The sequence below is a fragment of the Python bivittatus genome, unplaced genomic scaffold, assembly GCF_059951505.1.
Source record: "Python bivittatus isolate LINGU-HERP-01145 unplaced genomic scaffold, Pbiv_v1 ctg000700_np1212, whole genome shotgun sequence".
In the NCBI taxonomy this organism is placed as follows: domain Eukaryota; kingdom Metazoa; phylum Chordata; class Lepidosauria; order Squamata; family Pythonidae; genus Python; species Python bivittatus.
Genome location: NW_028277098.1, coordinates 2,215,337 through 2,353,949, shown reverse-complemented (window position 1 = coordinate 2,353,949; position 138,613 = coordinate 2,215,337). Strand labels below are relative to the sequence as shown.

At 39.9% G+C, this 138,613-nt stretch overlaps 2 protein-coding genes across 2 annotated transcripts; both read left to right on the top strand.

Annotated features, from left to right (window-relative positions):
- Positions 1 to 6,956: 6,956 nt before the first annotated feature.
- RXRG (retinoid X receptor gamma) lies at positions 6,957 to 50,751 on the top strand. The gene is made up of 10 exons (XM_007439844.3): positions 6,957 to 7,331; positions 21,587 to 21,834; positions 31,951 to 32,095; positions 33,299 to 33,478; positions 34,137 to 34,306; positions 36,517 to 36,646; positions 39,717 to 39,849; positions 41,434 to 41,525; positions 42,279 to 42,384; positions 47,656 to 50,751. The coding sequence occupies exons 1-10, from the start codon at positions 7,283 to 7,285 to the stop codon at positions 47,801 to 47,803; spliced, it is 1,401 nt and encodes a 466-aa protein (XP_007439906.3). The 5' UTR covers positions 6,957 to 7,282; the 3' UTR covers positions 47,804 to 50,751.
- Positions 50,752 to 60,357: 9,606 nt separating this feature from the next.
- LMX1A (LIM homeobox transcription factor 1 alpha) lies at positions 60,358 to 123,095 on the top strand. The gene is made up of 8 exons (XM_088154063.1): positions 60,358 to 60,433; positions 63,206 to 63,392; positions 103,083 to 103,315; positions 113,415 to 113,581; positions 117,396 to 117,473; positions 119,879 to 119,948; positions 121,842 to 122,015; positions 122,935 to 123,095. The coding sequence occupies exons 1-8, from the start codon at positions 60,367 to 60,369 to the stop codon at positions 123,093 to 123,095; spliced, it is 1,137 nt and encodes a 378-aa protein (XP_088010189.1). The 5' UTR covers positions 60,358 to 60,366.
- The last annotated feature ends 15,518 nt before the right edge of the window (positions 123,096 to 138,613 follow it).

The following is a 138,613-nucleotide window of genomic DNA, read 5'->3' as shown; positions in this document are numbered from 1 at the left end:
CATGGTTTGCTGATCTAATCCAGTTATCTGGGTTCATAGAACAGAATAAACCTTAAATTAACCTCACTTGCACAGTTTACACAATACAACACGCTCTGGAGCACAAGCCATCCAACCCCATTCTGCTTAACATGCTGTGCAAATCAGTCTTGATGTTATTCTCCAAATGGCGACTGCAGGCAATGAAAGACAAACCTGGCTATGACCACTGGCCAGAGGAAACAGGTTTCCCAACTCCTTCCTATTCAACAATGCCACAATGAGGGGGATTTTAATCCCCCTTGCCACAATGAGGGGGATTTTAGTCTCTCCTCCTCTACTTTCATCCAAGCAGTAGTATCAGAAATAGAAGTCCAGCTTGAGCCCAACTACAGTATGTAAAAATATGATTCAAAACTCTTTGCTTTCCTGAGAACTTTGCACTGATCTCCCTTCTTAGTCAGTCCCTCTGCTTTTCTTTCCTTACCCTGCTTCAAACTTTGATAGTAAAATCTGGAATGCAGCTGGCCTCTTAGGAATCTGCTTTTTCTTCCTCTTTGTGCTAACTCAGGGTATTAGGGGAGGTGTTTTTATGAAATGTTGCTAATCTGGTTCTCCAAACTATCCCTGAAAAAGACATGTGAGGTCTAGCAGATTCTTCCAACAGCAGAAGTTAAATGGATAATTTAAAATGTGCTTTACATTCTATCTTGCTGACTGGAAGATGTTATGGTGCTGTCTGGACTTCCTCCTTGATTTTGCTTTGCCCAAAGATATCTTGCAGGCCTGCGTTGTGCAATTTCCCATGCCCGCCTGGAGGAGTCTCACCCAGCCCATGACCCCCTCTGAAAACCAAGAAGTAGAGGTCCCTTTTCAGAGATCTCACTGGCTATTTCTCCTCCTCTTTCTCGGGAAAGTTTGCCTCATGCTTTTCCATTACGTGCCTGTTCATGACCTTTCCTCTCTGGCAAGGAAGACTTAGCAAAGCACATAGGCTCTGATTCTTCTGCTCACACAAAAGATGGAATTGTTGGCAGCCCGTGGCACAGAGAGCATCTAATTGACTCAGCTTTCCCTGCCAGGGCTCTGAATGTGTTTTCTGCCTCAGGATATATCTCAGCATTATAGTGGTTCTCTTTTCTCCCCCCCCCCCCTTTCACGCTATTAGGAAAAAAAGTGCATTGTTCAACCAGAGACTGAGACCGAATGAATGCGCGGGCAGCTTCTTGAATAACTCCGATCATATTCGGAACAAATCTCTCTCACACAGTGCTGGAAAGCAAAACACAGAGAAGTCTGAGTGAACACAAAGCATTGAATGGAGAACTTGGATGAAACAGAGAATCCCACAAAACCCATTACCTTTCCTTCTGCTCAATAGCATGAATGTCAAGAAGTTGGAATAGAATGCAACTACAAACAGTGCAAATATTTTTTTGAGGAAAAAAATCAAACTGGGGTGATGGGGAGCAGGGAGTTGGTCCCAAATGATTCCTTGTGTCTTACTTAGTACGTACTTACTTACTTTTTCAACAGCAGCAATTGGGTAGCCTCAGATGGGCGGCATATATAAATCTGAAAAATAAATAAATAAATAAATAATATGGTATTCAAATATTTTTCCATAAATTGATTAAATGAAATAAATAATGTGACCCTGAGGCATTTGAGATACTAGGGGGATTGCCAATGTTATCATTACCTGAGTTAAGTACTGATATTGCCACATCCAAGAAAGATTACAAAAAATACTCACCTACCATTGCCTGCAAACGAGTGAAAAAAATGGGGGCCAGCATTATGGTTTATTATACCTGAAACTCAGGGACGGTGCCCATGTTTTGCATCCAAAATTTCAGAGGATTGGTTTCCAATAACTCCAACTGAAAAAAATCTCAAGCAAAAGCTATGTCAGCTTTTTTACTCTGAGGTTGCTAACATTTCCATTTTGCATATTTCTTACATAAAAGTATGCAGCTGCTCAGGTTGCCTCCTCCTGAGTATTCAGCAGTGAAAGTGGTGAACAGGGAATGTGAACTTCTGTCCAATCTATCACTTGCTGGACTCACACTGTTTGTGCTGAAAGTGCTAACACTGAGGATGACACTATGGAATAACCCTTATGTCTGGCGGATTGTTTCGTGTACATGCTGAGAAGAAGTGAAATCAGAGTGGCATTTCTCAATTTCCATGCAAGAATTGGTTCCTTTTATGTTGTGGATACTTTCAACATGACATTGCCATAGGTGTTAGATTTTTTTAATTGGTGGAGCAGAGAATGAGTGTTAGATTTGTTGAGCAAGTTCTCTGTAGTACAAAACACTGTATTTTTCTTCTCTGAAAGTACTTGCTCCTAACCAAGTTAGTATCATGATGTGGCATCAATATTAGCTAGCTGCCAGCAGAACAGGGCCACTGGACTATTCTGCCTCTTGACTAATTTTGTGGGTGTACACAAAAGGGGGAAATCATAAAGAGAAACATAATTGTGGAAACTGGACATAGTGTAATTCTAACCACAACAAGAAGATTGTAAGAATGGTAAGTTACTATCTATCATTTAATTTGAAGGAAGGAAAGAAAGAGTTGCAATCCTAATTATTAGGACTAATATTAGGACCCATATCTTTATATGATACTAATACGTTAATATAATAATATGACTACTAATATTAGTCCTAATATTATTATGACACATTGTAGAGCTTCAGCAGTGATAGGTAGTGAAAACTTTGCTAACACACATAAACATTGAATATGAAGTGGTACAAAACAATTAAGCTGCTCCTTTTTTACCCAGTTTGTGTTAGAAATACTATCATCTGTGACCGATGATGGTAGCAATTTACAAGGAAAAATAGGCAGCTGTACCTACAATAAAGTACATCTGTTGAAGATTCTTAAGTAGGCTTAAGATGACTCAGTGACGCTGCTCATTAGTGTCTTGTCTCATTAAGGTTTTAGCATTATAATTAAAGATCTCTTGAGGTTTAAATACCCTCTGAATTGGCTTGCTTTCTGGGGACAGATTGCTCTGGAAGTGCATTTTCTCAGGTAGGAAACTTTTAACATCTTCCTAGGATATTATTTTATTTATGTACTGGAGAGTTGTAGCTGGAGAGTTTGGTTCTAAACTAGGAAGAGCAAAATAGGAAGAGCTGTCTTAGTAAGGATATGCTTTAGCAGATGAGTACTTGGGGAGAAGTATATTCTGCATGTGTTCTTAGGATGTCATGGTTTAACATGTCACTCTTGGTAATTGAATTAGTTGCTGGGGTTCCTGTGGTTAATTTCATTAATGTTTTCAGCAGGTACCTCTTTAACACCCCCGTTCTAAGCACATCAAGCAGAAGGAAGAATCAGGCTCCTTTGAAATCAAACTGTGTGAAAACATACATATATAAATCCTAGACTCCATCTACTGCCCCACTTATATTTCGTTTCTGTGCTTTTGCAACAGATAAATTTGGTGGCAGAAACAGGTAGCACATAGGCACTTCCCTTTCAGTTTTGCTCTTTTGTATAATCAAGGACATACCATTTTAATACAGATATTTAATATTTCCTCTTATCAGCAAGTGTCAGCACCTGGCTTAGCTGCTCTGGGTCAGAAGCCACACTGGTTTGGCCTGCTGGGCAATTGAATGGGGGGGGGGGCTATCAGGAAATCTAGGGCCATGGGCTTGACTGGGAAGTCAAAAACATCCTGAAAGGAGTAATGGCAAACCACTTTTTTAGAAAGAGTGCAGAGAAGAACAAGAAGGATGGTAAGGGGCTTGAAAGCGAAATCTTATGAAGAGTGGTTAAATAAACTTGGTATGTTTAGCCTAAAGAAGAGAAGGAAGTGGGAAGACATGATAGCAGTCTTCTAATAACTGATGGGCTGTCACAGGGAAGGGGTGTGGATTTATTCTCCATAGCTCCCAAGGGTAAGACAAGAACCAACAGGTGGAAGCTTAACAGAAAGAGATCCAAATTTGAAATAAGGAGGAATTATTAAGCAATGGAACAATCTGCCTCCTGAAGTCATGGGTGTTCCATCACTGGAGGGTTTCAAGAAAAGATTGGACAGCCATTTGTCTGGGATAGTATGCTAGAATGAGGATTCCTGCCCTGAGCAGAAGATTGGACTAGGAGACCTCCAATGACCCTTTCAATCCGATGATTCTATAATTCTATTATTGTTGCCACAAAAACTGCATGGATGTGTCAGTTGAGTTGAACTCAAGATGAAGGAGCCTTCACTTTTATTACTCCAAACCATATTTACATATTCAATTTTCCTTACTAGGTTTTTCTGTTATAAAAGCAATTTAAAAATAACTTCCTTCGAGCCTACTTAGAAGATACTCACTCCTGACCAGGTCCTCCAATATACCTTTGGTGGTCTGTGGTTCTGTGTTTTTTATTCACGTTTTCTTGTTTAGTTACTAAGAAATAATGGCAGGATGGGGCAGATGTTATTAGTGATGGGAAGAGATAATCCTCAAATACAGTAATAGATTCTGTAGAAGAATGGCTGAGCCCATAAAATGGAAGACTAGAGGTCTCAAATATCCCCTCTCAGAACCCCTCGGGTCTTCATAGCTTGGTATGCCTCCTGATCTGGGTGGCAGCTTGGTAATTCCTGCTGCCATCAGCTATTTTCCAGGGTGTGCCTCACATGTAAGAGAAATAGGGTTCTCATGCCCTGTGCTACCTTCCTGGCAATTAAAAAGTAAGAAAATAAAAACTGGAAATAATTGTTATAGTGCAGTCTCCTGGCTGTGCAGCTTAGAATTGTGTGGCTGGAGGATTCTCCCTTCCTTGGGAGACAATTCAGTCTCATAAGAAATAAACAAAATAGTCCAAATGTTTTTAAGATAAAATATAAAACTCCCTTTTAACTTTGACTATTTCAGGTTTAATATTTAATATTAGCAATGATAAAGCTGTCCAATGAAGGTCAGCAGCTTAAAGGAGAGTTACAAAATAAAATGCAATACTTCAGGGAAATCACAAGATGGTGGTGGTTTGCTACAAATATCTCACTTCCAGACAGAATCTTTCTACAAAAGAGACAGAAGGAGGTTCAAAACATAATTACAAATCCTAAAAAGTTTGTAGAGAAGACAATAGAACTTCTTCAACCTACTTAAGGTTTGTGTCAGGGCTAACCTAAAACCCAATTTTCTGTTTGTACAGACAATTAGACACAATTAGACTTAACTTAGCACCACACAGAAAAAAAAAAAGATAGAATGCACATTCCTTGCTTGACATGGTTACCTGTTTCTTCAAAGGTAATGCTACCTGAAGCATCTGCACCTCTCCTTCACTTCTATGCTTCAGATTTTCTCCAGGATTACCTGTCCCCAACCTGGCCCTTAAGGTCTTCCAAATGTCTTACCTAAACCTAAAAAAATGGATCTTAGGGACTCATATAGAACAATAACATTAATTAACAAAAATGACCACATTTTTGCAAGCGTATTAGCAAACAGGACAGCTAATTTACTTCCCAAATATGTTCATGAAGACCAAACAGGATTTATTAAAGGCAGATTAATGGCGCATCTGATATGGAAAATTCTTAATGCAATCTATTTGACTAATAATCAGAATAAGCAATTATTAATATTATAGTTAAATGCAACAAAGAGATTTGTTGGTCATTTTCATTTTCTACCTCAGAATACATGAATTTTGGAGATCAATTTTCTAGAATAATTCAAAATCTATATCAAAATAGATATAATGGTTAATGGTTGATCGATTGACTGATTATATTCCATCAAGTTGGTGTTGGCTCTTAATGGCTACATAGATAGACCTTCCCCAGAATGATCTGCCCCCAACCTTGCCATTCAGGTTTTTCAGTGGTATACCCATTGCTGCTGGTTCTCATAAAATATACTAGACAACAGGAAAATATCAGTTCATTTCAAAAGTGAGTCCAAAAACCCTGGCCCAAAACAGAAAGCATATATGTAAAAAGTGGTTAACTATTTTCAAAAAGTTATCACAAAAGAACTTGTGCTCTTTTTTGGCAACTGGCATGGCCACAGAGGGGTGGACAGTCCTAGTAAATCTTAGATCCCAGCTACTCAGCTAAAGCAAGCAGGCACCTACATTGGGCAGCAGAAGTATAAGAAGATGATGGAGGTGGATGATCACTTTAATGACAATGGCAAATTCATATTGCATGGGAGAAGGCAATGGTAAACCACTCCTGTGTTTTACCAAGAAAACCACATGAATAGACAAGATAAAATTATTGATCATACAGTGCCAGATGTTAGGCTCCTCAGATTGGATGATACTCAACATGTTCTGCAAGTTCCAGGTTAAGGTAAAGTGGAATAAGAGACCAACCAGTTTTCATGATATGGTTTTGAGCATACACCCACCCTTTTCAAGGAGAACATCAGGAATCACTTTGAAGTCCTGAACTGATTATAATGGCAATAGGTGCACTGTTGGAAGACTTGAAGGGTCAGGTTGGGGACAGATCAACCTGGAGAAGGTCTAGCTGAGTGGTCACTAAGAATCAACACCAACTTGAAGGTACCTAATCGATTAAGAAATTCAACAGGTCTGGCTCCTCAAAGTATGCAGATGCAAATCACAATGGAAAAGGATTCACTTGTTAGTTGCTGTTCGTTCTTGTTAGACAGAGAAGTCCATCTAACAAATGCTGATAATGCCAAAATAAAGTCACAATCTTACATTTAAAAAGCTCCCTATAAGATATTTGATAATATTATCTAATTTGTATCTCACTGAGATCAGCACAGAAACAGCTACATATAACTTTAGCCATATGTCATTATTACTTATTCCACACAGCACTGACCTTTTTAAAAAACGAGGACATTGAATAATGCCCAACCCATTCTTTTTCTCATTGAATTCCCCCAGCTTTTGATTTGTGACCTATACCAGTATTGTGACACGCTGGCTGGTCTTCTCACTGATGAATTCAGTTACCAGGATAGCACAAAGTAAGAATCAAGCTCCATATGAGGGAGATTTTGCCTTTCTTAAGTTTGCTGCAGGCAGAGAGAAGGAGGGAGGGAGGGAGAAGCAGCAGCTCCAACTGTTTCTAACTAGCTAGCCAGTAGCTGCTATTGCTGCCTTGTGGTTAAGCAGGATTTGCTTCCACATAATTTCTTCTCCACTTGAGAGGGCTGCTCTACCCTGGAATTGCTGGCAACCACTGTCTTTGGGTCAGGTTTGATCAGGAGAGGAGAACGTTTTAAGGATTTTTTGAAGCTGGAAGCACTGTTGCTGTTCTAGTGAGGTGATGGATTGAAGATTAAACATGTACGGGAATCATCCACACTTCATGAAGTTTCATACAGACTTTGTGAGTAAGTATTTCATGCACAATTCCAGATTTCAGGTCTTCAACACAAATAGTGAATTAGGAACCTGTGCACAGATGAATGCAAGGTGGGAGAATGGGAACAGGCACTGGATTTATGTTCCTGTTGAGGAAAAGAAAATGAAGTTTCTACACCTACCAAGCTTTCTCATTGGGAAGATGCTCCTTCATTATTATATTACTGGAGATCAGTAGACTTTTAAAAAAAAATTAATGCAAGGCACTGCTTTTAGTTAGTATATTGTGAGTTTATTTTTCAAATTTCAGTTGAATTATGCTTCACCATAATCTTAAAATCTCATAGGAATTCTGTCAATAGTTGTCAGAAATGCATGAATAAAAGTCATTGCTTGCTTTTTTTTTTTACCTCATCCAAACCCTTTTTCTCTAACCCTTGTAAGCCTGTTTGCAGCCTTTATAGAGTCTATAGTCAATCATTGTACTGATAAACTGGTGCCTCATATTGTATAGGATGCACTCTTCTCTATTTCTCTCTCAGACACACATAAACACATATCGGAAGGAAAAGATTTGAGTTATTCATCTGGAAGGGTTTCATTAATTTTTATGGGTGAGTATTCAATCTTGTGAGCTTGAAGTAGGGTAACCCACATAATGGTATAGCTCCTCAGTAAAGTCCCAAGAGTGCAAGCAAAGAAGAGAGTATTATGACTTTGTTTGGCTTAAATTTACCAAGATAGGACAATGGGCTGTATCAGTATGCAACTTGCTTGCCTCAAAAAACAAAGTTCAGCCTAACCATTGCGTTCATATAAGAGCTGGAAATTGACAACACACATGTACTGTTGGACTGAGACATCAAAGATCTGCATTTACAGATCTCTTCCCAACGTTGGATCTAAAATGTTAGCTTAATAATTGAGGGGCTTGGACTGACCTCTCCACTACGTCTTGGTCCCTTCCTCTTTGAAAATGGAAGATGTACTACATGGCATGACAGCGTGCAATTAATAGGGACAACAACAATAAAATGATATTGTCACATCTTGTACTTAATTTTATGAGGATGAAATATAGAGATAGAGAGAGATGTGGCAGTTCTGCATATTTCATAACATCTAACTGAGTCTTAAGTAGCTATCTTGGCTCAGTCTTATCCATCTTCAGACTATAAACCTGAAAAGCTATAAAATGGGAGTGCTAATTACCTATTTCACATGACTATTTTCCACATTAGAAAAGTTACACAAAATTACAGCATTACTATTTTTCAGTAGTGAAGATTGGGAGCTACGTGAGGCAGACAAGGCATAGTTTTTGGAAACAATTGCAGTAAATGCTGTGATGACAGTTTCACCAGATTACCTCTGGAAGAAATTGACTCAGACTGATATGGTGCTAATCACAATAGGTAATCCAGTAAGAGAATGGTGTATTAAAAAAGGATTACTGTTGATAGTTGAACCTAAAAAGCAGAAGCTATCCACCACTTCAGTGCCTTCACCATCAATTCTAAGTTTGGTTGCTTTACCTGTTACAGTTAGTTTGGCCTTTATTTTTAAGCATCATTCTCATTTTTCCATTGTGTTCCTTGACCTAGAGTTTGGAGCTCATTTCCATTTTCAGATATTAGAGTAGCGTCATCAGTATAGTGCAGGTCATTGATACTTCTTCCTCCAATTTTAAAATCATGTCGTCTTCTTCCAATCCAATTTCTCTCAATAAATATTTAGCATGTAGGCTTAATAAACAGGGAGAGATTATACAGCCTTGTATCATTCCTTTGCCAACCTGGAGCTAGTCTGTTTTGCCATGTTCTGTCCATGTTTCCTGACCTGTGTCTAGGTTTCACATAAGGGGAATGAGATGTTATGGGATTCTTATTTTACTATGGACATTCCACAGCTTTACATGATCAAGGACTTTCTGTAATCAGTGAAGCATATATTGATTTATTTGGGGTATGCTTAGTTTTTTTCAGTTATCCAGCTTGCATCAGCATTAATGCCTCTTGTTCCTTGACTTTTTCTAAAACCAACTTGAACATCTGGCATTTTTCTTTCAGTGTAGGGCCTGATATGTGTTAGATAATCCTAAACATTATTTTGCTAGCATGTGAAATTAAAGAAATTGTGCAATAGTTTCCACAGTCTGTTAAGTCTCCTTTCTTTGCTATTGGTATGTAGATTGACATTGTCCAATCTGTTGGCCACTATGTCATTCTCCAGATTTGCTGGCATAGCTTAGTTAGAATCCTTACTGATTCTTCTTCTGATGCTTGTCATATTTCTGCAGATATTCGATCTATTCCTGTAGCTTTCTGACTTTCTGAATATCTGGAGTGCTGATTTAACTTTTAGCACTAGAGGTTTTGTAAGTACTGTAGAGAATATCTTCTAGGGTATCTTGGATGTTAACATCTCCACTGTACAGAATTTCAATATACTTCTTCCATCTTTGTTTCATCCTCCTGAGAATCAGTTACCCTCTGTCCATTGGTGTCTTCTAGCATACCTATTCAAGGTTGGAACCTCCTTCTGAGTTCAGAGATCTTTTGGAAGACTTTCCTTGTTTTTTCATGTCTATTTCCATCTTCAATTTCTTTATAGATGCTGTTGTAGTACTGCTTTTTGTCTCTTCTCTGAAAGTTCCTTCTTTCCTGGTTGGATTTTTTTCCCTTCTTGGCAATTTCCACGATTTGTTCTAACATCCAGTTTATATTTTGCTGTTTCTCTTTTCACATTCATCCTCTACAACTTCTTTAAGTTAATTCCACAGTTCTTCTATCCATGAGGTTCAGGACTTCAAAGTGATTCCTGATGTTCTCCCTGAAAATGATGGATATACGCTCACGATTATATTGTGAAAACTGGTTGGGTTCCTTCTTCCACTTTAGTTTAACTTGGAACTTGTACATGAGCAGCCCCTGGCCATGTCTTTACTGTTATAATTGAGCTCTTCTACTTCCTTGTACCAATAATATACTGTAGTCAATTCGATTTCTGTGTACTCCATCTGGGGATGACATCTATATAGGCATTGTTTTGGTTGTCTGATGACTGTTAATAGCACTGGAGAAATCATTGGATTAGCAGAAATTGATGCCATTCTCCTGCTTCATTACAGTTTCCTAAACCGTACACTACATTTTTATCCTTAATATTTCCAGTTTTTGCATTCTTGTCTCTGACCACAAGCAGAACATCTTGCTTGCATGTTCTGTCAATTTCAAATTGAAATTGGGCCACTACCAAGCCAACAGCATTTGAACGGCATTTGAACACAGATCAAGAAACTAATCTAAGAAAACCTCTCGGACAAGCCCCTCCCTAGTTTACACAAAGATAAAGGGGGGGGGGGAAGCACATTCAAGTTTGCGTGATTCTGTTACCATAGCTGTTACAATTAAAGTAGTTCTGACCTATATGGCATTGGTTTCTTAGTCTAGTTTACCTTCTAGGGCTGACACGAGGTCACTGAAGCTACTGAGCCCTCTCACTGTCTGGTTAGCAATCCCTTAGGGAGTAGTGTGAAGCATATAATCAACATGGAAAGTCAAAAGAACTTAAAATTAGGGCCATACAAATCTTTGATGGACCTTTTTCAATTAATAAGCAATTTGATCAAAGCAGATCTGCAAGGTGGCACCCACTTTTCCTTGCTTTGGTTCCTTAATTTTGGCCACTTTTTTAGCCCTTTGGTGATCTACATCTATGGGTAGCATATGAGCAAAATTCACCTATCTTGGAACAATGGGGTCAGCCAAGGCAAATTATCTTCTTCCTAATACAGTGGAACCTCAGTTCACGAACTTAATTCGTTCCGCGACTCTGGTCGCGACCCGAATTGGTCCCGACTCGAAGCAAATTTTCCCATAAGGTTCAATGTAATTACGGTTAATCTGTTCTGGCGTGGAGGACAGGGAGGCAGCTATTGCTTGGAGGGAGAGTCCCCCTCCCTACGACCACGTGTCAGGGGCGGAAAATGGCCGCGGACCACGTGTCAGGGGCGGAAAATGGCCGCGGACCACGTGTCAGGGGCGGAAAATGGCCGCGGACCACGTGTCAGGGGTGGAAAAATGGCCGCAGACCACGTGTCAGGGGCAGAAAATGGCCACGGACCACGTGTCAGGGGTGGAAAAATGGCCGCGGACCGTGTCACGGGAGGGAAAATGGCCGCGGATCCTGTTCGTGACCCGAGGTGGAGTTCGTGAACCAAAGCAAAATTTTGCGGCTGGAGCTGGTCATCACCCGAAAAGTTCATGAACAGAAGCGTTCGTAACCCGAGGTTCCACTGTACTTCACAAGGCAGTGAAGTGCCAAGGCAGATGGTGCCTGCTTTGCCCAGGCTATTCTAAAAATCCTTCTGAATCTTGACGGGCTGTGGGTCCAATCCACACAACCTTGTGACAGAGCAATGAGGAAAAGAATTACATTTAGCTTTGTGAAATAGCTTTGTTTTGTTTTGTAAAGCTATCATGCCAGCCAGCAGGAACTGAGCTTCCTTTAGTGCTAATGCCAAACTTGAGGGTCTTGTGCAGAAGTGGTTTCTGCAGATCTGGGATAAAGAAAGGAAGGAGAACCTGTATCCCTCCCTGTAACCTCAGTCTACTTCACTTTTGTTTCTCCATGATTAGTACAGAAGCCAGATAAGATGGCAAAATGGGGGCAGAATTAAATATTTAAAGAAATATAATTTTACAAAATTATGTTTTGTATTTACCAAAAATTGTCTTTTCTTTTTTTGACATACTGTATTAAATATTCATGAGGTGAGACTGGAGTAGGTTAGACTTCTGCAATGGAGCTCCATACCATTGAAGTCCACTCAATGGGGCTACTACTACATTTGAAGTCTACCCAGAAACTCTAGTTGGCCCAAAATGCAGCAACCTGATTGTTGATTTGTGCTGGTCACTATCATCATAGTACAGCTATCTTGTGGGTCCTATAACCTTTCAGAGCCCTATTTAGTTTTACAGGTAGTCCTCATTTAGCGACTACCTCATTTAGTGACTATTTGCAGTTACAACAATGATGAAAAAATAACTTTGTGTGATGGAATGTAAGGGTGACCTTGGAAGATGGGGTGGGGGGGAAGAGATGCTGCCTGGGGAAGGATCAGATAAAAGAGAAAGGAGTCTGCAACAGAGCAATGGCCGGAAAAAGAAACTTAGGAAGGACACGCCCTAACTACTCAGGTGGTAAATAGGGAGGGCGGGAGTTTTGTACTTTCAGACTTCCAAGATTCTATTAATGTAGCCTTACAATAAAGTAGAATTAGCTCATCTAGTTGTGTTTCCTGTCTGGTTTATCTGGAAGGACTGACACTTTGTGACCAATCCTTGCATTTACAGCCTTTGCAGGTCTGTAAAGCAGTGGAAAGCTGAAATAAGATCATAAGCACAGTCATGGTTTCACTTAGTGACCGCTTCACTTAACAACTGAGTTGCTGGTCCCAATTGTGGTCACTAAACAAGGACTATCTGTATAAAGCAATCAATCTAACATTTATATAATTTATTGAACTAACCAAACTTAAAATAACTTAAGCCTAGCTCTAACTATAACCCTAAGAAAATAGCTAATCAAATTAAAATAATAACTGCACATTATTTAAATATCTTGGTGCTAAAATCAAAATAGAAATAGACTATTTCTAACCCATTTAACCCTTACTGAGGTTATCAATTCCTCTTGTATTTTATATGCAGCCACACAGAATTTGGTTACATTATATGTAATGTAAGAACCGTTATTCAAAAATAATGAATATAGAACTGGTTTCTCTGGCCCAGTAAATCTGCAAGTAATTGTGCAAGAAGTATCTACAGTATGATATGTACAGTGGATAAGAACATAATTTATACTTGGCTATCACTGCAAGGACAGAAATGATCCATGAAGGGCATGTTCCAAAATTTTCCTTCTAGCATAGCCAAGGGAAGGGCAATGAAACAATCCAGGATGTAGGTCCTTCTGGGTTTGGAACTTCAGAATTTGATACGAAGCAGATACTACCCATTTTTAAAACTTTTGCTAATATCGTAGGAAGATTTGGCACTCTGGTCATGTCAGATTGACATTCTACATTCACTACATGTTATTTTCTGAGAGCTCTAGCCTAGTCATATCCCAGTAAATGTTGTAAAGCAGGCAATGTCAAGAGTGGATTGGCCTTCCCTGAAAACAGTTTGTTCCTCTGCTAAAATATTTTCTTGGTCCCGCCAGTTCTTCCATTTCCAAAATAGCAGTCCGGCATAAAGTTTACTGACTGCGCTAAGTGGACTAATAGGCCTATAATTTGCATGTTGTCCCTTCTTTGCTGTAACAAAGAATTAACCCTCCTTTGCTTTTACTCCATAATACTACAGCCTGGCAATTCCCACAATTTATTCAGCTGTAATAAATGTTCTTAGCCATACAAAATGTTGATTTTGGAATTAGTCTTTAGCCCAGTGTTTCTCAATCTTAGCAACTTTAAGATATGTGGACTTCAACTCCCAGATGCTGGCTGGGGAATCCTGGCAGTTGTAGTCCACATATCTTAAAGTTGCTAAGGTTGAGAAACACTGCTTTAAAGATGCTTGTACTTTTAGTTAAGGCGATGCCAGGAAAACAAAAAAGGTTCCATGTTCAAAATACACTCCCATAGCTATGGTGTGAGATATAGCAGGCTGTGTACTGCAGTGCCAAACTGGGTCAGGGTTCTGCCTGCTTGCTTGATCTGGACCATCATGTCCCGACAAGCTGCCATTCTCCCCAGGCCAGAACCAAGGAAGCATTGCTTCCTCTTGGTCATCTTCATGGAGGAAGAGGAAAAGCCCAAATGGGGTGCTATGATCCCTGAGCCCCAGCAGAAACCACTTTTTGTAGACACCACACTCTGGTAATGGTGGACAGCTGTGAAGCCTCTCTTTTTCCCTATAGAGTTAGACTGAATGGTAAGAAGACATTTGAAATCAGTCCAAGGTTGCTATTTTTGTTTGCTTACAACTGTTCTAATACCTTAGGCCGCAGAAGGTAGGGAAGGTGTCTCGTAATTTTAGAGACTGCGGAATTTGGTGTCTTGAGTCTGTGTGGGTTTAGTACAAATATTGTGTTGTCTACCAGGTGACCTGGGAAACAGAGGCAGATGTAAGGTGAAGAAGTTCTGTGTGGCCGAATATCAGCCTAGATTGGCTGGCTAAGCAGAGCTACTGTATATGAAAAAGCCCCTTTGTGTTCAGAGCCTCAGTGCTCCCCAGTGCATAAAGGTAAGGTCAAATAATCTTAGACTGGTTTCATGACCAGAGAAAGTATATAGATTATGTGCATCTCTCAAGACATTAACAAAAATTATGGGTAGAAATGAGGTCTACTGAATCATGAATTAAATTTGGCTGAAGGGGGATGCTTCTGAAGCAGACCAAATCTACCTTTGAGCCTCCAAATTTCCATAGTGATTTAGAATGTGAAGGAATATAGCAATTCCCTGTCCGCAAACTCTGCCATATTTCCTTCCCAGCTTTCCATGAAGGGAAAATGCCAAGGAAGGGGGGTACAAGAAGAGGATATAATGTTAAGGTCAACAGCTGTAAGTTTTAATGATAGTGAACATCATCATCCAGATTCTCTGAGGAAGAGAAGTGATATATTGCAGAATTGTGTTGATGTTCAGTAGTTTTTTATTAGTTCATTTTCCTAAGGTTATAAATGTTTTTTAAAATTGGTGGAATCTGTGGAATCTGAGAAAATGGAGCATTGGGTGCTTGCTTAGAAAATGCTAGAAGTTCTTTTGCCTCTTGTCAGTGTTTTGTTTCACAGTTCTTTTTTACACTTTTACCCTTTTGGTGATTGAGCAGAGTGCATGTTCTGAATAATGTATCTCTGAATTGTCTTAGAAATTATGTTAGCAAACATGAAGAGCATAATCCTTCCAGGTTGTTCCTCTTAGGAAACAATGTGTATGTCTACTTCAAAGAATAAAAATCACTTTACAATTCCCATAATTTAAAATCTTGGATACAGAATGTTTCCAATGATGTTTACATGAAATCTAACAAAAATGTAACCAAGGAACACCAGCTGGCCATGCCTTCAGTGTTTGCACACCTGTGTCTGTGAGAAGGAGGCCTACATGGGTGCAGGTTTGTGTGTACGTGTGTGTGTGTGTGTTTGTATATGCACGCATACATACAAGTCTCCTTTAGATAATTCTTAGGGTGCTGTTGCTTACATGGAAGAGTCTTCTGCTAAAGTTCAAGCATGGCTGCCAGAAGATGTTGCTGGTAGGGCTCACTCCTTTCTTGCCTATGTAACAGAGGTCTGTTCTATACCTAAAGCATATATGATACAATACGATATGATACGATACAATACTATATACAGTAAAAGCCACATCACATTAGGACAATTAAGAAGTTACTTGGAGGGGAATTTTGCTGGGTTGGTAAGGGACATAGGGTTAATTCACTGCATCTTCATATGCCCTCATTAAATGAAATAGCACACATTTGTTTCACTTAATTTCTCCACAAAGGGCTGCTTAACAGAAAGGTCAGAACTGGCCTCTGCTTCTTTCCTGGGGTATAGATGCAAGTCAAATCAAGCACATTCATCTCTCCTCCTGCCCTGTCCACCTATTTATCTACTGCAGGAATTGTTCCTTTGATCGTGTTTTTCACCTGAGGTAAGAGTCAAATCAGATTTAAAGGGAATATGTATAAGAAAAGGTAAGAAAAGGTCAGCTTGCTAAATCACATTAAAAACGTTTGTCAGTCAGTGGAGTCTGGAGTCTGGGCAAGTTTAATTCTGCATGTGGAACAGAAGAAGAAGTCTTTGTCTGTTTGTCTCTCTTAAGTTCTCCCGTAAGCATGATCAGCCGAAGAAATAACCACAATATCCCCCCTGGGAGCCTTACCAAACTCTGTAGCTTAGTATTATATGGAATGTAAATAGCACGGAAGACTTACATTTTTTTTAAATTAGGTCAGTAAAGAAGGTATATAAACAAACAAACAAGAGACAAAAATAAGGGATAAAAAAAAAGTAAAATACAAATGAATATACAAGAGATGTAAAAATGTCATGGAGGTTACAGTTTTCCAATGTATCATTAGGTAGTTATAAGTAACTGAATACGTTATATTGCATTAAATGACTAAAGATCACTATTAGCTCTAAGTTAAAAATGAATATCAAGAACCATGGTCAACACAGTATAAATCATAAAGTAGAATTGTAAGATATAATACATTTAATTCATATTACTGAGAATCTGTTCTGAATTAGATATCCTGTAAAATTGAAAGATAGCCTTTATACATAGCAAATTTCAAATGTGGTATAAATGTATGAAGTTGTAGTCTAGGAATGATTTACAGTTGAATTCTATGTCAGATTTACTTTTGAGGTATGAAGTTATTCTAGACATCGAAGTATATTCCCACAACTTGGTTAACCATTTTTTCATGGAAGGGAACAAATGACCTTTCCAGTAAAAAGCGTATAATATCCTTGCAGCAGTTAGCATATAACAAAGCTAATTCAGCATATATTGAAAAGATATATGGTTTAGTAATGTTTAATAAGAATATTGAAGGTTGAAATGGGAATTCAACTTTTAAGTTTTGTTTCTTTCTATTATTAAATATTTTCCAGAATTGTTGAGCTTTTGTTGCCAAATATGAAAAAAAAAAAATCTGATCTGCTCGTTACATTTCCAGCAATTTGGAGAGAATGAATTGTCCCTTTTAGTGATCAGGACTGGAATAAAGTACCAGCAATAAAACATCTAGTACCAGTTTTATCTAAGTATAATATCTGGGGTAGATGTAATGTTTTTCTAGCACTGAAATTCCCATTGTTGCATCTCTCATTGCATTCAAATTCTGCATCCATTTAATCATACAATCAGTCAAGTTTCTCAGTATTCCCCTTGCTTCCGCAATTCTTTTACTACTATGCTACTTATTTGAAGTTACTGGAACCAATCAGGTAGACTAGACCATTGTGAAATAAGAGTCTCAATCTTCATCTTATTAATAATTAAATCTTGCATTCTGAACAAATTATTAACTCTCCACTGAGTGATTTTCTTAGTATTTTCCTTTTTGTAAAAGTAAAATTTAATAATGAAGCAAGAGATGAGAAAATTATTATTTTTGTATATTTCTCCTGAACATTCAATACATTACTTATTATTGCATGATCTCTTATAAATTGTTAGTTTTGTTTACATCAACCTAGAGATATTTATGCAGAGTGGAAGTCCTGCCTCTTCCATAGAAGTAGCTGGGCAATAATAAGATATAATCCACTCTGAAATTCATGTTAAGCTATTAATATTATAACACAACATTAAGTTTGGAAAAGACCACCTTGGTCTTTTGAATCTTGTAAAATTTTGATTTTAATCCTTGGTCTTTTATGGGATCATATGTACTTGCTTAGGGGGACGCGGTGGCGCAGTGGCTTAATGACGCTGAAAGTTGCCGGCCAGAAATGGCTGACGCTTCAGCGGTTCGAGTCCAGCCTTCGTGTTAAACAGGGTGAGCTCCTGTTTCCTCCCCAGTTCCTGTCAACCCAACAGGTTGAAAACTCATGTGAGTAGATAAATGGGTACTCTCACTCTGGTGGGAGGAAAAATGCTGGTGGCGCCTTGCAAAAAGGAGTCGGGAGCAGTTGCCGGTAAGCGCGAAACCGCGCGCGCCCGAAAAGGGCGCGAAGCAACGGAAACCCCGGCTCCTGCGCTCGCCAGCTGGGCTCTGCTCTAGGAAGGAGGCCCTGGCAAACCACTTCCGAAAAACAATTGCCTTGAAAACTGCAAGGACTCGTCCAAGCAGTCACTGCAGAGTCAGTAATGACTGAGCGCAGATAAAAAAAAAAAAAAAAAAGTACTTGCTTATGTTAGTCACTTAATGCCTTCTTTTCAATATATATTGAAATAATTTGAGAAAGAAAATTAAGTCTTAGTAAAATGTTCAATTCTTCCCAGCCAAGACAAGTTCAGTTTTTCTCCATCTGCAGATATCTACTGTTATTCTTTTCCAACTCAGTAAATAGTTATTTTAAATATACTAGTATTTTTTGTCAAGCAAATTCCTAATTATTTAACCTTTTTTAAAGTAATGTTAAACCCCTTAATTAGATGCAAGTATTCTTCTTCTTCTTTTGCCAAATTCTATGTCAGCATTTGAGCTTTTTATTTATTAATCCAATAACCTGGCACAAAACCATATTGCTCTATTGTATATGTTCCGTTAACAGTACTCAGGAATCTTCAGGTTGAGTAAATGTGAGTACCACATCGTCATCATATAATTTCAATCCATGTTTTTATGTTGTTAATTTAGCTCCTGGGATTTCACTGAGGTATGATCATTGCCTGTGGTTCTAAGGCCAGTAAAAATAAAGGAGGGGAAAGGGAGCAATCTTGTCTGGTCTTCTTCAGTATAGGACATCGTTATGATAAAGAGCCATTTACGATTGTCTTTGCTTTTTGTTCTTTATAAATAATCTGTACCACGTGAGAAAAGTAGTCCCACAACTCATCTTTGTCAAAACCGCAAGCATAAAAAACCAAGCCACGTTTTTTAAAAAGCCTTTTCTGCATCAAGAAAGATCATAGCCACGTTTTGTTTTGGGTTTTTTGTTTTTGGCTGATGTGGGTCTTCTGGGCTGTTTTTTGTTTTTGTTTTTATTTATGTCGTCAATAATATTCAAAATAATTTATGATGTTTGTCATATATTTGGAACAAGTCCAGCCTGATCAGGTTGTATAATTTTGGTTAAAAGTAATTTATTCTCTTTGTGAGAGTACTATTCCAATTTATTATTGAATTTTTTTTTTTAAAAGTCAGGTGGGCAGGGAGCTTGGCAGGCACCAATGAGAAGCATTTGCAGGTACCCCATCCTAGAATTCACTTTTTTAATGAATCGCCCTGGATGCCTTTTAATTTGGGGACTCAGTTAAAGAGTTTAAACTTTAAAACCACAAAGAGCCTATTTCCAACTAGCTTCTCTCCTCATGATGTCATCTGATGAGGACCAGTTTCACTGAGCAACCCTTTACATATGCAATTTGGCAGCTCATAGTTATGTAAATAACAGCAGTTTAAGCTGACATATCAAAATTAGAGTGACCTGGAAGAAATGGATCCTACACTGCATTCCCAGCAACCCTGTCCTATATATGAAGGAGTTGTTTAGCATGGAGAATCAGCTGCCATTATGGCAAGACATCATTTTGTGAAGATTAATGCTCCCCAGCACACTCTGTAATGGCAGACCTTAGAAACTAGGGGCCAAAGTCATTCTGACTGCTATTGCAGTGCTCTGGATGCATGAACACCCCAGCTGACATGTTCTGTCAGCATTGGACTGGCAAGGTGGAGGTGAAAAGGAAGAGACATTGATATTAATTCATATCTTTCCTGAATTAAAACAAAAATTGCCCTTCCATTGTGAATAATGGTAGGGAAATCACTGAGACCAGCTGTTGGGGGCTGGAAGCCCCTCACATCCTGCCTTACCTCAATCGAGCAACACCTAGTTTGAGACTTTCCAGCAACAGAAAGACAGTCTTGGAGGGTGGCTGGAAGAGAAATCCAGTATTGGATTTTCCCATCTGAAAGGAAAATCTGTGGAGTGTGGGGGGCATAGGTTTGAAACTTAGTCTTTTAATTTAGGGACTTTTTCAGTTGTTCCAGATTTTCTTGGATACACTTTAACTTCTGTTTTTATAATGTAAAACTTGTTTGAGTGTTATAAGAGATTAGCCTTGTTCTCACAATGATCCACTCTTCACAAATGGCTAATTAGGATACAACCATCACAAGAAATTGAATTAAAAAAAAAAAAGGTTTCTGAACAGCAGCCATATTAGTCCTTGAAGCAAAAGTTTTACCAAAAAAAATCAGAAAAGGTTGTTCCAGAAGCTGCTGTGCACTAAAATAACTCTGGAAGAATTCCTATAAAAGCCTGCTCATTCAGGTTAATTCAGAAAGCATGTAACCCATCTTCCCACGTCTTGCCTGTGCTGTTATTTTCTTTAAAGGTGGGATAACTCTTGAGAATTTCACTTGGGAATGAAACGTCTGGTCTGAAAAGCTGAAAAGGAACCAAAACTTCCCTAACAACTGTTTGTATTTTTTTATGGGAGGTGGCAAGAATTTGGAAAATTATTACAGTTTAGATGTGTGTATCTGGCATGTCACAGCCAGGTTTAGATTATGTTTTATAAAGTATTTACTATAGTTGAACAAAACTGAACAGGCTACATGGGATGTGTACAGAGTATGCTAATATATATTTTTGCAAAAAGGAAAGAGATTTTGCTTTGCCATTTTACTACTAAATTCAGATTAATTCAATAAAAGGGTAGGGGAGAGATAAAGTATATGCAGGCTAATCTTTTTTAAGCTTCCCAATTGCTCATAAGTTGGAATGCCCTTAGTATCAAAAGGCTGGGAACAGCAGGATCGGAGATACAGGAATAAGCAACATAGGTGAGGAAAAGTGGAAATAGATGCAATTTTCCCAACTCATTATAGGTCACCACTTGTATGTAATGTATAGAAGTTATGAGCTGGACTTGATAATTGAAAATGGGCCAGACTAATCTAATGAACAATTCATGGTATCATCTTTAATGCTTGAGCAGAATCTTTATTCAGCTGCTTGGACACAACAGTTTTTGAGGAAGGGGCAGAAAACAGCTGTGTAACATTCATCACTTTTAGGTTTTGAGCTATGATGCAGAACAGTACAAAAATATTGGGGTCATGTATCATGCTAAGCCATGATGGTGTCTGCTTTTGGTTTAATGTAATATGTGAACCCAGCACTTGTAGTTTGTAAACATAAATCATAGTTATATATAACTTAGCATTACAGTATGTATGAACCAGCCATTGTGGTTTATTTAATAAACCATGCTTAAAAGTCTAGTGACTTAGCCTAATGTATGAACCCAGACAAAGTAACGACAGTGGCTGCCAATTTTAACAGGAGTGGCTGAAATTGCAGTAAAACTGATGCTCCCTGGTGCAGGATCAGCAGTTGTGCTGCCTGCTATAGGTTTCTTCTTGCTCCTACACTTCTCTGTTTTAATACTAGTGAATAATCAAACATGGTAAAGGTGACAAAAATCTCCAGTGTCCTCTTTTTCCCCAAAGGAAACTAAACCCTGTACTTCTGTTCATGAACTTCTCTCTGCTTAAGAAATGAGAGAGCAAGTGATGTGGAAAAATGCGCTGTTGTCTTCCCTGTGAGTTACCCTCTTTCTTTCTTCTTTCAGATTCCCCAGTTCATACCAGTTCTGTACCTGGAAATCTGTCACCAACTGGGAATTCTATAAACAGTAAATCCAACTATCTGGAAGCACCTCTTGGTGCACTGGGGACTCTGTCCTCCCCCATGAACTCCATAGGGTCTGGCACTACAACGAGCTGTCCACTTAGGGTAATCCCAACTGCGGTTGGGTCACATGTTGTTCCTTTGACTTCACCACCAGACATGAGTTATGCTGTGCATACCAGCCCACAGGTAGGCATGAGCTCTCAACCTTTTTGTTTGGTATAAGAAAATTGGTGTTTTTATTAGTATTTCATACCCTCAGCATAGTTTTAAACCATGTGTGGGGTTCTTTCTATCTATGAGTTCTTTCCTTTTTCTAAATAAAGACTTAGGTGTTCTGTTTCTGTTCCACATGTACACCTGCCTTGCTCTTATATTTCTACAGGTTACATCAATACAACGTTATGCAATTTGGACATAAAGAATAGCAGTGGAAGCTAAAGAGGCTTTACAGTTTTATATTGGACTACAGCTTCTGTTCTCTTTCTCACCCACTCTTTGCCAAAGTTCTTAATTTTTAAGGGAGTTTCTTCCATAGGTGTTGAATGACAAAAAATACTGACCTCAGCAAACTAGGGATAACAGATGCTTTTCGGTATGGGGACCAATGGCTAAGATCACAAGGTGTGTGGCTCCAAATATGCCAAATGGGTCTGCTTCTTGATGTTGACTGGCCGTAGGGGAACAATCTCTAGCTATATCTAAGCTGAATACTCTAATGTTCCCTAGAACTAACTTTGAAAAAAAAAATCAGTAATTGCAGCTGGTTCAGAATATACCAGAGTCTGATCTGATCTGAGGAGTTTGTGACTTCTTTATTGCAACAGCTCATCTCTGAGCTGCTTTCTAAGTGGTTTTATTGGTTGTATTATTTTCTTCTTTGTATGTCTGATATATGAGGAATACATGGTTCTTAATTGTCTTGAGTTTAAGAAAAAACAGATCAGTACACATACATACATTAAAGGAAAGGTTTAAGGGAGGGGAGGTAACCTAGAAGTGTGTAGAAAATAACTTTAAAAAAACCTTAGGGGCAAAGGACACACACTACAAAGTTTAAAAAAAAACATTGATGACACATACACACACTTGATATGGGAGAAAGCAAAGAGGGAGGAGGAGGGGGAGAAAATGCATGTGAAGTTTAACAGGATCCTCTGAGCCTGATCCTCCATCAGAGATCAAGAATATCTTATGTCTCTCTCAGTGTAGCCACTTTCCTTAGCTTCACTTGTCTCTGCTGGGATAGACACCCTTCCCCCAATGCACACGCTACTTGGTTCTGCCTCCAGAGAAAGAATGATTCTGTTTTCCTTACTGACTTCCTGACTTCACGCATCACACTAAAGCCCAACTGGTGACTAAGCCTAGATAGGCTGCATTCACATGTTGCACTGGCCAATAAGTGATGATTACCCAACCACAAATGATTGGGTTCACACAACATGCTAAGCCAAATCCCAAAAGCACTGTGCCTTATTGCAATGTATGAGCACAATCTCTGGGGAAGGAAAGGGGCAGGGGGACAGAGAAACTGAACATTCATTCGTATGTACTGTCACGTTCTAAGATGCTAGTCTTCTTTCTAGCAGCCTTTCTTCTTCCCTCTTTGGGCAAATATCCCTGCATTCCCTTATCCATGGTGGAGATTGTTCCTGACAATGAAGATAACTGAGGTTAAAGCTAACTATTTTGAAGATCTGAAACCTTTATAGAGGTGATATCCAGAATCTATTTGGCTGCCCTGGTGGAACTGTTCCCTAGCCTTTTAGTCTGGCCTACAGGCCTGAGCCTTGACTGACAATACTATTAGGAGAAAGAAATACAATGTTATTGTTGTTGATATTGGCCAGTACAATACATAAATAAATATAACATATTATAAAACACTAGAACCAATGTAAGTAGCATATAACATACTGTATACAGTTACGAAGTTAATCTAGAAATTATAAAAAACAGAGCTAATCTTAAAAAAATTAAGACAGTTGAAATAAACTATGCTACTTAAGAACAGTAAACACATAAATATTTTAGCTATCCATTGTAAAGTTCTTACACGTTTGGATAGCCTCTGAGCAAAATCTCACCACAAGAAAAAATGAATAGCTCTGAGGTTGAGTGTGAACAGAATTAAGTGGTTACTTTTTATTTTCTGGGTAGGCTGTCAAACCTTATTTTTTATAATATCGGTTTTTGGATTCTGAAACTTAAGAAAAACAATATCTTAAAGGTCAGTAATTCTACAAACTCTTACCTGGGAAGAAATCCTATGGCTTCCTTTGATATTTGAGAAATGTTTTCATCAGGAAAGAAACTAGAATAGAGTAAATTTCTTGGGATTCTTTTGAGTTTATGTCTTTTTTTATGTAGAATTCTGCTGCCAGGTGTAGCAGACATTCAACTGGGAGTGTTTTGACTAAAGGATAGTAGAGATGAATGAATCAGTCTGTTTTGGTTCATTGATTTTGTAAAGAAGTCACATTTGGGGTTCAGTTATGTAACATTAAAAATGCAAAAACTCATGTTTTTATTCAACTGTGAAGTATGTGAATTTATCCTCCATCACTGGTCATGGGAGATGGGAGTTGTAAGCCAGCATGGCTGGAGGGACCAGGTAGGAAGCTGCAACAGAGCTAATCCAGCCAATTCCATGTGACTCCCAACTGCCTCTGCCACTGGAGAGCAGACTGTTTCTCTGCTTTAAGTTCCCCTGGCTTTAAAGCCTGAGGTGTTGTCTTTTCTTTCATGGGAACTCATGCAGCAATATCCTAACAGTCACTCTTTGCAGAACAGTTTGGTAGAAGAGCCACACAGTATAGAGCGGAAGCATAGTGGGTCAGATCTCCAACCTTCTGCTGAAAATTGCCTGTCAGTGGTTCTAGGGAATATGTTTGCTAAAGGATGACTGATTTCTGAATGTTTTGCAAAATGAAAAATTGCAGAGGAGAAATGGTAAATAGGAAAAGAGTGGAGCTGCTCTCTTTTGCTGCTTTTTTCCTCAAACTGCCCTCTCCTTGTGTTGTTTTTTAGTGCAAGAAATAACATTCAAGGTTTTATTTTTTAAAATCACTTTTTGCATGTAATAGACACATACCTCAAATATGCAGACAATACCACCCTAATGGCAGAAAGTGAAGAAGAACTAAAGAGCCTCTTGATGAGGGTGAAAGAGGAGAGTGCAAAAGCTGGCTTGAAACTCAACATTAAAAAAACTAAGATCATGGCATCTGGACCCATCAATTCCTGGCAAATAGAAGGGGTAGAAATGGAAGCAGTAACAGACTTCATTTATTTGGGCTCCAAGATCACCGCAGACGGAGACTGCAGCCATGAAATTAAAAGACGCTTGCTCCTTGGGAGGAAAGCTATGGCAAACCTAGATAGCATATTAAAAAGCAGAGACATTGCCTTGCCGACAAAGATCCGCATAATCAAAGCTATGGTTTTTCCAGTAGTAATGTATGGCTGTGAGAGCTGGACCATAAAGAAGGCCGAGCGCCGAAGAATTGATGCCTTTGAACTGTGGTGCTGGAGAAGACTCTTAAGAGTCCCCTGGACTGCTAGCAAATCAAACCAGTCAATCTTAAAGGAAATCAACCCTGACTGCTCATTGGAAGGATTGACAATGAAGCTCAAGCTCAGATACTTTGGTCACCTAATGCGAAGAGAGGACTCTTTGGAAAAGACCCTGATGCTGGGAAAGATTGAAGGCAAAAGGAGAAGAGGACAGCAGAGGATGAGATGGTTAGATAGCATCACTGAAGCAATGAGCATGAAACTGAGCAAACTCAGGGAGGCAGTGAAGGACAGGAAGGCCTGGTGCAATATGGTTCATGGGGTCACGAAGAGTCAGACACGACTGAATGACTGAACAACAGCAGACACATACTTTATCTAGATTAATTTATATACTACCATCTCTGGGTGGTTCATAGTAAAAATACCTTTGTGTGTAACACAGAGTCAGCTAGGATACTGGGCTAAACTTGAATATTCACGCTGTAGATTGAGTACTCCTGAGCTATGGAACATTTTATTTTTGTTTCTGAGCATCCATTGCCCCAAAGTAACCCTTTCCTCTACCCACCAACCCTGAGGAAGAGAACAGTAAAAATTGTAAGTCTGTATATTAAAAAATATTCACCAGTGATGCAAAGCAAATCTTGTAGTCTGTAATCTGAAATTAGTTGCTGGTGGTTCAACCCCAAGCAGAAAATGAATGAGGTTTTTTTTAAAGGGAATGGGAAAAAAAGATAAAAGTACACTATTGTCAGTCAATATAGTTTTGTTTTCTTTCAGTTTCAGAAACCTGATGAATTTAAATGCAGCTTGATAAATGGGACTTACCATGACAGAACTCTTATGACAAAAATCAAGAGCCCTTCCCTGGTGGGATTCTTCTTTCAGCACTGTCATAACTTATTTTTATGTTCTTTTGATAGCATAGCAAGTTTATATTCATTTTTCTCAACACTGTTCTTCCCAGTGCTGGATCACTTGTGTGTGGAAGATCCTCAGTCAAACAAAAAGAACCCCAATTCTGTTTACCAAATTTAGGTCCTCCTAGTTGTCATGAAATGGCTTTCAGAACAGGGCTGTAATGCCAAGCTGTCATGTTGAGTAGTTCAAAGAAGTGTGCTGCATTTGCTTTTCTGCTAATGGGATGAGGCAGCTGGTCCTAAGGGATTAGCAAGCAGCAAGCTAATGGATTTGGGTTCAAGCTGCTGTCCCAAATGTCATACCTCATTGAACTTAACATGCAGGAACCAGACTGCAAAGAATTTTAAGGAAACACCAACACCCTCTACACTAGACGTTGGAAATGATGAGCTGTACCTCCTCCTCTTTCTTTTTCAAAGTATCAAAATGCATCCTAGAATCGGTGCAGGAAAAAGGCAGGAGTCCAGATTCAAGTTAATGGCTACTTAAAATTGCTCTTGGCCTTCCATGTATTGAGGCTGGCCAATTGCACACATTCTCTCTCTCTCTCTCTCTCTCTCTCTCTCTTTCAAAAAGTCTAACAATGATAGTAATCACTCTTCTTTCAGGAAGACTATAAGTTTACAGGCATGTGATTATATTGATCATTTGCAATAACGATTAAAGATGCTTCAATGACTTTCTCCTTGTTGCTACTTAGAGTAGTTCTGTGTCCCATCTGTCAAATATATGTCACCAGTTGCCCTAAGGAAACACATTGCCATAATTTCTACTCCCCCAGCCCTCATAAGCATTTTGGAGACAATAAAACCAACCTTCCCTTTCCTTAGTCCCAAAACATTGAGAACAAAGAGCAAAAAATCACTGCCCTGCTCCATACTACCTTTGGACCTGGAAAAAGAAAATACTACAAAGCCCTTAAGCTAACTTTTCTCTCCAAAGACTCTCTCATGCACCTGAATCCCAAGAGGCAGAGGGGCCAAGAGTTCCTGCAAAGGAGGAAGTGGACCGCCTATATACAGCCCAGCCTTTCAAAGAAAAGCAAGTTTGTTATAATTTCAAATGTAACACAGTTGGGCAGGAAATAAATCAGCTCAGCCAATGTTGTAAGATCATAGAAGTCCAGGGCTGCTTTCCAAGAGACTCCTCATAGGGAGGGGCCCTAATTCAGTTACAAACTTTTTAGAAAACCCAGCTGCCAATCAGGTATAGATTGTATTGAGCTATCTTCTAGAATGGAGGAAAGTAGAGCTCTTCCTCCTAAAGTCACAGCAAGTAGAATCAGACCATTGGCAGCTAGTATTGGCCTCCTCGGTGCCAGAGGAGCCTGAGGGAAGAGATGGAATGCAGGTCCCACTAGTGGTACTGCTCCGCCATCTCCTGGTCTCCACCACTCTTCTGCAATCAGGCAAAATGACTGGAAACCAAGATATCTTTCAGGGCAATATAAAGAACAAATCACTGCTTCCCTATTTCATGCAAGAACCTTAGTACAGTCCTTCCTTCCTTCCTTCCTTCCTTCCTTCCTTCCTTCCTTCCTTCCTTCCTTCCTTCCTTCCTATCTTTTTTAACATTTCTTTTATTAAGATAAAGAAAACATCCCATATAACAATAGAGTAAAACTAAACGCACATAAAAAACTAACACAGAAAATGGAGGGGGACCCCACAGTTTCACCACTGACGACAGGAAAGTGTTTTCTACAAGGTTCAGGGTACAGAACAGGCTGTTGTCACCTGCAGAGGGGAACAGCCTGAGGATTGTGGCTGTTGCTTCCCAACGTCAATTGTCTGAAGCAGTTGCTAGAGATCAGGGAATTCCAATTCTAAGGCATGACTAATTTTGTGTCTTGCAGTGGGATGACTTGTACCAATGAGGATCAAAACTACTTTGGGCTGGGAAGCTGCTGTTAAAACTCCATGTTTTCATTTTTTTTTATTAGATTTTGAGATATCCAGGCTGTAGAAAAGAAGACTAAGGGGTTCAGGTACGCAGGATGGTGCCATAAGGAAAGTGGACAGGAACTATTTTCCATTGCTAAAGAAACTAGGACCAGAACTAATGGTAGAAGTTTCAGCTACCTAAATTTCATTTAAATATAAAGAATTATATATCATTCTTATAATTCTTGTAATTAAATTCAATATAACTATAATTATTATATTTAAAAGAATTATAATTAAATTGTGAGGTAAAATCTGCATACCAGCAAAACAGTCTACCTATGGAAATTGTGTGTTCTCCATCTGTTAAGATTTTTAAGAAGAGGTTGGACAACTCTGGAGGATATTTAACTGGTTTTCCTGAAAACTACAGATGGATTCTTGTTTCCCTTCCCACCCCATAATTCAGTTGTTGCTCCTATTAAGAACTCCATGTGAGAAAAACTATACTTTGACAATGTCAACAGCATACAAAGAGAATCTTTATAAAATGCTCTATAGATGGCATTTTCCCCCTTCAAGATTAGCAAAGATGTTTAAGAATAAATCTACTAAATGTTGGAAGTGTCATCAAGAATTAGGATCCTATTACCATATGTGGTGGGCTTGCCCAGAAGCTAAAAAATATTGGATGAAAATACGTGAATGGCTAGAAAGAATGACACTTCAATACATAGAAATGAAGCCAGAGATATTCCTATTAGGAATGATACCAGAAAATTATAGTAAAGAAGATATATATTTGATTATCCATGTTTTGACTGCAGCTAGAATTGCATTTGCTCAGAAGTGGAAAGGGGAAAAGATACCAAATGATGAAAATATAAGGAAGATATTAGACTGTGCAGAAATGAATAGATTGACACTGGAGATTAGAGATAAGGAAGATACTGAATATTATAAAATATGGCAGGTATTTTATGCCTGGCTAGAGAGTAAATATGAAAAAGAGTAATAGAAAAAGTTAAGGAGTTTAATTAGATAATATGTGATGTTTTACTTTTATTGATGATACATACTTATTTGGATATATTGGTAATATGATAATATGATTATGCATATTTGTATTTGTAACCCGTTTTGACTCGCTGCTCAATGTTTGATAAGATTGTTTTTTAAGAATAAAAAATTTATTAAAAAAAAAAAGAACTCCATGTGGAAAAAACACTGCTACCTGTTATATTTTAGTGTAAAATGTTTCTCTCTTTTATTTCCTCCTTGAACAAGAAGTAGTCTAGTGCTTATTCTTGGTATATATGCCAGATTGCAGGAATGGTTCCTATTTGCCTGGGCTGTCATCCTCACTACAGCTGTTGACTTTTTTATCTCCCACCTTGAAAATATACTAGTTGAAAGTGCCCTGCTAGGGTAAAAAATTAACATGTAATTATTCAGTGCCATTTTATTTGCTTGTTTGTTTATTTATTTATTAAATTTATATGGCGCCCATCCCCACCAGAGGGTGACTCTTTTGTTTCCTTATCCAAACTGGCTGAATATAGTTGCTTCTAGAACCTCATCTAAAGTTATGGTGCCTTGCCCATGAAATCTTTTCTTGAGAAACTTATGTTTAATATTTAGAATTGGCAATCAGTCTGTTCCACCAGTTTCTCCTGTGTTGGTAAATCTGTTCTGTTTATTTCAGCGTTTGTTTGTTTGTTTGTTTGTTTGTTTCAACCTCGGTGCACTCAACTCCAGACTGATTTTGGGTGGCTAAAAAGCAAGTACAAATATAATAAGAGAAATAAAAAATATGATAAGGCAAATCTGGACAACTAACCCCAAAACATATGCAAAATATGACCCACCCATCTAACAAGAGGTTCCATCCATCCTACTCCAAGGTCCGGAAGAACAGCCAGGTCTATAAGACCCTCCAGAATTCCACCAGGGTGGGAGCCATCCAGTTCTTGGGAGGAACCTCATTCCAGAGAGCAGACACTGTGACAGAGAAGGCATGCTTCCTGGTCCCCAAAGATGACACTGTTTATCAAGAGGACCTGGAGCATGCTCACTCTCCCAGCTCTTATTGGCCAGGCAGAAATCACAGGAGAAGAGTGGTCCCTCAGATGACTGAGGCCTCTGCCGTGTAGGACTTTGTAGGTGACAACCAGCCCCTTTAATTGCACCCAGAAGCATACTGGCAGCCTGTGAAGAATGCAAAGCAGGGATGTCACATGGACATGCCTAGGCAGGCCCACCACTGTTCACACCACTATATTCCGGGTGAAGCTTCACCTAAATGTGATTAAATTTTCCTTCCTAAAGCAAGCATTTCTAAAATATGTTTTACCCTGTAATACACGGTTTTAAAACATTCTTTGGTACATTTGTTCATGTTAAAAATCAGAGAAATGGAACTCTGAAAATTAATTACATTCAGACTTGTGCATCATCCTGTCAAGTACAGATCAGGTACATTCACAACAGAATTCACAATAATCAAATTCCACAAACTTGAATAATTCTTCCACAGTTATATTTATTTTTATGACCACCACTTGTTGCTCTAGGCAATGTTAAGCAGACTACAGCAAGAAGTGGACTTTGAAGCTGGATAGAAAGAATATTGACAATATTTCTTCCTTTTGGGAAAATGCAGTATTTAGTAGCATTGTTGCTCTGTTTCGTGCTTCATGACTTCTCAAATGATTAATGGATTAATTAGTGCATGAAGAATATTGCATTAAGATAGTAGAGTATACATATTTTTCCATCTGTATACAGTAATAGGATAAATTCAATCTATCACTCAGTCTTGCATCTGGAACCCAAAATGCAAGCTTCTGAATTTAAAAAGTGGTCTTCAAACTACTTTCCATGGAATGGTAGTTCTTTTGAGATCTATTAAAATTGCACAGTGGAAACAAGATTTCTGGGACAAATATAAACATCCTGGTTTTATCCATGTTTAGGTATCTGGTCTTTAAGAGTATACTAGACAACCCTGTGACCCCTTGGGTCATCTTTTGAGAGAAAGATAGTGCAGTCTGATGTGACCAGAATGAACATTAAATTTTAGGCTGACCATAAGTTTTTTACTCCATTGCTGGATGATCCTGTGATCATATAAGAAGAGTATATATCATAAATATAAAAATAATTGTAGTGGCAAACAAACTTCAATAATGAGTCAATATTTACTTACCTAAACAGATAAACAGAATGACCATGGGTGGGCAAAAAAGCAGTGAGGGCAAGAATGACTTCCGACTTCCTGCCGGCTTCCCCATTGACTTTGCTTGTGGGAAGCTGGCAGGGCGTGTCATAAATCACAATTACATGACCACAGGGACACTGCAATGGCCATAACTTTGCGAATAAAACTGGTGTGAACATCGTGGAAATTTCAATTCCACAGGAGTAATGGGTCCTGGAGTTTTATGCATTCTTTAAGTTAGCAGATTTTAGGTATCTTGATTCAAAAATTGTTGCAATATAATGTACCGTTTAGGCTAACTTGAGGGTACAGATAAACACAATGAGAGCTTTGAGGTATATAGATTGAAGTTTTAGTACTATAAGATATTTTATTAAAAGTTGGCAGAACCAAGCAAAGAAAAGCTGTATTCTACCATCGCATAGAGACATTTAGAGTTTATATGAATTGGCAAATAAAGGACTTCTTTTTCTTTTTTTGCCCTGTCCTGCCCCTCTCATCCCCACACTGCACAAAGTTGTGTTCCTTGAATTGCCAGGTTATAGTAGGTATTTTCTAAGCTTACATTAACAAATATGCTGTGAATGAAGTCTGCTTGATGACAGAACGCATGATGCTCATATGTTCAGCTCCCATATGGAAATGCTAACAGAAGACTCTCCTTTGGAGCTCTGTCCTGAATATTGAATCACAGCTGGAACATCAGTCTGAGGTTGTGTAATCCATTTTACTTTTTTTCCCCACATGCTCACATTTTAGTCCAGTATAATGAACAGCACTGGCAGCTCTGAAGATACCAAGCTTTTGCCAAATTTCCAACGGATGGGAGCAATGAATTATGCATCCCCAAGCCCAGGATCCCTGACCAAGCACGTCTGTGCAATTTGTGGAGACAGATCATCAGGTACCCACAGCTTTTGAAGGTGACTGGCTGGGCAGTATTAAGTATTATGAAATAACATTGCCTTGGAATTCTTCCCTCTGTATAGCACTTTCAGTTGGTCGTGACTGCAGGAAGTATCTCCAATGTTTCTGCCTTCTGAACAAAATAATTCTTAATGTACAGATTTTGAAAACATTGGGCTATTTTTTTTGTCTGAGGCCAAGTTTTCAGCTTTCATGAGCTGTGTGAGAGATGTTAACAGCTCTTGCAAACTGACATTCAGCGCTAAAACATCCATGTCTCACACAATTACACACCCTTCCCTTGTGGATACCAATTAAGACCTATAATTCCTGCAACTACTTTTGCCTACTTGTATCTCTGCTCTCAGTTCTTCATTCCAAGACTAACACCTTGAATTACTGTGAGATTATTACTGTAGCCCTCTGGTAATTTAAATGCAATTGTGCTGTTACAACTTCGTAGAAATACAGAATATGGTAGTTTTTCCCTGTTCTCCTCTTTGCCTACAGGCTAGGAATATGAACAAAACAGGTAATACAGTATTGTTTGCTTTGACCTTAGAACAATCCCAATCAAAATATCGTCAGGTTAGTCAGGTTGGCTATGTCCTATCAGAACAAAACTTTAGGTTACTGGAGTGTTTTGTTCTGACCTCAAAACAACATTCTTGGGGAACATGGATTTCGTTTCAAGCTTTTTTCAGGTCATTTTAAGATAATTTCCTACAATCAGAACATTTTAAACTGTTTGAAATGACCATAGTGTGTTTGTTCTGAAATTGAAATAAAACTCTCAGGACACATGAGTTTTGATCTGTGCCTGAAAACACAAAACAGCAATTTCAAGCTTAAAACATTTTGTACCCTCCTGTTTTATATTGTGTGAATGTAGGCCATATCTTTTTCCATGTAGAAGGGGAAACAGTTTGGGATAGTGATATAGTTTTAATTAGAAAATTGCTTGGGACAAAAGTGTTAAGTGTTCCCTCCTGCTGGTGGATGTTCTGATCACATGTGGGCCTATATCCTAGACAGTTCTGTTAGTCCCCTCAGGCAAAATTGAGTGGTTCTGTATTTAGCCAGTTCAGAAACGAAACAACACCCTGACATTTGGAATGTCCCAATTCAAAACTGCAGAAACATTTAAACTTGCTCCAGTATCCCAATTGGAATGTGCTGATGTGTGTTGCTGTATTGCTAGGGAAGCACTATGGGGTGTACAGTTGTGAAGGCTGCAAAGGCTTCTTTAAGAGGACAGTACGAAAGGACCTTGTCTACACATGCCGAGATAACAAAGACTGTCTGATCGACAAGCGTCAGCGAAACCGTTGCCAGTACTGCCGCTATCAGAAATGCCTAGCAACAGGCATGAAGAGAGAAGGTATGTTACTAAGATATACACATTGATACACATATATGGACATGTATATTAAGATATGCACATACAAACCATCCATAAGTATATCAGCCAGAAGAAACTCTGCTAACACTAGCCAAGGTTCCCCACTGTTTTTGTTCTAAGTCTGGAATGGATGAGTCAATCCTCCTCCATCTGAAAGTCAGTTCACTGCTAGGCAGAAGTGGAGTACACTTGATGGTCTGCCAGTTTGAAGAATATAGGAAATATATTCTGAAGTCCCATCTTAGGCAGTCACCGCAAGTAAAAAGAAACAAGATGAAATTGGTAGATTAAAAACTCTTTCCAAAGCAGGGCATTTGGTATATAGTACAAAGAGATTTACCAAGTGTTAAACTAATGTGACTTCTTTCCCTAAACTGTCACTTCCTCAAGCATTTGTGCATTTTTTTTAAAACTAAAAAGTCATAGCCATTGCTGAGGAAAGTCTTATTAGAATTACTGTCTGAAAATAGAAAAGAATCTAAGGAAGAGGAGAACTCTATTCTGGACTTAGGCACACCACTCATGGTTGGGAGTCAGAGAAAATGTAAGGAAGTCATAGCATAAAGGTAGGATTATATTTCAGGACACAGGGTGGAGGATGACAAAATTCTTGTGGACCTTTTCTTTGTGCACTTAGCGGTTCAAGAAGAGAGGCAGAGAAGCAGAGAGCGGAGTGAAAATGAAGTGGAATCCACAAGCAGCAATGGTGGTAGTCTTGAGGACATGCCTGTGGAAAGGATTTTAGAAGCTGAAATGGCAGTTGAACCTAAAACCGAATCATATGGTGATGTGAGTGCTGAGACCTCGGTAGGTGAGATCCATTTCGGTGCTGTTCCTTAGGCTGCTTATGAGTAGCACTGAATATGCTGAACAACAAACACATGCTTTCATGCATGTTCAGAAAAATGACCTCTTTGGCAAGTGCACTGTATATTTATAATCGAAAATATTTTTTAACAACTGCTAACAATAAAGACCTTGGGTCTTCTCACAACATGCACAAGCAGAAACTTGAAAGTTAGGACAATAGAATCTGTCCATTTTGGTTTCTCTCAATTGCTCTTTGTCTAAGAGAGTACTAATCTGAGGTTGCTTGCTCCTGCCTCTTTTCCCAGGCACACATACATGGAGCATGTGCTCTTTGGATTTCCTCCTGATAGGTTGTAATTAGCTAGGTGCTAAGCTTTTCCTAGTTCTAGAGTGTATTTACTTTAAACACATCTCCTTTCTGCTTAAAAAACCTTGCTTCACTGATCGTTGCTCAGGTTGGATTCCTACTCTCAGGAATGTTCATGTGCAAGTGCTTTCCTTTCAACATCATAAAACCTTAACCTCTGACCCCCCTCACTCAAGCCACAAAGGAGAAGAAAAATACAAGTTCAGCTTAATTCTGATCTTTTAACTGCCAAAGAATTCTGTGACACTTGCACTGAGGACGAGCACAGGCAAAAGGGCAGTAGTTAAATTCATAGAGATGATTGTCCATCCTGCTCAGTGGGAAATTTCCTGGATTGGAACCAAGCTGGCCCAGGTTTGTCTCCTAAGATGGAATGGAAGAAAGATGGCCAAAGTTTCCTGCCTTGGCTGCTGTTCCTACAATGTGCATGCTTGGCAGTTGGACAGTATTTTGGATTCCTAGGAGGGACTTTTTGCTTGATCTGGATTGATTGGACCTGCTCCAGAAATCCTGTACCATGGTTGGCTTTCATGCATTCCTCAGCAGCAGCACTGATCTTAAAAGAAGATGAAAAAATGCAGAAGGTGGGAAGTTTAGAAAATAATGCTCAAAAGGCACCTCTGGCAAGACAAGCTTCCAAAGATCTCTGTGGAATCACCACACACACACACACACACACACACACACACACACACAATTGATTTATAATCTAATACTTCTATCATTAGTACAGAAACCCAGAAAAGCCATTGGCTAAATTCCTGACCAAGCACAATTCTCCCCCATAGTTAAACAGGGGATTCCTAATTGTTTTTTGAAACCTTCTGGACTTAACAGCGAGGGGTGGGTGAATGTAAGTACACTCCAGGTTACTGAGGAATTAAATAGGGCACCAGGTTTGTGTCACAGAAATCAGGTTAATTACCAGATGGCATTAAATAATTACATAACATCCCTTTTCCACCATATAGTGGTCTTAATGGGGTGTTGCAGTCCAGATATCGTAGCCCAAATATAAGACTTTCAGAATTCAGGAAGCAAAATCTGGCACACCCAGACTTGTAGATACAGTAGGAAGTCAGACAGAGTGCAGTAGAGATTCTATTCTATTCTATTCTATTCTATTCTATTCTATTCTATTCTATTCTATTCTATTCTATTCTATTCTATTCTATTCTATTCTATTCTATTCTATTCTATTCTATTTATTTCAATTTTATTTTATTTATTCCATTTTATTCTATTTTCTATTTCATTCTATTTTGGATGTGCCTTATCCAATCCTTAACAGCTATTTTCCCTGAGACTAGTTCTCCATTTTGGATGGACTTCCTGGTACCCCTTTATTTAAAATTGTTCTCTCAATAGTTTTTAGTCTAAGCCATGAGAAACTCATCCATGACTCTCTTTGCTGTTTTGTGCCTTAGTAAATAAAGTACTATTTTAAACATATATTTTTGGTGCCAGTGTGTGTCTTGGAGACTATAATCTGCTAATGTGCTTCAGAAGGCCTAGGCTTCTGTTGATTGGCCACCAGTTAACATGTCATAGTCTGCCCTTTAGTCTTTTCAGTTAAGAGAAAGGCAATTTCATTCTTTTTCCTTGCTCTTCTACCCCTGGATGAGGGGAGGGGAGAAAAAAAGATGGTGGCAGCAAATACCAATTGAAGACAGGAACTGCTCCATCACCCTGGACTGTCCTTGGGTAGACAGGCAAGATAGTGAGAGGAAGACTCTTACAAGGGATTTAGAAGGGGACTATTAGTATCTAAAATTAGGCTTATAAAAAAAAAGCCCAAACAAGGTGCTTTTGATAGCTTATATACTTGTTTCTCCCTTAGACCAATGATCCTGTCACCAATATTTGCCATGCAGCTGATAAACAGCTTTTCACATTGGTCGAATGGGCCAAGAGGATCCCACACTTCTCAGACCTGACACTGGAAGACCAAGTTATCCTCCTCCGAGCAGGTAATTGTTTGTCGATTCCCCTTTGCCATTGCTCTCCTTGAATCAAGGAGGTTCATAATCAGCACAGCAACCAGCAACTGGAGGACTTGCCTGATGCAGCTGTTGCAATTGATGGATTGCCTGCTTGCCCGTTATCTCATCAAAAGAAAATATGCCTTCCTCTAAATTAGAGGGAGCATTTTGCAAGGAATTTTGTCCTCCCAGAAGAGAAAACCTCTTCCCATGTTGGAAATAGTGTGAACAGACAAGGAAGAAATGCTCAGCCCTTCAGAGTTTGGGCAGCTATTCAGCTTCCTCACATTTTCATATAACAGATTCAGTCTGCTGCAGGACCATGTTAAGAAGCCTATTCCATTTGAAGAATTTCCTCCTTCTCCATGGGCGGCTTTCAGCTTCAGAGTTAGTATCTTTCAGCTGGTTGTAAGATCCTCTCATCCCAAATCCCAACGGGATAAGATTTTGAATCTTACTTCATGCTGCATTTCTGAAAAGCCCAAACTTGTGAGGAAAAGGTAGATGGTGGCTTTTGGAACTGTATACCATAAACAACCCTCAGAGCTAAGCAAGACAGAATGGTGGGATTATTGTACCTCAGGGATGGAAGAAGTGCTTCATCCTGACAGCCAAAGGGCAGTAGAGCAGTTGCTATCATGATGGTTATGGGCAATAGTGTGAGCCTCTGATCTAATCCTCTAAGCCAGTGTTTCTCAACCTTGACAACTTTAAGATGGGTTGACTTCAACTCCCAGAATTCCCCAGCCAGTCATGAATTCTGGGAGTTGAAGTTCACCCATCTTAAAGTTGCCAAGGTTGAGAAACACTGCCCTAAACTCTCACTATATATGGACTACTTGAAAAAGCCATATTCAAGTTGCATAACCACATCCGTACTTGGTTGGGTGTAGTTATGCAATCACATGAATACTGTGATATTGTCATGCTGGTTATGTCATCCACGACCAGTAGAATCACACATCAAATAAAACCATTGTCCTTTGTGCATTTCTTTAAAATGAGATTGAAACAGTTACTAAAAGTATAAAAATAAGAACAATTTAATGGTCCATTAAATAAATAAATAAATAAATAAATAAATAAATAAATAAATAAATAGCTTGAAGTTAAACAGTGACTGTGCTGGGGAAAGAATTTAATTCAAACATTTCCTCAACACACACATTTTGGAGATCTTTTTGTCTTTTTTTAGTTTTGGAAAGCAGTAAAACACATTCTTCTCCATTTACATTCTGAAATGGTAAAGCCCAGCAACCGATTCTGAAACTTTTATTGGTACCCCTTCATTCTGCATATATGAAGCACACTGAGGTTTGCTGCATCTTCTTAGATGATAGTTGTTTCTCTCTGGGCTGCCTTCCTAGGGTGTTGGCTATGCCCGGTGGGAATTCAGAGCTCTTGTAATCACCTCCCTCTCCTCCACTTCTTAACCCAGGAGTTGCAGGGACATTAGGAATAGAGAGAACGAGCAAGAGGCTCATCCTTTGTTCCTGTCTTTTTCTGGGCTCTGCTTTCCCCTCACTGGAAGATGTTTGGGGTTCTTCAGTCTGCTTCCCACAGCATAAAATACTTCCTTCTTCATATCCCCGATGTGAGGACAGAAAGCTTAGAGGGGCAGCTTTGCTCTTCCCACGTAGCTTCCTTTGGATTTTAAGCTTCTGACTCTGGGTGCTCTTAAGGGGCTTGGCTCTACTCACACTAGTATACTTTCTAACTATGAAAACGAGTAAGTGAACTAGAGGAGTCTAATTAGAGTTTTATCAACTTTTCTCTTATGTAATATTTTGTCTCCTCTTTTAAAGGAAAGTTTTAAAATTTTGGCCACAGATTTCTCAGCTACATGTACTTCCTATTTTCCTTTCCTTTCCTTTCCTTTCCTTTCCTTTCCTTTCCTTTCCTTTCCTTTCCTTTCCTTTCCTTTCCTTTCCTTTCCTTTCCTTTCCTTTCCTTTCCTTTCCTTTCCTTTCCTTCCCTTCCCTTCCCTTCCCTTCCCTTCCCTTCCCTTCCCTTCCCTTGGTCCCATTTCATTTCAAATGCACAGATACACACTGAGACAATATTTTTTTAAAAAAACTGTACAACTGTAATATGTGTTAATTGTACAGACAGTTTGAAAAAGAAGTGAACTGATTTTAGGCTAAAGGAGAGTTCTGTAGAGTAATAAAGATGGTATAGAAGCTGCCTGTTTGTGATGTTTTATGTTTGCTTTTGATTAATTATAATAAATAATCTTGTGATTATTTTGTAGGGCTTTTTTTACTTGTTTTGTTTTTTGCTGTTTTTATGTTACTCTATTGTTGTGAGCCACTCGGGGTCAGTTGGAGCTAGGTGGCACCTAAATTAAATATTAATTAATTAAATAATTAAATAACCACTATAATGCAGCTGCCTGATTATTAAGAAAGTGGCTAAATAATTTCATATAATATTTGCCCTCATAGTGCTATACTGGTTCCCTGTGGGTTGCTGAGCCCATTTTAAGGCATTGGGACTTTCTTTAAAGTTCTCAATGGCAGAGAGCCAGATACTGAAAAGGTCAGCTCTCCCCTAGGACCATCCAACCTGTGCATTAAGATGAGCTGGGGACGCCCTAGCTGTGGTCCTATCAGTTCATTATGCAGTGATCAGGGATAAGGGCCTTCTCAGTGGCCAAGCTCCAGTCATGGCTCTCTCTCTCCAAGGGTATTTGGCTGGTCCTTGCACATGTTTCTTTCAAAAATCAATTAAAGGCATGGCTACGCACACCAAGTTTTGTGGGATAGCAACTACTTCAGGATCAGACTGTCTTTTGCCTTGTTACTTATTTCAGTTTCTGTTTTCAAAAAGGATTTCCTTTATCTTTGCTGCTTATAAGCAATACTGGGTTACTTATTATTTTGTAAACAATCTGGACTCTCTGGGAGGGAGAATAGTTACGGGAATGAAATGAAATAAAACGTTACATACTCCACTATAGCATAAATTGGTCCAGTCAGGGTAACAGCAAGATCGTCTAAGAGAAAAATTGTTTTAAAGGTTCCAGAAGAAAATGTATCACTCTTATTTCCTCTCTTAGGTTGGAATGAACTGCTGATTGCCTCTTTTTCCCATCGCTCTGTTTCTGTGCAGGACGGTATTCTACTGGCCACCGGCCTACATGTGCACCGGAGCAGCGCACACAGCGCTGGGGTGGGCTCCATTTTTGACAGGCATGTTTTTATTCTTAGTCCCGACATTTGCACTTTTCGAGATGACCTCTGACTGAATTTTGGTAGAATAAGAAAACCTTAAATAGGAATAATGCACTTCTAAAATCTGTAGGAAAGGAAAGGCTGCTTGGATTTGTGCAGGGAGACACCGATGAAACTTCTCTGCTCTAATTTTTCCCCTTCAAAAGCGTTTCTGATTTGCAGAAATAGCCTTGGGACTCACTTACATGCCAATATACAGTATATCATGTTGTTAGTTCCCCAGTTTTGCATATTATTCTGCAGCTTCTTATAGATGGCTGGCCTCTAGCACTAATTGTTGTTTGCTCTTCTACTGTAAGGGACAAAGGAAATAAAAATTGGTTTTTTAAACTGATGTTGACATTTTTGACCGACTATGCATTTTTTTCTTACTATGTCCCAAGTGTATGAGTGGAAATGATCCAGCTGCTGTGAATGGGAAAGAATGAATTTAAATTCTTTCTATTTACTGCCCATCAGCTGTGCCCTTGGGCAAAAGCCCCAGCTTAGGAATCCCAGCTAGATTCTAGTGCCGTGTACTGTTTGCTGGATATTCATATATTTAACAAGACATACGTAAATACAAGTAAACACTATTGGACACTTAATGAAAATATTAGTGGTCACTTTATTAAAACTGATTAACAAAAACATAGGCTGAGATCTTATTTCCTATGCAAGGTAATACTTATATATTGCCAGGTTACAAATAGCTACCAACAAAAGACAAATAGTGCACATTTAGATCACCCCTCCAGTTATGACTAGAGATGTCCAATCCTGACTAAGTCTCAATAGATATTTATAGCCCCAAAGTAGCCAATTCAGAGTACATCCTTCCATTTTCTAAAATGTGTACTGATAAGGGCATATTTGAATTGCATGACCTACTCCTCTATCATTAGGAGACAATTTAAAACAGTAATGGATATGGTTAAGGAAAAGTGATTCCTCTTTCTGATGAATGGAATATGTAGACCTAAAGAAGACATGGGAACATTTCACTTCCCACCTGTGTAACTTAGGTGACTGGTACTACATTGTAAGAAAGAGGAAACATAGATGCACAGGCATATTCTTTTTTCCAGCTATAAATGGAGCCACAAATGAAAAACTGTTATGGAGTGTTAATCTTTTTGATCTGTTTGAGCAACATAGTGGTACAGAGAAGAAATAATTTTTCAAAAGAGTGGGTTTTAGTTGAAGCAGATAATTCTGCTGGTACCTGCCTCCCAAGACATACAAGGGTTTAGTATACCACTGCGTATCTTGAAATCCCACTGTCTGAAAAAGGATAAAAGACCAGAACTGAACATCCATTTCTGTGAAGATTATACTATTCCCCTCTTTAAAAAATTCAGATTTTTTGCAACCTGAAAATAGATGGGAGAACTACAGCAAAAGTACCGTAAGACTCTAATTGATTACAGTGTTGTGTTGATGCTCCATCAAAGCAAAAAACAAAAACCTGGTAATGCCACACTTCTTAGAGTAGAAGCACAAGTAATGCATACTATGTAAGTCGATTCCTTCAATGCCTTTCTCCCTTGTCTCTGTATGCAGGGTTCTTACTGAGCTGGTATCCAAAATGAAAGACATGCAGATGGACAAATCTGAACTGGGGTGTCTGCGAGCCATTGTCCTGTTCAATCCAGGTTAAGTAATGATGCCTGGGGAGGCTTCCATCTTCCTTAGGCATTTCTCATGCCTCTCTGTACACGGCCAGTTTAGCCACTGACTATTATCCTGGATTCTGAGTAGCAGGGAGTATTTTTTTCTGGTGACAGACGGCTTTTCATAGCTGACTTCTCTTTGTCCTATTCTTTCAATTGGCTTTCAATACTTGCCACTATCATGTTGCATTCACTGAGGCAGCAATGATCTACGAGAGGCAGTGGAGGAAGATATGTGTGGAGGATGAGATTCAGAGAAGGAACAGAAATGGTGTGCTACGTGAAGAAGAATAACTGAACAGCAATGGGGGTGGCAGGAGAAAAAGAGTTTAGTGAAAAGGGCTTGGTCTTCACAATATAGAAGGGAAAAATGGGACTCTTGAGGCCATCCGATTGCTTAGTATTGGCCATGTAACTGTTTCCTCAAGTTGTAACAGTAACTATGCCATTGTGTTATGAACAGCTACGTGCCTTCTCATAGACTTCTTAGAGTAGGTAATTAAATTTATTTATAGTTCATAAAACTGTTAGATTGTCCTCAGATAACACATAATTTAAGAATTAGTATGACTGTTTCTGATGATATAACTACTTGTCCTAAATGGTGCAGCACTTTCATTCCTAAGGGTGATTGCAGTTGTTTGGTTCATTGGACGCTGCAGCCTATATTTCGGGGACTGAAATATTTGTCCCTCTTTTTAATTGTTTTTCTCCCCTCTATTGTCACTGCATCAGATGCCAAAGGCCTATCCAGTCCTGCAGAGGTGGAATTGCTACGTGAGAAAGTTTATGCTACCCTGGAGGCATACACAAAACAGAAATATCCTGAGCAACCTGGAAGGTAAATAGAAATTGCGTAGACCGCTTAATGCATAATGATGTTCAGATGTTACAGAATTTCACCAGTCATGGTGCTCTTGTCTCCTTAGCTGGAGCTTATATTGAACATCATGTTGAGCTATCTGGAAGAATTTTGAGTTATAAATGTAATCAATAAATACTTTTTTTTTTTTTCTGTGACTGAGCCTTCAACTCCAAAAGTGCAATATTTGACTTTGTATGCCACTGATATTTTAGGTAGCTTCAGACAACCAAAAGAGAAAAAGAAGGGAGGAGGGAAGACTGAGGGGTAGGTTAGGCTGAAGTAGAATCTGAGCTAAAATTGCCCAACTAGCTTCATGGCTAGCAGAGACTGAAACTCAGTTCTCCTTGATCAAATGTTAGAAGTCATATCAATCGTTTTTAAACATCCTTTTCCAATGCAAAATACATTGTTTCTCCTCCCTAGAATGTAAGTGTCTTAAATACACTGCAGATCTGCATTTTTTTTTTTTGTACATAGGAAAAATAGTTCTGAGACATTATACAGATAGATACATACTGCATTTCATTTGGGTTTCCATTGCTCAAGAAGGAGAATACTGTGAATAAATTAACAAGGTCATCCATAATGATTTTGAAGTTTGCCATGGGAGCCAGAGGCAATCTTTCTCAGAGTGATACAATATCTTTTTCAGCTGGAGTTGGCAACACAAACTTCCCTCCCTATTTACACCCCCCCCCCAAAAGACTTTCTAAGGATATTACAGCGTACTTACCTTAATATAGTTCCATTTTACTCCTCCTTCTGCTCCTCCTGTTCTGATGGGTGGGAGTTTCTAAAGAAGGAGATCCTCAAAGCATAATCTCACAAGATGTTGGTAATCCTACTGTGCAAGATTTGAGCTGACAATGTCAATCTTACAACATTTTGGCTATACCATGAACTAAAAGCACAATCACAGACAATTCCAGAGAGAGAAAAACATGGAAAACAGCAGAAGAAGGCAATGTGATTAGACAAAAATCTTAGTGAAAAACTGAAAATAAAAAAAAGGATATATGGGAGGTGGAAATAGAAACAGGTCACCAAGAAAAAGTACAATTTGATAGCAAGAAATAATGGAGATGGTGCCAAGAAAGCTAAAGCTCAAAATGAGTTGAGTTTGGCAAAAGATGCTAAGAATAACAAAAAGGAATTAAAGGAAAAGATCCAGTACATCAGAATCTGCATTTTAAGGTATTGGAGAAACTTGCTCATATCTTGCTTGACCATTATCCATTACCTTTAAAAACCCTGGCTGATATACTGGATGATTGCAGGAGAACAAATGTTCCCATCTTCAAACAGGGGATGGAAAAAGAGGTTCCCAAAGAACTAAAGATCAGGCAGTTTGACCCCAAAGATTCAAGAGCAGACCAAAAAGCAATACATCTGTAAGTAAAACAATGCAGTGATTACTAGAAGTTGACATGGCTTTGTCAAGAACAAGTCTCACCAGACTAACCTAATCTCATTTTTTAACTTGACAAACCATCAGCAAATACATTCAGTAACCTAGGATGCAATTTAGCTGGCCCTAGAAACCTAAACTCATTCAAGGTCAGTAGATATTTCCTGACTATGCTGCTGCCAAGCTGAGACTCATATCCTGCACTTTTAATCAGCTTTTTGAAATGCCAAGTGAAACACATATCCTCTTCTCCAAGAAGACTAAACCAAACTAGGAGCTGCGTAATTTTACCTTTTCAGTGTTACCTGCTACTTTTTGCTATCTTCGCGGAGTAGCTAGCATACTGCTTCTTTTCTCTTGGTTTCATTTTGAACATATCAAAAGAGCGCTTGAGTTTTTCTTCACACGCTTCATTAACTTTCACTCATTTTGAGCCTGAACTTTCCTGAGACCGTCTCTGCAAATTTGGGCTACCTCCATGCGTGTTGCTTGGTGACCTTTTTCCCCTACCTATATATGTGTCTTTTTAAATCAGATGTTCACCAAATTTTTGGCAGAGACACACTGGCTTTTTTCGGCTGTCTATTGGATTTGAGAGGGATTTTGCTTTTAGCATCTTCATTTTAAGGAACTCTTTGGTCTCTTTTTCTTACTAACCTCTCATGCCACTGAGTCCTATATAAATGGGAAATGATTTAGAGCTGATTTGCATGACCAGGTTGCCCCAGTACAAGTACTGGCCTCTGGGCATTTCCCAAGAACAGGAATGCACAACGTCATCCTCTACCTGCCCCCAGTCCACCAGGAAGGCAATCTCTGCCCACCTTTCTATGCTACACAACAAAAGTATTTTTTCTGACTTGTGCTAGCTCAGGCAGTGCTGACCTGGGCTTCATTTCATTGTCAGCAAACCCTCTCCTCCAGCTGGTTCCTGCAAACTGTGGCAGAAATGCCCGCTCCTTCCAGTCAGTGGTCACTGCCCTTCCATGGCCAGGTTTTTTTAAACTATATACCCTCTCCTTGTTTAGCGACTGTAATCCATTCCTTAAATCATAAGCGACATGGTCACTAACTGAACCACATGATAGAGAGAGAGAGAGAGCGAGCGAGCGAGCGAGCAAAGATTGCTGGTTGCTGCCACCTCATTCAGATAAACTTCTCTTATGCAGCAACGCCAGCATTACTCTCACTCCAGTGAGAGTTGTTGTCAAGGGCAGAAATGTGGGCGTAAGTGCATGCATTGGTCAATTCTTTTAGTACCATTTACTACTGTTTATTAAACTGTTTAACAGTTGCTAAACAAGATAATCACTAAATGAGGAGTGGCTGTACATATAAGTTCACTGATAAAACAGTGAAAGACTGGTCTGGTTTAGTTTAGTTTTTTTTAAGTGAAATTGACAAGAATTCTGTCACTTTTTCCTTCCAGCTTGAGGGATAGGAAAAATGGTAAAACTGGTGTTTTCTGTTTGCTTTTTACCCATCCCACAGTGGTAAAGAATAGGTTGATCCACCAAACCAAGATCTTAATTAATTAGATTTATATTAATTAATTAGATTTATATGCTGCCTTTCAAGGCAGGATGCATAATGCTCCTGCCTCCTTTTTTCCCCTATAACAACAAGTCTATGACTGAGAGAAAATGACTGGCTCAACGACACCCAGACTTCCATGCCTAAGGGAGGACTAACACTCACAGTCTCCTAGTTTCTAATCCAGCAATCCAGACAAAACATCAGGCCATCACTGGGGTCAACGCAGAACAATGGATTGAAATTCAGAAAGGGATTTCTGAAGTCAGCTTCATTTCAACCTGGCAGTGCAGTGCTGCTATGTGGAAAAGCCCTGAGAGATATTTTTAAATAAAATATAAAAATGGGGAAGGGTCTCTATGAAAGGAAGAGTATAAATGTGGCTTGTATTTGGATTAGTACTCAAGTGCCTTTGGCCTTGGAAAGTTATCTAGGAAAGAATACAGTTCTTAGCTTGAAAAAGAATCCCCATTCCTGAGTTGCATGACTTATTCCACAAGCTAACTTTGTAATTCTTATGCTATCCAATTCTGCCATCTGCTGGACAATATTTAGATGCACCAATAGAAGAGAATATTTAAATGTGGTGAAATGAAAAACAAAAGCATTTTCTGAATTATTTTAAAATCTCCTTTGTGTTTCATTTCTTTTTTGAGAAGCAGTGTGTTGTTTGTTTTTCCTGTAAGTAGAATTACTGTAGCTGTAAATGGGACAATATAACCATATAATTTCATGGTTTAAAATGTGTTGTAAACTGTGTTTTCAAGGTTTCCAACATAGAACCAGGGAAAATATTTTAAACAAACCCAGTGGAGTGGTTTACAAATTTATTCAAATCAAGAAAACTTCTACAAAACATCAAAATACTTTTTAGGAAAATCATAGTAAGCAACAAACAAATACGTAGGAGAACCCCCCCCCCCAATAAACTGCATAGTTTAGGGTAGGGCTACCAGATTTTTACAGCTCAATCATTGTCCATGACATGTGGCAGGACCAAACTGAGGGACTCTAACACTCTCCCCTTCCATCTTGCTGGATCAGCAGCTGAGCATTTTTGTTTCTTTTTTTGCCAGAGAACTGTAGGACCATCAGAGTAAGAAAAACCAAGACCTGTTAGTAGCAATGGTGCTCCCAAGGAGATCAAAAGAGCTCCCTCCCACTTCGTCATGTTCTTCTCCCCTTGTATGCACCATCAAGCAGTCAGCTGAAAAATGTATGCTTTTTTTTGCCATAGGACTAGAGGATCATAGGATCATAAAAGTATATAGGCCAATCTCCTGGAAGAATGATAGACCTATGGCTAAAAAAAATCTGTTTGACAAGTCTTCAGTGTGCAAACCAGGTGACTGGATAGGGAGGAGGGAGCGGGGCAGATCCCTGGCTTTGATTGTATCATCATCAGCCTCCTCCCCCACAAGCATCACATAGTTGTATGGCAAGACTTGTGTAGGGAGGAGTGGGGAAATGCTATTTTTTTACTTGGTGAGCTGCCCACAGTGAGTTGAAGTTGGGCAGTGGCAAAACTCAAATAAATAAATAAGATGCCACTTTAACCAGCAGAACAACTAAAGATGATTTTAGGGTTCCTCCACTGTAGGCTGGAGATGTGACAGAGATGAAGTCATGAGGACATCCCTTCAGATGAGACAAGTTGATGCAAAGGTTACATTGCCAACACAGAAAGTCTGACATCCATCCCTTTTAAAACATTCTGATGGATTAGTTTCATTTTTAAATCATAAGAAATATATTTCACAGTTTTTAATATCTGGACCTGTTGATTTTCTGAAATTACATAATTTCAGTTCTTTCTTCCACAGATCAGATATATAGATCATTTCATTTTTTAATACCTTATAAAATTGAATTCTTGGTTTCTATTCAAATGTAGCATCTTTTAAATAAACTAAAATTGCAGGTTCCTCAAAGGCAGCTTTGCCTGATGAAGGTGAGAAGTTACTTCTTTACATATTTTTTTTTCTTTACTATATTCTTACTTTTCTCTTTCTCTTGTTTCCTTTTTTCCTTTCTTTTCTGCACCTTCTACTCTTCCTTTTTATTCTTCTATCTTTTTTAGTTTGTATTAGTTTTTTACTGTTGTAATTATAATATTTGATAAAATTACTATTAAAAAAAGCAATGGCATCCAAAGGACACACAGTTTTAACAATGTCAGATATTTTAATGCTTGCATGCAGACTTCCACTGGCTTGTTCCAAATCCAGTTCAGAAAAGGTGGGTTCTCTTTTACCTTGGTGTTCTCAGCAGCTATTACAGGCTTTCCCTCTCTCTGGGTCTTTCAGGTTTGCTAAACTTCTCCTGAGGCTGCCTGCATTGAGATCTATTGGTCTGAAATGCCTGGAGCACCTCTTCTTCTTCAAGCTGATAGGTGACACTCCTATCGACACCTTTCTCATGGAGATGTTAGAGACGCCTCTGCAGATCACCTGATTAGGACAGGATGCCAACAGGAAAGTACAAATAATACCAGTGAAGAAGTTTTGTTCCTGGCCTGCCTGCTTCCACCCATTCCCACTCCCCTGACTTTCTGCATGGGATGACTTTCAGAAAGGAATAGGGACCCCTATAAATGTTTAGCTTTTAAAAAATGGAATGTTGTACATATGCAAACTTTTAAATGGCAGCTAGAAAGAGCAGGGCATCCTGTAGCTCATCAAAAACAAACTGTGGCACTTGTATAAATGATTGAGTTTAAATTATTTTTTCACTTCCCAAAAGATGAGAAATAAAATAATATATGAGCAATTGGTATGGAAGTCACTGCTGAGGTCCTTCTTACTGGGTATGCTGGACAGTGGAATCAGAGAACTCCTCCCATAACTTGTCGTTCATACTCTCGTATGTTTGAGTTCATATTTTACCCAGAATATATACACATGATAAGAAATGTGCAACAAAATGGATTTTGTTGAAATCAAAATTCCAAGATGGAGCAGGATAGTTTGGAATAGATTTCCATTTACTGAATCTATATGTTCTGAATCTGGGCCTGTTTTATTTTAGGTAGCGATATTACATACATGATGCTAGATTTCCTTTTGTTATTTTGCTGTGACAGTGTTAATAAATAACCTATTCAGCATGTTCCAGGTTCACACTGCAACATAACCTCACATAGAAATGAAATAGATTCCTCAAAGGGGCAATATTTCCACAATTACCTTGTACATATTCCTGCAGCTCCTGCTATATTTTGTTAAACAGTATGTGCAAGGAGGACAATGCCCAAATGTCCAAAATTATAGCAAACCTATCTGGAAGTATAGGGGTTTATTCAGTTCAAATTATCATTACATGGAATAACTCAAATCAGAACAGGAAGGTTGAGGTATTTGGCCTAAGAACAAACTTTGATGGTGTTGCTTCTATTCTCTTGTGCTGTCTGGCAAAAGCATTCTTAACATTTGGTTGAAAGTCTGCCAACCAAATCAGTCTTACATTACTCTTGGGACTTCTGGGGAAGCAATGGTAGACTGAAGACGTGGAGCTGACGGCTGCAGCAGAAAGAGGAGCTGGTGAATGGATCGGCTTCTCGGAACTCCTCTCCAGATTAAGGAGGGGACTAGAATCACCCACAAGTTTGCTCCATACAGAGGCTCCCTGTGAAGAGATTGTGAAATAGCTATCTCTGGAGGGTTTCAGAGCTCGGACTGGGGGGAAAATCATCTTGCCTAAGCCATGGTTCGGCATCTTCACAAGGACACTGGGTTCACCCAGTTCCTCTCTTAATCAACTTAGGAACTCGCTTGTTATTGACTTTTTGGATGTTAAGAACCTTCAGAAGGGCAAGTTTCATTACGCTGGGAAAGTTTCCTTCTATCCTTGATGAAAGAAGTTTCATGTAAGTTTAAGGATTAAAAAGAAAACTTTTGACTTTTGAAAAACAGCAAAAAGGGGACTAGAATGTTGATTTTGGAAAGTTAAGGGGCCAGATAGACTTGAAAGAATATTCCCTGTGGGTTGTTTAAAATTTTATAAAAATAGATATGAAGATTTTGAAATTAACTGTAAGAAATCCTCCCATGGGAAAGTTTTGTTGATTGAAAAATAAACATATATAAGAAGGGACTTTAAAGGTTGACTAGAGGGAACCAGAGAGAACTAAAGATTACAATTAAAGGAGAAGAGACCCGTTAATACAATGGAGCAATACTATTTGACTATAGAAGAAATCAAGGATTTTAGGAACAGTTTACCCAGAAATTACTCTTAAGGTTGCCTGCCACTAAAAAAATGGGATTTAATAGAGGCTACAGAAAAGGAATAGATTTTACTGGACAAAATAGAGACTGAGGCTGATCTGAACATGGATCTGAAAATGGATTTTAAAATGCCAGACTACAAGAATGATATGGAAAAAGATGCCACATTGGATTACAAATGAAACCAGCTTGTCTTAATAATTAAAGGAGACATACGAATCATAAATCAGAAGAGTGACTTGGAAAGCTTATTTATCTTGGATTTACAAAAGAGAAGAAGTTTCTGAGAGGAGACAAAAAGAAAATGATAAGAAATCAACTTGTGGGACATTATTTGAAGGAATTAAAGATCAAGCTTTTTAAAAGTAAATGGAAAAAATATAAAGTGGATTTATTTGACCAGTTAAAATATATATGTTGTGGTTTCTGGTAGTTATTAATGGAACTTTTTTTTTTAACCAGGACTGAATGACGAGGCTTTAAAGATTTGTTTACAGATAACAGATAAGATATGGGGAGAGATTTCTTTTGCTTTATTTTTTAGAAAAATTGATAAGTTGGAGCATAAAATGGATTGATTTGATTAAGGTGAAAATATATATGTTATTATTTCTGATTAGCTCTTAATGGACTTTTGCTGATTAGGACTGAATGACAAGTTTTTACAATTTGTTTATTGAAAATATAGTGGTTTCTGGTAGCTATTAATGGAATTTTTTTTTTTTTAAGCAGGACTAAATGACAAGGCATTAAAGATTTGTTCATAGACAACAGATAAGACATGGGGAGGTATTTCTTTTGCTTTATTTTTCAGAAAAAGTGATAAGTTGGAATACAAAATGGATTTATTTGATTAAGGTGAAAATATATATGCTATTATTTCTGATAGCTCTTAATGAACTTTTGCTGATTAAGACTGATAATTTTTTTCTATTTGTTTATTGATAAGAGATGAGATATGGGAAGAAGAGTTTTTTTTTAAATTGAAATATTAGAGAAGGTGTTAAGTTACTGAAGTTGTTTATACTTGTCTGGAGAGAGGGGGGAGTCATTTCTTTATCTTTTTTTCTTCTCTTTTTTCTTTTTCTCTGTACCCTTTTACTTTTTTTCTTTACTTTATATATCCTTATTAGTTTGTATTACTCTTTTATCTTTGCATTTGTAAATGCTAATAAAAATTATTATAATTCTTACATTACTCCTATAAGACACCAGAGGGCTCCCACATGCAGAAGGATAACAGAAAATAAAGAATTGGGAATATGGGGAGTGGGGTAAGGAAGGAGAAGAGTTAAAATTTAAAAGCTAAAACTGCAAGGTGCTGGTCTCCATAAGAGCCATCAAATGAAGATGGCAAGTACTGGTTGTATGCATGCAGTTACGTTTTATACATTTTGGCCAACAAAAGGCATACACGTTTCTTATATTTCCTTATGTCCAGGTGTAACATTTCTTCTGCATTGTACTATTCCGGTGGGTTTTTTTTTTTTAATAGCTTGTGGAATTGCTTCTTATAGTCCATCCAGTTCAGTCCTTTTCTACTTTTTATTTTTAAAAAGCTGTGGGTGGAAATTATTCCTTATTTGTATGAAGCATGAAACAGCCCAATCAGAAGAGTGACTATAAATCTAAAGTTTATATTATTTTGCACTTGAATTAAACATAGAACTAAGACACATCATACATCTCTGTGATCAAGATACTCTACTCTTCAAGATAAACATAAAACATATAATGCAAATAAATGATTGTATGCAGGAAAATGTCATAATAATAAGCTGATATAAAAATTAACCCTAAATGGCTGAAGTGCTGTATCCCATAATTAGCTTTGGACCATCACCTCAAATCCATACCTTTCAGGAGATTACTCTAGATACGGTAAGACCATATCTCATCCAGCCAAAGCTTTCTTTACATGCACAGAGTGTACCATGCCTATCTTACTGAAAATAAGTAGGAATGCCTAAGTAGCTTAACTTCTGCAGCCCAAAATACTCTTATGCCAATTCCAACTCATATATCCACATATGCAGAAGCATAACCTTGGTGTGACACCACCTTTGTGCTCTCTGAAGATCATAAAACATCTGCATCAGGCCTTCAAAGTTTAATTACCTTCAATTTTTTTGTGAAGCTCAAACTTTTTCATTTTTCCTCTATAAGTACATTAATATCACTCCAAGTTTGATTTAGAATTTCCCAATAAATTTGGGTGTTTTTCCCCCCTGTTATTCATGGGAGATCTTTTGTTCAACCAATCAGTGGAGTATCTGATTTCATCTTTTGCACTGATAATTATACAGTTTTTTTTTTTTAACTTTTCTTAATGATTTGTGGAGTTCCTTCTGGTTTTCAACATATTCATTATTATTTTACTGCATTTACAGAAAGCACTGGACTAGATTTGATTCAGCTCCATGGCATAAATTCATATAGTCTGTTCGTGTAAGACTATTATTTCTGCTGTTCCAAAGTATTTTGGGTGCAAAACCATAGCTATTTGTTTTTCTTTATTTTCTACAAAATTGTCATGCAGTGAAAGCCCAGTCAGTTTTAGGATAGACAAGATGTACGTGTCTTTCTGAACTGTTACAGAAGCCACATCCTTTTTAAAGTTCACATGGCTGCTTGGGAATCTGATTCCAGGCACCTCTGCCTGCTTGGGAATGCAGAAGGTTTGCTTCACTTCTTTCACTTTTTCTGCTGCAGACTAACAAAGCAATGTCTTAGCAGCTCTGGAATTCTCAAAAAGTTCTCAGCAGGAATATCTCCTTCTGGCCTAAAGAATGTTGAGAGAGTGGATAATTTATATCAGAATTTCTTCTCTACATATTTTTTAAAAATAATTTGCCTGAAATGTATCTGAAACTTAATTAAGAGGTGGAGACTGTTCTTTGGGCTATGGATACTGTATATTATATAGTCCCCTAAATATAAAAAAGAGATACAATATTTTGTGTACTATTAAAATTGGTTTCTATTGATGTAACTGCACTCATTAAGTTCTCTGAGAAACATTTAGGAATAGGATGCTCTCTATTTAGAAGAGTTTCTAAAAGTTCAAAACGTTTTGTTAATGGCACCCTGACTACCATTTCCATTCCATTACATAAGTGGGAAGAAATAAACAATTGTTTTAAAAACAGTTGTCTGTGGGTATAGATCAAAGTATACAAATTAACCATAAATAGGAGAGTAATGCAGATAGAATATTTGCACATTGCAACCACAAAGAAAAATAGCAAATTATGTCAAATTATGTTATGTTAAATTAGTTGTTTAACAGATAATATAATAGCCATGGTTAAGAATTACTGTAAGATACATAAGCAAAATATGGTAATATGAATGGAATAATCATAGAAGAAATTGGTGTTCATATCAAGGTTCCTATAGAATTTCTCAATTTGTTGAAGAATATGCATCACTTCCTTATATAAGATTTTATGGACACAAACACACATATATATGAGAGACATATATTTCTGATTTGATGCAAATCTTGGTAGGATCAACAAGCTCTTTAACCTGCGATCAAAGCATAGGGATATGAATGGATTTGATATTAATTGCTTTTGGCCTTAACATTTGCCAATTCTGTAGTTTCTGAAATTTTTGATCAATTCTTATTGAGAAGATTTGCATCAAATCAGAAATCTCTCTATTTCCAGGAACCAGTGTGGCTTTTTTTTTTTTTTTTTTTGCATCTAAATCAAGTCTATCGGTCCAAATTGTAGCTTGAACTTTGTAGAATTTCCCTCAGTGCCACATGCTACATCATAACTGAAGAGGTAGGTCCTTCCACAGGGGTCTGTGTCAAGGAATACTACAGCTGGTAGTATTTATTAAACATTTATGTTTAATATAGCTTTTTTCTCCAATCAGAGAATTGGTGGTTTCCACTTCTAGGTTTCCAATTAGTTCTCATCACATTCCCCTTGTCATCTGTCACCCTTTCACCTAACCATTCAAGAAATATGTCCTAGTGACCTCTTTTGTTCTTCATCTTGTCCTCAACCTATACCTGAGGCAGCTTGAAGATCATCCTTAGCTGTTGTAATGTTAAAGTTGTATTTTCTGCCTTAAACAGGTAACAAGCCATGGCAATTTCACCATGGATACAGCCTGGTACAATAATTAACTGTCCATGTGTTGGTGTTGATATGTTGATAGGTTGTTGTTGGTTGGTAGGATCAGTCCAGCTCTTATTGGAGCACTGTCTTCTGATGCCATTCTTGTTTGGACAGTAGGAAAATCTGGCGCTTTTTCAACCAGCCTCTCACCCAGAATCTACCAAGTCTCCAAGCTGATCTCAAAATTGGATACCTGGTTTTTGAAGAGGCATTGGTCCAACTAATAACTGACTAGCACTAGGAAAGGGGGGGAAAGGCTGCAGCATGACATAAGACAGAATCTTCCACTTCACAACATACGACCCTGCCACCAGTTCAGTGTGTTGCAAAAGAGCACTAAATTAGTCTTCAAAAGGAGCCAGACTAACATCTGACTGGCACTGGGGTGACTTCATGCTGAAGCAGGAGTCTTTCTGCTTCACTGCATAGCCCCCCAGTATCAGTCATCCCCAGACACTTCTCTTTTACGTGCCACCTCTCAAATCTTGATGATAGGTGAAAAGAAAATCCTGCCCCTTCTGAGGTCTCTGATCCTACAGATTAACTGGTCCCTGGGATCAGAAAGGGGGTTGGTAAAGCAGGAAGAAGATGAGGCTTACCAGTGCTGGTGGACCTCCACAGTGAAGCAGGAGCATTGCTATGCAGCCCCCCACCCTGCCCCATATATACCAGGTAACTGGGAGCTGGATTTGTTTTGAATGCACCTGCATAAAATGGGCAAACCCAGAAACAGCTTTTGACAAATGGCCAACTGGTGTATCTTTCTTTCAAAAGTCACTTCCTCTCTGATACCTGCCGCGCTCCTACTTTTCCAAAGTGATTGGAAAATGTTTTCCTGGCAGCTGGTGACTTTCTGATAGGAAAAGGAAAGAATACTAGAGGAATCCACCAATCCCTCTCTTTAACAAGCCTGCCCATGGATACACCATTTTTGGGTATCACTGCAGAGCAGGGATTGGCAGCGGGGGCAGCAGACTTTTATGCCAGTACCGTTTTCTGCCAAAGCGGGTAGCATTCTAACATGGCAATAAGGAAAGACCTTTATGACTCGGTGAGCAAGACGGGGATGTGTACGTGCAAGCAAAGTGACCAGCTCTTTGTATGGGGCTAGTCTTCATGTGAGACTACTTGGGAGGTGGAGGAACGTGGTAGATCAGAACCAGAAGGGGCAGAATCTTCCGCTCCTTCCTGTTTATTTCATTTTATGTCCCATTTTTCCTCTTAAGAAGCTTAAGATGGCAAACATGGGGCAGTCCCCTCTCATTTTTTCCCTACAATAACCCTCTGAGGTAGGGGTGAACCCAAAGTTATTTACTGAGCTCCCTGTTCAAATGGGGACTTGAACCTGTGTTTCCCCAGACCCAGTCTAGCACTCAGATCATTACACCATGGTGACCAACTGCGCTGGGGGAAGACTGCCTACAGGAAGTTGGCTTACAAATTACCCCAACAACTAAAGTTGCCTTCTCCTGCCCTTCATTACTGACAAGATGGCTAGCAGAGGCTCCCTTGGCAAAGGTCCATCTTAGCCCATCTCCTAAACCTGAGCCTCTTGCTGTGCAAAGTAAGTGCCCGTTGAGCTACTGAAGTTGGATCCTTCTCCAAAGTAGTTGCCAGCTCTCTAAGTCTGTAAATCTAAGGAAGGAGCATCATGGGGGAAAGGCCATTTTTTTCCAGCATCACTCTCTCTTACTATGAAAATGACACAGCTTAAGCCAGTGTTGTCCAAACTTGGCCACTTTAAGATGAGTGGACTTCAACTCCTGATGTAAACTGCTCATGCCTTATATCTGGCCAGCCAATTTGATCTTGCAGGGTTGGTGTCAGCCTTTCAAGCAAGAAGCACACCCAGAAGTACTAGCTCTAACTTTCTTGTAAGGTTACGTTAACGGAATCATGCAAGTCTGAAAGTACATCTTTCCCCCTTACAGTCACCTTTACAACCTCCTCACCTCACTGTTACAGTCCAAGAAACTAGGGAGGGACCCTTCTGAGATGTTTGCCATGCCCCCATTCCTTCTGTGGGCTAAGCTGCATCTTATCAGACCATTGTCTAATCTGCGGCTCTTCCTCCTGCCTCCCAAGGTAATTCCCACACACCATTACAGTTGACGTGCTCTGGGTTCCTTCAGTTAAACAGTGTCATCCATCGGGACCCTAGAAGCACACCTTCTCTGTAGCAGTGCCTGCCCTCTGTAATGAGGTTCCTCCCAAGATCTGGACGGCCCCCACTCTGCTGTTGTTTAGAAGAGCCATGGAGACCTGGGTCTTCACCCAGGCCTTTGCGGAGAGAGAGTGAGACCCCTTGCTTTGTTTCCATCTAATCTGTCATTCTTGCTATATTTTAACATTCTTCCTTTTAACTGATTTTATTGTAATTTCCTTGTTTTGATTGTTGTGAGGTGTCCAAAATCCTTAGGAGTCAGGTGGCTTACAGTTTTGATAAATCGATCAATCAATCAATCAATAAATAAATAAAAGCCAGGGATGGGCAAAGATGGCATTTAACACCAGAGCTTGCAGAATGGATAGGAGTCACATATATCTGGCAGTTTGAGCATTTCCCCCCCCTAAAAAGTGTAATATGCCTACTTTAGAGCTTTCACTCCAGTTTTCATGAGTTTCCCACCCAAAATTGAGGGAAACTGCTGTCGGTTTTCAAAGGAGATGCTGAAGGTTGCAAATAAGGGCCTCAGGGAGATGCCCATGGCCCTGGAGCTGCAGGTTGCCCACCCCAGGCTTAAGCAGACAAATGAATAGTCACACTCTGAAAAGTGCAGGACTGATAGATGCAGAAAACAGCAGCTGTGTCCTCCAGTTCAAATACAATAGACCATGTGTTTCTCCAACTCTGCCACTGCCAGCAGGAACCAATGATATGGACAAGAGGTAAAAGAACACCAGGGTTGGATTTATTGGATTTATGTAATATTGTAATTCCTAAATCCAGGTTAATAAAACACATAATACATAACATGCTAATCCCGAACAAATGGGCTTACCATGTCCATAGATCACATCATCATCACATCATCATTCAAGCAGCCCAGTTTATTTCTGTCTAGTCTATTGTGTTGGGTGAACCCAGCAATAATGAAATTATGTTTTGTTGTTATTTATGTAATATGGAGGGAGCAAATGCAATACAGAGATGCAATTTCTCATATTATTTAGTTTCATCAAAGGCAAAACATATTCTCAGCGCATAACCCTGCAGATTTACTAAAACATAAGTCTTACTTAGTTTAATCCTCACAGGTAACTGAAGCAGTTTTGTGTGCAAAAGAAGAGGAACAAAGTTAGATGAGTTCAAGTTCCATCATCACAGGCTTCGTTCAGGGCTCTCTTTGGCCCCCAGCCCCTAACCAACTCTAAACCAAAGAGAAGTTTTGGGCATCACAGTGGATGACCTGGTGGCAAAGGAGATTACAGGTAGTCCTCATTTAGCAACTGCCTCGAACAGTGACTGTTCACAGTTATGATGGTGATGAAAAAGTAATTTTGTGACCAGTCCTTGCATTTACAACTTTCGCAGATCTGTAAAGCAAAGGAAAGCTGAAGTAAGATTGTAAAATCGTGTTTTATTTAGCAACTGCTTTGCTTAACTGGTCCCGATTGTAGTTACTAAATGAATACTACCTGTACTGCATAATATGCTGTTCAACATACAGTGTTCTAATGCCTATTTTGACCTTAAACAATGGCAGATTATTTTTTCCAGTTCTTGACCCAAGCATTTATTGGACATAAGCCAGCAAAAATTCCCTGGAACTGAAAACACTGCTAACAGTGCCTTAACTTTTAAGTTTATTTCCTAGACTCCATTGCACAGAACATCAGAGAAGTTCTGAATTCTAGTAACTCTTCTTCTCTGCTAAAGGATTTCATTTTCTTTTTCTAATCCACAAGCATCTGCTTAAAATACAGTCAAGTTCAGATTTCTTTTCTCTTTCTCACAAGCAATACTTGCTACTACTACGCTATGAATACAATGAGAATATAATGTTTGTTCCCCAGCCTAGTCCCCTCCAGTGGTTTGTGGTGAATGCTCCCTGAATCCCATTTGATAATATTGGCTAGAGTTTCTGAGAAGTGTAGTTCCCAGGCATCTGCAGAAGACCCGATTAGGAAAGACCCGATTAGGAAAATTAGATCTTTTAAGGCCAATAGTTTTTTTACTGGTACTGGGTGAGACTGAAGCCTGTGCTTCACTCCCCCACTGAAACCACTTAGAAGGGAAAAGGAGCTTCACTATTTAGCAAAAGGAGCAGTGAGGAAAATTCATGAGCACCTGCAGAATTGCAAAAAGGAACTGGATCGTAGTGAACATAACCAAAGGAGATCCCTGGGGTCATAACCAAAGGAGATTTCCAGAGGGTGCTCTCCAGATGTCTCAGACCCGGCTCATCTGGCCAGGCCGAAGCCTGGGAAGCTCCTCCGAGGGTGCAAAGGTCTCCCATTTCCTCCAGTCAAATCACCCTGTGAAGAAGAAGCCCCTCGGGGCACTTGGAGCCATACCTGCCAAGTCTCTTCCACCATCCCTAGAGAAGCAAAGCTTCCAGGCTGCCCTCCCTCCCAAGGGAGCCAGGACGAAAGGGTGTCCTTATTATGCTTGGTGCTCGGCCTTTCCTTTCTGGTGCAACAAGCAAGTGATCTCAAAATGCCCAGCAGAATTGGCGTGGGCGGGGGGGGGGGAGAAAGAGAGCACCCTCCCTGGAGCCGCTGATGGTCAACCACCCGCCTCCAACCTCCTTTTTCAAACTAATTGGTGCCTCAGATGGGACGATGTCCATGACAAAGCGCACCTGCTCAGTCTCAGAGCCAAAACCGCAAAGTGCCGAGGTGAGATTTGGGACAGCGGGCAGGGCAATTTCAGCATCCTGAAATTTTCAGTCCTGAGTTTTCCAACAGAATGCCCCGCCCACTAGGTGCTTCGCAGCCCTCCCCAACCTGGTGCCCTCCAGGATGGCAGGCATTGCGGTCCATGTCCAACTCTGCACCGGTGCAGCTCCAGGCAGATTGTCTCGTGCTCGCGATGGAAAAAGGGAAATAAGGGCATAATGGTTTGATCCCCCTAGTGTGGCGGTCCCTGAAGAAATACTGGCGGGACCAAAGGGGTCAGAATATGCTTGCTTTGCAAACTGCAAAGCGAAGACGGAGTCAAGCGGGCGGTACCGCGGGGCGTAGGCATTGTTCCAGGAGTTCCCTTCGGAAACAATTTTCCTGGGATACTTATGAAAGGGAATCTAGGTTTCATCCTTCGAATTTGGCTGTTCAGTCAGGCCTGGGATACTAATCGTGCCTGTCTTTTGGAGCCCCCGGGCTTTAGCTCAGAGGCGAAGGAGCAGGGGCAGAGCAGGGGCCGAACTTTTCTTAAGTTATTCCGCGCACCGCCGAGGGCTGGATGTGCTTTCGAGACGGGGGGTAGAGATCAATATGGCTCCTCGGTCCTTATTTATTGAATGACATTTTTGAAACCATCGAATAATCACCCCCCTCCCCCCGCGCATGGAATCGTCCTGGCGTCGAGTCAATTTCAGGTTAACTAGGCGGCGGGTCGAAAACCTCTGCCTGAGTCTGGATTTCTTTCGGAAGACCGGCTGGACGAGGAGAGTTTGCCCGCAGAGAAGCGGAGCAAGAAAGAACTGCGCGTTTTCGCCGCGGCCCCGAGATGCCTGCTCCGAAGGGCTCCCAACCTGCCCCAGGCCTGGCTAGCCGGCTGACCCGAGGCAGCAGGTAGCGGGAAGGACAGCGGGGAGTGACCCAAGAGGCGTGAGAGGAAAACCTCCGCCCAAGTACTGTAATCGGAAAAGTCGTAGGAACCGCGAAGATTTAATCCTGAGACCGGGTAGGTCCAGCGGAGCGACGTCATCGCAGTCGCGCTAAATCGCTTTCGACCCCTCTTCTGTAAGGTGGGAGGCTGATCTCGGGGCGCGCCGACCCCCCGACCCGCACCCACCCCCTCCCCTCGGCCGGGGGTCGGCGCTGCTCCTCCCGTTTACCGAGCTTGCGGGCCAAGGGCCATCCCTTCCCGCCCTGACATCTGACTCCGTTTGCTCAGCGCCGCGGAAAAGCTCCCGCTGGCTTCGGCCCTTCTCCAGGGTTACCTGAGCAGCGCAAGCCGCGGGCTGGGGCAGGAATGCCTCTCGCTTGTCCCCGGGGAAGGCACCCCCGCTCCTTCGACGGAGGGACCCGCCCAGCGGCGAGGAAGCACAGCAGAGACGGCCGGAGCCGCTGGCGGCTGGCCCGGTACTAGGCAGGACCAAGGATGGGGCTCTAGCCACCTCCGGGCGAGCTCGCGGGCCTCGCGGTGGGCTTGGGCTAGCAGCCCAGCCTCTCCCGGCGCAAGGCGCGATGCTAAGCCCTTTCTGGGCCGCCGTTCAAGGCAGGGCTTCTTTCGGTCTCTGCGCCGCAGGGCCACTCCCGCTGGCAGGTAAGTGCCGGAGGCTCCAGCCCGGGTGCCTGCGCAAGGCAAGAAGAGCCAGCCCGGGGCTGTCCCTTGGGGTCCAAGCGGGGCCCACTGTGCTGCCGGTGGGGCGGTTTGCGGGGAAGCCGCTTCGGGGATTCTTTGCCTTACAAGCCTGTTCCCTTCTCTGCAAGCGGAATCGGAGCGCTCTTCTCTGCCCTCCCTCCGGCCAGGCTGGACGGCCTGAAAATGGAGGAAACTCTCCAGGACGACCCGGAGCCCCCGCCGCCGGCCTCTTTCTCTGCCCCGCTGCTGGGTAAGTAGTGCTCCACCGCGCGCTGGCCGCCGTTTCTCCGCCTGGCTTTGGGGCGAGTCTCTGAGCCTGGCCGGCCCCGACGGCTGCGGGTCTCCTTCCCCTTTGTAGTGCTTTTGAGGCACCTGAGGGCAGGGCCCTTCTGCCCTACCCAACAGAAAAGCCCCCAGGAGAAGGAGGGAAGGCATGCGAAGTGAGACCGCCACCTCTCCGCATATGCCGCCGGCGGAGGAGCCGACAGCTAGACGAGATCGTGGAACAGAATTGTATTCTGTTTCGTCTCAAAAATCATCCTCCAGAAAAAAACCAAACATCAAAAAAACAAAAACAAAAACCTGAGAGAGAGAGAGAGAGAGAGAGAGAGAGAGAGAGAGAGAGAAATCGGTCTTGCCTGTGAGTGAAACAGGCAGGCAGGTGTTTTCTATAGCAGTTTAAAAAGAAAAGTTCAAGATTTACCTGAGAGTGAAGTCAGACTTTATCTGATTGAATAGCAGTATTTACTCATCCAAACACACAGATAAGAAAATACAGTACAATAATTAGATGTTTAATGTGTGCACGCGTGTGTGTACATACCTACATGTACAGATCGTTCCAATTAATATCGTTAATTAACAATTAGACTAACGCAGGATGTATGGAAGACAATTATAATAGCTTAAATCAAATTGCAGCATTTAAATTAAGCATAAGAGGGGTCAGATTGGACAGATTTTCATCATAATTACTGCAGCTAATAAAAGTCCTGTAAGGCCCCTCTCCAGATTTGTTTCCGTAGCAGGTTCTGAGACAACCTTGAAAGGGATTGCCCAGAGCATTGGTGCCACTGTTTTCTGGTGGATGCGCCTTGGAGGGCTCTTCCAAAGGTGCACACTGGATTCCCTCCTTATAATGAGGACATTTTACAAGGCACAGTAAGAGAAAAAGCAGGTAATGATAACGTGCCTCTCCAGCAAGTTTTTAACATGAATAACAACACATTGTGTTGAACGGGCCCAGATTTTTTTTAAAAAAATTCCTCCTTCCTATTGCTGTAAATTTTGATTTCATTCTTTCATATATTTCATAAAATGTAAAAAATAACGATAGTTCGGGGAAAACGCTTCTAATTGTTAATTTGAAAGCAATCGGTTTTGCGTAAATCAAAATTAACATTTTTGAGCCTTTGAATAGAAAAGCAGGGTATAAATATTTTGAATAAATGTTTCACAGTGGACATAAACGTACTTTACAGAGGAAGATAGATAGAAAATCATTCTTCTTCCGTTTGTGCTTCAAATTGCTACCAACCCTGGCTCTGCCCAATACAGACTCCTGCCTTCTGTCTTCAAGCGCCAGAGGACCTCTTAAACGCCGCCCGGCCCCCCAACAACAGCACCTCTGTCCAGAGCACCTAATCTGTCATCATCTGACTTCCAAATAGTAAAAAACAACCAGAGCGCTCATTTTGTGACACCAACAGGAGAGAAATCGCACCTACGCCAGAGTTTTACAACAGGCCCTTTAATTAAAATAAAAACAGAATCAAAATTTCAGAATTGAAAGGGAAAGAGGAATGGACCCCAATTTCTAGAGGAAATGACGAGCACAGGAGCGGCACTGAAACCAGATCAACATCTTGTGTTATACCAAGAGGAAGGAAAGGCAAGAGTGGCTTGTAAGCCTTGGGGGAACAGTTTCACATTTCATCCCAGAAAGAAACGCTCGGAGGATAAGTTGAAAGTGGGCTCGGTGGGTGGCCACGGTGGAAAGGGAAGGCATCCTTTCCCCAGGGACTCTCTAACTGGAGGCAGGCAAAGGAGACAGACTTCCTAGCAACAATTTCAGATCTAATAGTGGGGTGCCAGGATTTCCGTGCTGTTGCAGAACCTCCGTCCTGGGCTGGCAACTGGCTGAGCTCGGTGAAGTTGCCGCTGATTTCAAACGCCAGCAGTAGGACCTTTGCAGGTTGGCTCTGGTGCAAGTCGTTCAGTGGCACTTCCTACGGAAGATTTTGAACCCCGTCAGGCTTCCGCCCGAGCTGGCACGAGATCCTTGGGGAAGGAATTTCTTGAAGGCGTCGCGGCCGAGGCACGCGAGTTGGGAGTGAAGTCCCAGCCGACAGGGCTGAGGATGGGGCTTTACTTTCCAAGGATTCATTGCTGTGGCAGGGCGGGCATGGAAAGGGCGCTCCTGGGTTATAACGGCATGAATGCCGCCATCGATGCGACGCTTTACAAAGTGGCCGTAATCGAAGAGGGGGAAAGCAGAATCCCTCCTGCGCTCGAGGCCAACCAGAACAGGAGGCGGTAGGGTTCCAAATTCCGGGCGGGGCGGGGCGCGGCGGGAGGGGGGGGGGAGGCCGCAATCCCTCCCCCGCGAAGAATGCCTGGGAAACCTGCAAAAGCCTACTTGCGTTGAGGCGGGCCTATCGCAGCTGCAAGCGGAGGCCACGTTTACTTGTTTCGGGTGCTGATGTTGGTTCCTAGCGTCTTTTTCGGGAAAAGCTGGGAGGAGAGTGAAGGCACGCCTTCCGTTTCTCCCAGGCTGGCCGAATAATTGGGAATAGAACACCCTCGCTAGGTATTTCCCTGACTCCGGTACTCTGCCCTTCAAGAGAACCCAAACGGTATAAACGAATTGGGGACGTGTAGGACAATAGAATGCCCGAGAAACTTGTCAAGAGGGTTAACGTGGGATTTCAGAGGACGTCGAGGTCCGCCGCCATGGAGAGTCTCCGAGCGGCGGGGCGGCGATGGCTGCCGCGAGGGTCACCGTCCTTCTGGGTCGTTGCAGGAAGAGCGGCCAGGCCGCGCTCGGTGTGCGAAGGCTGCCGCGGCATCATCTCGGAGCGGTTCCTGCTGCGCCTGAACGACCGCCTGTGGCACGAGCGGTGCGTGCGCTGCGCCTCCTGCCGGGAGCCCCTGGAGAGCAGTTGCTTCTACCGGGAGCAGAAGCTCTACTGCCGCCTGGACTACGAGAAGTAAGTCCGCCGTCTTCGCGTGGCTCGGTAGGAGCCCAGCGGCCGCGGGGCGATCCCGCCTTTCCTCCTTTCTAAAGCCGAGGAAGGAGCCGAGTGGAGCTTCTCCCCAGCCAAGGCTAGAGCCCCAGAAGATCAAGCGAAGTGCTCCTGGGAGCCTCATGCTGGGCAGTGAGACCAAAGGCTTCCATAGGCCCAGTCGGCCAGTCTCAAGGCAGGCTCGGCACACTTAGGAGCGAGGACTGCGGAGGTGAGGTGAGGATGAATATTGAAGAAAATGGGATTGTCCCTGTTGCAGCCTTCAGAGGCACTCCCATGCAAAAAACAAACATCCCCCTCCTGCCTAAAACCAGAATTCCGGTTCACTCCGGCCACTGCAATGAAATTCCCTACAGCAGTGTTTCTCAACCTTGGTAACTTGAAGATGTGTGGACTTCAACTCCCAGAATTCCCCAGCCAGCCATGCTGGCTGAGGAATTCTGGGAGTTGAAGTCCACACACCTTAAAGTTGTCAAGGTTGAGAAACACTGCCCTACAGGATCTCCAGCAGAATATCAGGTCCCCTTCCATCTCAGCCTTAAGAGGAGAATGCAGCTTCCCACCTTTAAAGCAGGCTCTCTGCTCTTGAAAGGGCTGGGCTGGGCTGACAACAGGGTTTTCAGAAGACAGAGCTTTAACTAACTGTGTTCCTCCTCCAGCCACAAATATACCTTTTCTGAGACTCTAGGGCAAAATAACTTGATCTCTGTGGACAGCAAGGCCTTGTCACTGAAACAGAAGAAGGGTGTAAGCAATTCATATAGAAACCTTGATCAATATGGCACAAATCTGCGTTTATATTAATGCAGATAAGAATTCATACTTCACATGCAGTTGGGTCCTGAGGAAGACACAGTTGGCTACATGTCTTCCTCAGGACCCAACTGCATGTGAAGTATGAATTCTTCACATACTTGGTTACTATGGCTACATAGAAAATAGACATTTGCTTTCACTGAATATTCTACTTACAGTTTTTCATTTCTGTACAAAACAGTTCTGTTAGGTGAAATCAGCCCCTTTGAAGCAGTTTCTTAGATATAGACAAAAGTGAAAATAAAAAGGGAGCAAAAGAGGTAGCCATTAATTTTTTATTCCTCCCTCCTCTGTAAAATCCCACTGAACAAAAGATCTCACTAAAACTGTTTCCCTCAGCCTGGAATTGACTCATCCGCTTCAGAGGTCCATCTAATTCAGTATCCTATTTCCCAGAATAGGCAGCCCATTGCTTGAAAGAAACCCATAAGGGCATTCTCCTCAGTCTCTTCCCTCTGAATTGGGGGGCTTCATTTATTTCACCTTGTTAGTAGCCATTGCTATGCCTATGGACAGGATTTTTTTTTCCCATGGGGTGGGAACTTGCACAGTGGGTGTTATAGTTTTGGCACATAATGTACACTGCAGTAATATACCTATGTGTTGTTCTTTGACTGTGCTTTGCTGCTTAGTATCATTAGAAGAGCCCTGTTGTTTCAGGCCAGTAGTCTAATTAGTCCAGCATTCTGTTCTCATGGTGAACACCAGGTGCCTTGCAGGAAGCCTTCCGGCAAGACATGTGGAACCCAGTAGCCTCCTAAACATAGTCCCCACAAACTGGGTTTGAAAGGTATACTGTCTCTAATGCCAGAAGTAAACAGCTAGCCATTATCCCAGAACCTTTATTAGCAATATCTTCCATTAATTTGTGTCTATTCCTTTTAAGACAATCAAAATGGGTGATCCCAATAGAAGATAATATATGTAGCTCAGGATTGAACTGTGGAGTAATTGGTGCTCTCTGAGCTTGGTTGTTTGCTTGCAGACGTTTCATTAGCTAACTAGGTAACATCACTGATGATATTACCTAGTCGGGCAATGAAACGTCTGCAAGCAAACAACCAAGCTCAGGGAGCACCAAAGACTCCATAAAATGGGTGATCCTTGCCAAATCTGACTCCAGGTTCTAGAGGGTGGTTTTAGCCTTCTTTATCTGTATGCATTAGGGCTTAAAAATGGGTAGAAGATGGGCAATGCATGTAATTCCGCCTGTTATTATTTCTGATTTGCATTTGTTCAGATGAGACATCTGAGGGGAACTATGCTTGTGTTTGCTGGAGTGCAATCTCCATACTCTCTGATAAAGTAAGATTCCAAGCTGCACAGAGAATTGTACTCTGATGAACACAGATTTTTTCAGATCTTCTGTGTGAACACAAGGAGGCTGGAGCCTCCCAATGAAATGCATCAAACTCTATCTAGTTTGAAGTCCTCTGACATTGAGGTGAATCTTTGAGGAATGAGTGAAAGTGAGGCCGGTCTCACTTTCTTCCCTTGATACATAATTTTATAAATCTTTTCTTCTAAGCTAAACCACCTCAAATGTTGTACCCTTTCCTTATAATTGCTCCATTCTAGTTGTTCTTTGCTCTTCATACTCTTTTTCCTGCACTGTAATTCTTGCCATTTAGACCACATATAATGGCAGAAAATCCTAGGAATTTGACAGCACAAATGCAGAACTATGTTTTATTCAAGCTTATTCATACAAGAGGCATCATGACTTATGACAAAACTGTATTTGGGACAAGGGATAAAAAGACAGGATCCACACAACAAAATTTAGTAGAGTAATATATATAAATATAGTAAGACTACTATATGCTGGATATTTTCTGATGTTACAAAATTGAGAACTTCACATCATTTGTCAGAATGATTTCCTTCAACTTGTAAACACTGGCGGAATATGGAAAGTCCTGATGATAAAATGCAGTGAACAATTTCTTTTGTAAATACATTGGAACATTGGATTTAGTTTCTTCTTCTGGATTTTTTTCCTCCTGCAATGATGAAAGCCATTTGTTCTTTTTGTAGGTGGGAGTGACAGCCATCTTCAGATTAGACGAGAGGTTTTGTAATTGATTTTCACAGGGCCTGCTAGTAGAATCCATGGAAGGAGCACCTAATGTAGGGCTGCAAACATTCAAACGAACACTAGAGGGCATGAAAGTGATATGGAAAAACCTAACCTTTGCTGCCCTCTCTTGGTCATCTTGATTTTTTGCAGCCCAGCAACAATTTCAGGCTATTTGGTTTCTATTAATATTCTGTTTGTTTTTATATGGATTTGACATAGTTTTATACAATCTACATGTTTCCATAAATATGAAAGGGGCTACATGTCTTTTGAACTAGGTACTATAAAATTACTGAGATATTTTGATATATTTGCATTTTAAAATAACATTTTACAGCAAAAGATTTAGGGTTTTTTCTTTGTTTTGCTAAAGAGTTCTGTGTAACTGGAAAACTGTTGTGTTATTTCACCAAATGATGTTGGTGAAGACTCATCCTATTACTTGGTTTGTACCTCTTGACCTAAGCTCATTTGCAGTGCCAGATTGCACAGAAACCTTGAGCAGGTGCTAGGAAACATGGAGAGGATTAAAAGTGCAGAGAAAGTTCACTCAGTTGAATGCATCTGTAACAGACAAGCATAATTGTTACCTGGGGACACTCTCTGTGCATTATCTATCCTTCACATTTCATATAGCAGATGCATACATTTGATAACATGGTATTTAAAGAATATATATGGGAAGAAGAAAGTTGGTATGAGTTTTGTGTAGTCAGACAAAATCAGGTAATGAGACTTAATGGCAGAATACTAGATACTAGTATATACTTTTTCAATTTTTTTCTCTGCAAGTTGGTATTCTACCCTGGTTGGAATATAGACGTTCTAGATACACTGTATATATGTATGTATGTATGTATGTATGTATGTATGTATGTATGGGTGTGTGTGTGTGTATGTAATTTTTATTAAGAAAGAAAAGAGAAAAGAGAGAAGGAGTAAAAAAGTGCAAGGAAAAAGAAAAAGAAGAAAGAGAAAAGTAAGAATATAATAGAGAAAATAAATATATAAAAAGTGACTTCCAACCTTCATCAAAACAAGTATAAAAATTTTTAGTAATTCTTCACCCCCTCTAAAGTTACAAACATTTATCTCTTCATTCCATATCCCATCTCTCGTCTGTAAACAAATCCATAAAATATATTTTCAGTTTTGGTGTTAGCAGAAAGTTCATAAAGGGTAGTCCAAAGTAACAACATATCTTATTTTAACCTTGATTAAATAAACCGATTTTATATTCCTTCCTTTTATTTCTAACAGTCTTCAGCTTGTTCAAATATTGTCATAGGATTTGATTTCTCTTCCTTTCTTCTTTGCCCATCACACAGAGTTCTTCAAGGCTTTAACAAGCCTCTTTTGTAAATCAAATAGGAAAAAATTATCCAGGTCACTCTCTTGGTTTGTCATTTGTACTTCCTTTTTAAATTTTAAAACCTCAGCCAGTTTCTTTTGTAGATCCAGTGAAACATTATTTTCTAAATCATTCTCTTGGTCTGTCAGTTGTAAATCCACTTTCGATGCCATCTCTATCTTGTCAGATAAAATTGGTTCTACATCTGACATTTCTTCAATAACATCTTTTAGACATAGTCTATCCATAGAAGCAGACATAATTACTTACATTGTTGATATTGTGGCTACTATTTTCTGATTCCATTCTTCAAAAGTCTCTTTCAGTATTTTTATTGTCATAATGTTTTGCACCATCTTGCAGGCCTGTACAGTATATCTTTCCTCTACCTAAAATCTTTAGTCCCCTCTAGCATCCTGTTTTTGAAATTATGAAATTATTTATCTGTGTTAAATCTTGTAAAATCCAAAACAGGATCTATTTCCCATAAGAACCTGTTTGTACTTTATAAGTAATTCCAAAATCTTATTGTAAAAGTTCCAGTATTCCAATTTTATCTGGACCCTTAGTCCATTTATAACTTTCTAAGATCAAAACCTTATTTAGCTTTTTGCTGTTTATTTCAGATTCTCTAAATTCTTAAGCTTATAATTAAAGATTTCTTTCATTCAGGAGTAAAAGCAGACTCACCTGGCGTTTTCACACTTGTCATTCCGAAGGTCTCCAATAGCTTAGAAGTAGTTAATGAGCAATTTCTGAAAGTGATTAGAAAGTAAGGTTTGCAAACTTACTGTCCTTAAAAGTCTCCACCACTGTTGCAAGCAAGATGGCTAATCCTGTTGTCTCCTGGCACTCAAACCCATGGAAAACTGCTGTCCTGCAGTTTCCTTGCGAGGAGCAGCCATCCAGAGCACACGTGGCTGATCTCCCATCCACGCTTTATCTGGAGAGGTTCCAAGGAACTGGTCTACTCAGTGGTTTCTTGATCTTTGCTGCTTTCACCGAGCCGTCTTCAGTTTGCCGTACCTCCCCCGGAAGCCTGGAATGTAGATGTAATATGCTGTAATCATATTTAGAAAATTAGGTCTCTGCCATGCATTTTTTAGTTATCTTTTACAATTACTAGCTGCATATAAAATGTCATATCTGTGATTATACTACTGTGATTTGGCTAGCCCAAAATATTTCATGCCTGAGATCAAACAAGGGTGCCTTTTCTTCCACTGATTAATTTAGTAGGACACAAACTGTGACCAGGAATATGACTTTGACAGAAATATGCAGGAACCATTACCTCGGCAAAAGGGACTGTAACATTTTTTGTCTTGTTCTTGCTTTTTAAGTCCAGAGCAATGAGGTAACATTCAGAAGTGGTGCAGGCAGACACCTCCCTAATTCACTGGAGTATAAGAAGCAGGGAGGAGGGAGGAGGTACAGCACAATCAGACTTGCAAGATTGTGTTATTATAGCCATTATCAATAAAAGTAGTTTTAGCCTTCCTGTAGAGTTGATTTATTTGTTTGGTCTGTCTAGTGGGGCTGACAAATCCCTACTGAAAGGAGCAAGAGCACTTCCACTCTTATTGTTTTATGTTGAAAATTTTGTAAGTAGGGGCGTTCATAAGTAGAGGTACCACTGTATTTGTCTTTTACAAAAAAAAAAGTAGTTTGGGATCTGAGCTGTCTGTCACTATTCTGCTCTAACTCTTCCAGTTACCAAATACCATTTATGGTGGGGCTGATCATTTTCCATATGACTGATTTCAGCACTGGGAGGGATTATTCATGGCTAATGATTACTGCATTTGTGGAATTTAGCTTTGTTACTATGCAGGGAATAAGCATACCCACCCCATCCATTTAATGTGCTGTTAATTATCAAGTTGTTTATATGATTATATCTCAAGTTAAGCAAGAAGATTTAAAGAAAACATACTTATTTACATAATTCTTTTGTTTCCCTTTTTCTCATATTTTTAATTTTAAGAAATAATCTAATTTCTTACTTAGTTCTATGCTTGCTCTGGCAAAAATGATTCTTCCCAATTCCCCAAAAAGTAGAGCTGGAGGTTTGCTCAGAACAAATGCAGGATTATGCCTGGAAAGTACTTCTAATTTTAGATTTTTTCCCCCCATGTTGCATTAGTTTACCACACATTGTGGCTGCCATCTTCACTTTTTGGACCATAACCTGAGGACACTTCTGGTCAGCAGCATCAGTCCAGGCAGGCATGCTGAAAGTTATTCAGGGGCTGATATTGGAATTGTTGCTGTGTTCCCATCATTGTTATTGTCTGAATAAACTTTCTGGGAGTCCCCGAGCTATGGGGCTCTGGATTTTGAGCTGCACCACTCTGAGAATACAGTACCATTTTAAAAGGGAAAGTTATGGAGCATCCCAGAAGGTCAGAGACGACCCAGGGATGTGTCTCAGTTGTCTGTTCTGCATTATTTTCTTTATTTAAGTATTTGTATATAATTAGTCATTCCAGGCACCTCCAAGCAACGTACAGTATTAAAATACTTTAAAATATAGCAATGCAATGGCGCTGAGTAGTGAAGCAGTTTTATTTAACTGCTTAAATGTTGATTTAATTAATTGACTGAAGCTGATTTTAATTACTGAGGGCAAAGTGTAATCACTGAAAGCCATGCATTAAGAATTTAGCTTTTCACGATTTATTTATTATTTGCTTATTATTTTTTTTCCAGTACAGTGGTACCTCTACTTACGAACTTAATCCGTTCCTTGACTCTGATCGCAAGTCGAGTTGGTAGCAAGTCGAGGTAAATTTTCCCATAAGGTTCAATGTTAATATGGTTAATCCGTTCCGCCCTCCGAATTTGGTCGCACCCTGAAGCAAATTTTCCCATAAGGTTCAATGTAATTACCGTTAATCCGTTCTGGCGTCCGCGGACCACGCGTCGGGTGGCAAAACGCCCACGCGCCGCGCGTCGGGCGGAAAAGTGCCCGCGCACCGCGCGGTGGGGCGGCAAAATGCCCGCGCGCCATGCGTCAGGGGCAGAAAAGCGCCTGCGCGCTGCGCGGCGGGGCGGCAAAACGCCCGTGCGCCACACGTCAGGGGCGGAAAAACGGCCGCGGACCACGTGGCACGGGCGGAAAATGGCTCGTAAGTCAAGGCGAGTTTGTAAGTAGAGGTAAATTTTTGAGGCCAGAGCTGGTCGTATCCCGAAAATTTCGTAAGTAGGGGCGTTCGTAAGTAGAGGTACCACTGTATTTGTCTTTTACAAAAAAAAAAAAAAAAAAGTAGCACCCTAAAAACAAGACAAAACAAAAAGCATTGTTATCACATAAGATTTTATGGATCACATCCACTTTATCAGATATATTAGTATGTATATCCAGTGAAGCAAACATGATATACAAAATTATGTGATTAAGAAAAAGCCACATTGGTGTCTAAGATGCTAAAAGACTTATTTTTTCAAGCTAGTTTAGTATAGTGCCTATAAGAGGAAGTGAAAAGGAATATATAAAGCAAGGTAAGAGTAGAAGCTTTATTTGTTAAATCATAAATTTAGTATTTCAGAAAGGCATCTATGAAGATTTTATATTGTACTCATGTATATGAATATAATTATTAACTGAGTCAGAGCAAGATGATGAATACACTACAAAGTCTTTCTACTTAGTGTTACATCTGGTGTGTGATTGCCCTTTCCTGAAGCCAGAACAGAAAGCTTCATTAATTAAATGTAATTAATTTAAATTTACATTGTCTACAGATGTGAAGTGGGATCAGGATTCTTGTGTGGAAATGATTAGTTTGAGAACTTTTAACAGGGATGGCTGTAATCTGTTCCTTGATAGAAAAAATTAGCCAGCATCTGAAATATAACATTCTTTCTCTGCACTCAGCAGCTGCTAGTTGTTGTTTTTTGTTCAGGTTTTAAAAATGGACATAACTGAGACAAAATTAAAAACATTGTAACACAAACTTCATTGATTACAATTCCAGGGGAAATAACCCCAAAATGTAGAGAGGCATTATCTTTATTAGGTCAACTGAAGTGTTACATTCGTTTCAAGGAAAGATGATTAAAGCCTGAACAGGAAGTGGCTGCTCTTTCTGCCAGGTCTGTACTGGTTCATGTTTTTAGATGGAATCAGAGAGGAAAAGGCTCCGAACATACCAGAGGGTCTTACCAGATCCAAGGGCAGTATCACTAGAGCCATTCCTAAAACAGGCTTGGAATAAGAAAATTATTGTAAGACCTTCCTTTTGGAAAATATAAATGTAGAGATGAGATCCCCATTTTCTCCTTTCTTCAGTTCCAAAACCATAAACATGGGGATATGAAGAAGACAAAGCAGTGTCTCCCTTTCCTTGTATAACTCTTCCCTTGGATATTGCAGCATGAATGTATGCAGAGCTGCTCAATGACTTCTGCTATTATAGCATAAGAACAAAATTAACCCTAAGTTTGTAGCTTGTGTGAATCCACACCACCACTGTTCCAAGTTTTTTTTTTTTTTTTTTACTCTCTCAGCTTCAGTTTCTCAATATGAGGATAGAATAATTAACCTACCTCATGGACTTAGCAGGAATATTGAATTAATTATATCAAGTATCATGGATATGCCACAACAGTGCATCAATGCTAAATATTACACACTCACCCCATTTTACCAGGAGTAGCTCTACTGTATTTCATTTGTCTTGATGAATGTCCAGTCAAGTCATGAGACTTTTATAATATTCTGTTTTTTTATATTCTGTGGAAGACAACATAGTGTTTAACTCTGCATTATATTTACAGAGGAAATTTTTGCAATACCTCCTTGCATTGCATTGCTTGCATTTCGTTCAAAACTGAATTTTGCAATTTTTTGTTTTCTGTTGAACAGATCAACTTGTAACAGGTGGACTGATATTACATCGTATATAATTAGACTTCACTGTTTGAGTAAATGCCACCTATCAGTTCCTACCACCTTTCCCCCACTCCTGCTTATCCCACGTTTCTTCACTTTGTTTGAGGAGTTGAAAAAGTAGGTAGCTATTTTGTTGAAGAAAAAACAGCATTAGTAGACATTTCTCCATATGCTACGTAATCCTCCCCCATGCTCTTCTGAGAGGAATTCGGTGGGGAAGACACCCAGTTGCTACTTGTCCTGAAAGCAATAATTGTACTCTCTCAAGCCTTCTGGGCTCTGTATCGATTCTGCCCAGCTGCTGCCTCTCCTGGTTGACTCTACAGCTCCCCGCCCCCGCTCCCCTGATCATGCAGCTCTTAGGGGGATCTTTCTCTTGTTGACAGCAGAACAAATCCCTTTGAACAGAGACATCTTTCCTCTTCCCACTCTTCTTTCTTGCCTTGACCTCTCCCTCACTGGTGCCATGAATGCCTTTTCCATGTCTCTGTCCCCCTGGCATGGGAGGAGCTCCCCCCAGAGTGTTACATAGGATTCATGGAAGAAGGGAATCCTTTGGATGAAGGAAAGCTGCTTTCTAAAAATAACTAAGCCTCTCCTGAGAGGACTGGTTGTGATTGCCTGATGACAATGCTAGGCAGCATTTTTATTGTAATTTATCTCCCTTGGCTTGACTAATTTTGAAAAAAATACATTGTCATACTTGTGGTGCTTCTTTTATGGTTGAATATTTATAGAATATTCACAGTCATGAGATAAACATGGATTCACTCATTGCACTAAGCCATAATGTGACTACTTTGGTTTTGACTTAGCAGAATAGGTGAATCCAGACATTATGGTTTGTAAGCCGTGGCTTTGGCCTATATGATATGTGAACCCAGCCATTATGGTTCACAAACCAAGATTTATGGCTTGGTGTGAACCACCTCACACCAAACCACTTCTATAAACCATGGCTTAGTAGGATATCTAACCCAACTTACTGTTGGAGCTGGGAGACCTAATTTATTAACTCATTCTCTTTGTAATTTCTAGACATCTTCCCATTTTGTTGTGTTTTGACTGCATTCTTTCATTGATGTATGTGGCATAACTTGAAAAATATAGCCCTTCTTCTAAACTACAATACTGAATATTAGAAGCATCTAAGGTGCTGGGGCTACTGTGGGGCATAGGGCTGAATGGATGCCAGGTAACATTGACCAAGTTCTCATGATGGTGCTATTTTTTAACTTTCTGAAAACTGCATTGATAAAAACAGGAATGATTGATGGTAGGTTTTTTTAAACTAAAGAATTATTTTGTCTCATAGAATTCAGCATATCTTTGAGAGGGAAGCTAACATTGAGCTTCCTTCATTTTTCTTTTACTCTTGCTCATCTTCTTACTCATCTTCTGGCAAATGTGGTTCAATTTAAGCAAGTGTAAAATGATGTTCATAAGGACGAGCCTCCTAATTTCACATGATGAATACTGTAGTTAACCAGGAAAAAAGATTTTGGTTTATAATAGTTAGCTGAGTGAAGATGTCGACTCAGTGTGTGTCAGCTGTGAAAAAGACAAATTCTGTGCTATGGATCATTAGGAAGGGGGTTGAGAATAAAGCTGCCAACACTGTAATCCCCTTACAAAAATCTGTGGTACATCCACATCTGGAGTACCATATACAGTTCTGTTGCTGCATTTGAAATACAGAAGAGGACAACCAAAATTATCAGAGGGCTCGAAGTACCACAAAGGTATGTGGTTTGTCACTTTGGGAGCATGGTAGACTTGATCTGATCCAACTGGGCTATTGTTATAGATTTCTAGCAACTACAGGACGTGCCTTTTCATTTTTGCAGCATGATTAGGATCTCTATGCAGTCCCCTTAACTTTACTAAAGTTTTGCACTTATTTTTGAGTCTAAATAATCATCTCATTGACTCCCTCTTTCAAAACATATTAGTCTGACAGAACTATAATAGCACTGGTAATTTGGAGGAAGAAAGATTTTATAATTCACCTTCTTCACTGAAAGAGATAACTTCCAGGGAAGGGCAAATGAGATTAATGAATTATTTTATATAGCAACATAGACATGCTGCATTGATAAGAAAAACATTAAAGGGTAAAACTACGTAAGATAAGGTCAGGTATGTATCTCTCCTCCCATTCTGTATTTATAATAATTAGAGGCTTATGGGAAAATCTCAACGGATCAGTTTAAAGATTTAATACAGCTTTAAATTTTCATTGGATTGGGTTTATTTCAGACTTGGCCTTGAGAATATTGCATAAACAGAAATATGTAAATAAATAACTAGATATTATTACACATATCCATCTATATATGCATATTATTTGCTGATATGTTGGTAATACTACCTTGATTATAGTTTGCCTTATAAAGAGAGGTGGCCAGAGCAAGTGAGAAGAGAGAAATTACCCCATTTAGGAGGTCTTGAGAGAGCCAGTTTGGTCTAGTGGTTAAGGCACCAGGCTAGAAACCGGGAGACCATGAGTTCTAGTCCCTCCCTAGGCACAAAGCCAGCTGGGTAACCTTGGGACAGAGTCTCTCTCAGCCCTAGGAAGGAGGAGGCGAGAGCAAACCACTTCCTAAATTTTGCCAAGAAAATTGCAGGGACTCAAAAGAATTAAAAAAAAAAAAAGGAGGTCTTCAGGCAATGCAATTTAGTCCAAAGCAGTGTCAGAGCCTTAGTAATAATATTCTCTCCAGCACCTCAAAACTGAAAATAGATGCCCGGGTGTAATATGGTAGCTTATTTCCATTACAAATGGAAGACAGGGGAAACTGTATAGCACAGTGTTGTCCAAACTTGGCCACTTTAAGATGAGTGAACTTCAACTCCCAGAATTCCCCAGCCAGCCGTGCTGACTGGGGAATTCTGGGAGTTGAAATCCACTCATCTTAAAGTGGCCAGGTTTGGACAACACTGGTATAGCATGTGATACAGAAAAGCATGTACAGTGGGACTAGCTATGAGAAGTACCAGTGAATCGAGTTGGAATAGGTGTTGCAGATATAGAAGTTATCTTTGACAGATATTTACTTGACACATTTATTTATTGTTACAGTGGCTGGTGCTGAAATGGCATTATAGCAGAGCCCAAGAAAACCAATCACCTTGTCTGTAATAAATGAGACATTCACAATCAGGCACCACTATTTGGCAATGACTTGGAACAGATGCAGTAGAGGCAGGACAGGGATCAGTAGCAATGGGAACAACAAATTTTATGCCAATATGAGTTTCTGCCTGCTCAAGGATGGGTGAATAGCATTCTAACTCAGTAGTTGGGAAAGTACTTTTAAGGACAGTTCTGCAATTGCAATTTTCTGTAGTCCATTTTAGGGGTTCTTGAAACATAGATCACTTAAGGGAATTCTTTTCCTCTCTCTCTCTTTTTGAGAAGTGATGGCGCTGGCCGCCATCGAGTTCAGTGAATAAAATGTTTCTGAGTCTGTTGACTCTTCCAGTTGATAGAAACAGAGCAAAATTCAGGAGCAGCCCTAGACTCTGAACCAAAGCAGCTGGGAAGATTACCATCACTCCACTGACATCAGGCTTAACATGATCCCCTGGACCATTAAGATTTCTCATCAACATCCCTCTTTTCTGGAATCAGAGCTACCCTGTTTAGCCTCCACTGCTTGTTCACAGCTTTCATATTTGTTGTACTCTGAGATAGCTTCTCGGGGGTGGGGCTTAAAAATGAGAAAGAAAATTGAATGTCATCAGAGTATGATAGACTGAGGCATGCCAATGATCAAATTAAATAAATAAAAGATACTTGATCCTAGAAGCTTCGTTACTAAGCAATGCTTAGAATAACATTAAAGACTTGTAATCTAGCACATGCCAATTCCCAGGATGGGACAAGAAAGCAACATCAATATCCTTCCTGCTGAAAGAATAAAGCCTATCAGAGTACTTGACTAGGCACTCTGACCAGCTGTCCATGTCCTTTTAACAGAATACTTACCGAGTTTCCTTCTTAGTCCCATAACTTGGCTGGAAAGCAAACTGAAATGGAAAATAATATTTCACCCAGAATGTCTGCAGTTGCTTGGCTACCACATGCTCAGTCAGTTCCTCTAATAAAGGAAAGTTGGGATCTTGTTGGATCCTCCTTACAAGAAGCTCACCCTTCTCCTCCCAGAAAAAATAGATCCCCAACTTTTTTTTTTTTAAATGAGAGCCATAGATGTGTCTGGACAAAGCTCAGCCAATTGGCTTAATCAGAAGGGATATGTGGGGTCCTGGCTTCATAACCTGAAGCATGCTGTTTTCATTCTAGTGGGAGATATAACTGATCTGATCCAAGGAATCATAACAAGTAGCTGTTCCTTTAGTTTGGACTTTATTTAATAAAAAATGGAATGAATATGAGTGGGTAGGTTAGCAAAAAATCATGCAAAATTGTATCTATGTGTGTTCAGTGTTCAGTGGTCCTGATTTGCAAGTCTTTCTTTGGTTCCTACTCCTAAATGCATTTAATTTGTGATTAAATGCAGACTCCATGGCTTCAACATCACCCAGTCCTCACCACATCCATCCGCTTTTCTTCATTAGTCTGATGAAATTGTCGAGGATTTGAAAGCCTTCAAACTATTTATGAACTTTTAGTAGGCTTATTAAAGGTATTGCTATTACATGAATTTTGAAACGTATCTTAAGGCGAACATGGCTACTTCTTTTTTTATTTTTATTTAATGCACACTTTAAAAAATAAATCATTAGCAACTGATGCAGCGATAGGAAACTTTTTTCTATTGCTGGAGTCTTGACAAAATTATTTTTCCTAAGCTGGAATTTACATTGGGAAGAAAGGTCCTATTAGAATTGCTGGAGGATGACCAGACTGTCCCTTAGAGGTACAAAGAGATTGCTTAATTTTTCCTATCCATCCCTTTTTTATCTCAACACCATTCTCTTCCGTGCTTCTTTTGCACCCATGGATTACAGCAATTCCATAATATTCAACCAGGATTTTAACCATGGTTTGTTGAACCAAACATAGTGGCTCAATTTGCATATAATTCCAAGCCATAATATCATGGGTGAAAAAGCAGATTGATGCTTTTGAATTGAAAAATAATGAGAAAGAAGAGAGTTAAACAGTGAACTCCTTTCACACTCAGATTTGCAGCCTGTTCTCAATTGCTTTATGTTTTGTTTTGTTTGAACTATCTTGTTAGGGCTGGTTCTGGGATGCAAAACTCTGACCAACCACTAAATGGCAACAAAGAGTTTTCTGGATTTTTGAAGCCCAGAGCTGGTAGTCCTGAATTTCTTCTATCTTGTGGCCCATGCATTGAATTCAGGAGTGTTAGGCAATTGCCTACATTCATGTTCTTCTTTAAAGATTGAGTAAATGTTATATAACCTAACTGAATCTAAAATTGTATGATACTGTATAAGTAGTACATATATAGATGTTTTGGCCTGTGTACGTATGTAGGTGCCTCTAGATTTGGGTCCTTCCCCAATGTGTGGGGCAAAGACACATTGGAGATAAATTTTGAATCAAAGCAGCATTCAACATTTGAAAAGCTATTTTCAATTGTCACCTGCATTTTCTTTTCTTATGAAATACAATTATGTAGTTGATATGATTATTGGCTGTTACTTGCCAGTTGATCTGTTTTATGTGGGCTTCATGTTACTTATTGTTGCTTATTTCTAGGACACTGTATCAGAAGGTCTACATTAAAGTTCTCCAGTAGGCCTCTAGAAAGACTGGTGAAATGACATATCCACAGAGTTTTTATGTATGACATTGGATTATCCCACATTACGTCAAAGGGCTACAATGATTTGTAATGATTAGAGCAATAAAAAAGGTACCTTAAATTGGCCTCAAATTTAAAAATATTTATAAATTTAGATGTCAACTTACTGGGAGTAAATCTAATGAAGCCTACAGTAGTGGGATAAGATTGGTCTCTGAATAATGCTAATTTTTAGATGAAACCATTCCAAACTCTTCTTTTCTTTTGCTGATCTTTTGAAAGGTATATGTTGTCTTTGTGGCAGCTATTAATTGGTTCCTGAATTTAATACACATAAATAAAATAGTTTGTTTGGGAATGAGTAAACCCATAGAGAAGTGCTTAACTGCTATTAATGCATTGTTGACCCTGAACCTAGTGGGTGCAATAGCGCTCTCTCAACAAATTTACCAGAAGCCATTTCAGCAAGAGGTGCTCACTGTAAATCCTTAAGTAATATGATGTATGGAAGTGGATTAGGTAATAGTTTGCAATAAACCTTCTGGGTACAAATCCTTTCTGAGAACCTTTCAACATGCCACTGCAGTACACCAGAGTCTTTTAGATGCTCTTATGCTTCAAATGATTAGATTCGATTAGATAATAGTTATAATTACTTTCAAACAGCACAGCAGTGACTCTGAAGATTCTACTTTCTTCTGAGTGGAATGTTTGAAACAGCAGCTTAGCTCATGCTTTTTCTGGGCTTAGTCCAATTTACTCTAACCTTGCAACGGTAATATTCTTCTCCATTCCACCTTTGGATGTAGAAAAGCACACGAGAGGAATTATGTGCCACAATTATGTGACAAATTGCAGTTTTTATCTCACCAGAGTGAATCCGCCTTACTCTGACAGCTGTTACTACATGGAGTTATATTCTAGAATTTAAATGAATTTAATCTAAAAAATTATTTTCAGACTTCTCTGCAAATACTGTCCCCTCCAATTTGGTTTTTAATGTCAGAAAAACTTCTGCTCTTTGTGTTTTATGAATTGTTTATGATAATATTATTGTAAGCCATTCTCAGGAGTGTATGAAAAGCAGCAGCCTAAATTGGAACCTCTTCTTATTTTAGGGTTGTATTTTGGATGTCTAATACTTTTAGATCCTGTGGTGCTATGTGCCTGGAAAGAACTATTTTTGTTCTACTCACAACTTGTCATTGGTTTGCTAACAGAGTCTGTAGCCAGGCTGAGGGATCCCCTAGCATTTACTACTATTCTGACCCACCACTAGGCTACACTAGGCTATTTCACAAGTGGGTGTGGGTATGAGCTTGCTTCTTAATTCTGATAATCTGTTGCTACCTTTTCTTTTACTTGGACTCTAATAATTTGTTGCTACCTTTTCTCTTGTTTGGTCAGGGAGCTGTTACTCAGGCCCTGTTACTGTCTGCATTATCTTATTGATCCCCCTTTAGATTAGGCCGGTTTTAGGCCTAGGCAAACTAAGCAGTAGTCTAGGGTGCCACGTTTTAGGGGCACCAAAATTGAAAAGACTTCCAAAATACACAATATGGGTATAAAATCTGATAATCTTTCCTCATTGCTTTAAACTTTTACACTTTTCAAAAACACTTACCCACAAAATCGGTCGAGTGGTAGTGAACAGCACACTAATCTACAGCTATGGACCTCAGGAAGCTGATAATGTTACCAAAGCAAAACAAAGTTCTGATAGGAAGGCAAGGAGCAAGTGAGTTACGTGACTGTTGGCTTATCAAAGTTATTCCCGGAAAGTTATAATGGCACATGCTGTGCACCAGCATGCCCACTCAAGGGTTAAATATAATTTCGCAGAATTGTTGCCATATTGCAACAATGGGTGCTGATGTAATTAAAATTATTTACTGTGATTCACTGTAAATAGAGTGAAAACATCCAAGAAAAGAAAAAAAAATTGTCCAGGGCTGAAAATTGTAAGTGTAAAGGTCAAAAACTTGAAGAAAAAAAACAAAACAAAACCAAGAGGGTGCCTTTTTGAGATTCCTAACAAAATCGGAAGAGAAGCCAAACCCTAGGGGCGTCAGAATATGACTTTGCCTAAGGCTACAAATGTCTAAATGGCCCTGGGCACACTCTCTTATATTAAATGCAATTAAAATGTGATGTTGCAGACGTTATTAGGATAAGGAAACTAGAAGATGAAAACACCTAGTAAAATAGAACTATTACTATCCTTCCAGAATAAGAGAGGTACCACAAACACTTGAGAGTGACATGGATTTCCAGGGGCAATTTGTCTCAACGTGTGCACTTTAGGCAGCTGTTGTAAAAACATTTTCTGATTTAACTGAATCAGCCATGTATCTACAGAGTTAGTTTGATGTGACCAGTAGATTAATCAGACCTCATATGTGAGAATAATTTTTAATTGATAGATATTTAATCCCAAACTCTGCAGTTTAAGAATTAAATTACTTATGTGTATGCATTCTAGGACTTCCATATCTGGATTGCAAAAGTCCAGATGACCGCTCACGGCAGACTGCAGTAAACATTTGCAGCTTTCTGTATCATTTTCTTGTCCTCTAGTGGTCATTTGGACTTCTGTGGTCCAGATCTGGTAATCTAACATACTCTTGATACAACATAAATGTCAGCTATAGGCCATGTGTTTTCCTCCCCTCATCCCCCTCCCCCCAAGCAAATAATCTGGATACTGTTTCTCTATAATGTTGTGGTTTAGAATTAGAAAAGAAGTTGACAAATGAAAAATATATTGGATGGTATGAATTATGGATACACTTAACTTACATTTATAGGAAGATTTTGAAATTATTTGTTTTTGCTCTATTAAATAGTACTACATATTGCTTGGGATATATGTAGGTTTCACTGCTGAATGGCAAAAACAGTTTTAGTGAGTGTAGCAACACTCCCCACTGCACTCTGGAAATAGTAAGATCATTTGAATTTCACCTATGGGAGGAGAAGGAAGTTGTAATTGAAACTGAATAGTATGCAAAACAACCCATATGTAGTGATTTATGTGACATATTTGGATCTTGCATCAGTACAAATCGTTTTCCAAGCTTCCACGTGGGCTTGGAAAAAGAAGCTGCTGCTTTAAGGAGTTGAATGCTGTGTCCTTACCTGGAATCAGCTGCAATATTGGGGGGGGGATGTTCTTCAGCAAGTGTTCTGGCTGCATTCCAACATATGATTAAGGCAGGATGATTTAAACCTTGATTTGAACAAGCCATATTTTCCTGGTTCATACATTGCACTAAGCCAAAATTAAACCATATTATGGCTTCATATCCTGTGAAAACTAAGCATTATATCTTTGTTGAAAAATATTTTATTAAATATTTAGAACTGGTCTGCTGTGCAGAAGAGGAAATAGCATATCAAAGAAAGATTAGACTGCTGTTAAGTATCCTATATACTTGGGGTGTTGTTATATAGAAGGGTGTCCCATTTGTGTCTTGAAGTGATTCAGTTCAGACATAGGTTTATCAGGTATAAGATTCAGATCTAGGACTCAAGTATTTGTGTATATAATATATGTGACATGACAGAGAGAAAACTAATTATAGGGCCTTATAGCTGAGTATCTTAGTTCCAGACTAACTGATAGTGAAGGACAATTTCAGCCTACTGTACTAGACTATTTCAGGATATGTGGTAGGACTGGAAAACAGCCTGTCAAATCACAAGTAGCTGGAAATATTTACATAAGGCGTGTAGAATAACAAGATCCTTCAGGTTTGATTTGGGTAAAGTTATTTGGCAGATGCTACTGAGTTCCAAAGCAGAGATTGGCATTCTGTGTTTTCATCTGTTTGTAAGAATCTACAGGTTGAAAAGAAAGAAGGAATTGACATAACTGTGTGTGTGCATGTTCAGTTTGTTCATGAAAGGAATATGAAAATTAGCTCCATTGATACTTTGTACTGTTCCTCTCACATGCACCCACCTTTACCCATACATGAAATTCTGTTCCAAGAAAACATTGAGATATCTGAACAGGCAAAGGAAGACACTGACAATTGGGAAGGAGGACAAATGGGGAGAAAAGAGGACACACTAACTATTTAACTTCCTTGGCAGTGAAAAACTGCAAGAAAAAAAAATGTACTTAGGCCTACATGTATATGAAATTACTTTTTCCAGCATCAGAAAGACTGGTTTTTCAGTCGCAGGTTAGAAGGCAAAAGCTTTTCAGCATATAACTGATTAAGGTCTTATTAATTTCAGGCAGCAGCACAAGTGGGTGGAGGGTACTAATCAACTAATTAAGGTCACAGAGTGGAGCTTGTTAACTTGCAGTTAGCACTTATTAGGGGAGCGCTGTGCCATGGAGAAAGCTGCTCAGGAAGAGATAGCTTGTTAGGTACTCAAAAAGCTGGACAATATTTGATGTTAAGGCTATGCCTGCCAGATGGAAGACAATATGTCTGGTAACCTGATGTCCAGGATATCCAGGAGTATCTCTTAATATTTTTAATATAATAACCATACCTAATAAAGTTACGGATGAAAGTTGAATACTGGTTTTGTTGTTGTTTAGTCGTTAAGTCGTGTCCGACTCTTCGTGACCCCATGAACCATATTGCGCCAGGCCTTCCTGTCCTTCACTGCCTCCCTGAGTTTGCTCAGTTTCATGCTCATTGCTTTAGTAATGCTATCTAACCATCGCATCCTCTGCCGTCCTCTTCTCCTTTTGCCTTCAATCTTTCCCAGCATCAGGGTCTTCTCCAAAGAGATCTCTCTTCGCATTAGGTGACCAAAATATCTGAGCTTGAGCTTCATTATCGATCCTTCCAATGAGCAATCAGGGTTGATTTCCTTTAAGATTGACTGGTTTGACCTCCTAGCAGTCCAGGGGACTCTCAAGAGTCTTCTCCAGCACCACAGTTCAAAGGCATCAATTCTTCGGCGCTCGGCCTTTTTTATGGTCCAGCTCTCACAGCCATACATTACTACTGGAAAAACCATAGCTTTGACTATGCGGATCTTTGTCGGCAAGGTGACGTCTCTGCTTTTTAATATGCTATCTAGGCTTGCCATAGCTTTCCTCCCAAGGAGCAAGCATCTTTTAATTTCATGGCTGCAGTCTCCATCTGCGGTGATCTTGGAGCCCAAATAAATGAAGTCTGTTACTGCTTCCATTTCTACCCCTTCTATTTGCCAGGAATTGATGGGTCCAGATGCCATGATCTTAGTTTTTTTAATGTTGAGTTTCAAGCCAGCTTTTGCACTCTCCTCTTTCACCCTCATCAAGAGGCTCTTTAGTTCTTCTTCACTTTCTGCCATTAGGGTGGTATCGTCCGCATATCTGAGGTTGTTGATGATTCTCCCTGCAATCTTAATTCCGGCTTGTGATTCTTCCAGCCTGGCATTTCTCATGATGTACTCTGCATGTAGGTTAAATAAGCAGGGTGACAGTATACAGCCTTGTCGTACACCTTTCCCTATTTTGAACCAATCGGTTGTTCCATGACCGGTTCTGACTGTTGCTTCTTGGCCCGCATACAGATTTCTCAGGAGACAGGTAAGGTGGTCTGGTACTCCCATCTCTTTAAGAATTTGCCACAGTTTGTTGTGATCCACACAATCAAAGGCTTTTGCATAGTCAATGAAGCAGAAGTAGATATTTTTCTGGAACTCTCGTGCTTTCTCCATGATCCAGCGAATGTTGGCGATTTGATCTCTAGTTCCTCTGCCTCTTCGAAACCCAGCTTGTACATCCGGTAGTTCTCGGTTCATGTATTGCTGAAGCCTAGCTTGTAGGATTTTGAGCATAACCTTGCTAGCATGTGAAATGAGTGCAATTGTGCGATAGTTTGAGCATTCTTTGGCGTTGCCCTTCTTTGGAATTGGAACATAAACTGACCTTTTCCAATCCCGTGGCCACTGTTGCGTTTTCCAAACTTGCTGGCATATTGAGTGCAGCACTTTAACACCATCATCTTTTAGTATTTTAAATAACTCAGCTGGAATACTGTCATCTCCACTAGCTTTGTTGTTAGCAATGCTTCCTAAGGCCCACTTGACTTCACTCTCTAGGATGTCTGGCTCAAGGTCAGTGATCACACCAGCGTGGACATCAGGGACATTAAGATCTTTCTTGTATAGTTCTTCTGTGTATTCTTGCCACCTCTTCTTAATCTCTTCTGCTTCTGTTAGGTCCCTGCCTTTTTTGTCCTTTATCATGCCCATCTTTGCACTAAACATTCCTTTCATATCTCCAATTTTCTTGTAGAGATCTCTAGTCTTCCCCATTCTATTGTTTTCCTCAATTTCTTTGCATTGTTCATTTAAGAAGGCCTTCTTATCTCTCCTTGCTATTCTCTGGAAATCTGCATTCAGTTGCTTATATCTTTCCCCTTCACCCTTGCTTTTCGCATTCCTTCTTTCCACAGCTATTTGTAAAGCCTCATCAGACAGCCATTTTGCTTTCTTGCATTTCTTTTTCTTTGGGATGGTTTTAGTTGCTGCCTCCTGTACAATGTTACTGACCTCCGTCCATAGTTCTTCAGGCACTCTGTCTACCAAATCTAATCCTCTAAATCTATTCATCACCTTCACTGTGTACTCACAAGGAATATGATCTAAGTCATACCTGAGTGGTCTAGTGGTTTTCCCTATATTCTTCAATTTAAGCCTAAATTTTGCAGTAAGAAGCTCATGATCTGAGCCACAGTCAGCTCCTGGTCTTGTTTTTGCTGTCTGTATAGAGCTTCTCCATCTTTGGCTGCAAAGTATATAATCAATCTGGTTTCGGTATTGACCATCTGGTGATGTCCATGTGTAGAGTCATCTCTTGTGTTGTTGGAAAAGAGTGTTTGCTATGACTAGCTTGTTCTCTTGACAGAATTCTATTAGCCTTTGCCCTGCTTCATTTTGTACTCCAAGGCCAAATTTGCCTGTTATTCCGATTACTCCTTGACTTCCTACTTTAGCATTCCAATCCCCTATGATGAAAAGGACATCTTTTTTGGTGCTAGTTCTAGAAGGTGTTGTAGGTCTTCATAGAAGCGGTCAACTTCAGCTTCTTCAGCATCAGTGGTTGGGGCATAGACTTGGATGACTGTGATATTGAATGGTTTGCCTTGGATACGCACTGAGATCATTCTGTCGTTTTTGAGATTGTACCCCATTACTGCCTTTCCCACTCTCTTATTGACTATGAGTGCAACTCCATTTCTTCTAAGGGTTTCTTGCCCACAGTAGTAGATATAATGGTCACCCGAATTAAATTCACCCATTCCCGTCCATTTCAGTTCGCTGATTCCCAAGATGTCAATGTTCAATCTTGTCATCTCATGTTTGACCACATCCAGCTTGCCTTGGTTCATAGATCTTACATTCCAGGTACCTATACAATATTGTTCTTTACAGCATCGGACCTTCTTTTCGCTTCCAGATACATCCACAGCTGAACGTCCTTTCGGCTTTGGCCCAGCCGCTTCACTCTTTCTGGAGCTACTTGGAATTGCCCTCCGCTCTTCCCCAGTAGCATATTGGACACCTTCCGACCTGAGGGGCTCATCTTCCGGCGTCATATCTTTTAGCCTTTTAACATTGTCCATGGGGTTTTCTTGGCAAGGATACTGGAGTGGGTTGCCATTTCCTTCTCCAGTGGACCACATTTTGTCAGAACTCTCTGTCATGACCTGTCCGTCTTGGGTGGCCCTGCATGGTATAGCTCATGGCTTCACTGAGTTACGCAAGCCCCTTCGCCACGACAAGGCAGTGATCCATGAAGGGGTGAATACTGGACTGAGTCACAACTAAGTTGTCAAGAGAGCAGAAAGACAGCTTGCCTGCATGTCAGTGTGTGTCCAGGCTGGTGCGTGTGTGTACGAGTGAGTTTGGGGCCCTCAAGGCCAATATGGTTTCCTGACCCAGTTTAGAATGCTTTTTTATCTCCTGTATTTCTGGAAACTAATTTAGTTATAAGATTTTTTAAAAAATCTTCAAATACAACTTTGAACTGTGCTGTGAATTTTGACACAAGTTATACATATTTAGCAGTGTGTTCTTATACTTGCTTGCTTCTTTTAAATGACGCTGTGGCTTTCACAATGTGCAATCACAAAACTGTTGCCACATTTCTCTCAGTAGATAGAGATAACTTCCAACATGATATTTTATGCTTCTAACAGCATCTATATAATACTAAAACTTTCATGTCTATAACCTTCAATTGGGCAGAACAGTGTGTCATAGGGCAAAACCTTTTGAACCAAGGTACCTCATATGGGCTAACTTACAGAATGAATCCAAATTCCAGGACCCATTACTCCTGTGGGATTGAAATTTGGGGAATTTGTTGCCACTTCATCAGGAAGGAAGGAAGATTTCTGAAGCTTCCTGCCAGCTTCCCACAAGCAAAGTCAATGGGGAAGCTGGCAGCAAGTTGTAAGTTGCTTACACTGCCACTGCTTTTTTTGTTCTTGGTCATTCTGTTGCTCTGTTTAGGTAAGGAAATGTCTCTGAAACAATGACCCAACGGGTCATGGGTTGTCTAGTATTTTATAAGTGTGGAGCAGTATTTCAGTTTATATGCTGTGATGAAACTGCTCTTGCATTTTGCTACAAAGCTGTAGCAGCCCATAGGCCCAATAGATAATTCTGAATGTAATTTTAAAACCCTAAATTAACTGCTCAATGTAATTTGGCTGTTTTCTATATAATCATTTGAAACTACTTATGTACTGAGACAGACCATGGGTTCCATTATACCCAAGCTGATTGCTCTAAATGGCTGTTGCTCTTGTTCTTCAGCTGGGCACTCTGAATGGGTTTGGATCTAACACTTTATATGTGCAAAGGGTATATTCTGTTACCAAGTTATTCTCTCAATAGCTTTAATATTACGTTCTATAGTAACTGCCAGAAGAAATTACAGGTTTGTTAATATATCAAGATTCAGATGTAGCCATATTTTGGTCATTATCCCACATTTTACTAAACTGATGCTTTTTAAAAGTATATCTGCTTGGCTATGGTAAAAGTGGTCAGGACTTATTAACTAAGTTTACCATCATTCCAATCTTCATTTCTATCTCTCATAATCACAATATCTTTTCTTCCAGCATTTTGTAGCAATCTTATGTAAATTAAGAAGTTTTCACTGCAGACTTTCTCCGTAACTCTGTATTTTCTTCTTTCTTTATCAACCTTTTTGCCCAGTGTTTTGAAGCAATTGTCAGCTTACTAAGGATCTGTTTGTTCAGAGTCCACCACCCAGGCAACTTTCAAATGATGTTTTTTTAATGATAAATTGTGCTATTTTATCACAGAACAAATCCACCATTCTGTTTTTCTTGGTTTAATTGTACCTGAAGTACAGAACCACAGAATTTCAACTAAATATACTTCTGTGTAAACATTTTTACAAATTGGGCTGTAAATATAATTGAGTTCCACTGAAAAGGGCCTACCTATCTCAATTCTCATCAGTTCAACTGGATTTACCAGATAATCTAATCTATACAATTTCATAATTTTATCTGGATTTTCATACACTGCCCAGTATTGTGAGATTGGAGTGGTATAAAAATTATGTAATAAATCAATAAACAAATCAATAATTGGTTTGACAATTTATCAGTAAGATTTATACTTTGCCTTGCATATAATAGGCTAAACTCTCCTGCAATATTATTCTCCCCGCAAAAAGGATATTATATGCTCTGTTATAAGTATATAATTTGTTATGCTTAAATTACCATAATAAAACTGATGATGATTACTCTGACTGCCCTAAACTCCTCCAGTGAGTTTCCATGTTTGAGTGTGGAGATGAACTTGGATCTTCTCAGTCCGAGTCATTTTATGAATAGCTTTTGCTTTACACAAGAAGATAATCTTACATAAATAGTAAAGAATGGATTCAGGATATGAGTCGGTTATCTATTTTTCAAAAGTCTTTATATTTTAAAAATGAAAAAAATGAAGTCATATGTTTCCTCATGGGGTACACTTAATGATAAGCTTAAGGATTGAATTCTGTATTGATATTACCTGGATTTTCCCACTTTCTTTAACTGATTTTCTCCCTTCCTTCCTTCCTTCCTTCCTTCCTTCCTTCCTTCCTTCCTTCCTTCCTTCCTTCCTTCCTTCCTTCCTTCCTTTTATGATTAGTTTATTTTAATCACCACCAATATATGTAGATTCTTCTCTCATTGTATAACTATACTGTATGCTTTTCTGTTGGTGTTGCAGTTGTTGTATTCCACTGTAAAAATAATATTTTTTAAAGTCTGTGAAACAGCAGAGTTGCTAATTTAATTTTTCCTGCTTGTCAATTGTTGCTATGTTTCTATTTTAATAGAAAGCTTTTAAAACTCTACTTCCACGGTTAATTAAATTAATTGAAAAGAAACCCTCTACTTCCAGCTCATAGTACAAAAGTTTTTATACTTCCATCCAATGCTTTCTCCAATAAGAAGAAAAATAGCATAATAATTCATTAGGATTGGGACACCCAGTTCAACCACTCATAAAACGTTACATCTATCTCTTCACTGTGCTCTGTTAGCCTTACCAAAAATGACTGCAAGTTTATTCCGGGGTGGGGGTGGGGGGAGAAAACAATTCCAAGCTACAAAAATAAATAAATAAATAAAACAGAGAAATTCCGATGCAATGTGTAACTCTGGGATATTTTTTTAATGTGGTATGTTTTGTGCAGATGTTATTTTTAACATTTTTAAAGGACGTCAACTTCATAATGGAGCCTTGACAAACCATGAAGCAGTGGATTTCTGACTTCCCAAATTTGGGGCCCTGTTGGGAAAATAAAGAGGTTACCATCTGTAGTCTAGATGAATCTTATAAACACTAATAAAGAGGAGTGTAGTAGGTCTCCCCTGCATAATGTTTCCTGGTCCTAGATGAAATAAGTCATTTGCCTTTGTCAAGATAAGTTTCTAGTAGCTTTGGTGTTATCCAGAAAGTGGTTGCTAAGCAACTTCCCAGGGTATCTTTTCCATTCTTCACTTGAACTGAATGACTTTTGGTGACATTGGGTGTGCTTATGAGTCCAGTTTAACTGTGAGGGCATTTATGAAGCTAGTTTTCCATGGCTTTCTCAAAGATTACCTTGCTATTCAGACAGAATAGAAGGTATTAAACACCTTTAAATTGTTTAGCTAGTAGTTAACTGTTCTGATCAGTATTTGCCTTGTTAAGTGCAGTTGGAGGAAAGGCAGCATTAACAGAAGCAGAAATTAAAAAGATCCATTGGTATCTTTGGTATCATGGTAGGTAAAAAAATCAGAAGACAGGCAGCATCTTTTACAACTACAGTAACAACCTTTATTAAAAGGCAAGAGCCGCCCAGAGTCACCCTCTGGGGGAGATGGGTGGCACACAAATTTAATAAATAAATAAATAAATAAACAAACAAACAAACAAGCATACATCAGATGCATAGAGTGGCTTGACTGATATAGGATTTAAATTGGGATGAGGTGGGGAGAAAGGAGGGGAAGATATTTTGGTTATCAGATGCAAGTTAATGTGAGACTGATTACAAGCACCTTATCAATTAACAATTGTAATGTGTTAAAAACCCAATGTGTTTGTTGAAACCTTCTGAGATGTATGTGAGTTTAGCAACCTCATGGCCAGCGGTGGAGTTAAAAGTATCTATGTAGAAAGTAAATAAATCTCTTTTTTTTTATGCAAATATTTTTTTAAAAAGCAGAAGCAATAAAATGAAGAAGTTGTAGAGACAGTCTCTTCTCCCTAACACATTGGTGCCTGAGGAAATAGCCTCAAATTCACATGCAATTATTAGCAAAATCATGATGAAAGTTGTGATGCTATATCTTTCAATTGCTATAAAAAAGGACTGGCAATAGACTGTGTGCACACACAGAATATGTTCACATGATCTGTGCAGTACTCTAAAAGACATGTAGGCTGTCTCTTTTGTTTTCTTTCTCTGCTCTCTCTACCTATATTTGCTTGATTTATTCATATAAAAATTTGTATCCTGCCTTCATGGTGCATACACACATATCATTCAGGATGGAAACCATTAGAACCAGTATCAAATACTTAAAAAAAATAAAAACAAGGCAAAATATTGACAGAATTAGACTATTTAGTGAACACAGAGACAGCAGATAGCATTTTATATCAGATAAATAGTCTTAACAAGTCTGAACAAATTGGGAAAAGACCCCCAGAGTGGCTGTCAGCCTGGGTTCCCAAGGAAAGAGGTTTAGATGTGGCCAGGATGGAGCCCCTTTCCCTTGTCTCACAGCTAGGATACAGAAAAATGCCCCTCTCGTATCTAGAGCGCAGGTATGAGAGGAAGTAATCCCCAGGTATTCTGGAAAAGCCTTTTGGGGCAGAGGAGGTCATTATTGTATCTATCAGTTAGAAATATGAAATATAGACTCTGAGGGTTGCAAAATATGTTCCCAGCCCTCTTCATTTTGAGGAGATTTTTAGGGTGGGCCTAAGGGGTGAAATGGGTAAGGCCTTTTCTCATTCTGTAAGCTTCACTTCAGTAGGAATTAAACAGTAGTGGGGAAGGACAGGGATTACTAAAGGGCACCCAAGGGGGTCATTATAAGTAGAGTCAACTTTTCTGGATCTAAGGCCACGTTAAGATAAAGAAAGGTAGAGCCGAATGCATCTAATTTGCTGCCCATCCTGCTCCTTTGCAAAGGTCCTTAGGTTACTTAGAAACATTTAATATGTAAGATAACTGAAAAAGAATTCAGTTATGTTGCAAGTAGCTTAGTTGTCTTCTGAGACAAAAGATCCTTGGCTTCCACCACTTCTGTTACCCAGTTAGATACAACAAGTATAGAAAATGATGCCTCAGGCTTTTAAATGTACTTGTCAAGTCTTGGAAACAAAGGCTGTAAGCAACATTCAACTGATAGAAGAGAATATATGTAGCTCAGGGGTGAAGTGTGGAGTCCTTGGTGTTCTCTGAGCTTAGTTGTTTTCTTACAGATGTTTTATTCATTACTAGGTAACTGAAGATGTTACCTAGTTGGGTAACAAAACGTCTGCAAGAAAACAACCAAGCTCAGAGAACACCAAGGACTCCACAACATTCAACTATCAAAAGGATTTTAAGCTGTTGTTTCTGCAGCAAAGAGAAGACAAAGTATATGGTCTCAATCTTCCCAGACAACCATCCCGGTCTGCCTAAACTTATTGGGAGAAATACCACTCCCCAGGATCTGTATAGTAATCTTGCCTGATAAAACTCTTCCATAGGTAGCTGTTCCAAGTTGGTTGATTTTGACAATCCTGGGCCAAAGGACTCTTGGACTTCTCATCTTCTTTTGGCAGCAAAAGGAGATCTACTATAATGCACATGTAACCCACCCAAAACCACTGAAATGTAATTTCTTTAAAAAACAACAACATGGGGAGTATTTATGTTACCTCTGTGCTGATTAATTTTAACATTAAATGCAATTAAATGCACATTATCTTACATTAAATCAAATTTAGTTTTTTTCCAGCCTCCACTCACTTCTTTCTCTGATCCTTGTCTACTTATGGAGGGTGTGTAACCTCCAACATGCCATTCAAAGGCCTATTGTGACCTTTATTTAAAAATGCTGTGAATTCCCTACCTTACCCTAATAGAAAGGAAACAGTGTATTGATATCAGTTGAAAATATAGGAAGTTATACATTTGTCGTTCAAACCATTCTGCTTTCTTGTTGCTTGTACGTTTTAGACAGTATAAAGTGCTAGGACTTTTAACAACATTGTTCAAATAGAACATATTTATAAGTGTCACAGAATTGGGATTGTTATTTTGTTTTCTCTGAGTGGAGGTTTATACAAAGAAAACTCTGAAGTATCATAAAGAAATTGCTGTCTGTGTTAAAATAATATCTTTCTCTAAGAACACCTTCATAAGCATGCTTATTTGGAATCATATTCATTAGGTCTTTGCTTTTAGTAAGCCAGTATTCATAAGTTTGCAGCCCATTTATTTTGGGCAGGACATATCAATTCATTCCTCAGCATATTTCACTGATGATTGCTCTGCTGCTGAGCTACATTTTGTATACATGTATAGAACACATGGCTGTAGAAGCGAAAAATGCCTCTTTTGAGACTCAGATCCACTGTCCAGTTGGAGTTCAGAAGATTTTCATCTGGCTTAACTGATACCACAACAGCTGCTTTTCATTCTATAATTTCTGAAAACCAGTGGATTGCACGTCTCAGCTATATATACTTTTTTAAAAACTGAAGGATCCACAAAAATAATTTCCCACCTGCCACAAGGGGATGAGTTGATAAATGAAAAGATAAAAAATTAGATAATTCTATTTGACAATCCAGTTTTTTTCAGCAACTCTGAATCTCTCAAGTAAACAGCTGGTTTGCAATCAAATTTAGATTTTTTTCTGATTCAGTACTATAGGCCATTCCTACAGAAGTATCCCTTGTACTAACAAGTAATGCCTAAATCATGGTGGGAATTGCAAAATCCCCACTAAGTACTCAGCCAAATACTAGGGACAAGAAAATGAGCGACAATAGAATTTATAAGTCAAAACAAGAAGGTAATTGGGAATATGCAGTACTCTTTGTACTAATATTTAGATCACAGAAAACAAATGGGATGAAGCTGAAAACTTAATAGACTCTAAATAGAGTCTTAAATAGAGGATGATGTATATTTGATGAGTATGAGTGATTGTAAAATAAAATTTATGATTAGACTATAGCAGTTTAAAAGTATGTCTTCCTCAAAAGGAATAGATGTCTCCAAAGAAAGGGAGTTATGTGAAGAATATGTATACTGGCACAGAAACCTTTGATTCTAAGAATAGAAAGCTTGTTTCTTTCTAGGATGGAAGAAAAAAAAATGATATTGCTAGAAGAGTACTATGGACCAGTCAGCCAGCGGAAAACATGAATGCTTTCTAGGAGCAGATGACATCACTTTTACAGAGATGAATCAAAGAAATGAGGGATTTCAACTGTGTTGATATCTGCTACAGGTCTAATTCTGCTAAAATGTAAACTAACCAACATTTTTAAAAACACTCATTGATCATTTTATATCTTAGAAAGTGAAAGAAGGAACCATGGGGGGCGGGGGCTCCTATTCTGGATTTAATCCTGGCTAATAGTGAAAAACTACTTGATAAAGAACAGATGACAAGAATTTTGTGGGAAGATGAATTTCATTGAGAAATTCATGATTCCCAGGCCATGAAAACTCAGCTGAGTTGGACATATATCTGTACTTTAGGAAAACTGATTTGTTCCATAATTGTTAGGCTGTAAAGTGCCACATGATTACTTCTTGTTCTGCTACAACAGACTAATATTGCTATCCATCCATCCATCCATCCATCCATCCATCCATCCATCCATCCATCCATCCGCATGAGTAGCAATATTAGTCTGTTGCAGCAAAAAAGCAAGTAGTCTTGTGGCACCTTACAGCCTAACAATTATATACTCAACCTGCCATGTTTCCATTTATTTTTTATATCTGTGCATAATTCTTGTGTATTGCTGTTTTTCCAGAGTATCCATTAAAGCATCTTCCATACTGTTAAACGAGAACATGTTTGATAAGTTCTCTGTAATCATAAATTTAAGGCCAAGCAAAACCTTTGGAGAAAAATCTCTCCCTCCCCCCCCTCCCTCCCCACCTCCAGTAGTCAGACTGTCCAAGGTCAGTATTACTAGAAACATTCACAGTACTGTTGCTAGAGAAAGATATACTCATAGCAGCCCTATATTCAAAGCATATAAATTTCTGTCTTGGCAATCAAGGTCCAGATTCAGATCCAGGAAAAAGCTGGGATTTCCAGATAAAGTAGCAAGTCTTAGAGCACTGGCTAGGCTAAACTGCCATAAGAACTGTTCTAGTACTTTGTTGCTGTTAGTATTACTCTCAGGTTGAGGGCTTTATGGTGGAAGTTTCCAGCCTCTAACCAAGCAGAACTGGCACTGGTATGGATCAGCCCTGATTGCCTGTTTAATTTATTTGGGAGCAAAAGCCTACATATGAGAAGAATATTATCCCCAGGTGTTCTGGTTCCTATCTGCCTCTTTTCCTCTTGGCTTTTAATGCATTGTTACTGATACTTGTGGGTGTCAAGTTTCTATATTGGAGTCAGAAACTGTCAGTGCAGAGTTAAGCTATGGAGCTTGATTCTGCTGTGATGCTGATTCTAGGGCCTGGCTCCCAGATTCAGACTGTTTGGTACCTTGTCAAGCCTCTGGTCTTCTTCCTTTCCTTGGAAGAGGATTCATTCAAGAAGGCCATGATGGGCAAATGGAGTTAAAAAATATATCTTCACGAGTTTTCATTGAAATGAATGGGACAAGTATGCTGCTTGAGTTTCAATTTATTGAAGAGAAGTTCCCAATGCAGTAGACTGCTCCTAAGTGACATACACTCAACACTGAAAAAAATAATAGTTAATAGTTTTAAATAAAACTGAAGCTTCTGTAGAGTCTCATATATTTTGTTTCTACTACCATCCTGGTAGGATTTTTAGAGTTTTGCACTACTTTGAAAAACATCACTATATTCTTAACCACTTATGTGAATGAAACACTGACATTCCCCCTCCCTACCACAGACAATGATAGCTTTATCACTGCGGTGTCATCTCTCTTAAAATCTATTGTCTGTCCTTGACTACAGTGAGGATGTGCGCTCTCTCACTCTCTCTCTCTCTGCATAACTTCTATACCTCGGGGATATAATTTCAGTGTGCCTTGTACAGGATTTCTCTCTAGTGGAGTATGTCCCCATAATTTGTACTAGTGTCAATTGTTTTCTTGCATTTCTGTGCACCTTATTTCAAATCAAAGTATGGAAATGCCTTGTTCTGTGGTAGATTTAGTCTGTATCGGAGCATTAGATATCATTTTGTATTATGACCATGAAGGCTCAAGAGGCATTTGATTGTTTGCTAAGATAGTTAAAACTTAAAAGTATTCTGTTGACGGAAGTGAGCATGGATTCCACTCCTATAGTGGGGGGATCACAGAATTCTCTGACAAACCTAATTCTACTGCGAATACATTTCACAAACATGCAGCTAAGTTGGTTTCTTTTGTCAAGGGGTTTGTTAAGCATTAGCTAAAGAATGCCATGGTCCAGCCTGCACGGTATGAAACCTAATTCTTCCCCTTTCTGGAGCCATGGCATGGGGTGTTTAATTTTTCTCTCTCGGTAGGGCTGCAGGCCCTCCAGTACTCCAGCCAAAAAACCACTCATAGTTTAGCAGGCTTAGCCCCAGCCCGGTTGCCAGGCAGTAAAACGAACACTTGTCTACCACTGTGTTGGGATGGGAGGTGGGGGGTGGTTGAGGCAGAGGGAGAAAAGGATTTTGCCCACAACACCAAAAAAAGGTCATTCTTCAGATGACGGTTGACGATGATATTTTATTTATAGAAAGAAAACACAAAGATTTAAAAGATTGACCTCATAATTGTAAAACTCAAAATTTTCTATTGAAGAATTGACACTATCTCATGAACTTGACAGGAGTGGCTTAAAAGGGGCCTTTTTATTTAACTGTTTTTTAAAAAAAATCCATACAAATGACTAAACCTCACCAGCAATTTTAAATCCTCTTTGTCCATCCTGAGTGCAGGACTTCTTTAAGGCAAACAGTGTCCTCATAGGTTAGGACTATAAGAGATGAACATCTGGAGATTCCTGGTGGCAGGTACTGTTGGAAGTTGAAGCGTTCTGGGTGTGCATCCAAGCATTGCTGAGAGTGGGACTCTGACCTGAATTAGCGAGGCAGGTTTTAGAGTTATAACAGAAAGGAGATTCATTGACCAGAAGGACCCTATAGAAATAGATAAGCGAAGAATCCAAGAACACGTGCCCTATGCGTGCATGCCTGGGAAGAAATGCAAAAGGAAGTGACCTCAGATTGGCAATCTCTTAGACAAAGAGAGGCAAGTCATAGCCAAGAAGGGGCACACAGAGTAAATTCTTCTCTATCCTACTCCCTACTGCCCCCTTGTGGTCAGTAGGTCATGAGGTTGGATTTGCATTTTTGAAAGATAGTACCTCCTCTGTCCAATTCAAAAGATTGTCTGTATAAACACACTGTACATACTTAGATTATACACATGTGACCAGGAATTTTTCAAAAAACCCATTTTGAGTTCTTGAATTTTAGGACAGAGCCTACACACCTAAAGTTAATTTACATACAGGGACTGCATAGTCCTAGTGAATGTTTGGTGGGACACATACAGAATGTGATCCTGTGCCTCCATTCCAGTGGTTGCTGTATATACTTTAAACATCTGAAGAGCCCTCCCTTGCCTTGAGTCAGAGACTAGAAACTGAATTCCAGTGTAACTCTTCTCCTATATCCATTTTCCTTTCCAAAACTAATGGTGAATGAAGAGATGCGTTTCACTCATTAGTGTGGTGGCAAAGGATTGAATAAGTTTCTAATACAGTAGGAAAGCTTTTAGCTCAGTCAAACCTATCCAAAATTGTTTATTTGCACAATATTAATATCATTTCCAATTACGCTCTGAGTATCCGTATTCACAAAGAAGAATAAGACTCAGAATTTTAACATAATGCATGATGTGGAAAAAGTAGATTGAATATTGCCTCAATTTTTCATACTAGCATTTCAATTAAGGATGAATAAAATAAAATGCTTCATCATATTGCATGGAATTTGTTGCCTTAATATGATTTTCAAAGAGGATTGGATAAATTCATGGAGGAGGTCAGGTCTATGAATGGTAAGAAACCACAATAATTAAAAACAAATAACTTCCATGCCTATAGATTGATATAGCACTAAGTTATATCTGCGGGGGGAGGAGAGGAGATAAATGGACTGAATCATGCCAGGCTACGTGTAGGACAATCCATTTTTTAATTCTGTTACCGTACATTAAACAAAAATAATAATTCCCTCCTTGCAAATAGAAAGCAAATATTTTATCAAAAATGTATTTGCCTCGTATTGTTTTCTCTTTTCTTTTTCTCTTTATTTTAATGAAAGGAAGAATTTAAAATGTGACATCCTGTTTGCAATCCATTCTATTATTTGATATACTATTGCCTCTTGTAAGTAATTAATAATGGCACACTGAGGTTTTGCTTCAATGTAGTATGTGAAAAGGCTGTTACTGAATGGAGGAAGAGGATGAAGAAGAAAGTATGTGATGTTTGAATGGAGCTTCTTTCTCCCCTCCCATGACCCCTTTTAAACTTTTTCATTCCATTAGTTTTAATAGAAATAAAGCACATCTACCAGTTCCAAGGTTAGAGATTTCTCCTCTGAGGGAGGGGGTGAATTGAGGGAGAACGTGGATCCAAGAGGTGTAAAGCCTCTCACCTCTTTTCTTAGTATATTGCTGTCCACTTCCACCAAAACTGGAGCAATAATGGCCACAGAGTTCTCTGTAATGGCCAGTGGTCATGGACTTCCTTCTTGTGGGTGGAGAGGGAAATCTGCACAGTCTGTTTCCTCCAGTTGCCCTTTTATGGAACTTAAGATTCTTTCCTTAGTTTTAAGAGAAATGCATATGTAAAAACATATCTAGGTGGACTCTTCTTGAATCAGACATTTTCAAACTTTTCATGTCCAAGGGTGTATTTAGAATCTAGCAACCCCATTTTATCCCTGATGACATGTTGCTGGTCTTCTGTCATCCCCTTTTCCTGCTGTTTTCTGTGTCCCAAAACACAGAATATGAAGAAAGTAGAGACAATGCACTGTAAAACTGGCACCTACTGTATTTCTATTGTTGGAGCAAGGGGTGGGATCTGCTAAAGACTAGCAGTCAGGGTACGCCATTATAATTTTGAAAAATATTCAAAGACTAGCCCTGCCCTTTTCTTTTCTGTGTATGGATGCTTGCTGGCTTTCCCAGGTCTTTCTGATGACTTCCCCAATGATACCTCTTCCACAGTGGCTGGACAGAATTGTTCCATCCTTTTAAAAAAGCTAGTAAGGATATATAAATAAGCAAGCAAACAAGACCCTGTAGAAATCCCACTATGGAATTAAAAACCATACTACCATTGAGATCTTAGGTCTTGTCCTCTGGAGAACTCTTATTAGTTTGGATATATATCTTGTTTGTTTATCTTGTAGTTTAAAATTTTCATTCTTGTGATATTTTTCTTGTATCTCATAATTAGCATGATATAAAGAAGTATCCATTGTTACTGAGGACTGGCAATTTTTTTATGCTGGTATTAATTTATCCTTGTTGATGGTGATATATAAGAAGAAGAAGAAGAGAAGTATTGATGTATACTATCAATCATATGAGGCATTTTATTTAGCTATGGCTCTGCTCTTCCTCTCACAAAACTAGCTGGTGAAAAGAAACATTTTTATTACTTACTGACTGATTAAAATGGTTTTAATAAATAACTTTTCTCATAGCCAGAGGAAACTGTGTTACATAAAATGCAATAAAAGATAAAGAGGGAGAAGATAAACCAAGTAAGTTGAAAGGCCTCTTTGCCATCTCCATCTGATATGGCCTCCTTAGTCTCAGACTAAGCATCATTTACTTATTTAAGGTCCAAGACCAAGTCTTAAAATTTAAAATACAGCACACCATTAATACATGCATACATAACAATACATACATACTGTATATGAAAGGAAGAAACCCTATAAAATTAACAATTCACTGAAGGCATCAAACGGTTTCTATAAGCTAAGGCTATAAGTAAACATTTTGCTATTGCCTTTGAAACACCTGGGTATTGCTCATTTAGTAAGAATACCTCAATCTCCTCATCATGAGTGGAGTTTATCAGATTCAAGAGAGAGTGTACTCTGATTGCCAATGAGAGTACAGTGGGCACTTAAAAAGGATGTGTGAAATGGACTCAACCTCTGTCTTTGAGCAAATATATACACGATCTTCATATGGAAGTTTGGCATATTGACCAGCTATCACTCTAGTAGGGAGAGCATCTATAGGGACTAGGAAGAAGACCCTTTGATGTAGATTTGTTATTTGCTTTTTCAGAGTAGATTGATGTATATCATATGGAATGAGATGTACCAATGAGATTCCCCAAATTATTTGTTTTGCTCAGAATCTTAACCAACATTATCTTGACTGGGCCTCAAATGAGATGAAACTTAGCTCTAATCTGGTAATGGCATTAGAAGTTGAATAAGGAGTATGTGCTATTGATTTTAAGAATGTTGTTTGTATTCATTGAAGGACTGAGAAGTTTTTGTAAATACACATCTGAGAGCCATACAGCATTATGCCAAGGACTTTGATCGTGAATAATTTAATTGCTGCGGAGACAAAGTTGTTCCCCCACCAACTAACAGATTTGTTGATAGCTAGAGATACTTTTTAAGCTTTCATAGCTAACTCTCTTATTTCATGACCCCAACATGTAGAAGATTGAAAATGAATAATTAGGTATTTAAATTATTTCACCTGCTCAGCGGGTCTGCTGTTAACTGACCACCTTAATGGATTACCAGAACATCTTCAGGAAAAGAACAAAATTTTTGTTTTTTGGTAGTTTATTTCAAGGCATTCTCTAGCACAGTTGCATTGAAAGTTCCTTGAGACCTCTATGTAGCCGAATTTTTGAAACCAAAAAAATAGCTGCATCCGCATACAGAAGAATTTGAATTGGACAGTGAGAGAGGGATGAAGGATGGAGGTCTGAATTGGTAAAAGCTACAACAGTATCGTTAATGTAAAGGTTAAGCAGTATGGGGGCTAATATACATCCTTGCTTAACCCCTTTATGAATGGGGATAAGCTCTGTTAGGTCACCAAAACGAATGCCTTTAACTTGCGTAGTGGAATTGCAGTGTAACTGAATAATCAATTTAAGCAGGTGACAATCAGTCAATGAGTTAGCTGTTTCTTCCAAAGTTTTTCTCGGGGAATGGAGTCAAAAGCTGCCTTATTAATGTTGTCCAAAATTATATCCAACCTATAGCTCCTCCATCTTTACATCAACCAGTTAGGAGATCTAAGCCATGGTTTGATAAAGAATGTGCCTTGGTTAAAACCAGGTAACACAAGTATATAAGAGGGCAATAATCTCTACTCACGTGAACACTTTTATAGGCACAAAAGGAGATATCAGAACTACACGTCATATATACACTCACATAAACATACACATATACATATACAGTATATGAATAAGAGAGTCAAAGTAATGAAAATGTACTATTTTTAGTTTACCTTTATTTTCCTTAGCTTTTAATACTTAGATTGTGGACCCTCTGGAGATAGTGATGGACATAGTTGAAAATGATGTAAGGTTACTGAGTGTACAGGATAGAGACTGCCCACTTTTGGCCTGGAAAACACAGCAGTTTTGAGAGCTCTGTCTAGCGAGAGGAAGAATCCAGATTTCACAGAAAGTAATTTCCTCTCTTTTCTTCCCCATTTTCTGGATACAGAAAAGCACTACATTTGCTCATGAGAGCTAAAATCACGGGATATGGAGATGGTGGGAGCATTTTTTTAGTTTCTTACACCCATATTTATTATAGCATCACTGCCTTGTACTAGAGCAGGTCATTGCCCAAATGTTGTTGATGTGGCAGTCATGGTAACAGACAACAGTCTGGAAGGCCCTGTCAATCATACTCTCTTATATCATGTCAGAAAAATGTTCGGCATTGCAAGCGCCAGTTCTACAAATCCTGTCTACTCTTTTAGTGCCATCTCTGCTGTTATGGCATCGAAATTAACCCTCTGTGCCAAGGAAAGCCCATTAAGACAGCCAAATTAATACACCTTTCCATACACCTGATCTATTGCAACTCCCTCAGTTGCTCAAGAAAATTGTTAGATTTGGTCATAGCCAGTTATTTCTGTTTGATCAAATATTCTTGCTGAATTCTTATCTCCTTTTCATTTAATTCTGAAATCAGTGTGGGCAGGGATTCATCTGTATGAATGAACTGTCTGGAGTGCAAGTATTCCTGCATGAAAAGAGCATACATGTTTGTCTTGAGGGTCTCACTGTTTCTGTTGCTGGATCTTCACAGACCTTTGAAAAATAGGGCTCTTGGTAACAACAGCAAGTGTTTGCAATTAGCTTTGCCATATGGTGGGGTTTGTTTTCAGCCTCTTCCAGGCAGAATAGGAGCCAAATACCTGGCATAGCACAATATCCAGTGTGATGTTAGCTCATTTTACAAAAAGCACACTTGTCAGAGTTAAATGGTGATCCAAAAAGTCAGCAGAGGAATCTCCCACCCATCTGAAGATCAAGACCTTTCTAATACTCCCAGTATTGTGTTGCTCACTGTAGTCTCTGTTGCTGGATTTGACCTCCCCTCCTCTGACTATCCATGGCTAAAACTGCAAGATTTCTTTTGGCTTGGCTGTGTTTGGGATGCAGTACAGTTCACTGCCTTGAGGCTGCTGCATTTTCATTGCTTTTTTTGTTCTAAAATGGACCTGTGGTCTAAAATGGACGTGTGGTCCATTTCTCAGAGACCAGTTTTATAATAAACAATAGAAATGAAGGACTAAAACAACCAAAAACAACCAGAGGGGAAGATGAGGTTATCTTTTTGATGGCACAGAATTATTAGATTACTAGTGTATTTGAGCTGAACTTTTAAAATCAGTTTGGGAGGTGTAAGAATATGTTCTCCAAGTACACGTGTAGGCATGTGGCGAATTCTAATATTTTTCAAAGATCATAAAGCAATTGAGCTTTTTGATTCTCTTCTCCCAACAATAAAGATGTCATGGAAATGTATTAGAATTTACTAAGGTTCTCTAAAATCTGGTTTGGTGGATTCTCTCAGTTTTGTTTCCCCTCCCCTCTCATCAAATGTCACCTGCTAATGGGAAAACATCCAACAATCACTCCCCTTAATACAAGCTGAGGCTGGGGGAACAAGTAAATTTTGTCAGATGGCTAGACCCGCCAGGGGACATGGGCAGCATACAAATTTAATAAATAAACAAACAAACCAGTAAGTATAGAGAGCTGTAAACATTTGTCCTGCTTTGGTACAAGTATTCTTCATGGGTATTTAATGGGTTCATCAGCTGATAATTGTGCTTCCATTGAAAGGAGGTGTGAAACACTTGTGCTAAACCAGAGCTGATATTCAGGCTTTTTCTGGACACAGGTTTAGTCCTATTCCAGAAGAGTGTTAACCTCAAACTAAAAAGCAGCCCAAACAGTTCCACACAGTTACTGAGAGCCTTGCACCATGAAGCAGTAGATAAATCATGGTCTCTGTCTCTTATCATTGCAGCTCCCCTGCTTTTCAGGCTGATCCTGATCTTTGAGCCAGAGATTGGCTTGGTTCTTTCAAATTGGCCTCTCCCATTGAAAGAACCATGGTCTTCCCATCACTTGAAGCAAAAGGGCTCTGGAAGACAGTGCTTGGGGGCTAAAGGGAGGGGGTGTGTCAGTAGGTGCTCGGCTGATCCCAACCCCTTACAGTATTTGACTCTGATGCTAACCAAATGTTGGGAAAGAACATTGGAACTGCCATGGCTTGTGGCTGCTTCATTGAAGGCAATGTCATAAGGATATGGCAGAAAAACGAGGTTGCCAGGACATGTGTATGGTTGGGACAATTACAGATTTCCAATACAACAAAATGGGAATTCAAACAATTCCTTATTTCATTGCCAAGATGAGTGCTTACCTCAGTGGTGCATTATAGCAATAAAGCCATCAACACCAGGCTCATTGATTGCCTAAGTGATCAACATACTCTAGGCACAATTCTGACCTATCTGCTTTGGGCTTTTTACGGGACAGGATTTTTGCAGTGAAGTGCCACAACTGTTTGGAAGCAATTACACCCAGCGAGTTTGTTATGCGAGCTCAGAAAAGTGTGTACCACGTGGGCTGCTTCTGCTGTTGTGTCTGTGAGAAACAGCTTCAGAAGGGAGATGAATTTGTCCTTAAGGATGGCCAGCTACTGTGCAGGAACGACTATGAGAAGGAACGTGAAAGGCTCAGCATCGGGAGTCCAGCCCCATCAGATTCTGGTAAGGCAGAACACTCATTTTGTTGTGAGCCATTGATGAGGCAGCAAGGTTTCTTGTTAGTATCATGGTATTTATAAGGTATCAGTATTTACCAGGAATAGCTGTACCTGAGGTTAAAAATCTCACCATGCTATGAAAATATGATTTCTTTATTATTAGGATGTTCAGTTTATATTATTCCAGGCATTTGAGGAAAGGCAACAATACTTAAAAAGTAATAAAACCAATAGAATAAAATCTGCATATGGTTAAAATAATTCTTTATCTATTTAATCCATCAATAATTCCAAACATTCTAGGGTCCAGCTTTGGCTGGTAATAAAGCAACTTCTCATTCATGCCTGAATGCCTCTTGTAGAACATAATGTATGAGAAAAGACTTCCACTTAGCTTCCTTTCTTGCTTCTTAGTTTTCTGTGGGCAGGGAACTGGTGGGCAGGGAACGGGGAAAGAGTGCTGGATTCTATGAAATGCTATGGATTCTGTAGTCTGCAAAATTTAAGGGTGAATATAGGTGCAAGATGTTCTACCATGATCCCACATGCAATTAATTAATTTAGCTTCTGTTTAGTTTCCTCTTATACTACATATTCCACTTTCATGTCATTTGGTACTTAAACTTTATCCTACATTAGTTTTCTGTTTTAAATTATTTAAAGGCTTTTTTTTTTACATTAAAAAAAAATATTCCTCAAATAACATTCTCACCCTCCTTTTTTCTCTACAGTTTGCTAGAATTTCTGCTCTTGGTTCTGATCTTATAGGCAAGACTTTAGTTCCTCAAAGTCATATTTCTAGCGGCAAGTTATCAGAGGTAGCTAAAATAACCTTCTTTGGTTACTTTTTTGTTTCTTCCCACCTCTCAAGACCATCTTCAGTTTTGGTAAGGGGCAAAATACTGTAAGTAAAAATCAAGTTTACATGGCCAGTTAGCATAGCAGTTATGATGTTGGACTAGGACTGTGGAGACCTAGGATCACGTCTGTCCTCAACCATGAAAGCTCACAACATAATTTTGGGCCAGTCAATTTCTCTCAAGATCCTTCCTTACAAGGATATTGTTGTGTGGATAAGATGAATGGTGGTCACCACTTAAGCTGGTTTGAGTTTGTGGAAAAAGAATGACATAGATCTAACACACATGCACAAACTTCAAGAGCAAAAAACACTGAGCCGAAGGAAAAAGGAAGTTCGGTTTAACAAAATGTCCTTTAGATTCTTGGACTAATCAGATATAGTTTCATTATGCCCTTGTTCCACTGGATAACTCATTCTTTTCTGTGCAGTGCTGGAAGGAATAGGCCTCTGAGTCTGGAGGTAGCACCCCATTACCTCTCTGTTAATTCCAGATTAGCATTGTCTGTATTTGCAAGTAGCCTTGAAGGTGAGAGATGCTTGTGCACAAGCTTGAGATGCTTGTGTTGAGCATTTCAATCTCTTGCAAGAAGAATCTGACATAGAGCTGCCTTCCAGTTCAAGGGTCCTTAGTGATCGGACTTGGTGTCAAAGGTTGGCCAGGTCCAATATCTCTGCATCTCCTATTATTGGCTGTGATCCTCTTGACTTTCCTGTTTCAACCCCATGTCGGAGTTCTGGCTCTGGTTTAGGACCAAAACAGGTGAAGGGGGGAAAACAGGAATGGGTAAGAAGATACATGTTCTTTTTTTAACAGCTGCAAAGTAAAAACTGGGTCTCATACCCAACAATCTAAAGAGGCTGTCTAGCAAAGCTGGAACCATTTTAAACAAAGAGTAGATATAGGTAGAATTGGACTCTCATTCTCATTTTTAGATGGGTTGTGTTACACTACTTGCTTTGGAAATGCCAGTTTTAACAGGAATGCATTATTTGAAAATAATAGTCAGAATAACAGAATCAGTAAAATGCTGCCATCTCCTGGCAAATATGTAGTTTTGTGGCTATCAAAATAAAGTAATAGGATACATAAAAGAAAAAACATGTTCAATTGAAAAAACGCAATGACTTTGTCCCAGTGCCTGCTGAGGCTCTTTTAATTGCTAGCAGCTTGGTTTGCAAAAGTTATTTAAATAATTTTGCATACATTGTACTCCAAGCCATCTCTTGTCAACACTGAATAGAACATCATTGCATCCTACTTGTTCACTCTAATATCTTATTACTACATTGGCCTTTCAGACCAGCATTAATATTCCTGTGTCATATTTAGGTAAAGGGTTTTCCTAATGATACAACCACTTATCCATTACTCATTATTTGCCATTTTATATAAAATCCATCCAGACTTGATTATCCTACTTTGCCAGTGTCAGTGCAAAAAACAACTTTCCACAATAGTTGAACAAGGGGTCTCTCATATCTGTGTTTGTGTTCAGAGACAATATTGTTGTTATAATATAAACAACCATCAATCCCCATCATTCCCTGCTTCAGTGGGCATCTGGCCACTGCTGAAGACCAGCCCACTAGATAGAATTTTGGTCTGATTTTGTACAGTGTCTTTCATTCCAATGTATGTCATTGTTACCAATTTGATACTCTTTACTTAAAATATCTCACTGGGTTTGGAAACTGCTTGCATATAATTTAACAAATCCTAAAGCACTACAGTTCTAAACTGAAAGCCTCTTGGTGTTTTCCACATTGCTGGGCAAGGCCCAGCATCTACAAGGGTTGTCCTAATTTGTTGAACACTCTGTTGCGAGCATATTTAGCTTAGCAGCAGAAGTAGATTTTAACCCTGAACCAACTAAGAATGACAAATATCTGCGAGCAAGAACGGACCTTCCCCAGGATGTGTAGTTAGTTTCACCAGGCTGTCAGATTTCAGCCGGTTCCTGCTTAGTCAGCATCTATCTTTATAGTCCCATTTAGAAATATAAGGGATCAAGTAGCAGAATGCAAACTCAGGACCATCTTTGTGAGAAAATGAAGATAAAGCACAAAATACTGGAAGCCATATGTTGTCCATAATCTGTAAAGCCCCTCGTTCAATGATTCCCTTCTCTGACCCCCAGTGGCCAAGCCTAAGTAAACAGAGGGCTGTGAAAGAGGAGCCTCCTTTCCAATTAAAAGTGTACTAACATCTCTCCTTTCCCTAATTCCCTCAAACCAAAGAATTTTTTCATCTTTTTCATGAAACCAGTTTTTCATCGCTTTCCCCCGTTGAGTCTTAAGGTTGCCCAGAGGTCAGTACAGACAATATACACCGCCTGTCGTCCTTTCCCATGTGACATAAGGAGGAGTTTTAAAGATTAATTAATTCCTACCCTGTTTGTGGAGGCTTGAAAGGCAGAGTTAATTAAAAGCACTGCCATGTTAAAGCAGAATCAACTTTCCATCGTTTGGGGGGATTTGGTGAGCAGGTGTTTGGGGGTGTTGAAGCCACTTTTCTTTCTTGGGACAGGATTCCCCCAGCCTTCTCTCAGCTATTTTTCCTATCAATCATTTCAAAGCTTTCTCTGTTTCATGCCTCAAATGCAGCCAGAGGTGGGAAATATTTTATCACCCTGATTCTCTGAGTTGGGCTTTGCCAGTCTTGCATTTTCCAACTCTCAACAATCCCCCAGGCTGGTTGGGAGTGGTGGGAATTCCAGATCAACACAGCTGGGGGGTAGCAAGTTGGAGAAAGGAAACAGGATTTCCCGTCAGGAGTGAAGTTCCATTTTAAAACATACTGAAGACAAGGAAGTGCTTATTTTCTCTACTTTAAAATCTGGTACCATTGTAGGCTCTAAAACAGCTACACATCCTAGCTAAGCCCCAGAAACACATCCACAAACTGGCAAATGGCTACAAGAGTTTAAAAAGCTAAATGACCCTAAATGAGATATCTGTATGCCAATAGGAGAGGATGAACTTCCTATCCACAGCCACTTGCTTCAGAAAATTCTCCCTGCCTTGCATTGGGGTTTTTAAAAGATGGAGGGGAGAACCTTGATTTCATTGGAGTTCCTTTTTTAAAAAAGTTTTCACATGCTTATACACCTCTAAACTCAAATTAGAAGAGCAACTGCACCCTGTGTATTTAACATAGCATGAGACTTAATCTTAAATTATCACTTATCTGCATTCACCAAATGTAGTATATCCAGCTATTCCTGGCAGGGCTACCATGTAATTCTTCAAGATGAAGAATCAGAAGAGAAAAGCCAGTAATTCCTTTTGCTTCCAGTTGCCTGATGTTATTCTGTGTTCTGCATTCAAAATAAATTGAATGTCTGAAAACACATTCAGGCAAACAACAGACATGCAAAGTATCTGAGCATCTTCTTTTAATTCAGGAAAAAGCTATTTTTAAATTAGAACAATAATCTCATGATGCCAATGCTTTCATATATTCTGTCATTTTTCCAGTTGTATTTTGGATTCCATGCAGACTTTGTCTACATAGACCTAAGGTGATACTAACATGGTTCAATGAAATGTACCCAATTTAGATTGCAAGTTGGAATTACAGTTTGAATGCCCTCATGTGTTTGTTTAAAACTACACTCTCTGAATGTAAAAAACAGTCACAGCACATAATGATTTAGGGCAGACATTCTTCTCCAAGCCATGCTTATTTTCCATGTGCAAAACTAAATATTTGCTGGTGTTCAGTTGCTTCCAACTCTTGGTGACCCAATGGGCATAGTTCCTCCAGGATTGTCATGAACTTCTTTGAGTTCATATAAGCTCATGCTTGAGTCATCAACAACAGTATCCAGTGTGAGATTTGCCCCGTTCGACAGAGAAACTCTCGTGACACGTGTGGTTCACAAAGAAGGTTTACTCATGCGTAACGTAGTAGTCACAAGCAAAGCCAGGACTGGCTTGGTACAATTGCATCACTTGTTATATTCCCCCCTTCCCGCGCTTTTTCCCGCCTCGTGATCGCGTTGCGGCTGTGGGCTATTAGGCCCCCCAATGTCCCCCCTGATCGTTCATGATGGCAGGGTCGGTCAGAGTCCATTGTCCTTGATTGCCAGTCCCCCTCCGGCTGGGTTGGCCCCTCCCTGCTACGTGCAGACCGCGGGTTCTGTGCTGCGTTGCGATCTTGTTTCGCTGCCCTGCGGCCCCGTTCCTTGCTTGCTCGCGCCGTTATCAGTTCGTAATTAAAAGCTTCCGCTGCGGTTTTCCTGTTTAGCTGGCCGCAGGTGGCTCGTTAATTAGCGGCGCTTTCGGTTCCTCTTTTCCCCGCTAGCTACCGCCGGTGGATTCCGCGTGGTCTGGTTGCGAGCTTCCCTGCAGCCCCGTGCTTCCCTGAAACCTCGTGCTGACCGAACCTGACATGCCGCCCCCCTGACGACAACTTCCCCCTCGGTCCTATTTCGGCTTCCCGGGGTATTTACTGTAAAAGTCCCGCACTAGGTCCGGCGCCCTTATGTGGGTTTTACTCACCCATTCGCTGTGGGACTTGGGGAAATGTTTCCATTGCACTAGGAGCTGGGTCTGCCCCTTGTGCCTCCGGGCGTCCAGTATCCGGTTGATTTCGAAATGCTGCTCCCCCCCGACCATGATGGGTGGTGGTACTCCCTCCGCCTTGTGCCAGGCGTTCCCCGGCTGGTGCAACTTTAGCAGGCTGCAATGGAACACCGGGTGGATCTTCCCGAGGCTTTTCGGGAGCGTCAGCCTGACGGTCACCGGATTGATGATCTCCGAAATGGGGAACGGCCCCACAAACCTCGGGCTGAGTTTTTTCGATGCCTGGTGCGTCTTTAGGTTTTTGGTTGACAGATACACCTGGTCCCCCACTTTCCACTTTTCCTCGGGGAGCCTCTTGCGGTCCGCGTGCTTCTTGTAGTCGGCTTTGGCTCTTTGCAATGCCGCGTGCGCCGCTCGCCGGGTCTCGTCGATTTGGGCGAACCAGGCGTCCAGGGAGTTGATCTGGGATTCCGGCTGAGGCAGCTCCGGCATGGGGACGAATTCTCTCCCGGTGGCTACTTTGAACGGAGAGAACCCGGTGCTCTTGTGGACGGCGTTGTTGTATGCCACCTCCGCGAATGGTAGTAGCTCCGCCCAATCGTCCTGTTGGTGCCCCACGTAGCAGCGCAGGTACTGTTCGAGCCCCCGTTCAGGCGTTCCGTGGCTCCGTCCGTCTGCGGGTGCGCCGCGGAGGATAGGGCTTGTTTCGTCCCCACCCGCTTCAGGAACTCCCGCCAGAACCGCGCGATGAAGTTGCCGCCCCGATCGCTGACGATACGTCGAGGTGCGCCGTGGAGTCGGTAGACATGTTGCACGAACAGTTTCGCCAACCCCTCGGCCGTGGGGACTCGCCGGCACGCTACAAAGTGCGCTTGTTTGGAGAATAAGTCCGTGACCACCCAAATGGCGGTCTTCCCCTTACTCTCCGGGAGCTCCACTATGAAGTCCATGGCGACCTCTTGCCAAGGGCCGTCGGGTTCCGCTACCGGCTGGAGTAGGCCTCTAGGTTTGCCTTTGGCTCCTTTCGCTGTTGCGCACACCGGGCAACCCCCCGAGTATGCCTCCACGTCCTTCCGGAGCGTGGGCCACCAAAACTGCCGCCGGATTAAGTGGAGTGTCTTTACGAAGCCGTAATGCCCCGCGCTCCGGCTGTCGTGGGCTCTCTCCATGACCTCCCTTCGGCAACCCTCGGGCACGTACAGCTTTCCTTCGTGCCACCACAACCCCTCTTGGCCGGTTAGCGCCTCTCGGTTCTGCTTGAGCCAACCGTCCCGCTCCGCTGCCTCCGCGAACCCTTGCCTTACTTCAGACGCCGCGTCCCGTCGCTCCCCCTTGGTCTGGCTTCGGGTCACCGCCTTTGCAGCCAGCCTGCTGGCGGGGATGACGGAGTCCACGATCTCCTCCCGTAGGCTGGCGTGCTGGGGCATGCGAGACAGTCCATCCGCTAAGAAGTTGCGCTTCCCGGGGATGTGTTTCAGTGTGAACCTGAACCTCCCGAAGTATTGGGACCACCGTGCCTGTTTGGGGGATAGCTTACGCGGGGTCTTCAGGGCCTCGAGGTTCTTATGGTCCGTCCACACCTCGAACGGTTCAGTTGCCCCCTCCAGTAGATGCCTCCACGTGGCCAGCGCCCACTTGACCGCGTACGCCTCTTTCTCCCACACCATCCACCTCCTCTCCGTCTCGGTGAATTTGCGGGAGGCGTAGGCGCACGGGTGGATGGCCCCCTCCGGGCTGGGTTGGAGCAGGACTGCTCCCGTTGCCACGTCTGATGCATCCACTTGGATTATAAACCGCCGGTCTGGGTCGGGATGGCGCAGGATCGGCTCCGCGGTGAACCGCTGTTTTAGTTCCTCAAACGCCCCTGGCATTCTGCAGTCCACGCGAGTGCCATGCTGGGCTTGGGGGTTTCCCAGTGCCCTTGGTTTTTAGCAGGTCGGTTAGGGGAAGGGCGATTTGGGCGAAGTTCGGGATGAACTGACGATAGAAGTTCGCAAACCCTAGGAAGCTTTGGAGTTGCCTCCGGGTTCGCGGCGCTTCCCAGCCCAGGACATCCCTTACTTTCGCCGGGTCCATCTCAATTCCCCGGCTGGATATTCGGTAGCCGAGGTAGTCTAGTTGCTCTCGATGGAACTCGCATTTCGAGAGCTTTGCGTACAGCTGTGCCTTCAGCAGTCTCTGGAGCACCGTGCGCACCAGGCTCACGTGCTCCGCCAGGGTCTCGGTGTAGATGAGGATGTCGTCCAGGTAGACCAGGACGCCCCGGTAGAGTAGGTCGTGCAGCACCTCATTAATTAGCTGCATAAATACCCCGGGGCCCCTTTTAATCCGAACGGCATCACGGAAAACTGGTAGCTTCCGAGCGGGGTGTTGAACGCCGTCTTCCACTCATCTTTTGCGCGGATCCTAACTCTGAAGTAGGCTTCGCGCAAGTCCAGTTTTGTGAACACCCTCCCCTTCGACAGATGCGACATCAAGTCCTTCATCAGGGGAGGGGGTATTTGTACTCCGTGCTGATTGCGTTCAGCCCCCGGTAGTCTACGCACATACGGAGCGAGCCGTCCTTCTTCTCCCGGAATAACACCGGGGCCGCTAATGGTGACTTCGCGGGTTGGATGAATCCCCGTGCTAGGTTCTTGTCTATGAACTCGCGCAGGGCTCCCATCTCCCTCCTCGACAGGGAGTACATTTTTGGCTTAGGCAGGGTCGCTCCTGGCTCTAGCTCGATGGCGCAATCACTGGGCCGGTGTGGTGGGAGCTGGTCAGACTCCTTCTCCCCGAACGCTGCCGCCAGGTCTCGATACTGCCTCGGGATTCCGCCGCCCGTCGGGGGTTCCCCGGGTCCGGCCCCTCGCTTTCCGGTTGCCTCGCCAGTCGCCGCTGCCTCCCCTCGCCTCGGGATCGTGGCGGGTCTCCGGGGTCCCGGCGCTGCTGCTGCTGCTGTTGCTGTTGCCGCCCGGGTCTCGGGCCCCATCTGCTCTCGCCCGGTGTCCCGGACCCTCCGCTTGTCCGCCGGTGGCCCCACTCTCTGTAGTAGGGTCTGGAGCATCGCCTCCACGGCGTCTAGGCGTCGCTCGACTCTCTCCTCTAGTCGGGCGAATTTCTCGCTCCACTCACGGTTCCGGAACCCCGAACCCCGGGTCATCGTAACGCCCGAACCGTCTGGTCCTTGATTCACGCCCATCGACCACCGCTCGGATGGAGTGCGCCCGGCCCTGGCCGCTGCCCCGTCGCTCCCGGGCGGCTCCGACCGCCCTTCCGCGAGCCTGGATCCCTCGCGCTCCAGCTGACCCACGGATTCCTCGTCGCTGGTCATGCCTGTATTGAGAAAGAAAACGCTCCTCGGTGGTACCGGGTAGCGCTGACGGTGAGTCTTGGCTTTATGTGAGATTTGCCCCGTTCGACAGAGAAACTCTCGTGACTCGTGTGGTTCACAAAGAAGGTTTACTCATGCGTAACGTAGTAGTCACAAGCAAAGCCAGGACTGGCTTGGTACAATTGCATCACTTGTTATATTCCCCCCTTCCCGCGCTTTTTCCCGCCTCGTGATCGCGTTGCGGCTGTGGGCTATTAGGCCCCCCAATGTCCCCCCTGATCGTTCATGATGGCAGGGTCGGTCAGAGTCCATTGTCCTTGATTGCCAGTCCCCCTCCGGCTGGGTTGGCCCCTCCCTGCTACGTGCAGACCGCAGGTTCTGTGCTGCGTTGCGATCTTGTTTCGCTGCCCTGCGGCCCCGTTCCTTGCTTGCTCGTGCCGTTATCAGTTCGTAATTAAAAGCTTCCGCTGCGGTTTTCCTGTTTAGCTGGCCGCAGGTGGCTCGTTAATTAGCGGCGCTTTCGGTTCCTCTTTTCCCCGCTAGCTACCGCCGGTGGATTCCGCGTGGTCTGGTTGCGAGCTTCCCTGCAGCCCCGTGCTTCCCTGAAACCTCGTGCTGACCGAACCTGACATCCAGCACCTTGTCTTCTTTCAGCCTCTTTTTTTAATTGCTTTTGATTTTTCTAAGCAGTGTCTTCTCCAGTGACTCTTGCCTTTACATTATGTATCCCAAATATTTAAACTTTAGCTTCATTATTAATGCTTCTAGTAACCAATACGGTTTTAAGTCTAGTTTTGAATGACTTGTTCTTCTTGTTGTCCTAGGCAATTGCAACAATTTTCTCTAGGACCACTATTCAAAGCATCTTTTGGGGGAGGGGTTATTTGTTTTGTTCAGGGTCAAGCTTTCACAGCTGTATGTTACAAGTGAAAAACAAACATGGTCTTGACAACATGTACCTATGAATATAGAGGAGCATTAAAAATGGCATATCAATAAATAGAGTGTGGGTGGGGATGCATAGAGCACCTGTTGGCATCTTCTTCAATTAAACACACACTTTTCCTAAGATTGCCTGATTGTACTAGCCATGCAAGTACAACAAAAGACACAACTTCTTTAAGAATTGCAAAACACTCCCACATGCTTCAAATCCCCGTTTCACTTTTGAATTTGAATTGCTGAATGCATAATGCAAGCTTACACATACATATAGTGCTGCATAACACTTTACTGAAAGGAGCTTCCCAAATTACGTCTACGTTCATTTATTAAAGTATTTATGAAACATTTTCAAGCTAAAGAATTTAATTATAGCAATTGTGGCATCCATTTTGGCAATCCCATTCCGTGGTGCTTTGTGAATCTCACTGCAATGGGCTGTTTTCATATTCTAAGGCAAAAGTGATGATGAAGCAAGCTTGTGCAAAATAGAAGACATTGGGAAAGCGTCTGAAGAGATCAGGGATCTTAAACGACCTAAGCGGCCCCGGACCATCCTAACAACGCAGCAGCGCCGAGCATTCAAAGCATCATTTGAAGTATCTTCTAAGCCATGTAGGAAGGTATATTTTAATAATTAGAAGACACTGGAATCATGTATGTAGGAACTGCAGTGGTTGGCTGGTTTTTACTAACTAAGGTCTTTGTTTCTAGAGATTCCTGTTTTTGTAACTCATGCATATTGTGATCCAAAGGCAATATTTTTAATTTATATTTCTAATTTAATTTATAAGGGCTACCCCATTCAGCACAGACTCTGGGCAATATGCAGTTAAACCTAATACAGTGCCTAAAAAACAGAAAAAAATCCATAATGTTTAACCTGCTCAAAACTCAACTGAGTCTGGTTGGGGTTGACTTTGAACCTATTCCTCCCCATTCATACCTGAACAGCCTCCAGACACTGGGACCTGACCTTGGGAGCCTCACTTGGTTGAGCAGTAGTTGAAATATAATATAATCAGCGTACTGATGGTATCTGGCCCCATGTTGACAGATGATCTCATCCAAAGGTTTCACAAAGATGTTAAAAGGAAAGATGAGAGCGTCAAACCCTGAAGCACCCCACAAACCAAGGGCTTTTGCTCAGATCTCTCCCAATTTGCCAACACCTAACTGAAACTGCCCATGGAGAAAGGAGGAGAACTACCATAATACTGTGTTACCACTCTCAAATTCTCAAACAAGATTACCATGATTAATGGTACTGAAAGCTGCTGAGAGATCAAGTAGAACTAGGACAGTCACACCACCTCTGTCCTGGCTCCACAAGAGGTCATTAAAAAAAATGCAGTAAGTGCTGTCTCCATACTATGTCTAGTCTGAAACCCAACCGAAATGGGTCTAGATTTTCTGCTTAGATATACTAATTCCTGCACAATCCTCTGGAGCTGCAGCCTGACTGCCTTCTCCTCAACCTTACCTAGAAAGATTGGAGACTGGATGAAAATAGAACCAGTGATGGCTTCTTGAGGAGGGGATGCAATCATCCCCTCTCTCAAGAATGAATTTAGCACCTCATGGACCCAACCATATATCACTTCCTGGGAGGCCTTAAATAAACAGGAGGGGCATAGATCTAATAAACAGGGCCTTACTAACTGTCTCAAGGAGCCTGTCTACTTCCTCGGGAGTTATAGGATCAAACACTTCCAGTGTAACCAAACAAGACTGTGCCTTGGTCATCTCAACAGTCAGAGCCTGAGTCATTTCAGTAAGTCAGAGTCTCAGCAACTTCATGTGCAAAATGTCTAGAATATACGTCATAGCTGCCCTCTGACCCATCCCTCCCCAACAGGATTCAGGTCAGTTTAAACAGTGCGGCCAGTGGCCAGTTATCTGCAGACATGATAAGAGTGGAAAAATAATTAAGTTTTGCCACTCTTCCTGCTATAATGTAATGCCTAATATGCGTTCCTACATGTGCTCAGTCAGATTAATTCTTCATCTTTCTCCAACAGTGCACTAGGTCTGTCTTCTGTCATTTCATCTCCCAGAGTTCCTCAGAAAAGCAAGGAGCTGCACAGGAGCAACACAGTCCAAGTCCCTTGTCATACATCCATTTCAGGCAGAGACTAAGGCCTCAGTTGAACTGCCCACCAAATTCAAAGGAAAACCCCCAAGCTCCTTCTGAAACCCATCCAGGTCCATTGGTCTAGGGCAGTCCAATCAAATAGGTTCTCTCTCCCTGCTGGGGGGAGGGGCAGACCCATAAGCTGAAAAGCAATCAGAGTGTGATCTGACCATAGCAGAGGACCAGTAACACTGACCTCTACTTTAGAACAAATTGCAGTTGCCTGAGACAAAAAACAGATCAAGCATATGACCAGTTGTGTTCACTGAGCTCTGAATAATTTGGGTCAGGTCCATGGTTCTCGCGATGGTCATGAACTCTTGAGTCACACCAGACTCTACACCACATGAGAGGAGGTTAAAATTTCTAAAACTGTCAGTCTTGGAGACTCCACTGCCAACTCAGCAACAGAGTCAGGCAATGCAGCAGAGAGGCCAGTTCAGTAGCAGGAAACCCATCTTCAGCCCAACTTAAACCAGAGGGTCCACATCTGGTTATATGCAGTACAGAGCCTCTGAAAGCCATTAAGCAGCTGTCACCTTACCCCACCCTCTGGATCCATGGCTTGTGCCAATCCCAAATATCAGGTGGGCAAATTTCAGGGAGGGGTCATCTCTCCTCTAATCCCACCCATATAAACCACCCAGGTCTCAGTCATATATAACAGGTAAATTGCCTCGTCCATTATAAGATCATGGACGAGGGAGTCTTATTACACACCAACCTGGCATTTAACGCCACCAGCTGGAGACCAGAACCACTGAGATCTAATGGCCTGGCAACAGGGTGAATGCTGGGAACCAGAAGGTGAAATCAATAACAAACATTGCCTTCCCTGTGTATAGCCCACTCCCAGCTCCCTGCCATATCGCCCTCTGCCCATTGCCACTCAGATGGAACTGCCTGCCCTATTCCCTCTGTCAGTCCCCAACCCCACCCCTTCTCCCCCAATTTCTGGGAACTATCCAACTTAAACATCCTCAACAACCCACAATTATTCTCAGCCTACGATCAATCACAGCAAGGTCCCATGGTGCTTCTACCGTAGTACGTTCAGTAGGCACAGGGAAGCCAGGTTCTTACAAAGGCTGCCCACACACTCTTATTACCGCCCTACATATCTCTAACACCCTTGCTAGCCCCCAATTCCAGCAGTATTACCAGCTGAAATAATACAGTATTAAGCCATATATTCAAGTCTGCAATACGAAACTAGTCCAAGATCTTAACCTTTCAGTCAGGAATTGCATGAGCAGTCCAGCAGGAAAGCTTTTCAAGCAGTCAAATGGAAAGTGTTGCCCAGAGTGGCACCTGTGGGCAGAAACCATAAGGCAGGCTTAAAGAGGCCTATGCTCAGGCAGCTGCAGAGCTCAGACAAATCTGACACTTGCACTCTCACCCAACTCAGCATCCACTACCTTGTCTCCTCACCACAACACCATAAGCTGCTCCAGCCACCAGCTTCTCTGCCAGCACAACTCCTCCTAGTCAACTGTACTACTCAAAGTAGATTTTGAGTAGGCTTCCAACAGCACAATGAACTGGGCCTCCACCTTCCCAGGTGGAAATCTGCTGAGCACATCCAAAATAGAAATGCAAGGGTCAGTCTCTTCACCACCAGAAGGCCATTGACTTGCTCCTCTCACTTCTTTGCAGCTTGCTGCCTGTTCTCACTCTTCTGCTCCAAAACCTCCAGTTCTGACTGGAGGAAACTCCAACACCAGAACAAATAAAACCTAAGATCCAACAAATCTTCCCAAAACATAAAAACAAACTTTAAAAATCCAACCACTCTCATGCCAAACGCTAACATTCAAACACTCCCTCCCCACATCGCTATCTTGAAAGAAAAATCAGGAAAAAATATTCTGTTGATGGCAAATGCTGATCCACTAATCAGAATGGGATCCATCAGTCATAGCTTATGTTTTTCTAGAGTCTAGATCACAGTTACTTTGCATGCAGTAAAATATACAGTATCTTTCAGAGCCCCCAGCAGATCATTGTAGACAGCTAAAGAGCTGTTATGAATTGAACAGAACTGCTGTGGTCAAATGTCTCATCTACAAAGAAAAATTAAGGCATTGTGGAACTTTTACATTTATTTTTTAAACTTAAAGTGAGCACACATTTATAAAACCATCTTGCCATTTATATTTTGAGAGGCCTTGCAATGTATTTGGAAATTTTGAAATTCTGGCACATTGAAAGCTGAAAATAACATGCTGACAACTAGACATATTGTGCATTTTGCCGATCATTTGTTTGTGATGCTGAAAATAAATGTTCTGCATTTCCTAAAGGTAAGAGAAACATTAGCAGCTGAGACGGGTCTTAGTGTCCGAGTGGTACAGGTCTGGTTCCAGAATCAAAGAGCTAAGGTAATAACTTTTTTTTAAAATATTATGACATTCACTAGGAGGAGGAGTGCCTATCTACATCAGCCGTGTTAACCCTCTCCTCAGCAGTATCAGAAACTAATGGAGTAGAGTTCCATTACGTATTTCTCAGACTGACAATTCAGTCACCGTATCAAGCAGAATGCTTAATATGCACAGGAAAAACACTGGCTTTCCACATTCTCAAAACATCAGCATAACGTTACTAACACCTTTATGGTAAGCTCATTTTTTTTTATAAAACTATCATTTTTGTCAATATTTTAATAAAATGCCTTTCCAGCTCTAACTCTAAAAAAGAATATTTGTGAAATACTTCTAAAATAAAAGAATATCTAGCGCTATATTTTTAAGTTTGTTTTTTTTAAATAAAACCTTTCTAGTCACTGCCATTTTGAAGTGTTTTTCCTAGGGAAATGGTCTGTAACTTTTTTATTCCTTGGAAGTATTTGATGACATTTGAATCCCTTCCTAATTTTATGTCAGTAGGTTCAAGTTTTCATATTAATTGGTTCTGGGTTGGTTTGATTTGTGTCAGAACAGTCTTTCCTATTTGAGAAAATGCCTCCCCGGCCCCAAGATTTCCTGTTTTCTGTGGCAATAGTTATCAAACAACATACAACATGGTGGAAATTGCTACTAAGAAATAAGAATTTTTTCAGAAGGATTTTATGGAAATGGCAACTTAATACGGAAAGGAAGTAGATGTTTTCACCATTCCCCTCTTCATAATTTCTTCAGCAATGTGTATAAAAATTGTTTACATCACAGATGTGTCCATAGCTATAAAACCTCCAGAGTTTAAAAAGAAGAACCAGGAAGGTTTGATGAATGAAAAACAATTAGAGGGGTTTTGTTCATTTATTGATCCAGGAGGAAATGAGAGCTGATAAGACTTTTGGTGAGTCTGTGAGGCCTTTCTGTAGCAAAGGTAATAAAAATAATGAATAATATAGAGGAGGCTCTAGCTAAAAAACTTGCAAACTGGTGTCTTTGTATATAGCTTACACTGGACCTGATATATAAAAATCTCCCAATGTGATTTTTAAAATAACTTTTGAAAATGCATAGGACTGAGATTTCTATGGGAAACAGACTGGGTATGTATGTGTTTGTTTCCTATACTTTTTAGTACAGGGAATTATCTAGGAGCAGATGACTGTACAAGGAGCATACATGGAAGGAAGGATCATGGGGAATTTGTATTTCCATTAGCTTTTGGGACAAAGCCACAGTAGAGTTTATTCAGCCATACTGCAATTGTTTCTTTTGTATAATATTAATATAAAGAGAGGGGAACTGAATGAGTACAAGAACTGAAAAGCAGTAGCTCTAGGTAGGATCAGAAGTAAGAATACAGGTAGTCCTTGAGTTACAATGGCAATTGGGATGCAGTCATAAAGGGTGACATCATGCAACCACATCACTTAGCGATGGCAATCCATGCTGTCCTGATTGCCATTGTAACCCCAAGTGGGAAGTGCCACGGGTGTGGGGGAGGCCCTGGGAGCCCCAGCGCAGGCCGCACACAAGTTAGGGGAGGGGGCTGCTGCGAGTGCATGCATGTGAGTGCATGCATGCGAATGCAGGGACGTCCAGGGAAGGAGGGCATGGCGTGGTGCACAGGAAAGTGGGAAGTGGGACTTAGTGGAGCAACTTGTGACCTTCTCTGCCAGCTTCCCTATTGATTTTGCTTGTGGTAAGCCGCCAAGGAAGGTCACAAATGGGGATCATGTGACCATGGGATGCTGCAACCATTGTAACCGTGAGCTGGTTGCCAAGCACCCAAATCATGATTATGTGACTGTGGGGGTGCTGCAACTGCCGGAACTTCAAGGACCAGTTGTACGTACCCCTCATTCAGGACTATTGCAATTTTGAATGGTCGCTGAACGAGTGGTCAGTAAGCGAGGACTACCTGTATGTGGAAGGGTAGAGGTAGGGTAGAAGTAGCCAAATAAACACAAGGCAGGACTGTTTCTCATTTTTGGAACAGCTAGACCAGGGTTTTTCAGACTGTGTTCTACAGAACCCTAGGATTCCATGAGAAGTTGATGGAGTTCCACTGCAGACAGTGAATGTTTTATCACTACAGCTTTGCCTCTTGATCAGGGAATCTGCGTTTGTTTGTTTTTTAAAAAAAAACAGGTTCTGTGACCTGAAAAAGTTTGAAAACCCCTGAGCTAGACTATATGTGTAGGAAGCCTGTGAGCTTCTCCCATTATATCCTTCACAGAATTCAACAGATGAAGGAGTGCCATAGTAGCATCACCAGGAATCATCAAAGTGGTTTACTTATCCATCAGTCTTCTGTGAGGTTATTCTACCATTCAAGATAACCAAGGAGAGTCATTATGTTCTAAATTTTCTTCTCCTTTTCCTCACAGATGAAGAAACTAGCAAGGCGACAACAACAGCAACAGCAAGATCAGCAAAACACACAAAGATTCACTGCAGGTAAGATCTGACCTCTAACTTTCTTTTGACATGGAAACTCTCCCTCCTGAAAACGCACCACCTGCTGCCATTCTGAAAGTAAGATGTGTATTCTTTACCTTTTCTTTAAAGTACAGTGGTTATTAAGCAAGAAAGGGGAATATATTCCAACCATTCCTCCTTACAAGTTCAGGTTTTTTATATATTTTATTACGGTGGTGATTAATCTATTTCAGCCCAAAGCCTAAACGAGTTCCAGACAACTACATTGGAGCTCCAGACAACCAGGAGGACAGTTCTAGGCTGAAATTGTGCTATTATAAATGAATGAATGAATGAATGAATGAATGAATGAATGAATGAATGAATGAATGAATGAATGAATGAATGAATGAATAAAAATAGCTATACTATTGTGGATATGCCACCCTGGAAATACATGTCCAGAAATATACACTCCCTTTACACATTTACCTCCATTCTCTTGTTTTCTCTTTCATGCACACACAAATACATACACAATTTGCAAAATCCTCTCCTTGCTTGGCAATTTATTTGTTTATTCATTAGATTTATGTTTTGTCTTTCCTTCAGGAGTTCAAGGCAGTACACATAGTAATCCCTCCTCCTATTTTTCCTCACAATGACAGATTAGGACTTAAAAGTCTTCATGAATTCAATAAAGGTTATTTTAAAACTTTACGATGGAAATTCCCAGATTTCCAATTTGGTGTCCTGATGGAGTACAGGGGTTTATGAGAGGAAGGCAGAGTTTAGGGAGAAGGGAAGATACAGCACCTTATAGAGGGACATGGATTAACAAGAATCTGGTTGTATAGATGGGACCCTTGGAGACTATATTCAAATTGGCAGCCAGCAGTGTTACTGTTGCTTCATTGGATCAGACCTTGCCATGAAAACTGCAGGGACTTGTCCAGGCAGTCAAGAGGGGTCAACACTGATTTGAAGGCACAAAAATAAAATAAAATAATTGGATCAGAAGGCAGGTGGTGGGTATCAGGATCCATCAGGATAGCACCAGCTGCTGATGGTCAGAGGAATAGTTCTTGTTTCCAGAGGATTTTCTCCCCTTCATTGAAAGCCATAAAAAGATGATATAAGCCAGGATACTCATTCTCTTCCTCTTCCACCATCTTGTTATTTATTCCAGGCATCATGCAAGATTCAGTTCTTGGGAACCATGTTTGTCATTGTTATACCTGGAAAAACTAATTTCTTGAGTTGGGGAGGTTATTAGATGATCTGAGGACCATAACATTTCATGTCCTTCACCTCAATTTTTAGGGTCTGTAATTTGTTATATCTACCTAAGAAGCCACATATTACAGTAGGATTGGGAGATATGGTTAATCTGAACTTGAACATGTGGAAGATGGAAAATCTGTCATCCATTTTTTAATATCATGGCTGCTGGATCTGAGTGCAGAACTCCAGTTGATCACTAAATGGTAGCAAAGACATATTAAAAACTCTAATTTGTTGCTGACATCTAGGGGTCATCTGGAGTTGTGCAGACAAGATCTGTTGGGGCTACAGATATTGTACTAGAACTGGCCCAGATACATAGGTTGGGAAAGTCTAATGACTGAATTTCCAGAAAATTTATAAGATGAACTCTTACATATGAGAACCAGTTTGGTGCTGGGCTAGAAACCAAGGGCTAAGGTGCTGGGCTAGAAACCAAGATGTGGTGAGTTCTAGTCCTCCCATAGGTATGAAAGCTGGCTGAGTGACTTTGGGCCAGTCACCCTCTCTCAGCCCAACTCACCTCACAGGATTGTTGTTGTGTGGAAAACAGGAAGTGGGAATATTAGGTATGTACATCAACTTCTGTTGACCAAAATTAAGGGTGGGATAAAAAATAAATACCTTTCATTCTTCCATGTCTTCCAGCTCAGACAAACAGTAACAACAGCACTAGCTTTGAAGGAATCATGAACTCATACACAACCTTGCAACCAGCCTCACAACAAATGTTGGTTATCGATCATAGTGTCTACAACTCAGACTCCTTCCAGCAAGGACTTACTCCCCCACAGATGCCAGGGGACCACATGCACCCTTATGGTAAGATGTGAAAAAGCTCAGATTGCAGATCCTAAGTCTGTCACCTATACCCTATTCTGTGGAAGCACTTGCAATACATCAGATGAACTAAGGGAAACTCTTTAACAGTTCCAAGCTGGGATGTTGTGAAGTATTCCTAGCACTCCTAGGAATTTAACCTTAAATTGTTCAAAATTCAGTCTCCCCAAGGTTAACAATTGTAGTAAGTCCTTTATGACTATATTTATGCTGAGTCTGGGCAGCCAAGTTTAAAGTGAGGAGCCACTGATAAAGACTGTCTCAATTTGAGCTTAATTCCTGATGGCTACGTGGACTGTCCACATTGTTTTCTTGGCAACAATATTTAAGTGATTTGCCCCTGTGTTTTTCCACAACATTTTTTAGCTTCCTAGGTTACCTTATAGGAATTTCCAGATGATCTCTAAGTACTAACGAGGACCTAGTTTGCGTAGGTGTTTGGGTTTTATTTTGTTTTGTTTTGAGATTGGCCAAGGGCAGCTAGGCATTGCTACTTGTGACTATTTGTCTATTACAATCATTTATATTGTACCTTTCAGGATATAAATCTTACTAAGGTGGCTTGAAGTAATACAATAGTAATAAATTAAAACAATATTTTAAAAAACAAAAATAATAATTGGTACCCTCCTTTTTCTGGGAACCTTTGCATAGAGTGTAATGACTTTCTATTTTATGGACTAACATTGTGTGTATGTTTATCCCTTTGGAACTAATGAGTCATTTGATTTAAATTCTGATGGCAGAATTAGAGGGAAATTCTCATGTGCAAACCTCATTCAGATAAATGGGAATGATACCCGAGTACATTTTGACTCATTTCTGTGGCTCCAAATATGACCCATCTCTTTCAAAGGATGGTGCCACAACTAAGCATATTTTTTTGTCTCTTATTATGTAGGTTCTGAGCCCATTTTCTTTGAAATGGATAGTGATGATACCTCCTTCAGCAACCAGGGCAACTGTTTCTTAGCAGCTACGGAACCTGGGTCCTTACAATCAAGAGTGGGCAATCCCATTGACAACCTGTACTCAATGCATAGCTCCTATTTCACATCATGAGGAATTTGAGGTCATGAATAAAACAGAGTGCTGGGTTCATTGCAGAAGTCAGATGGAGGAAAAAATGGGAAGAAGACTACTGTTTAATCAGGAAGGCACAGCATGCAAAAATCTCATGAATATTTCATATATTTGAAATTTTTAAAATTCAGTTCCCATTTCCCAAAGTTCAGGAAAAACCAGGAATATTTGAAAGAACAGTTTCAGAACTGCTTTCCATTTGCAAGTAAATTTATAGAAGAAAGGAATGCATGGAAGAAAACAAAATATTTTCTTCTGATGTTAAGATGTATCTAATGTAAGTTGCAAAAAACAAAATTTTCTATTGAGACTGTATCTGCAAGATATTTTCCCTATATTTAGTGTTTTAATTGAAACTATCAATTTTGATAAGGTGAAAAATTCTCCTCCAAATACTTATACTTTTCAATATGCATCATTTTGCAATACTTTGTCTTAGCTGTTGAAGCCAAATGAAAAGAAGAACGATGTATACAAATAAGTAAATCCTTTTGCAAGAAATGACATTCTAATAAAAATGAAATAAATGGGAGATACTGTTAAAAATGTGTTCAAAACAACACTCACTGGTTGTTCATGCAGATATAGAGATTGAAAACTGGAAGCTTTTGAACTTAATATGTGGAATAGTTACCAGGAAGTAAAAATATTTGTGTGACTAAGTTTTTTAATACATAAATTTTGAGGCAAGCATGTGTGCTTATATATTTAAGGCACAGACTTGCCTAATATTGCATCAAGTTTATCCTTAACAATAGAATAGTACTGTACAACAAAAATAACTTTATTTTCTGTGTGAATCAAATTTAAGGATTGCTCAATGCACTTAATTTATGGAATGGGAAAAATGGATTTTTGTGAAGATTGAGCAAGCAGAGAGGACTAGCATTCTCATCTGGAGACAATTTGATGCTTTCAGTTTCTTAAAATTTATTTTTAAGTGGAAATATCAGGGTAACCATAAGTTCTTATGCATAAAACTGAACATTAAAATCAAGAAGAGCATTGCCATTTTCTATAATGGAATTTGAACCTCCCTTCTGTGAGAAAGCACTGCAGGGAAGTGAGTCAGGGCTTATGATGAACCATCAGCAGTAGAGAAATTGTCTTCTGTTTAAAGCTGCAGACTCCAGAACATGCATATTGTGGGAATTTCATGGTCCATGGAGAACTTAAGAATTTTACTATTATCATTGATAAAGGGCTACATCTGACTTCAAATGGCTATCTTCCATTACTATTGGTAATTATCCAATAAAAGGAGGAAAAGTGGAATTGAAAAAGCCAATTAGCAACTGAGGATTGACAAAAGAATTGTATGTGTATATCCAATCCCAAACCTTCTTGCAGAGTTCAGAATCCAGCTGAATTTGTTAGGCAATGAAACTAATTCATTTGTCTTCAGAATAATGGAGTGTGCCACTGTAATTGAGAAATTTACTATTTATTTCACCTGAATGGTCAAAACATACTCTTCTTTAAAACTGCGGGGCTGCTGTCTCTCATCTACCACCATAGTTATATTGTAAAAAGACTGGAGAGGCAAGGATCCAAGCAGATTCAGGTTCTGTTATCTTTCTGGAGCCTAAAAGATAGTACATTTCAATCTACCATCATTGGAAGCTATATTAATTAATACACATTTTTTATACATTATTCACCAACACCTGGCAAATATTATTTGCCACTTTCTTTACTGTCCAAATGTGTCTAAAAACTTAACAAAAGCATCAATTCTTGAAGATCTTTATACTGTTATGCCCTTATTCATGTTATTTATGGATTACTGGTCTATCAGCAAGGGCACTAATATCACAGTGCTGATTACAACTTTCAAACTGATGATAGCGAAAATGACAATGCTGGAGATATTCAAATATATCAATAGGAAGATGATACTCCTCCCCAATTATCAGTGAATTGTGCAGGAGGGCAAGGGTTGTGACAGAAGAATAGACGGGCAGCATTTTTCGGAAAAAAAATTGAACAAGCATAGGTGCAAATGATTGCTTGGGAGGATTTTTAAATCTAAACAGAGATTCCTTCTCTTTTCTTTCCTCCCTTATTCAGTTTGCTTTACTTCTTATCACCAGTTTTGTTTCTTATTTCTTACCATACCTTCCCTGTATATCTGCCCTTCTTCCTCTCTGCATTCTAGGGAAGGAAATGCTTCTGCGTATGACTGGTCTGTTCATTATATACAGATGGGGGAACAATTCATTGTACAATTGGCTTACCTTATTTCTGTACCTAATATTATCAGTGCATCTTTTTGTCATGCCCATTTTTGGAGAGTAATGTCTGACAGGTGTATACAGATATACATAAATGCACATAATATCGTGTGTCATATACACACATTTATTGAGGAGGAGGAGAAATCTCCAGAATTGGTTTTAGGGGTTAAATCCTTAGCTGAAAAATAAAAGAAGCTGGGTATTACAAAGGATTTTTGTCTGTATTTACATGTTCTTTACCTTGATTGGGGGAACTAATCATCATAAATTCAAATTTGTCTTCTTTTGGAGTAAAAACAGTGCACAAACTGGAGTGATAGAGACTTTTATGTGATAAATGTAACATATGGAACCCAGTATGTATGTCCAGCCCTATTTTCCAGTCATGACATATGATTTCGAAGTGTTTTGGGTTGAAATCCTATGAGCCTGTGTATGTAGAACAGTGTATAAGCCACCTCATTAAGGGATGGCTTAGCCTTTCCTTTGCCTTCCTTGAGTCACCATGCTCCAGTGTTTCTGTAAGCTTGTATTCTTCCAGGTGAGGCCTTCCCTACTTGCCATGAGTATCCAGCATTCCCAAACTGGTACTAGCAAACATCATCCTCACCACTGACCTTATTGGAAGAATGATTTGGTGGTTGCTTTCAAGGGTGGCATCTTGACGTGTATGGACTGGGCACTGCTACATGCCCAGCAGCAAGAGAGTGGATCTATTTGAATATAAGGAGCTGCATTAGCCTGTATGAACCAGCCCTGCTCACTTTTGTATTATAACTAGGATTACACCTTTGACTAGAGTGGAGTAGGGAAGGGAATTGCTTGCGAAAAAATAGAGCACTCTCTCTTTGTTGGTTATAATAATTTCTTGAAACATATTGAATCAGTCTACAAATACTTGCTTTGAATAGTAATAATAATATAATAATAATAATCCCTTTACTCATAAACTAAGTAAAGAAAAAGTGTTGAATGGAAAATAGCTGTAATGCTGTAGGTTGGGCCATGCTAAAGATTATACATTGAATGTAACAGAATGTGACAACTTGTTGAACTGCCACATCAATGGAAATCAGATTAAGAAATTAAACAGTACAAAAAGTCAATCTGTGAAATGATTGATCTATTGTGAGAGTTGAAGTGGAGATGTGTAATAGTGGCAAAGCTCGTGAAATCCCCAATTCGCATCTCACATCAGCTATGAATTCTCTAGTTTATTATTCTTCTAATCAAAAGCCTAGAGTCTCTGGAATGAGATGGCTTATAAATCTAATAAATAACAAGTGGAGGTACAATATAAGAGAGAGGCTGATAAGAACTGTGCACTACACTCAGGGGATGGCTTTCATATTCTTGACAACCCCCATCCTGGTAACTGATGAGGTGGAAGTTAGATTTCTCACCATTTCCCCCTTTTTATCTAAACATTTTTGCAGAAAGAATGGCAAGAGATTCAAGTGAGTTTATATTTGGAGACAGTCAGGTGGAGCTCATTACCTTGAGGGAGCAGCCTGATTATCCAAACTCCTTGTTCTAGATCCAAGTGTGCGGTGTCAGAAGTATGGCTGGGGAGGAGACAGTAATGCCCTTTGGGCTGTCCAATATTTAGTCAAATTCCAAGATGGGCAGTGTGGAATAACAAGCAAAAAGAATTGCCCCATGCTTTTCAATGAACTGCTGGGAATTTGCTCCAGTACAAATTTTAATGATTTTCCCATACCAAATAGATATTTTTATTAGCAAAGGTAAGGCCATTCCCCTCAAATGAAAACGGGGACACAGTTAGATCCCCTCCCTCATTCTAGCTTATTTTCATTTATGGGTTTTCTTTAATTAACTTGCTCCATCTTACATGCTAGTTTCATAAAACTTACTGTAAAATCTAATTTTCTAAAAATCTAAAACTCAAGTAGTTGCAGAGAAATCCTGTAACAGACACTACTGAAACTAATCTTCCTTCAGATTATCATATACTTGGCTATTCCAAATTGTTTCTAATCAGAGTTTAAATTGTGGAACCCATTGGAAAGCAAGTAATTTGAGAAAAGCTCAGTATCACCAGAGTGCATAACCAACCTAATCCAATCATGAAGCCCATTCCAAAGCCTCAGAGCCCATTCTGGTCCAGATGGCCACAGAGCTAAATCAGTATGATTTAGCATCCAGATGCAGAGCAACATTTGGAAAAACAGTCCTCCATTTCCCAATAGCCTAGCATGAGAAAAAATGCTAGTATCTATATGTTGTTGTTTTATTTTCTATGCCTTTATAATATAACAAGCCAAATTTCTATGAATGCAGGGTTTTTAAGATACCCTTATTTTAAATCTGTTTTTAAAATGTCTGTAATTCCTTTGCTTTGGGATAAATTTGACAACCTTTGCACTGATAGTAGCCTTTATGTATGGCACTTCTTATACCAAGTTTCCAGTAAATAGGGCAGGCAGAGTTTATGTGTATAGAATAAGCATTTGTAATGTGATGGTTGTCACTCTTGAATACAGTGGAGGCTACTGTTGCCAGCTGAGGATAACAATTCTTTGTTAGTCCTTTTGATAAATGTCAGCTAGCAATAATTACTAACAAGACACTGATCCATAACCATTCAGGAGGAGAAACTGCATGTGACCAAGTGAACAATAGGCAAGAATCTCTTTCAAGCCCAGCAACTTCCACCACCCAAGATGCCATGATGGGGGATTAACAGTGGTCTGTCATAAGGAGGATTTTCACCACTGATCCATATGATCAATGAATCCAGTCTCCCTGCCTTCCCCTATCCAGCACAAATTTCTTTGTGGCATAGGAATATCATAGTGCAGTGTAGGGATGAGCTTCTGGAAGGCCTAGAATTAGAGTGAAGCAGGTATAACCCATTGGTTCTAAAATTAAAAACAATTGTGAATTAATCTTACTCTGCTTGGGAATTGGCCTCAGCTGAATCCTATGGACACACCTACTCAGAACCTTCTGCATGTCCCACACTAATCTGAAAATAACAAGATGCATAATAGAGTGAAGTTCTTTGGTATTTTCAAATTCTGTGGTTCCCTTCTGCTACTACTTTCTCTGTAAGGTAGCTAACATGTAAATATGGGGTGCTCTGAGTCTCCACCAACACCAAGCAGCTATTGCCTGCTTTGCTATCCCACCAAGGACATAAAAAGAGGAAGGGTGGAGTGGGGCACTCTGACCTTTCTGGGTCAGCTATAACATTGAATAAACAAAGACTCCATTATTCCTAGAAGCTGTGTAAAAATCAGCAGGAGATCAGATGATCAGGTAAAGATGCTGATTAGATGTTACTGATAGGAACGGATAAGCTAATTCTGATTGCTATTATGTTAATTGAGAGATCATGGAGCATCTATCCAAGGGGTGGAATGGAATGAACTAGGAAATAGCAACATACAAAGCAGAACACTCCCATGTGGGTGTGTATCTGTGTGTCTGTTTCACACTGCTGAGAAGAACATGTATTAGATAATCAGTTAACAAGGAGTGTTCTTCTTATCTAAGGTCCATTCAAGACCTTGGATGCCAGGGGTTCTATTTAATGGTTTTGTGTTTTTAAACCCTTGTATGTCACCCCATGAGTTGTCTGATATGGGAGGCCATATAAATCATATAAGTAAATAAAACAAAAATAATATGAAAATAAATATTTTAAACTTTTAGCCATGCTGAACCTTTTATTTCAAGCTGCTGCTTAAGAATTCAAAGCCCAGGAATGAAATCATATGAACTCATCCTAGTGCCAACCCTGGCAAGGATCTGCAGACTAACTGGATATTATGGCAGTGTGGACTATGAAAAAAATCAAAAGCCCAAAACAAAAATTGTTCACTATACTGGAACAGAACCCTGCTTTAGGGCTTAGTGGAGTACAGAAATTAACCTGAGGCATCTGGATGTTTTTGATGTCCCTGGAGAAAAGAATGGGGGGAAAAATCCTTCCTGCATTATGTAAAGCACCTATTTTGCTTCTTAAAGCTCCCCATTTACAGAAGGGCTGAAAATATTGCCCATGCCCACTTGCTTCCCCAAAAAAGATGAGGGCCAAATGTGATCTGCAGACTATGATTTGCCCATCCTTGTTTTTCCCTGTGCCCAGTTCATCATGACCACAGGCTTTAGCACAGTAGAATCATAATGTGAATGGGACTGATCTGTTCATAGTTTTCTTTTATATTTGGTACCATATTGATCACACGAAATCAAGATACAGACTTTCTGAAACTAGCAGCACTTCTTACAAATTGATAATGAAATTATGGATTTTCTAACAAAATTAGGAATATCCCCCTATAATGTCAGGCATTATTCCTAGAAAGTAGCCAATGTGACACCAACTTTTAAGATGGGATTTAGGAAATATATTTTGTTCAGCAACACTAAATATGAAATTTCTAAGCACATGAAGGTGTCTTACTGAACTGAATTAACAGTGCTTCTGTAAAGGTAAGTCTCCTCTTACTGTTTATTAATATACTTCCCTGCTTGCTAGTTTTATACCTCTTCTTTCCTCCAGAAACTCATGGTGGTTTGTACAATATTCCACACACCTTTACAACTTTATCTTCTGAACAACAAGCCTGTGCAATAGACTTTGCTGAGAGATAATGATTGTCCCAAAGTTAGTCACTAAGTTTCCATGAGTGAGTGTGGACTTGGTTCTCTTTGGTTTAGCCTAATTAATACATCTTTGAGAATGAGACAAGTGAAATGAGAGTATCAACAAACAATGGTTAAGGATGGTCCAGTTTGCACAGCGCACTGAACCACAAAGTAGACAACATTTCAGCTTAGTATGCTGTGTAGATCCAGGCCATGTAGTTCACTTCATGATTCAGTGTGTCATGCAAATCCATAAAACTGGATTGAGAAAACCATGGTTGAGTTAAACAATATATCATGTGAACACAACCACAATGTAGTATGACTTTAGAAAGGCCTTTGAAACATTTATTCATCAGTTTTTCTTGCAGAACTATTACAGTCATGATATAGCCAGAAAGAACATGTTAATAATTCAATAACAAACTTGGCTGAAAATAAGACTCACTATTGTAACATCTTTATACCTACCTTTGGAATGATCTGAAATTGTACTGTGTATAATTGTCACTACACCTCAAAAAAGCTACAGAAAATACAGAAAAAGGCAGACAAAATGGAACATCTCCCTTAAAAGGAAAGGCTATAATATTCGGGACATTTTAGCTTTAAAAAGATGAAATTAAAGAAGCATATAAAATTACAAATGATGTAGCGAATATAAGGAGGACCATTTTTGCAATGAGTCATGCCCATAGTGGAGCTGCCAAGAATAAATAACTTTCTTTATTCAACTAGTGTTCCCTTTGGTTGAATAATGGAGGCATGCTAGAGCAGCTTTTGGGTCAGTGACCTGCGTCCTGATGCTGCTTTCACCTCTTGGTGTTTGTTTTTTTGGTAAGTTAGGAAGTAGAAAGCCCTCCTCCTCCTCCTCCTCCTCCTCCTCCTCCTCCTCCATAGAAGCCTAGCGTGAAGACACCATGGTAGTATAGTGGCTAATAGCTGCATGGAGAATCAAACAGAGAAAATGGCCTGTCACCAGACTCCACTGAGCCCCAGGCTCCTGGGGAACGCAAATATGAATGTGCTATTGCACTTCCTTCCTGTTAGTGAATGCTCTGGGGTTATTTCATTGTCTCCTAAGAAAATAAAATGCTGGAAACTGTGCCTGTAGCTTTATCCAATGGGATCTTCTTTGTTGTTACATGTTGTTATTGTTCGCTCTGTTGAGGTTCCCTTTACAGTGTGGTCAGCACCTACAACTAGCTTAGGACTACAACAGTCAGAAAGTTAATAGAGATGAATTATTTGGAGGGCTGTTCTGTGTTTTAAATTTTCACACTGAACATTTATTACAACCGTTTGAATCTCTAGATTAAGGCAGAATTTGTTTTATTTTATGGGATTTTATTGTGAAAGACTTTGCCATAACAGGTGAACTAGAAAAATCTTAAACAAATAAGGAATACACCCAGTGGGCCTTAGTCTATTTTTATACACAGCATATGGCTTGCTAGGGTTAGATTCGCTTCTGAAATGGAATTTATCATTCTTAGATAAGCAGTCATCTAGCTTATGAAAGCAATGTGGGTTTTCTTTGACTCAGTGGCATTTTCCCCTCAGCTATTTGCCAATTTTGTGTGACATTTATGTACTGATTTTATTAATGCTGCTTTGAATAATTGGGGGGGGGGGAGTTTAGAAAAGCTTGATTAAATAATAAATACTGTTTCATAAGTGATACTTATAGTTCAGCCTGACAACTACTTTCTTAACTGATATTCTTTAGGGCACTATAACCTAGCCTTCCACCAGAAAAGAAATTACCATCAATCAAGTAATTATCACTCTTTCCAGAATGCTTTTAAATGCAAACAGGCCTATTAAAGAAGATGGAGCTATCACTTAATTAATTGCTCCTGCAGTTTCACATCTGTTTCTTTGGATTTCCCTTCTTGAGCATCAGTTCTCACATTCACCTCAGGGCAGGATTCACAAAGAGCTAACAAATGTTTATTTTGATGTGGATGAAAACGTATCACTATAAGAAAAGGCAGAGGTTCTGCCCCACATCAAATGGCACCCTTGTTCAACTTTCTTAGTGTATTTGTAGTTCATGTCAGAATTTTATGTAGGATTTGCATAATTTAAGATAATAACTATGTATTCGCGGGCCTGATTAAAATCACGCCATTGAATAAGCATTGATGTTATAGACTTTTCTGTGAATAATATTTAAAATGACCCTTAATACAATACTTATCATGTTAATTAGCGTCACCAGTTTTAAGAGGAAAAATTAGCAATTATTCTTTTTTCTTTTTTCCAAGAGTTGGTATATATAGCGCCTGAGCCTATGTTGCTCACTCCTAAATCCAGCCCTGTAGAAACCCTGTTTAAATGTAATGGGAAATCACAAGAGAGTGTGCTATAGTAAGCATCAATCGTCCTTTTTGTCATTCTCAGCCTATAACAGGAAAAAGTGTAAAGCTTTTTATGGTCTGTGGTCTGGGAAAAAAAAAAATTTTTTTTTTTGCTTACTTCCAAATCTGGGAAGCTGTTCAAACAATATTTAGGTAACAGACCAGAATTTGCTATTTTGATTTGTTATAGCTACCTGTATTTTGTCAACAAAGAGTAGCCTTATACAGGTGTTTTCCTGATCCAGGAACTACAATGTGAGACCGAGACATGAAGCAGAGGAATGGGCCCAAAATCAGCATCCCCATTCCCATCCTTCAATCCCAAACTTTGTATGTTGATCAGAAAAGTCTGAAGTGGTTCCCACGTAATGGCACTTGAACATGATTGCCTCTGGGCAATTAGGAAACTGCATTATCAGGGTGAAGTCAAGCAATACTGTAACCATCTCTTTCTCATACGCATCATGACATCAAACTGACAACATGTGGGGTATGATATCATCATGTACATAACACAAATTACTTAGTTGTGTCCTGCCTCTTTTGTGTGATGATGTCATGCTGTCCACTTTGGTACTTGCCCCCTGCCCCCATCATGGATGCCTAGGTATGTTCTCTCTCACACAGTCACACTAAATAAATACATTCTTCAGAAGAGTTGGTAACCTAATATACTATCAATTTACAAACAAAAATATTATTGGCTCTCAAATGTCTTCACAAACCTCTGTGTATTTTTTGAGTGAAGATCAGGGTTCTGTTTCAGCCTGTCAGCTTCAGCCAGTCCAGCTTAGCTGCTGTCTAACTGTGCACCCACAGCCAAACTTCTCCTGATAATATCACCCCAAGGACAGAAGAAACATTGTATGTTCACAAGGATCCTGTTTCTTGGGAAAAGGTCAGTGGAAGCAGAGTGCAAGATGGCAAGAACAAAGCAGCAGGTAAGTAAAAACGGCATTAAAAGGATGGGGCTTGACATTGTATCAGCCTTTTTCCTCATTTGTCCTTAAGGAGATTCCTCATTATCATACTCCATACCTTGCCATCCTTTCAGTGCCCAGTTGATTTAAAATATTTTTTCCCCTGGGGGCTTTGAGACCTTTCTCTGCAGAAGATGGACACAGCATGCATGAACATTTACTCATTTCTTCTAAGTGTGCGTTTAGTTCTTGGCCCCATGAAATGTAGCACAAGAATCAAAAGATTAATGTTAAAAGTTCTACCCAAGGTTGTCTTCTTTCATAATTTTTCAACAGTAGGCTTCCATTCAGTAGCAGCATCAGGTAATAAGATTTCATATTTATAATTGTTTTTCAACAATTAAATTTAACTGAATTGGCACATTTCAGAAGGGTATAGTACTATTTACAAGGCAGTAAAGAAAGGCTTACAAATGGGATCCCTTCAATGATCCATCTTGTCTCCCATGCTCTTTAACATTGGCATGAAATTGTAGAAGAGAACATTCATAGCGATGAAATAGTTTTGCCAGTGCATTGATGACAAGCTGCTTGACCTCCTGCTTCCATTGTTTGAACCCAGGAAAGTCATGGAAGCTGCCAATCAGTGCTGAAAATTCTGCCTGAGAGTGAGCTTTATCTAATTAAGATGCAATATTATTGGCCAGAGATTCCAGCAATGAAGATACTCAGTCACTTTTGAATCGCTATTATGTGCTGCTAGGGATGTTCATTTATACATCGTTAAAGCTATAGCTGAAAGAATCCATGCTATTAAGTAGCAGAACAGGTAGGTAATACTGTAAGATTGTGAAGCAAATAGGCTGCTTCACAATTCATCATTATGCAACAGACTATTTGCATATTTGTAGAGCTGACACATACTTTACAAATGCAGTGAATGAATACTGCCTGTGTGCTCCAAATATTAGGATACCGGAAACATTTTATACACATTTTAAAATGGAAGAGAGTCAAATGTATGTAATAACTCCACAGTGGCTTTCTATTCTACTTAAATATTTTTTAAAATGAGTGATTTAGAATGGAGAAATTACAGGAGTTTCCATACTGCCACTTTTTCTATGCCCCAGGTGGCCCCTCTATAACTCTCTTTAGCAGGATTTCAATATTGTTTTAATTCCCTAATGAATTATTATTTTTGTTTTATGAAATTAGTTGAATGTTGGACCTTGCAGACTTGCACATGACCTTGCTACAAACAGCCCCTGGTAATCTTTTTATTTTGTATGACCCAACAATGTTGCCTTCATTTCATCTTCAGCCCATGAATGACAGGATTAGGTCATTCTTAGTTGTTCCACTTTTATAATAAAGCTTTCCTCTTACACTGGTAGAAATCCTTGGTAGGGGCCATCTCATGTGCTTCACTAACCGTTCTGTTGGTGGAAGCAACCTGGCATCTCTTGACTACTCCAGCTGCCATGCACATTCATCTGCTTCCATGCTTTCCTTTTCCAAGGAAAGGATACAACTGCCAGCTGCTGCTCTACCAGTAGCTCTCTGCAGCCTACTCAACAGCTGATGAGTGGTTGAGGAGCAGGACAATAAAGCAGGAGGTTAGCTCTCCTTCCAATAGCCTAGAAGGCACTTAACTTTGCCTGGTAAAGTGGAAGAACCTCACCTGATTTACTGTGCAACCCCCACAATCTAATCAGTATTCCAGCAGGCTTTCAACACGAAGTGGTGGAGACTGTCTAATAAAGCAGGAGAGGCTCTCTAACCTTATCCCACTTTGTTAAACAGGTCCATTCAGCAGCTGTTCATCAGCTCCAACAATCAGCTGTTAAGTGAGCTTGTACTGATATGAGTTTAACACTCAGACACTAAAATCACACTTGTAACAACTCTGCTGGACAACTGATCATTGAGCTGAGGAGCTGCCCAGTTTACCAAACTTGGCTTGGGGTGATATAGAAGATTGTGATTGGCAGATGGTTTTCCACTGACTGGTAATGTTCAGAAAGTGGAAGCAGCAAAGCCAGAGGGTTTAATCAATGGCTTTGCTTAATACTCCTTGCACATCTGGAATCAGAACGCCAACAGAACAGGGGCTATGGAGGCTGATATAAAATGATATAATTTTCTGCCAATTCAAGAAAATTTGGATAATGAGGTATGGAGACAGGCTCAATGAGTGAAAAACATTTTAAAATGAGAATTTTACATTTGGTAAATTGTGGTGATGGGGTTTTAAGCAAACAGATGCATTTTACCATCTTTGCCCAATTAATCATTCCTAGGTGAAAAGTATTTAAAAAAAACCAAGCAAGAAAATCACCAATAATACTGCTTTTCAGCTTATTATTCTTATAAACTGATGTAATATGTTATTACATATTATAATAATATGTATCCAGTTTCTGTTGGTAGCTGCTATATTTGTTACTGCAAAATTATAGAAAACTGAAGTATGTACTGTATGCTATTGGATCAGAAATATCTAAAAGTATAGGAAATTGCTTTCATTGGAAAGTCAAACAATAAAGAGCTTTGAAAACTCTAAAAATAAATACATTCAACTCTGAAATATATTCAATTCATATATACCATTATTTAGTTACTGTATATCAATACTGATTTTCCTAATAAATTATGCTCATTTGTACAAATGTTCTGGGTACTCTTTTTTTTTTTTAAAAAGTGTCTTTTTATTTTCATTTTTAACTTTGCATATTTTAGCTACTGACTTTATGTATTGATTGTTCAACATTTTTAAAAAGACACATTTATACACTGATTTTATAAATAGTAAAATACAGGTGTGTTTATCATAGACCTGGGATTGATAGCAGCTCTACTGGTGCAGCTGCCTCTCTCTCAGAGACAAACTTGGTTTGCCTTTGTGTGTTCCATGAACTGGTTCTTAAAATGTCATATCAGTAAAAGGAATAGCAATACATAATTGTATGCATTTATTATTTCATCTTAAAACATCCCTGAGAACAAGAATGGAAAATCACTTCAATACTGTTGCCAAGAAAGCAACAAGTCCAAATTATTTGTGGTCATTGTAAGTAGTGTTCAGAAACATATTGATCTGGATATTGACTTTAAAATTTAGCTATTAGAGCCAATAGATACAACCTTTTTTAGTGAATTTGTCTTATATTGCATTTTAAAGCTACAGTATCTAATGAATGGTTTCACTGAGTGAACAGAGAAAGCAAACAGGACTTGTGGGCAGGGGTCATTTAACTGAGGAGAGAAAGGGCAAAAGACAGGAAGAACCAAAGAAGGAGAAAGAGTGCTTTTTAATTCTGCTACTGTCTATTTCCTGAGTGCTACTAATTTCTCATAGTACGTGATTGGAGCACTGTTTTCTGCTGACCTAACTGAGACAGCTTCAGAGGACATATAAGGAAGCCAGCTGGAGTATGCTATCATTAGATGGTACAGAGCTGGTCGAAGAACCTTACCCAAGTAATGTACATCACTGGCTCCATGTCAAAGTATGCAACGTATTTATAAATGACATAGTCAAGGGGTTAGAAAATATTATTAATTTGCAGACAACACAAACACAGAGGACAATATGAAAATTCAGGAGACTTTGACAAGCCATAACAATGGGTAGAAATCAAGAAGACAAATTTCAACAGGGACAAATATAAACCCCCATATTTGGAAAGGAAAAATAAAAGACATAAGTGTAGGATTTGGAGTATGAACCATAACTGGGTAGCAGTACATGGAAAAGGATCTGGGTGTCATGGTGGATCAAATGCTGAACATGAGTCAACAGTGTGATGCAGCTGCAAAAAAACAAACAAAAAACCCAACATGAAATTCAAGGCCGAATCAGCATCAGTATAATATGAAGATCAAGTAAGTGTTCTTCTCTTGTCTGCATTGGTCAGACCACACCTAGAATATTGTATTCAGTTCTGGGTACCACAGTTTAGGAAGGACACTGACAAACTGCAGCATGTCCAGAGGAGAACAACCATGATGATGAGGGGCCTGGAATGAACAACTTATGAGGAACAATTGTTGATTTGGGACACACTTAGCCTGGATAAAAAGACTGTGGGGAGACAAGATTTGGTCTTGTAATGAATATAGTGCTAAGATATCTACCTGCTAATAGTCTTTGTTATCAGAGGCTTGATGTCCGGTAATAAAGCCAGATTGGCAGGATGGATTACTGTTGGGAATACCTTCTGTAAAGTAGCACTGAAAATCTTAGCATCCATATTTAACTACAAATGTTGGATGACAACTCATATGATTTGTAGGATCCTTTCCTGTTTTCTGATTAGAGTTTTTCAAAAGGCTTGTATTTCTAACAATGCAGGAGTCAGACTCTTTGGGCTATTTTTACAACATTTAGTAGGAATCTCATCCATCATAGCTTCAATTGTGTCCGTTATTGCTTAAATCATGTCAAGTATCTCCTGAAAAGTTAGAGGTGAATGAGTTTGCAAAATCTTTAGAAGATTTATTCTGTTCAAAAAGCCAACCATCTGCTCATTGGCTATCTCTACATTTATAAAGTATAACCATAATAGAACTCCATAAATTGATAATTAATTATGTTATAGCCCCTCTGAACTGAACCTCTTATTATAAGTATTATATTAATGTGTTTCAGTCAAGAAGTTAGCAATTAACCAGGTTTTTCCTCATTCCTAGTACGTCTGTTTGATACACTTAAATTAATGGTCCCTATTTAAAGCTTATAACTGATGAAGCTCCAGTATAACAGATTAAAAGTGTGATGCAGTTCCTAAGAGTGTTTTTTAGCATAAACATTCAAAGCTTCCTTTATACATTTTCTAACTTTATTCAATGAAGTTCTTTAATTTTAATTTTTTCTTCTAAGAGATGAAAGTTACAGTCTTACCTCATATAAATGTTTTAGGTTATTTCCAGACAAAGCGCACATTTACAGATTTGGAAAAAAAAATCAGTATTCTTTTTTTCAACAAATTGAGGATTATCTAGCAAAATGCCACCTTGCATTATTTCTTACTGAAAGCCAAAAAAATTATTACTGAAGTATTATCAGAAATTGTTACTGAACAATATAATATAATATATATAATATAATATTTCTCAACTGTTAATTATGGATCAAAAAATAGTCTGAATAAGAACATGTGTCATATGCAGTTTACAAATAGTATATAATTTGTCTCTAGGTGTCAAGTAATTAAATTCCTGTGTCTTTGCATGAAGGATATTCCAACTCTGAGGGTGAATTGTTTTTGGAAATTTTATTCTGATCCATGAATAGATCCAAGGCTAAATTAAAATTCCCAGCCACAACTACGCAAAAGAGAATTGCAAAACAATTA

Coding starts and splice junctions, on each gene's coding strand:
- RXRG (XM_007439844.3), top strand. CDS start 7,283: ATGTACGGGAATCATCCACACTTCATGAAGTTTCATACAGACTTTGTG. Junction 36,647..39,716: donor AGTTATCCTCCTCCGAGCAG/GTAATTGTTTGT, acceptor TTCCTCTCTTAG/GTTGGAATGAACTGCTGATT. Junction 42,385..47,655: donor TATCCTGAGCAACCTGGAAG/GTAAATAGAAAT, acceptor TGGGTCTTTCAG/GTTTGCTAAACTTCTCCTGA.
- LMX1A (XM_088154063.1), top strand. CDS start 60,367: ATGGAGGAAACTCTCCAGGACGACCCGGAGCCCCCGCCGCCGGCCTCT. Junction 60,434..63,205: donor TTTCTCTGCCCCGCTGCTGG/GTAAGTAGTGCT, acceptor GGGTCGTTGCAG/GAAGAGCGGCCAGGCCGCGC. Junction 119,949..121,841: donor CACACAAAGATTCACTGCAG/GTAAGATCTGAC, acceptor CATGTCTTCCAG/CTCAGACAAACAGTAACAAC.